The following is a 137819-nucleotide window of genomic DNA, read 5'->3' as shown; positions in this document are numbered from 1 at the left end:
TTTTTTACTATTTAATTTAATGGACTTTTCAATTAAAGACAAAACCAAAGGGCAATCAGTCCACCTGACCTAGAATAATATACCAACAGCCGTCATTGCACTGACAGGGGGCCAGACAGCAAAATTACATCCGTCATTTTAGACTCAAAATGACAGACGTCATTTTAACCCCTTAAGGACGGGGCCCATTTTCGTTTTTGCGTTTTCGGTTTTTCCTCCTTGTGTTTAAAAGGCCATAGCACTTGTATTTTTCCACCTAGAAACCCACATGAGCCCTTATTTTTGCGTCACTAATTGTACTTTGCAATGACAGGTTGAATTTTTGCATAAAGTACACTGCGAAACCAGAAAAAAATTCAAAGTGTGGTGAAATTGAAAAAAAAAAAACGCATTTCTTTTATTTGGGGGAACTGTGGTTTTACGCCATTCACCCTGGGGTAAAACTGACTTGTTATATATGCTCCTCAAGTTGTTACGATTACAACAATATATAACATGTATAACTTATATTGTATCTGATGGCCTGTAAAAAATTCAAACCATTGTTAACAAATATACGTTCCTTAAAACCGCTCCATTCCCAGGCTTATAGCACTTTTATCCTTTGGTCTATGGGGCTGTGTCAGGTGTCATTTTTTGCGCCATGATGTGATCTTTCTATCGGTACCTTGATTGCCCATATACGACTTTTTGATCGCTTTTTATTACATTTTTTCTGGATTTGATGCAACCAAAAATGCGCAATTTTGCACTTTGGAATTTTTTTGCGCTGACGCCGTTTACCGTGCGAGATCGGGAATGTGATTAATTAATAGTTCGGGCGATTACGCACGCGGCGATACCAAACATGTTTATTTATTTATTTGTTTACTTTTATTTAAAACCTGGGAAAAGGGGGTGATTCAGACTTTTATTAGGGGAAGGGGCTTTTTACTATAAACAAATTTTTTTTTTTATTTTTTTTTTACACATATACTAGAAGCCCCCCTGGGGTTAGGGTTATTCCCCCTGGGGGACTTCTAGTATATATACTTTGATCTCTCTTTGAGATCTTTGCTGTATAGATATACAGCAAAGATCAATGAGATCGGCACTCGCTTGCTTTCGGCTGCTGCAGCCGGAAACAAACGAGTGCCGAGTTGGGGACGGCGCCATCTTGGACGAGTCCCCGACCGGCATCAGACAGGGAGATCACCCCCACTAGACACCAGGGAACGGTTGTCTCCGGTAATCGGAGGCAGCTGTCAACTTTGACAGCTGCCTCTGATTAGCTAATTAGCGGGCACGGCGATCAGACCGTTTGAATTTGGTTTGAATTTTTTACAGGCCATCAGATACAATAAAAGTTATACATGTTACATATCGTTGTAATTGTAACGACTTGAGGAACATATATAACAAGTCAGTTTTGGGCGAAAGGCATAAAAAAAATACCCTCCAAATTAAAGAAATGCGTTTCGCAGTGTACTTTATGAAAAAACTCAGCCTGTCATTGCAAAGTACAATAAGTGGCGCAAAAATAAGGGCTCATGTGGGTTTCTAGGTGAAAAAATGCAACTGCTATGGGGTCTCCCATCAGATACTGTATACCAGGGTTGGAGAACCTTGGGCCCTACAGCTGTCGCAAAACTACAATTCCCATCATGCCTGGTCAGCCAAAGATTATCCAGGGATGATGGGAATTGTAGTTTTGCGACAGCTGTAGGGCCGTAGGTTCCCCATCCCTGCTGTATATAGGCACTCATCACCGTCCTGACAGCTTTGGGGGTGTGGTCAATGAATAAAGGGGCGGGGCCACGTGAAACAAATCGCTGCAGCATGCTCTCCTCTGGCCATAGTTGGCGACTCTCTAATAGATGGCGTCCGCCATTCCTCATCTAGACTACAACCAAGTGGGTGTGTGATAATGCAGAGCGATACGTGTGCAGCCAGCGCAGAGAATGCAGGATGTAAACAACTGGCAACCAAAGGGTTAACAGGGAACAGCGGTGACGTCATAGGCTCCGTGCGCTCTGGCACGCACAGCTCCAACGGACTACAGACACCTCTGCTGTAAACTACAACTCCCATGAGCGGAGAAGCTCGGCGCATGCGCACTAGCAGTCTTATTTGTCCTCTCATAGGCGGATGGAAAAAACTACACGTCCCACACTGCCTGGCGGCTTGCGCATGCGCACTGCCGAACGCTGGGCCATTTAAAAGTCGTCGTTAGGGGAAATGGCCGCGCAGCTAGGTACGTTTGCTGAGGAAAAAGACAAAGCCAAGGTAGGGCGGAAGAAGAAGCGGAGGGACGGCTCACCTTCCTCGGAGAAGAAACGGAAGAAGAAAGATGAGGGGAGCGCCGGGGAAGAGCTGGCCGAGAAGGAGGCGAAGAGGAGGAAGCTGCTCAATGACACCCATCACAGCTGTCACCATCACCACCATCATCATCACCACAAGCACCATCACCACCACCACCATGCCAAAGAGGAGCTGCTGCTGCTGCGGCCGCCCCCCGGGCCCCCCGGCGGCCAGGCCCTGTCCTCACTGCCCCAGCTGGAGAGGCCCCGGGACAAGGGCAAGAAGAAGCACCGGGCCAAGAAGGAGAACGGAGAGGGGGACGGCAGCCCCCTGAGGGCCGGCAAGACAGGTGAGAAACGGGGTGGGGGACAGCAGCCCCCTGAGGGGAGGGAGAACAGGGAGGGGGACAGCAGCACCCTGAGGGGAGGGAGACAGGTGAGAGACGGGGTGGGGGACAGCAGCCCCCTGAGGGGAGGGAGAACAGGGAGGGGAGGGGGACAGCAGCCCCCTGAGGGGAGGGAGACAGGTGAGAGAGGGGAGGGGGACAGCAGCCCCCTGAGGGGAGGGAAACAGGTGAGAAACGGGGTGGGGGACAGCAGCCCCCTGAGGGGAGGGAGACAGGTGAGAAACGGGGTGGGGGACAGCAGCCCCCTGAGGGGAGGGAGAACAGGGAGGGGAGGGAGACAGGTGAGAGGGAGGGGAGGGGGACAGCAGCCCCCTGAGGGGAGGGAGAACAGGGAGGGGAGGGAGATGGCAGCCCCCTGAGGGGAGGGAGACAGGTGAGAGAGGAGGGGGACAGCAGCCCCCTGAGGGGAGGGAGACAGGTGAGAGGGAGGGGAGGGGGACAGCAGCCCCCTGAGGGGAGGGAGAACAGGGAGGGGAGGGAGACAGGTGAGAGAGAGGAGGGGGACAGCAGCCCCCTGAGGGGAGGGGGACAGGTGAGAGGGAGGGGAGGGGGACAGGTGAGAGGGAGGGGAGGGGGACAGGTGAGAGGGTGGGGAGGGAGACAGCAGCCCCCTGAGGGGAGGGAGACAGCAGCCCCCTGAGGGGAGGGAGACAGGTGAGAGGGAGGGGAGGGGGACAGCAGCCCCCTGAGGGAAGCGAGACAGGTGAGAGGGAGGGGAGGGGGACAGCAGCCCCCTGAGGGAAGCGAGACAGGTGAGAGGGAGGGGGACAGCAGCCCCCTGAGGGGAGGGAGACAGGTGAGAGGGAGGGGAGGGGGACAGCAGCCCCCTGAGGGGAGGGAGAACAGGGAGGGGGACAGCAGCCCCCTGAGGGGAGGGAGACAGGTGAGAGAGAGGAGGGGGACAGCAGCCCCCTGAGGGGAGGGGGACAGGTGAGAGGGAGGGGAGGGGGACAGGTGAGAGGGAGGGGAGGGGGACAGGTGAGAGGGAGGGGAGGGGGACAGGTGAGAGGGAGGGGAGGGGGACAGGTGAGAGGGAGGGGAGGGGGACAGGTGAGAGGGTGGGGAGGGAGACAGCAGCCCCCTGAGGGGAGGGAGACAGGTGAGAGGGAGGGGAGGGGGACAGCAGCCCCCTGAGGGGAGGGAGAACAGGGAGGGGGACAGCAGCCCCCTGAGGGGAGGGAGAACAGGGAGGGGGACAGCAGCCCCCTGAGGGGAGGGAGACAGGTGAGAGAGAGGAGGGGGACAGCAGCCCCCTGAGGGGAGGGAGACAGGTGAGAGGGAGGGGAGGGAGACAGCAGCCCCCTGAGGGGAGGGAGAACAGGGAGGGGAGGGGGACGGCAGCCCCCTGAGGGGAGGGAGACAGGTGAGAGAGGGGAGGGGGACGGCAGCCCCCTGAGGGGAGGGAGACAGGTGAGAGAGAGGAGGGGGACAGCAGCCCCCTGAGGGGAGGGAGACAGGTGAGAGAGAGGAGGGGGACAGCAGCCCCCGAGGGGAGGGAGACAGGTGAGAGAGAGGAGGGGGACAGCAGCCCCCTGAGGGGAGGGAGAACAGGGAGGGGAGGGGGACGGCAGCCCCCTGAGGGGAGGGAGACAGGTGAGAGAGAGGGGAGGGGGACAGGTAGAGAGAGGGGAGGGGGACAGCAGCCCCCTGAGGGGAGGGAGACAGGTGAGAGAGAGGGGAGGGGGACAGGTGAGAGGGTGGGGAGGGAGACAGCAGCCCCCTGAGGGGAGGGAGACAGGTGAGAGGGTGGGGAGGGAGACAGCAGCCCCCTGAGGGGAGGGAGACAGCAGCCCCCTGAGGGGAGGGAGACAGGTTAGAGGGCGGGGAGGGAGACAGCAGCCCCCTGAGGGGAGGGAGACAGGTGAGAGGGCGGGGAGGGAGACAGCAGCCCCCTGAGGGGAGGGAGACAGGTGAGAGACAGGGTTGGGGACAGCCCCCTGAGGGGAGGGAGACAGGTGAGAGAGAGAATGGGGAGGGAGACAGCAGCCCCCTGAGGGCCGGCAAGACAGGTGAGAGGGAGAATGGGGAGGGGGACAGCAGCCCCCTGAGGGCCCGGGGGTGAGAGAGGGGGGGGGGGGGAGGGAGACAGCAGCCCCCTGAGGGGAGGGAGAACAGGGAGGGAGACAGCAGCCCCCTGAGGGGAGGGAGACAGGTGAGAGAGTGGGGAGGGGGACAGCAGCCCCCTAAGGGGAGGGAGAACAGGGAGGGAGAACAGGGAGGGAGACAGCAGCCCCCTGAGGGGAGGGAGAACAGGGAGGGAGACAGCAGCCCCCTGAGGGGAGGGAGAACAGGGAGGGAGACAGCAGCCCCCTGAGGGACGGCAAGACAGGTGAGAGGGCGGGGAGGGGGGACAGCCCCCTGAGGGGAGGGAGACAGGTGAGGGGGAGAACGGGGAGGGAGACAGCCCCCTGAGGGCCGGCAAGACAGGTGAGAGAGCGGGGAGGGGGACAGCCCCCTGAGGGCCGGGGGTGAGAGGGAGAGCGGGGAGGGAGACAGCCCCCTGAGGGCCAGGGGTGACTGGGAACAGGGAGGGGGACAGCCCCCTGAGGGCCGGCAAGACAGGTGAGAGAACGGGGACGGTGGTATATAGTGTGCCCAGGTGTGCCAGGACTGGTATATAGCGTGTGCCCAGCTTTGCCAGGGGGTGCGGGAGGCCGGACACATGGCTGCACGGGGAGGCGGGTGGTATATAGTGTGTGCCTGGAGGGCTATACAGTGTTTGTGCCCAGCTGGGTGGCATATAGCGTGTGCCCAGCTGGGTGGCATATAGCGTGTGCCCAGCTGGGTGGCATATAGCGTGTGCCTAGCTGGGTGGCATATAGCGTGTGCCTAGCTGGGTGGTATATAGTGTATATAATGTGTACATATATATAGTGTATATAGCATGTGATCAGCTGTGCCAGCTCCACCATGGCAGAAGGAGAGGTGTATAGCGTGTGCCCAGCTGTGTGGTATATAGCGTGTGCCCAGCAGTGTGGTATATAGCGTGTGCCCAGCTGTGTGGTATATAGCGTGTGCCCAGCTGTGTGGTATATAGCGTGTGCCCAGCTGTGTGGTATATAGCGTGTGCCCAGCTGTGTGGTATATAGCGTGTGCCCAGCTGTGTGGTATATAGCGTGTGCCCAGCTGTGTGGTATATAGCGTGTGCCTAGCTGTGTGGTATATAGTGTATTTATAGTGTGTGCATATATATAGTGTATATAGCACGTGCCCAGCTGTGCCAGCTCCACCATGGCAGAAGGAGAGGTGTATAGTGTGTGCCCAGCTGTGTCAGCCCCTTCCAGGACTCCCTGGGGCTGCATCCAACTTCTGCAGCTGCAGGGAGTCAAATTCTAAAGTTTGGAGAATGTTGCTGAACAGTTTGACCACCCAGGATACCCGCTTACTGTGGGCTGGCAGGATGATGGGGGGGATCTACTTACTAGTGGACAATGTGTGATGGCTGCAGCCGAGCGGTGGTACCAGTGACGGGACTGCTTATCAATGGCAGCCGTGATGTCACTAGTGCTGCTGGGGTCACGGACTGGCTGTGTTAGGGAAGGATTGGTACACTCATGGCACACAAACTGCAGCTATGGAGGCCGTTTATGCATTTGTTCCATTATGCGGTTATATGAGCCGAAAAGTCAGACTGGAATAAATGTACAACTGACCTCTAATTGTAGTCAGTGCTGTCAGGGTACTGATCCCTCTGGTGTACACATGTGGGGGTGACTCTGACCATGCTAGTCATGGGCTCCGTTACACAGTAATAGGTGCAGGCTGTTCCCCAGGCTTCTCTGTGATTGGCTGTATTGGTCACATATTGGCTGCTAGTAAACGGAGACTGGGGGCACAGGGTTTCTGCACTGCATCCAACAGGGGATTCTATGACCTATAGAATGCTTAATGGCCCCTTTAAGAAACTACTTGCTATTTTCAATACATTCCCTGCCAATGGTTTAGAGCAGGGGGTGGGGGGAAACCTTGTCTCTCCAGCTGCTTTGGCTGTCCAGGCATGATGGGGGTTGTAGTTTTGCAACAGCAGAAAAGCCAAGGTTCCCCATCCCTGGTTTATATGGAGAAATGTAAGCTGAGCTGTGATTGGCGGCTTTGGGAAAATCAGACAGATTGCTAAATCTTGGCCAGTATGTCCAGTGGTTGTCGTTCTCACAATAGATGGGCATTAGAGAGGTTTTATTGTATATTTATAAGTGACTGTGGTAGAAGGATGGGCAGTTTTCTGGGCATTGTTCCTATAAGACTGTACAGACCACATGGCGCACCTTTCCCAGTATGATACTGGGTATAAGTGCTGTTCTGCCAGACTCCGCACCACCAGGTATTACACTTGTCCCTACTCCTCTGAAACGTGCAGGGTGGTTGTAGCTGGGGTTCTAGTGATCAGCTGATCCCCAGCCACCTTCAGCCCATTCATAGTACTGTAACAGGGAGACATGGCCGGCACTCCATACAGGCTGCACATATGACTTGGCCGATTGGCATAAACAAGAAATAAAGGATTAGTATGGTGGGTTTAGTTTTATACTTCTACCTGCCCTGCAATTTTCTTTGGACCCCAGGTAATATGTAACACTAGCAGATAGGATTGTGACTTCCCTGTATGGTAAACCTGCGACCACTATGTGCTGTACAATAGACTTACTATGCACTATACACTTTCTATGTGGCATAACCCCCTCCTGGGGAAGAGAATTATAAGATATAATCCTCATGGCGAGCGCCCCTCTGTATGATGTGAAGTTGCTTTATGACCATTGATGGAGACCGCTTGCCTCCTACTAACAGCTATGACAGGGGATGTTGTTTTCTTGCAGCCTAGTGTATAGTAGGATGTACATCAGCTGAAGGCACTATAGTTGTGAATGGCGCTCGTTCCCAGACCGTCATTGGGTTTCCTGGCCCGGGAGCGGAGGATGACTGCTCTGTGTTTTCTGCGCTTGTGGCGTCCAATGAGTCTTGTTCCTATAGCCGGCAGCTAAACGGAGAGGCGCATGTCTGACAGCTAATAGATGTGACCTTGTCTGCCTGCTTGTATTGTTGGGCCCTTTTCACACGCTCTGTGAAGTTGTCCGTAATCACGGACAATATTCTAGCCGATTGCTTTCTATTGAGCTATTCACATGTTCTGTTGTTTTTCTTTTTTTTTTTTGTTTTTTTTTTTTTCACTGATCTGCAATCCGTTCCATGAATCGGACATGTCATAACTCGGATGACAGCAGGGATTCCCCCATAGAATTCTATGAGATCTGTGTTTTTTAGGGATTGCATGGATTTGACATCCGTGCGAAATACGAATGTGATATTAGTGTAATTTAAAAAGCTTTAAGCAGATCTGTGAAAAACACGGACACGGATGCTAACGGGCGGTTTTGCACGGGTCACGTGTGAATGCAGCCTTACGCCTTACTCAGATGTTCAGGAAAGTTTATCCGTAATAAAGGTTCAACTTAGAGCACATTGATGTACACTGGGCTATTCACACAGTCCGTTTTAATTTTGATCCTTTAAAAAAAAAAAAAAAAAAAAAAAAAAGGCAAATATGGATGAATTTATATGGACCACGGAGTAAAAATAGCGGGAGGTTTTGCAGTCCGGAAAAATGACTGAACGTGTGAATGAGGCCTTAGGGCCCTATTACACGGGACGATTATCATGCAAAAAAATCGTTATATTATTCAACTTTAAGCGATGATCGTCCTGTGTAATTGCAGGCAACAATCTCAACCTAAAATTTTTGCTAATCGTTCGCTGTAATTCCACATTCGTTCGCTCAAGTCCCGCATTTTTTCACTAATCGTTCAGTGTAATTGCACATTGTTCATTGTTTTCCTGGGATCAGAAGGAAGAATAAACGGTTATAGTAACGATCCCAATAACGACCATCATTCTGTGTAATATGGTGAACGATTTCAGGTTAACGATAAACCTAATCTAGTCTGTGATCGTTGATCGTTAGTCGTTAATTGTTAAAAATCGCTCTGTGTAATAGGATCCTTACTGTTTCTCTGGGAAGATAAACCCCAAGACCCTTATTGCCTTTATGTGAGAGTAGTAGTCCTCCTGCGCCTGTGAGATGTAAGTGGTGGTATGAAGGGAATGGTAGCACCTGTTGGTGTCTATTGTACGGCTGCCATCAGAACGTATTCACATGCTTTCTAACTAACAGGATTTGCAGAAATTGGACACTAGGAAAGTCTGACAGACTCCATCATCATGATAGGAATTTCCCTTTTTTAGTGCTATAAGTAAGCTTTTCTAAAGGACCTAGTTAGTAGGAATGGTATGCTGCTGTGGGCCAGAATTATTATAGGGGCACTCCAGCAAAAAAAAAAAAAAATTAAAATCAACTAGTGTCAGAAAGTTTATATAGATTTGTAATACTTCTATTTAAAAATCTTAAACCTTCCTGTCCTTATCAGCTGCTGTATGTTCTGCAGGAAGTGGTGTATTCTTTCCTGTCTGACACGGTGCTCTCTGCTGCCACCTCTGTCCATGTTCAGAGCAGGAGAAGTTTTCTATGGGCATTTGCCGCTGCTCTGGACAGTTCCTGTCACAGACAGAGGTGGCAGCAGAGAGCACTGTCAGACTGCAGAGAATACAACACTTCCTGCAGGACATACAGCCGCTGATAAGTACTGGAAGATTCGAGCTTTTTAAATTGATGTAACTTACAAATCTGTATAAATTTCTGGTACCAGTTGATTTGAAAGAAAAATGTTTTTGATCGGCGTACCCTCAAATATTTCTAGTTCAACACTAGTATTGTTCCTGACTGAGGGAGACTGTAGTCTGTACTAAAGCTTTTCAGTCTTTCTTCTGGCACCCTACCAGTTTGCACATGGCGATCAGAGATGAGGGAGCTTACAGTACAATCACTGAATCAAAATCTCAATTCATGTAATGTAAGACACTGTCTTGGTGTGTAGACACCACCTCAGTGTGCTCCATCTCCATAGATAGGCTGGCTTCCTGACACTTTAAAGTAGGCCTGTTGGCAGCTTTTTACTGTCTGGGATAAAGGCAATAGTACAGTGGATAAAACTCTTTACTTCAGTCTGTCACTCCAGCTCTGAGAGAGGTTTTATGCAAATTAAGAGAGAAAAACCCACAGGGCCCTCGTCTGCAACATTGGGACGTGACATCACCATGTTATCCGGGAAGTGACATCGCCATGTTATCCAGGAAGTGACATCGCCATGTTATCCAGGAAGTGACATCGCCATGTTATCTAGGAAGTGACATCGCCATGTTATCTAGGAAGTGACATCACCATGTTATCCAGGAAGTGACATCGCCATGTTATCTAGGAAGTGACATCGCCATGTTATCTAGGAAGTGACATCGCCATGTTATCCAGGAAGTGACATCGCCATGTTATCTAGGAAGTGACATTGCCATGTTATCTAGGAAGTGACATTGCCATGTTATCTAGGAAGTGACATTGCCATGTTATCTAGGAAGTGACATTGCCATGTTATCTAGGAAGTAACGCCTTGATGCAGTAGTAAGTGCAGGGGAAAAAAAAGCAGATGTGCAGCCCAGGCTCCCTCCCTCTCTCCTGCAGGTAGCACTGGCTATCCCATGTTTTGTCATGGTGCCTACCAGGCACATTGGTGAAGAATATAGAGCTTTTCTCTTTCTGTGGTGAGGAGACCGTTCTGGAAAAATAAAGTGCTTGACAAATGTGATGGGATTGGTATAGGCGATCACATGGAGGGAAGTGGATTGCAGTGACTATGACCATTTAATTCCCTCAGTGATGCTGCAGAGCAATTGAAAAGATTCCCCCCCAGATTGCAGCTGATCATTGTCTGTGATCGGCTTATTTCCAGGGTGCCCATCTAAGTAAAAGTGGATGCCTGTGGAATCAAATCAATTGTTTTCAAGCCTTATAGGATTTGAGTAGTCCATAGACATGCTTTGTTAGCTGTGCAGTGTTTCAGATGCGGGGTTGGCGGGGCCCCCCATCCTGTCTTGGGGTTGGCGGACCCCGGTCTTGGACCTGTCTTGGGGTTGGCGGCCCCCTGTCTTGGCCAAATGCTTGCATATGCAGCTTTTCTCTCTATTCCTGAGCAGTATATTGGTGGATACAGTGATGAGCCTCTGGAACACGCACCTGCAATGTAGAAATGGATGCAAGAGTATATGTAGGTCACAACCATGGCAACATTGAGATGTGTAAGGCAAGGACGCTGCTGTAACGGCTCACACTGATATTCACAGATCCTGAGTAATTACATGGAGCTTTTCCTATGCCTGCTGGCTATAGAAGGGTTGGTTGTCTTTTTTTTTTTTTTTTTTTTTGGGGGGGGGGGGGGGGATTCAGTTTAGCTGATGCTATCTATTATTGTGGAAGTAGCATCTGTACATAGATTTGTTGTGGGACAGGGATACATGTGACCAGGACAGGGTTAAAAGCAATGTATTGTCGGGAACTGACCTGTTACACACAGCCTTTTCTTTCTTTGTTTGTTTTAGTTTGAAAACAGAGTTGAGTGAACTTTCATCATGTTAGAGTTCGTCCGAATGCTAGTGCGTGGCATTTGGCTAGCGGTGGCTGCTGAAGTTGGATGGGACCCTCTGCAAGGCTACTGTGCTACCCACTGAGCCACCGTGCTGCTGAAATACTGCACGCTTCGGTTCAGACAAATCGGGCATGCTCAAAGTTGGCTCAACTTCAGTCAAAACATTGTAGATTGTAGTCTACACAGCAGCTTGACTTTAGAGGTTTCCCCTGAAAACATTGTAGTATGCTCCCCTATAGGTTTCTCAATAGGACAATAGGAAAAATGGCAGAAGAAAAAAAAAGTTTTACATTTCAGTCGTGTTTTTTTTTTTTTTTTTTTTTCAGAAATCAATAGTCCAGGCGATTTTAAGAAACGTTGTAATGGGGTTTATTAGGCAAATATGCCATTATCCCCAGGTTCCTCCCCTCTCTCTCATTCACTGCTCATTATCAGGAAATCTTGACTTTTACATCAGTGGAGCTCTGTGTAACCTATGAAGAGGGGAGAGGGGAGGAGGGAGATTAGCCGGCAGCAGAGAACAAAGGATTACACAGCGGGAGCTGTGTGAAAGCTGCTATTCAGAGATCAGAGAGGTCCGTGCTGACTTAGCCTGGTGACGTAACTGTAAATTAACTCTTTGTTGTCCTGTTTTGGTGCCTCATCTCCCTATACCCCTCCCGTCTCCATAGAAAACATTGAAGACAGGGGGAAGAGCTTCAAACTGCTTTTTTATTATCAAAATGCATTTTTCAGCTAATAAATTACAAAGTTTCTTAAAATCGCTTGTACTATTGATTTCTGAAAAAAAAAAAAAAAATTAAACGACAGTGACACTTTAAGGTCCATTCATGCATCCAGGATGTGCAGCAGTCACATGACGTACATGGATGTCAAATGTAAGTCTATTGTGCCGTCTAGGTCTCTGACAGAGTGCGGAGAGGAGCGGGCGGTATTCAGCTCTCTATACACACACCACTGGCCATGTAGTGATACACAGGGAGGAGGAAGAAGCTCCATTGCCTTTTCTTCTCCATGTTGACTAGATGCCTCCATACTAACACATTTTTCCCCTTACTATGCCCCCTGAATAAAATGATGTATAAAAGTACAGCCCTGAAATTCAGCCTACCCCCTATTTCTTCATACTGTACCCAGAAAATATAGTGCCGTCCATTGTTCTCTTAGAATATTTGTGCCACATATGTCTGCTGGAAATGTTACTGCCAGATAGTGTCCCTCCAAAATACAGCCATGCCATCACACAGAGTATACTTATACCTATCAATATTGTATGAGACATCTGTGTTATGCAACCATGGAAAGGGATTTCCCATCAGAGCAGATATGCCGTAATAGTCTGATCATTGGGGGTATGATCAGATTTCTATCATGTTCAGTTGATGGAGATGGTTACGGTTCTCACTTAATGTCCAGACATGTTATGTCACACACTTACACTGCTACTTACGGTTGTTTAATGTCCATCTTGTTGTTTTGCAGAAATTAAAGATGAAAATGGTAAATTTCAGAGACTGATAAAGGATGAGGATTGCGATGATGCTCTGCTTCTCAAAAAGCTCAAGAAAAAGAAGAAGAAGAAACACAGGGACGACTTAAGGGGCAGGAGGCTGAAAATGTACAACAAGGAGGTACAGACCCTGTGTGCTGGACTGACACGTATCAGCCAAGAAGCTGTGGATCAATCCGACGTTGAGGTAAACAAGGAGTCTTGTAGATATCTGAAGGACGAGCAGCTGTGTCGCTCTGACCTGGGGACGGAGGAGTACCGGGTCCCTCAGGAGGTCCAGATGCCTTTTGCATCTCACCACGAGCACTGCGTTCGCACCACCACATTGAATGCAGAATCTAGGTTCAGCAGGTTGATGCATGAGGAGATCCAGTCGAATGGCGGGGCCCCGGTTTTACACGCCTACATGGATGAACTGTCCTTCTTGTCTCCTGTGGAGATGGAGAAATTTGCGGAGGAATTCCTGGAACGGACATTTGCTGAAAATGATAAGAGTGCAGCCTACTATGCCCTGGCCATAGTACATGGGGCCGCTGCCTACCTGCCAGACTTTCTGGACTACTTTGCCTTCAACTTTCCAAATACGCCTGTGAAAATGGAAATCCTTGGCAAGAAAGACATTGAGACAACAACAATTGCCAACTTCCACGCCCAGGTTAGACAATCAATTCTTAACTTTATTTTTTTTCTCTCTGTGTCAAAACATCAAAAATTCCCCGTTACACCAAGCAGTTACTGTCCGATAATCGTTTGGTGTCAGCTGATCGTGGTCTTTCAGCATGTTCAATAAAAATGATCATGACAGCAACTTTCTGCTTCCTGTTGCTCTCTTCAATGGATCTAAGTATTACAAACAACATTTTCAGGACACATGAGTACTATTACACGGAACGGTAATCGGCCCTATCCGGCCGATTATAGTTTCGTGTAATAAACACAACAATCAGCCGATGACAATCATTATCGGCTGATTGTTGATATAGGTTTGGACCTATGATTGTCGGGCACCAACAGCGAATCGCTACGTATAATAGCGGTGCGCGGCCGGTGGCTGGGCGATTTGCAAAATGCATACATTACCTTCTGCTGCCACCTCTGTCTGCGAGGAACTGTCCAGAGCAAGAGAGGTTTCTTAAGAGGTTTAAAAATTTGCTGTTGCTCTCTGGACATTTCCTGACATGGACAGAGGTAGCATCAGAGAGCACTTTGTCAGACTGGAAAGAATACACCATTTCCTGCAGGGCATACAGCAGCTAATGGAAGACTGGAGATTTTTAACAGAAGTACAAATCTGTATACCTTTCTGACACCAGTTGATTTGAAAGGTAATTTTGTTTTCACAGGAATTTCCCTTTAAAATGTCACTGTCGTTATAACTTTCAATGCCTAAGTCAACAGTAGATGTGAAATAAGTTTGCAATATACTTTTTTTTTTTTTTTTTTTTTCTTTATCATACTGTAAAACAAAGCTGAACTTGCCAGAAATCCAGGTCCAGTCTCCTGAAGCTTTATAATCTTGTGCTAGTTGGAATAAGACTAAACACAGGAATTCCGGCCAGTGCAGAGTCACTGCTCAATGTGTCCATCATTCACATGACTGCCTTCTCTCTGTTAGCGCTCAGATGGTCAGATGACCTGGGAAACACTGTATTTCATGTGTTGTGTTTTCCATGATGACTAAAAGAATAAAAAAATAATGAATATAAATTACAAACTTGCTTTATATCATCTACTGTTTTTAGGTTTCAAAGGTGATACTTTTAAGATGAGCAGAGCTTGTCCTGATCATGGGGGTTGGTCATTGTGCCCACACAATTAAAGGGGTTATCCGGCGATACAAAAACATGGCTACTTTTCCCCCTCTCTTGCCTCCAGTTCAGGTGCGGTTTGCAATTAAGCTCCATTTACTTCAACGGAACTAAGTTTGAAACCCCACCCAATCTAGAAACAAGAGAGGGGGAAAAGTGGCTGTGTTTTTGTAGCGCTGGATAACCCCTTTAAGCAAAAGGAGGCAGTTTGTAATACAGGTTTACGGCTCTTCCACAACTGCTGGGGATGGAAAGGAGTCTGTTCTAACCAGTTAAACACTTAGAAGGACATTTATGAAGCAATGATAGTTGCTTTTTGTGACACAGAAGGTCTATTTGCACATGTATCTTTTGCAATTAAATTTTTGCATTTGGCCCCTCCTACACCACTTGGATGGGAAAGGGCAAAATGAGGGCATGGTCTCTGCATCTGCCAAATTAACTTTTTTTTTTTTTTTTTTTTTTAATTCACTATGTGCACACAGGATTTATGAAGGGGCATTGCGCCTGTAGGTAAATCTGGAGAGGATGCTCCGGGGACATTTTTAAGCCCAGTGCAAAAAGTGGCGGACTTAATAAATGTTTCCCCTAGTGTTGCCTGTAGCAACCCATGCTACCTTGGTACCTCTCAAGGCAGCTCTGCCAATCTGCGGCCGTAGCGGAGTCCCGCCTCGGCCGCTGAATGGCAGAGCTGCCTTGAGACGTCCGTCTCATATGGCAGCTCTGACCAGGAAGCGGCCGCGAGACGGGATTTCCGGGGCAGCGCGATCCGGGCACCGGTGCTGGAGCGGGGGAGGGAAGTGACCCCAAAATACCCTCCGGACCGGAGTACCCCTTTAAAGGGGTTGCCCACTTTATCGTAAAATAGCTCAGTGTACAGTACTGGTAACTGTACTCACAGCACTTACTGACAGCAGCTCCCTGTGTACATCATAGAGCTAAAATCAGTCTCCCCTCCTCCAGGCTGTGCTGTCCTGCTCTGTGGTTAGTCTGTCCATAAGATGGCCAACATAGAGGAGCATGTGACCATGCCCCCGCCCCCCAGTGTCCACCACTGAGCCTGTATATGCCTATGGAGGACACTGGGGGGCGGGGCATGGTCACATGCTCCTCCATTTCGGCCATCTTATGGACAGATTCACCACAGAGCAGAACAGTACAGCCTAGAGGAGGGGAGACTGATTTTAGCTTTATGAGACACACAGGGAGCTGCTGTCAGTAAGTGCTGTGAGTACACTGAACTATTTGACTATAAAGTGGCCAACCCCTTTAACCTGTTTAGTGGCCACAGCAGGTCACAGTGGCTGAGTGGGCGGGTCCTACACAGATAGAAGGCAGCAGGGACAGACTCCATCAGTAGTGCCTTGGTAGCAAGTAAGAAAATATAGGACTTTTTCATACTTATCTGTGCCCTGAGAACAGTTAGAGAAAAATACTCTAGAATATTCCTTTACCCAAATGTCGAGTGGATTAAAGAAGTATTCTGCTCAAACATAACTTTTTGTATGTTACTGCCTATGATGAGACTAAGAATTCCTTCCATTCTATTAAGTCTCCTTCTCCCAGTTCTGCGCTGCTGCTTTCTCCCAAAGACACAAAAAACTGAGTGTGAGCTTTTCTTCCCCCTCCGAGATGGCCGATGTAAACGAGTCCCTATCTGCAACTTTGTAATGCTGTAGGATTAATCACAGTGAGTTCATCAACAGCGTGACCTCACAATAACCCTCCCGGCATTACAAAGAAGCTGCAGTGTTACAGATAAAGCCTGCCAGGGACTTGTTTACATTAGCCGTCTCAGTAGGGAAGGTGGAGGAGAGGGACACAGTTTTTGTGTTTTCAGCAGAAAGCAGCAGCTCAGAACTTGGGGAAGAAGACTGAATAGATAACAAAAAAAGGAAAAGTGTTTGGCTCAAAAAAAAGTTTGACACCAGCGTCAAACTGGAAGAGTGTTGTTTTTTTTGTTTTTGTTTTTTTCCATTGCTAATCCATTATCTTGTGTTGTAGGTCAGCAGAACGTATTGTTGCGGCACATATAGAGCTGGTCCGATGAGGCAGATCAGCTTAGTAGGAGCTGTGGATGAAGAGGTTGGGGATTTCTTTCCAGAGTTCTTGGACATGTTGGAAGAGTCTCCTTTTTTAAAGGTTTGTTAACTTGGTTAGAAATCATGCCATCCAGTTAATTAATGGAAAAAATAATTTGCACATTACAACTGGACCTGTCAGCTGGTACTAGGCCCATGGCTAAATAGGGTTAGTAATTATGATTCTGTACATACCTTTTTTATTTATTTATTTTTTTAATAGTCCTCTCGATTGGTAAGATTTTTTTTTTTTGTTAATATGCAACTAAGGCTTGAATAAGGGGACATCAGTTTGCAGGGGCCTTATCGGTAACCCTGAGCTGTATCTGTGCACTGATCTATATAAGCAACCCAATTGCTTATAAGGGTTGTCCAGGAGGATTAAAAAATGTGTTTAAAAAAATTTCAGTTTTTTTTTAAATTCAAATCACCCCATCCTCTAGGGGGGAAAAAAGTAAATCAACTATGAAATGATAACATTTCTGACTTCACATGGTCGTACGACTGGGCATATAAGAGGACCCCCAACTTTTCCAGTTAAAATATAGTTAGGAATATATTTGCAGTAGAAGACTTTTTCTCCCTCCAACGCACAAAAAATAAAAATGAAAAAACATCAGAGAGCAGCGAGATCTGAGAGGCAGAGAAGGAGGTACAGTAATACTGGTAGGATACAAGGGCGGCCAGACGGGTGACAGAGGTGTATTTTTCTGGGCACAACGCCACTCTACAGTATCTCTTTTTCCCATACCCTGAATGCCTGCAGCTTGCTCTCCCCTTCATACAGTCACCGCATACAGCATGGGTGCGGATGATTTGAGCTGGCCCAACCGTATGCGGCGACCGCAGATTCTCCTGTCCAGTTCAGAGGTTTTTCAGCACCTGGTGTACAGTATAAGACTACCCCTGACTTTTGAGAAGGTTTTCCTGGGTTAAAAAGTAGTCTTCTATAAGCAGGTAAACACAGTAACGGCAAAAATACTAATGTTCATAGAGAACACAGGAACAGGAAGGACAGGAGAGAACTTTATGGCTAAACAACTGTTCGGCTGTCAGTCATTGCAGGTGTATGACCACCTTAAAGGACAAAACTTTTTCCCAGTAATTGAAACACATTAGAAAGTTATATAATCTGCACCCCCCCCCCCCTTCCCCATCTTTTCCCCTCAATCCCCCACAAGGAAGTGAAGTAAAGTCATTCTTACCTACTGACTGTTGACCCCAGGCTGCTCTGTGGCAGCCATTTTGTGACAATGACATCAAGAGGGAGGCAGGTCTAAGTCCTGTTATTCTTTGTCGGGTGACACCTAACAGTTCTACAGAGTCAGACACCACAGGAGACAAAGTGCATCATGGGAAATCCCAAACCAGGAAGTGAAGAAAAAAATGAAGACACCAACTGGAGCTTCAGTTTAGTGTTTTGTTTTTTTTTTGGTTGGTTATCAGTTGTCCTTTAACCCCTAGACGACCCAGGGCGTATAGTTACGCCATGGAAGTCTGTCCCCAGACGACCTAGGGTGTAACTGTACGCCCTGGGTGTTTCTCCAGCTATGAAGCTTGCTCCGGAGCGGAGCGCGCTTCATAGGAGGTGGGGGCGGGCTGCAATCAGCAGCCGGGACCTCACCGGTAATGACACGCTGCAGCGATCGTGCTGCCGCGTGTCATTAACTCCTTAAACGCGCGACCGCGGCGTTTAAGTCTAAGTGACAGGGGGAGTCCCCTGTCACTTACCGATCGGGACCCCCGCAGTGTGACTGCGGGGGTCCCGATCGGTAAAATGGACTGCCGGAGGTCTCTTACCTGCCTCCATGCGGTCCGATCGGCGATCTGCTGCACTAAGCCTGCACAGGCAGGCTCAATGAGCAGATCGCCGATAACGCTGATCAATGCTATGCCTATGGCATAGCATTCATCAGTGTAGAAGTCAAAGTAGTGTATGTAGAAGTCCCCCAAAGGGACTTCAAATGTGTAAAAAAAAAAAAGTTATAAACACTATTACACTACCCCAAAGCCCCTCCCCCAAAGCCCCTCCCCCAATAAAAGTTGAAATCACCCCCCTATAATGATATAAATAAAACATATAAAAATAAATAAACAAATAAACATATAATATACCGTAGCGTGCGTAATTGTCCGATCTATTAAAATATAACAAGCGTCATTGCGAACGGTAAACTGCGTACACGAAAAGAGGGGAAAAAGTGCGCGGATTACCGATTTTATGTTCCATATTATTAATAAAAACTAGAGATCATGGCGGAAAAAATGACACCCCATACAGCCCTGTAGGTGAAAAAATAAAACCGTTATAAGCGTCACAATAGGCCCATTTTATTTATAATTGCCAAAAAAAAGATTTCATTTAAAAAAAATATATAACATTAGAGAATCTGTGTAACCTGCATATGGTTGTGTTCGGGCTGACCTATAGAATAATAGTATCATGTTGCTGTTACCATATAGTGCATTATGTAGACACAGGAACCCCCCAAACGTTACCATATTGCATTCTTTTTTGCGATTTCACCAATTTATATCTTCATAAATAATATATTTGGAATTCCATCATACATGTTATGGTAAAATGAAAGGCGCCATTACAAAGTACAACTATTCCTGTAACAAATAAGCCATTACATGGCCCTGTAGATAGAAAACTGAAAGTGCTAGAGCTCCTAGAAGGGGAGGAGGGAAAAACGGAAACCCTAAGATCAAAATTTGCGCGGTCCACTGGGTCATTTTGGGCCTGGTCCTCAAAGGGTTAAGGGTCTTCGAAGGTGAGGAGGAAGGAAATGCAAGCAAACAAATTTAGATTTGGGGAGTTAGGAATGGGTTTAATGATTTCCTGTTATCTTGATTTTAGTTGGCTTAGTTTTTTGTATTGATTAGATCATTAATAATAGTGTAGTTTACAGTCTGTGGTGTTGAAGATGACGCATGTGAAAGGTGTACTCATCTATTTCTTTGGTTTGTCGTTTCTTTTGCCATTGTGTTTGTAGATGACTTTGCCTTGGGGAACCATGTCTACCCTTAAGCTTCAGTGCAGATCGCAAAGTGATGATGGCCCGATCATGTGGGTGAGACCGGGAGAGCAAATGATCCCCACAGCAGACATGCCAAAATCCCCTTTCAAGAGGAGGAGGTAAAGCGGTGGTCAGGGAGGGGTGGTTATAAACTAAGGGGGAGATTTATCAAACATGGTGTAAAGTGAAACTGGCTCAGTTGCCCCTAGCAACCAATCAGATTCCACCTTTCATTTTCCAAATAGTCTGTAAGGAATGAAAGGTGGAATCTGATTGGTTGCTAGGGGCGACTGAGATAATGCTACTTTACACCATGTTTGATAAATCTCCCCCTAAGAGTCTGGGAGCAAATTGTTACAGGTGTTCACTGATATGGATAAGTTCCATTAATAACCGTTGCCTTTGTATGTTTTACGTAGCTTACTATATTAGTATTTTATGATTACAGAAAGTTCTGACAGCAAATTTATACCATATTTTCCGGCGTATAAGCCGACCCCCAACTTTTCCAGTTAAAATATAGAGTTTGGGATCTACTCGCCGTATAAGACTGCCCCTCTTCCAACGCACACCAAATAAAAATTAATAAAAACATCAGACAGCAGTGAGATCTAAGAGGCAGAGAAGGAGGTACAGTAAAACTGGGAGGATACAAGGACTGCCAGACGGTTAAGAGAGGTGTTTTTGTTTTTGTTTTGGGGGGGGGGGGGGGCACAGCACCACTCTACCATAACTTTTTTTTTCAATATCCCAAATGCCTGCAGCTTGCTCTGCCCTTCATGTAGGGATGAGGCCGTTTCTGACCTCCCGCCACCATATACGGCGACCGTACATTCTCCAGTCCGGTTCTGAAGTTTTTTTAGCACCCATGCTATAGGATGACACCCGGCATATAAGACGACCCCTGACTTTTGAGAAGATTTTTCTGGGTTAAAAAGTCTTATACGCAGGAAAATACAGTACTCTTCTATCCACAATTTGTATATGAAATCAAATGGTCATGTAGATCCTATATAATTCTATAATTCCCTTTAGACCAATCAGCAGCATAACATTTTCTTTTTAGATGAAGCACTTCTAATAAATTTTTTTAACTTTCTTTTAATTTTCTAGCTCCACTGTAGAATCCATTGTAGTTTCACCTTTGCAGAACTATGTACTGATGCATGTCTTGTGTTTTTAAACACTTGCTTATTTATTTATTTATTTATTTTCTTGTAGATCTATGAATGAGATAAAAAATCTGCAGTACTTGCCGCGCACTAGTGAACCAAGAGAAGTCCTTTTTGAGGACCGAACAAGAGCGCACGCTGATCATGTTGGTCAAGGTTTTGACTGGGAGAGTACGGCTGCAGTAGGGGTTTTGAAGGCCGTGCAGTTTGGAGAATGGTACGCCCACTTATCTGTAAATGGGTCACAGTTGTCCCTCCATATGACAGCTTATGTGATCTCTTAAAGGAAGCCTGTCACCCCACGTGCCCTTTCTGCCCAACATAGCACCTTGCAAGCCCAGTGCCTCAGTAACCCCTTCTACCTTTACATGCAATGTATAAGTGTACTGTATATGATGCCATATCAGGGTGCAGCCTGTTAAGTTGAATGGACTTTCACCAGCACTGTCATGGTATAGCAGTGAGGAGTGAGTGATGTGCTGTGATTGGCCAGGCAACTGAGGGAAAGAGAGAATCTGTGTGTGATCTGCTGGTAAACAGCCCATCTCAAGGCTCTGTCTAATCAGTAAAGGTTATGGGTAAAACATTCCCTTTTAAAATAATGACCTGCACATGAATATAGCATTTCTTAATGTATCATTCTTTATCCTTAGGAGTGATCAACCTCGCATAACCAAAGATGTGATCTGCTTCCACGCAGAGGACTTCTCCCATGTTGTGCAGCGATTACAACTAGACCTCCATGAGCCTCCTGTTTCCCAGGTAGTAATGTGAAACCATTCTGTTTCCTATTAGCTGTTTTAAATTTCAGCACAAATTTACTCCCTGTGAAAATAATCCTACCGTTTCTGTATGTGTTCCGACACCACCGGTCTAACTTCTCCAACAGCCGGAGATCAACTTTTGCCACCAGCCTTGTTTAGCTATTTCAACTCTTTCCATAGACATTAAAGTCGTTATAACTTTCAAAATCTAAATCAGCAGTAGATGTGATATAAAGCAAGTTTGCAATATACATTCATTATTTTTTTTTTTTTTTTTTTGGAGAACACGCCACTTCCTGTTTTCTGACTGTTTCTTGAGGGAAAAAATACTGTCAGAAAACAGGAAGTCCTGTGTATCCCAGGCCATCTGAGCACTCACAGAAAGAAGGCAGTCATATGATTAATGGACACATTGAGCCGTGACTCTCTGTACTGGCTGGAATTCCTATGTTTAGTCTGTTTTTTACAACCAACACAAGTCAGAAAATCTGCCTTTATGAGACTGGACCTGGATTTCTGGTAAGTACAGCTTTGTTTTATAGCATGATAACAACCCAAAAAATAATGTATATTGCAAACTTGCTTTGATTCACATCTACTGTTTTAGATTTTGTAAGTTAGGTACACTTTAAGGGGAATGTGTCAGCTGCTGTTAACATTCCAAACTGCTTACAAGGATATACGTGGTACCTTTCATATATCCAGCTGTGCTTCTGTAACATGCTTTTATTCTATAGTGAGTTTTACAGAGGCTTTCCTGAGCTCCTGAAGTACAGCAGCTATAACACCACCTCCCTACCCCTCCCATACCTGACCCTGCGTGAGACTTGGCTTCCAGGTGTCAATCGAGAGGGGGGGGGGCAAAAGAGGAGACATCCCAGCTTGCATCATATCAGGGGCTTGGGAAAGTCTCTCTGCTTTGTACCAGAGAGTAAAAGCATTTTCTACATCCTGGAAGCAAAGATGGATGTCTGAAAGGTACCATGTGTCTCCCTTATCTAACAGCGTCAGCAGTTTGGAATGTAAATTACAGCTGATAGATTCCCTCTAACAAGCGTGCATTGCATATATGTAGCACTATTTTTGGCATGATACCTGCTGCAGAGATCCATTCTGTGTATCTGTTTCTTCATCCATGTTTTCCAGGACTTCCTAGGGCTGCATCCAATTTCTGCAGCCACTAGTAATCAAATGCTGCATGCTCAGGTTCAGAAAGACCCGAGAGTCTGTAATCTCTAACAATAACCTCTTATTCTTTTACTTTCAGTGTGTTCAGTGGGTCGACGAGGCAAAGCTCAATCAGATGCGGCGAGAAGGCATCCGGTATGCTCGGATCCAGTTGTGCGACAACGACATTTATTTCATCCCTCGCAATGTCATTCACCAATTTAAGACTGTGTCTGCAGTTTGCAGCTTGGCCTGGCACATACGCTTGAAGCAGTACAGCCCCAGCAAAGAGGAAACGCAGCCTGTAGAAAAGGACCACGGCTCAGCCGATAAACCTCCGGAGGATCCTCCTATCACTGTAAAGACTGAAACGAAGGAAACTCCTCTCTCTGTCCCAACACATGGACCTTTCGAAGCACCACTCATTCCTCCACAGAGGTTGGAAATCCAGCCGTCACCAACACAAACTCCGAACGCGCACCAGTCAGATTTGTAGATAAAATATTCTGAAGATTTATTTTATTTTAATTTTTTTATTTTATTTTGTTTCGTAAACCTATTTTTTAAACTTTTTGATGTGAAGTTATAGTTTTATAACAGACTAACTTTATTCCTGTAATTTCCGAATACTCCAATACCGGTTTCATAAACCTTTTTACGTAGATTTTTCTTTTAGCTGACAAAGTTAAGTGGGGCAGCAGGTTATGTCATCTAAGGAAGATTGCTGGCTAAACAAAAGGATATTATGGACGAGAAACATCTTTCTAAATTAAGCTGTAATTTCGACAGGTCCCGTGTGCGCCAGGGCTAGCGGTCTTGCAGATTTTTACGCTTGGGGGTTTAATAAGAAGCACTTTTATGTAATATTTGTAAATGTGACGAATTGACATTGTTATGTGAACTCCGTATGTAGTTTTTAGGTTTTTTTTCCGGGTGGGGGGGGAGGTCTTGGGTAGGTTATTATGGATGTTTTCCTTACAAGATTTTTCTGCCAGTATTTTTTTTTTTTTTTTTTTTTTTTTTTTAAGGGGAAAAACTGGTTGGACAAAAAACAAGCCATGCTTACTTTCCCACTCCTTTTGTGATCCTGACACAGAAGATGGCAATCACTGATCAGGCCGAGTGGGCAATCCCAATTGTTACTATTTTCTATCTACTTAGACTGGATACCCAGAAGCTAAGATCAATGGGAAAGTGTAACAAAGGCTTAAAGGGGTTATCGAAAAAACAAAAACATTGCCAGAGACAGCCCCCCTCTTGTCTCCAGCTTGGGCAGGGTTTTGCTGCTCAGTTCCATTGAAGTAAACGGAGCTTAATTGCAAACCACACCTGAACTGGAGACAAGAGTCGTGTTGTTTCTGAAAGAAAGTGTCCATGTTTTTGTAGCACTGGATAACCCCTTTAATTTATTATTTTTCAACTGGCTTGCCCTTCTTGAATTAAAAAGAAAAAAACATTCTGCTGGAGAATCCCTTTAAACCATGACCAGACTAAATGTATTAGTTAGAGTTTTTTTTTTAATGCCATCCAGTTAAATGATTTCACCTTTTTATTTTATTTTAGTACTAGAATTTCAGTACTAAGCTAATGACTCGTAAGGTTTTTTTTTTTTTTTTACGCACACTCCTCCTTATAACTTGTAATGTTCGTGTTGATCAAGGACATATTAAGCAGCTTCCAGCACTTATGCTCTTTTTTCATGTTTTAAAATGAAGTGAATTGAATAGAATTTTAAGTGAGGACTAAATATCTGTCCCGTCTCTTCCACGTAGCTGCATGCTCAATGGATTGTTCAAACAAACTCCTGTTCTAAAGTCAGCTGAAAAAGTGATCCCGCATTCTTACTATCTTGATGTAAATGTAAGTTTTTAGTTATTTAACGGATATTAGAGAAATTATCCCTATCGGCAAAATGAGATGGTTTCTGGACTGGCTAAGCTTTCTTAATGCGGTGACTTATTCGCGCTGTAAGCAATGTTTACACCGATCCTGGATTATGACGCGGTGAGCTGAAAATGTATTATGCAGACGTTCAGGTTGATGTGGAGGGAAAGCATATTCGTAATTTTTTATTTTTTTTAAATGTATATGAATATTTGCAGTGGCTCCTATATAAAGGAAGCAGTTAACCATTTCACAATTTCCAGGTAACGGTGTCTTTTTATTTTCACCGATTATGGCTTTTATTTATATTATTTGAGCATCTTGTTCTTCCATGTTGCTTTAGAAATATCTCCCTTTTTTTTCGGATTACGTTTGCATCCGGCTCCTATTTTGGTCAACACGTATCTTTCATGGTTCTCTACCAAGCGGTCGCACTTGGAACAATGAACTCTGTAATACCGACACTGGTGGAGAGTAGAGGTGGCCAACTCCAACACTACCGTTCTTATGTACGGATATGTCCTCACCAGCTGCACAGTCGTGAACCACTATAATGCCTCTCGTACACTGTTGGCATTTCAGTAAGAGCCTTGTATTTATTTTTTAATAACTATATCTAGATAGCAAGTGGGTGGCTCTGTTTTTGTCTCTTAAAATATAACCAGCTGTATAGGAACTTTGTATACAGTATAACAAATCTAAGAGTTTGAAACAAGAAAACAAACAAACCTGATATTAGCCTTTGGGATTCTAAGCTTACACTTCAGTAACATGTTGCAATACAATGCAGGACAAGGGGGCCACTTTTTATTGTCTGACTTATTTTTCTTCTCACAGTGGCTGTAGCGGAAATTGATTGTATAAAAGATAAAGCCAAATAGATTTTGAGCATATGGTTCTTTAAATGAGCTTTATTTTCATTTAGAATTAAATGGATTATTGTAAATATTTTGGTTGTCAGAAATTGTTATTTTTTAACCTGGAGTAAAAGCATGGGGTCTACTGTTGCAAGTTAAAGTGAATCTTACTAGATTAGCCCCTATTATCCTATTGGTATTATGGACTAGCCCTGTTGATACAAATCCCCATGACACATTGCTACAAAAACATGGCCACTTTTCTTCCAGAGACAACACGACTCTTGCCTCCAGTTCAGGTGCGGTTTGCAATTTAGCTCCATTCACTTCAATGGAACTGAGCAGCAAAACCCTGCCCAAACTGGAGACAAGAGTTGTGTTTTCTGTGGAAGAAAGTGGCCATGTTTTTGAAGCGCTGGATAACCTCTTTAAAGGGAATCTCCACCCATAATCTAAGCTGCTTTGTAAATCTGTTTCTATTACATGAATTGGACCATTGGTCTGCAGCACATCCTGATTTACACCCTGAAGTTGCTGAAAATCCTCACTTCTGGTCCACATGGTCTCTGCTCCTCTGTTCCCCCCCTCCCTCCCTCCTGAGACCAAAGTCACATGAACTGTCTCTTCTGTTGCCAGGCAAGCTGTAACACCTCATCTCTTACCCCGCCCACCACTGGCATCACACCAATCACCTGGCCAAGGGGCAGGGAAACAACAGAACAGTGACAGACTCCTGAGCAGTATAGGGAAAAGGAAAGAAGGATCTTGTGTGGAGTCCAGTCAGCCACCAGCCTTGGAACGCCTTCCTGATTCCCATGGTTGTGCAGAATTTGAATGTGAGTAGTGCTTATGTCTCAGAGAGGGAGGATATTAAATACTTATGAGCTGAAGGTATTTTCAAGTCTGCTAAACTTAACAAAATGGAAGGTGTGTGGCACAGCCACAAAGCTGATCGATGTGTCAAAACTGGACTTTTTTGGACATCATATAAAAGGCTGTAGTTGGAGTTAACACACTTCCTATGACCACTCTTATTGTGAAACACAGTAGTGGTTGTGGGGATGCTTTTTATTAGCAGGGGCTGGTAAGTTTGTTAAAGAAAAGACCCTGCGACTATATGATGAGGAGGAGATAAGTGTGCTGGGCCCACCCACAGTGCACCAGACCAACTCATTCACATAAAACAAAAATGCCAATATCTGGTAAAAAACTGAAAGTGTTGAAATCAGGGCAGTGATCTGAGCACATGGAACACCTAAGTGATGATAGATTTTTGTCATCTTAAAAAAAAAACAAAAAAACCTTATGACATGTTGCTGATCGCTAGATATAAAGCCAGGAGAAGCATGCATCTGAGCGCTTCACACTCCAGCTCCCTGCATGAGACGAGCTCCAAGTAAATGTACAGGGAGTGTCGTGCTTCTCCAGGCTTTATCCAGAGATCAGTGGTGGTCTGAAGCCAACAGGTTTACATTGTGTATGAATGCCAACTCAATAAATAAGTTCAAGGGAGGCCTGGATTAAAGAACATAGTATTACAAGTTATGGGTGTTAGATGTCAAGTTATAAGTTGAGGTGATCGAACATCGGGAAATCTTAGGTTCGATTGAATTTGAACCTTCATCATTTGATTCCCTATACCTTCCCGTTCTGTGGGTAAGGTGGAGCAAGCCCGAGTACCGCCTGGAAAACAGGGATACAGCCTAAGATTTCCCGATGTTCGATCAACTCTAGTTATAAGACGTTGATCCAATGATCTTTTCTCATTGCCATATATGGAGTTGGAAAGGAATTTTTCCACTGCAATCAGGTTTTTGCCTTTTTCTGGATAAACAGTGTAGAGTTGTAGGTTAAACTTGATCGACTCCGCCCCTTCAACCTTATTAACTATGTAAGCTTTCTACTGATGGAATAGGCCATTAGTGTCTGGTGGAGGGCGCCATGCCAGGTACCTACTTTCAGGGAAAATATGGATATTTAGATATATTTTTATTATAGTAGCTTTTATAGTTTTATAGTAAGCTTTGTGTTTGTCAGAAGTATGAAAGGGTAAATGAGTTTTACACAAGCTTTTATTTCTGTGGTTCAGGTCCTGGCCGTTGGTACGTAGTGTTCTCCAAAGTAAATCCAATGTTTGACCGCAATAGATCGGTTTCCAGTTAAACATGAACTTTACTCTGTCTATAAATGTCACACCTTGTTTTACCATTAGGTGAGCAGCAAACCGGAACAAAAACCTACAGCGTACTCTACATCTCTGTGATTATTAGATGATGCTGTATATAGTTCATTAGAGAACTGCTTGAATAGCAATTGCAGATTATATTATCAGAACATTCATGTTTGTAAAGGGTCTAATAACATCCATTAAAGGGGAACTCCGGATAAGAAAAACTTGTTTTCTATTAAAAGTACACTAAAAGTTATATAGCTGGTCTATACAATGTATTACCGTATCTGTGCGGTTCTACCACCACACACCAGCTGATAGAAATGCAGGAAGTCGAGAAAAATGGCCTCTGTGCCAATTCACATTGTCTCCTGCTCCTTCTGCTTTCCCCCTTAGGAGACAAATCTTCCATGCCTCTGTCTCACATTGTGTGTGTTTGCTGAGCACAGGCTGATGATGCAGACAGGGGGCAGGGCATAATGTCACAGGAGGCTTGGCTGGATCATCCAATCCAAGTGTACACTCCGGCCGGGATCCCTAGCGGCGACCCAAAAAACTGACGTGTCAGTTTTGTGCAGGCACTATTCATTAAATAGCAGCCGCACAACACTGACAGCTTACACAATGGAGAGTGCGGATCTGGACATAAATATGTATACTATGGGGAGATTTATCAAGCACGGTATAAAGTGAAACTGGCTCAGTTGCCCCTAGCAACCAATCAGATTCCACCTTTCATTCCTCACAGACTCTTTGGAAAATGAAAGGTGGAATCTGATTGGTTGCTAGGGGCAACTGGGCCAGTTTCACTTTACACCATGTTTGATATATAAACCAGCCAGACTGCTTCTTTTAGAGCAGAGTAGTGATAGTTAACTAGACAATAAGCTGTCAACAATGGGAGGGAAAGAGGAGCATATCAGGAGAAGGAGGCAAGTTTGCTAAATGAATGTATTTGCAAAAATATTTAGCTTGACGAGACCTACAACTATAATATATAATATAATAGCAGACATACCCCTTTAAGGTTGATGCACATTAGACCAGCCTCTTGCAGTGTTATTTTATCCTCCTCTCAAATTCATTTGGCTCTATGAAAGAAGTTCCATAAACCATCTGTCTATGGGGCTATGCTTATACACAGTAAAATAAAAGCACAATGTGATAGTAAATACGTAGATTTTGAATCTAATAATGTGCCATATTTAAAGGGTTACTCTAACAAAAACGTTCTTTTAAATCAGATTGTACCAGAAAGTGCCGGAGATTTGTAAGTTACTTCTATTGAAAAATCTTAAGTAAATGTTTTTTCGGTACTTATCAGCTGCTGTATGTACTCCAGGGAGTGGTGTATTCTTTCCAGTCTGGAGAGCAGGAGATATTTTTTAGAGGATTTGCTGCTGCTCTGGGCAGTTCCTGACATGGACAGAGGTGGCAGCAGAGAGCACTGTGTCAGACTGGAAAGAATACACTACTTGATGCAGGACATACAGCAGCTGATAAGGACTGGAATACATAATATTTTTTTATAGAAGTAAAATACAAATCTCTGGCACCAGTTGATTCTAAAGATTTTTTACTCCTTTAAGTTTATGGAAAAATTTCAGTCTATGCACACATTGTAAAACACAATTATTATTTTTTTTTTAACAATGTCTGCACAGACAGATGTTTTCCATAGACTTTAGCCCCTTGACAACCGCACACTGTTTGCAGTGACAGCTTTTGGTGTCGCTGCAGTAGAGGGAGGTTTGTTATCTCAAGGGCTGCTCCTGCACTATGAACCAGAGCTGTCACATATGTCTCCGGTTCTTAGGCATCCCCTGGAGCATGAGCGAGATGGGAGAAACCTCTGATGCTGCCCGTTTAACCCATTAAAAGTCACAGTCCGCAACCGGGATAGTGACAGGGGATTCCTCACCCTGACTGCATCACTGGGTTTCCTAGTGACCTGGTCAGACAATGCAGAAACGCATATTATTATTATTATTATTATTATTATTATTATTATTTATAGAGCGACCTTAATTCCAGAGCGCTATACAAGCGATAGGGGTAACCAGCAGGAACATTACAAGATCATGGCCGCCCCGCCCATGAGCATACGTTACCTGCTCCACATAGCAGGTCCTCGAAATCCCCGACTCACCTCTTCGGTGCATTGATTGGCTTGAGGGGAGGCGGGAATTTCAAACGGCTCCTCTTCAGCCAATCAGTGCTGAAGAGGAGCACTGATTGGCTGAAGAAGAGCCGATTGAAATTCCCGCCTCCCCTCTTCAGCCAATCAATGCACTGAAGAAGGGAGTCGGGAATTTCGAGGACCTGCTGCGCGGAGCAGGTAACGTATACTAGTGGGCGGGGCTATCGGAGCGGTGGGGGTGGGGGGTGGGGGGTGGGGGGGGCGGGCGGTGCTGCAGGCGGCCGGACTATCGCGCGACGACTGTTTACACTGAACTATCGGCGAATTTTTTGCGAACGACGATTTAAGAACATGTTAAAAGATCAAAATGAACGATTTATCGAACGTTCGTCGCGTTTACACGTACGATTATTGTTCGAATTTGATCGTTATCGAGAAAATTCGACCGATAATCGTTCCGTGTAAACGTAGCATTATGGTGCGTTTACACAGGCAGATTTATCTGACCAATTTTGGAAGCCAAAGTCAGGAATGGACTTGAAAAGACAAGGAATCTCAGTCTTTCCTTTATGACCTGCACCCTGTTTATAGTCTGTTCCTGGCTTTGGCTTCAGAAATCTGTCAGATAAATCTCTCTGTGTAAACGCACCATTAGGGTCCTACAACACAGAGTGATCTTTAACGATTAACGACTAAAGATAAACAATCGCCAACTTTGCTGCCACCACTCTATCTGTTACGTTACTGGGGAGACAGGAAACCCCAAAAGTGTTCCACTGTTTGCAGTCAGACACACCCACATGGTAGAGTATATATATTATAATTAATATATATATATATAACAAAAAAAAACCAAACACATATTGGGTATCTACATGTCCATAGTAACCTGAATGTGAACTGTATAAAAAAACAAGCAAAAACCCCCCCACATACATTAGATTACTGCTTATGAATAGTTTATGAATAGTTTATATATACACAGTGGTGCCTTGGATTACGAGCATAATTCGTTCCGGGGCCTTGCTTGTAATCCAAATCTGCTCTTAAACCAAAGCAAATTTTCCCATAAGAAATCATAGAAGTGCAGACAATTGGTTCCACACCCCAAAAATAATGATTTATTTTTCTGAATTACATGTAAAACAGATGAAACAAAGATTAAGAAACAGCAGAATATGTGATATTATAAACTACTATACAGTAATAGAGAGGATGGGAAACACAAGGCTGATACAGACTGCAGGGAGCAGGAAGGAATGAGCAGGGCAGATGTGGGCCCATACATGCAGCGCTCTCTGTCCGGGGAGAGGGGGTACAGCTATGGAGAGATTACCTCCACAGTCCTGTCCCCTGATGTAAGCCCCAGCCTGAAGGGGATCTGCTATGATTTGGAGGGTGAGGGAGACTTCTTGGGTCAGAGTACAGTGCTGTAGAGCCCGCTATGCAGACCATGCCCCTCCTCCACTCCGCCTCCCACCCAGAACATGGAGCTCTTACACCAAAGCAATGCTCTTAAACCAAGTCACAATTTTGAAAAACTGTGAGCTCTTAAACCAAAACGCTCTTAAACCAAGTTACTCTTAAACCAAGGTACCACTATATATATATATATATATATATATATATATATATATATATAGTGGGGCTGTAAGAGGCAGTTCTATGCCTCTGGAGTGGGAATTGGAGTTCAGGTGGAGCTCCTGATCCATATGCTCCACTCCAGCCTGATGAGGCTCTGAAACCCACCAGGTGGATCTATTAGAGACTTCAGAGCTTCCCAGGTGATGGCTCCCAGGGTGGGAGGACACGGGCAGTGCTAGGCCTGTGGGAGCTGCAGACAAGTCTTGGTCAAACCAGTGGGACTGGTAATGTTGACCAGTAGGCTCAGAAGTGACAGATAGGGAAGCTGTTGTGTACAGTCAGTGGCTAGATGGCCTAGGTTTTATTTTATTTGCAAAGTGTTTCTTATGTCTTATGCTTTTCCTTGGACTGACAAATAAAGCGACTGTGGTCAGTATAAAGCATACAGCACTGACTGGACTGAAGTTTGCGATCTGCCAACCGTCTCAGACTCAGGAGATGGCGTTCCCAACGAGTGAGTAACCCTCAGAATATATATACATATACATATATAATCTCACAACAAAAAACTACACATATTGGGTATCTACATGTCCATAGTAACCTGAATGTAAACTGTATTAAAAAACCCCCACATAGATTAGATGATCGTTTATGAATAATATATATAACACCCAGGGGGAAATTTATCAAACATGGTGTAAAGTGATACTGGCTCAGTCGCCCCTAGCAACCAATCAGATTCCACCTTTCATTCCTCACAGACTCTTTGGAAAATGAAAGGTGGAATCTGATTGGTTGCTAGGGGCAACTGAGCCAGTTTCACTTTACACCATGTTTGATAAATCTCCCTTCTAGTGTCCTCACTATCATGTGCACTATCCATGGTCCGCCGCAGCCGATTACAGTGTACGGTGATGTCACATTATGGTTTTTCAGTAGAAATGGGTAAAAAAAAAAACCTGATGAGAACTAATGCACTTTTGCCATTAGTTCTGGTCAGTCCTGGATATAACTATAGCCTGATACAATTGCTATATGTGATACGTGAGCCCAGCCTCATCCCCGCTCACAACTTCCAGTTGAAGTGACAGGTAAGATGGACTGTCACTTTAAATGCACTGCAGCTACAATAGATTTCATCACAGACCCGGAAAAAGGAAGTGTGAGCTGGTGTGTGTGTGTGTGTGTGTAGAGTCTGTGCGAGCTGACACCTGAGTATGTGAGCTCCAGCCAGCAATAACTATAGGGCAGGATGGGCAGTGCATGCTTAGTCACTGGCTGTAATGCTGCTGCTGACTCCAAACTGTAAGTAACAATGGCTTTGGTCTGGGATTATCCTCCTCCTAATGCTGGGGTTACTTTGCAGATCTCTCTGGATGTATATAGTTTATTCCTGTAGTGTAGTCATCTGCTCCTGGGCTGTCTGTGGAGAAACAGGTTTCTGGGACAAAGTTATTCATCTCTTCAGGGGGTCGAATATTTGGCACACTTCACGTTGTTTCTTCATAGTCATTAAAACGTTATCGTTCAGCGCCCTGCTATGTAATAGGACCAGAGAGATGGCCGGACTATCAAATATTCTGGATTATCGGACGTATATAAACTCCGGTAATGTTAGAGGACCCTCAGGGCGAGAGCTGTTTACCCCAGTTATGCTGCTATGGCTGTCGTCTTCATCAGGAATTACCTAAGCGCTGATCTCTGCCTCTGCTCTTGTGAAATTCCACATTGCACTGCAGTTCAGAGCTCAAGAAGCAAGTGCAGAATTGGCGTATAGGATCAGTGGTCGGAGTAGGAGATCTCATATATACTTACACATACTATGAACGCTTTTCTGGGTTTAGTATTGGTGAAGCAAAGAAAAATAGAATAGGGATTGCCTAAATAACGATACCCCCCCCCCCCCCCCCCCCCCAGGTAGGTGATTTCAGAGAACTGCTTTCCTTAGCTTCAAAAACGTATACTGTATAATACACTCATTGTTAAAGGGGTTATTCTTATTTTTCTTTCAAATCAACTGGTTTCAGAAAGTTAAATAGATTTGTATAACTTTAAAAATGTCAAATTATCAGCTGCTGGAAGTGATGTATTATTTCCAGTCTGACACAGTGCTCTCTGCTGCCACCTCTGTCCATGTCAGGAAGTGTCCAGAGCAGGAGAGGTTTTATATGGGGATTTGCTGCTGCTCTTGAAAGTTCCTGACATGGACAGAGGTGGCAGCAGAGAGAACTGTCAGACTGGAAAGAAAACAACATTTCCTGCAGAACATCCAGCAGCTGGTAAGTATAAGAAGACTTGCCATTTTTAAACAGAAGTAAATTACAAATCTATATAACTTTCTGAAACCAGTTGATTTGAAAGAAAAAGATTTTAGCTGAAAAACCCCTTTAAAGAAGTATCACAGAGCTCCCAGACCCCGCCGGCTATCATCTTCTACCGGGTTCTAGGTATGCCATAACCCTAACCTCCCCCCCCCCCACCACCACCACCCTGCCAGCCTCCTTTTCAAATCCATTCTTGGGGGATTGGTAGCGCTAGATTAGATGAGGGTTACTTGGGGGGAGATGCACCTCTGTCAGGCAGGAGGGCTTCACAGGGCACTGACTCTAGTGCTCCTCCAAAGGGGTATTCCACTCTGATAAAATTCCTGTTGAATCATCCCCCCCTCCTGGAGACTAACAATTTGTTCCATACTTATCTTTTCAGCCTCCTTCCCCCAGTTCTAAGCTGCTGCTTTGTGCTGAAGACACAGAAAACTGTGTGTGAGCTTTTCTTACTGTGATTAACCCTCCCAGTATTATAGAGTGCAGAAACAGCTGGCTGGGGACCCTGTTTACATCAGCCATCTTAGAAGGGAGGGGGGAGACGGAAGAGACGGAGAAAACAGCTGACACACAGTGTAACAAGTGCACAAAGTAGCAGCTCAGAATTGAGGAAGGAGACCTAAAAGATAATAACAAGTATGGAACAAATTGTCTCCAGATGACGCAACATGTATTTTACCTGAGTGGGGTACCCCTTTAGGGGCTGTTACAGAGAATAAGGGGGCTGCATCAGTGTTGTAGACGTTTTCCCTGGCCCTCTTCACAGATTATGGTTGGGGTCACATTGCGTTTTTGCAGTGCACTTAACGTATATGTTTTATGGGGGGAAAACTGAGGCATTTGTGTGCAGTCAGTTTGGATCCATTATTCTATTGACTTCCATTATTAAAAAAAAGAATCAAAATGGATACTTTTTCCCCCTTTTTTTTATTTTTTTTATTTTTTTTTATTGACATGTTAGGAATTTGATCAAATCCCTGATTCTATGATTTCCCTGCAACATATATATGTTCCTGCTGCTGATTCCCTGTGCAACAGGAACGTATATATACAGTCCATATATGTTTCTGACTGTAAGAGGGTTTTGATGTGTGCGGGACCACTGCAGTGTGAGCAGCCCCTCACACATCAGTGTGTCCGGAGCCGAGGATAATGACAGGCAGCTGCGATCAGTATATGCATTCTAATGACTGCATGTTTAACAGTAAAATAAAAATGTTAAAAAAGTGTAATTAAAAAAAGTTTTTAAGTTTTAAAAAACCCTTTATACCCCCCCAATAAAAGTTTAAAATACCTCCTTGCCCATTGTAAAAATAAAAATTGGTCAAATAAATAAACAAACATATTACATATTGTAGCGTGCAAAATTGTCCGATCTTTTCAAATATAACATTGTTCCCGCATGGTGAATGGAGTAAACAGGGGGACACCAGTATGCTGATTTATTTTTAAATTATATATCAGAAGAAAATTAATAAAGCGATCAAAATTTTTCTTTTACACCGATATGAAACTAATGAAAACTAGAGATCATTGCGCAAAAAAATGACACCCCCAACCCGCCCCATAGGTGGAAAAATAAAAGTGCTAGGACTCTTAAAAAGCGAGGAGGAACATTGCTTCAATTTGGACCAATGAAGGGGTTAATATCGGCCTGTGTAATAGTCCCTTCTTTTGGTTTCTACATGTCTTATTACACTTATTCTGTACAGGTCACTGAATAATACAGACCACTGAAGTCTGGACCCACCTCCACCCACAACCTGTAAATTCAGGTCTGACTGAAATTACACACAGTTTCCCATTTGCCCCAAGTCATACTCCCAGGACTGTAAAGTAGTATACAGGCACTCACCTAATTCTTAAATGTTTATTAAGTGTCACATCAGGCAGATACAGAAGGACGCGTTTCAGCACATGGCCTTCATCAGCTGATTAGGTCATAGGCCAAAATGCGTCCTTCTGTACCTACCTGATGTGACACTTAATAGACAAGCATTTAAAGGGGTACTCCGGCACTGATAAAAAAAACAATCAATTAATGATAAACAAAGGTTTTACACTTACCATCCCTCCTAAGCCTCCTTACCCTCTTGAGTCTCTCCTTACCCTCCTGAGTCTGTCTCTTTTAGAATTTGCAGGTCCCTGAAGCTCCAGTAGGTGTCTTTATTTTTTCTTTACTTCCTGGTTTGGGCTTTCCCATGATGCACTTTGTCTCCTGTGATGTCTAACTGACTCTGTAAAAGAGTTAGGCCCCGTTCTCACTGAGCAAAAGTAGCGGAATTCCGCGACGGAATTGTCCGCCGCGGAATGCCGTTAGCCTCCGCTCATAATGGGAGTCTATGGGAGGCGCGCGCTCCTGCTCTGTACGCGCTGAAGAATGAACATAGAGTAAAAGAGTAATCAGAGCTGAGCAACCAGTGATGTGACAAAATGAGGTTGGCTTAACAGGGCTTAGACCCGCCTCCCTCTTGATGCCATTGTCTGCCACAGAGCTATGGCTGTATCCCAGTTTTCCAGGCGGTCCTCCCGCTGGATCCGCCCGCTGCACGGAGCGGGCAGACAGCGGGAATAATTACCGAGAGTTCGGGTTCGTACGAACCCAAACCGAACTCTAGAGGGAAATAGAGCAGTCACCCATGTGTCAGAGCTGTAGAACACCTATTCACACTCATGAACCTCTGTGGGTTATGGGGTCAGATTGTTCCTATATGCAGTGTACCCTGATTATTAGGTCTGTCTAGATATGTGCTGACAAATGTTTTTATCTTTTTTTTTTTTTTTTGCAGGATTGTTTTTTTATTCAGCTATGCTCTGTTTTGCATTTTTATCCAGTTTTTGTGCAGTCTCCTCCTATGTTTTTGAGCCACAAATTCGAATGAAATGTTAAAAACATGGCTGCCAAGAACAGAGACGCAATATCCTGGTATCAGAAGAAAGTAAGTACCATACAGGATCGCTCTATTACTGCCATGTTCACGAAGCCACTTTTCTGAAATGTACAAATGAAATGTGTTGGAAGAAGTGGACAGAGCCTCAGAGCTGCGTGCCATGTTACTCATGCATTACCAACTTCTGATAGGTCATATGGCCAGAGGTCTGTATGAGACTTCCCCATAAGCGAACGTTCACAACTACCATATGGCAGCGGATTTCATGCTGTAAGTTTAGCACTGTGATACTGATTACTATTAAAGAGGACCTGGCACCCCCCATGCCGGGGTGACAGGCTCCCGACCCCCAGTTAGATCCCCTTATACGTACCTCATCCCGCAGAGTCCCGCTGCCAGAGCCGGTCCAGGGACTGAGATATCCCAATCAGAAGCCGGCGCGCGCGCTCTGGAGAGAGGTCCGGCGTCCATAGAGAATGAATGGAGCTGTGCGCGCGCTGCAGAGATGGGTCCAGCTCCATTCATACTCTATGGATGCCGGACCTCTCTCCAGAGCGCGTGCGCTGGCTTCTGACCAAGATATCTCTATCCCGGGACCGGCTCTGGCAGCAGGACTTGGCGGGATGAGGTTAGTATAAGGGGATGTCCAGTGAAAATTTTTTTCTTTCAAATCATCTGGTTTCAGAAAGTTTATATAGATTTTGTAATTTACTTCTATTTAAAAATCTTGTCTTCCCATACTTATCAGCTGCTGTATATCCTGCAGGAAATGTTGTTTTCTTTTCAGTCTGACACAGTGCTCTCTGCTAACATCTCTGTCAGAGACAGGAACTGTCCAGAGCAGCAGCAAATCCCCTAGAAAAACCATATGGCATAGACGCAGGTGTGCACAGGGCCATATTGATATAACCACCACTGATAGTATACCGCTCATTATGTTTTCTGCAGATCGGAGCATATGATCAGCAAATATGGGAGAAGTCAGTAGAACAGAAGGAAATTAAGGTGAAGGTAATACAGAGTTCTGTTATTATATATCCTAACTAGAGATGAGAGAACCACTCGGAAATTTGTTTAGCGAAGTTCACATATATTCGTGAATCGCATACAAACAAATTTTTATTAAAACGGGCAAACTATAGTAGTTACAATAGTAGTTTTTTCAACAGCTGTTTCTGTGACAGTGTCAAGATTGACATTCTTTTTTTAAATGACTTTTTCAATCATTCAATGTCCGCCATGGACAGTAGTGGACGCAATATTCATGTTCTCCCAGAACACTAGTGGACATTGGTAAATGAGCACCCAATGAGGTATTAAGATGGACACTGTGGTCACTGTGACTTCCTATAATGCACCCCCAGCACCCAGTGACTTGGTATAATGCACACCCAGCACCCAGCGACTTCCTATAATGTACACCCAGCACCCAGTGACTTGGTATAATGCACACCCAGCACCCAGCAACTTCCTATAATGTACACCCAGCACCCAGTGACTTCCTATAATGTACACCCAGCACCCAGTGACTTCCTATAATGCACACCCAGCTCCCAGTGACTTCCTATAATGTACACCCAGCACCCAGTGACTTCCTATAATACACACACAGCACCCAGTGACTTCCTATAATGTACACCCAGCACCCAGTGACTTCCTATAATGCACACCCAGCTCCCAGTGACTTCCTATAATGCACACCCAGCTCCCAGTGACTTCCTATAATGCACACCCAGCACCCAGTGACTTCCTATAATGCACACCCAGCTCCCAGTGACTTGGTATAATGCACACCCAGCACCCAGTGACTTGGTATAATGCACCCCCAGCACCCAGTGACTTCCTATAATGCACACCCAGCACCCAGCGACTTCCTATAATGCACACCCAGCACCCAGTGACTTCCTATAATGCACACCCAGCACCCAGTGACTTGGTATAATGCACACCCAGCACCCAGTGACTTCTTATAATGCACACCCAGCACCCAGTGACTTCCTATAATGCACACCCAGCACCCAGTGACTTCCTATAATGCACACCCAGCACCCAGTGACTTCCTATAATGTACACCCAGCACCCATTGACTTCCTATAATGTACACCCAGCACCCATTGACTTCCTATAATGTACACCCAGCACCCAGTGACTTCCTATAATGCACACCCAGCACCCAGTGACTTCCTATAATGCACACCCAGCACCCAGTGACTTGGTATAATGCACACCCAGCACCCAGTGACTTCCTATAATGCACACCCAGCACCCAGTGACTTGGTATAATACACACCCAGCACCCAGTGACTTCCTATAATGCACACCCAGCACCCAGTGACTTGGTATAATACACACCCAGCACCCAGTGACTTCCTATAATGCACACCCAGCACCCAGTGACTTGGTATAATACACACCCAGCACCCAGTGACTTCCTATAATACACACCCAGCACCCAGTGACTTGGTATAATGCACACCCAGCACCCAGTGACTTCCTATAATGCACACCCAGCACCCAGTGACTTGGTATACTCGACAATGACTTCACTGCTCCCACAGAAAACTACCCACAATCCTCCCTCCTCTCCCCTCGGTCTCTATCTCTCTGTACTTCTCTCCCTGCTCTTACTGCCTGCTGCAACCTGAGCTCCACTATACACAGGAACAGCTGTTTTAACTGACCAGATAATCCCCTTAAAGGGAATATGTTGACTAGAATTTCTTTGTGATTACAGCCAGATATTAAAATATTTTTAGTAATTTTTTTTTCCATTGTTTGTTCAGTCATCTTACCTGAGCTGTTTTTAGCAGCATTTAGTGACATGCTTTACAGCAAGGCTCATGAACATAGACTACAACAGAAAGAGTCTATCCTCTTGAAATGTATGTGAAGCATTACTGAGTGTGCTCTGTGACCTTTGCAGAGGTCATTCAGCAGAGGGCTGCTATTGTCTCCTCTATTTACTGATGTTACCTGAAGCTGCAATACGGTACAGATCACTTTACAGCAGCTTCCTCTTACCACCGCAGACGGGGCAGGAAGTCTGAGTTAAGTTTTACACACAATGGCGAGAATTGCAAAATTTCAGGATTATTTCATAATATAGGTAGTAAAATGAAAAGTTGAAGAAGAAAAAAATCTGCAAAAATTATTAAAAAAATATATATATTTAACATAAAAACTTGACTTAAACAATGTCTTTTTCTGATAATAGATTCCCTTTAAGGTAAAAAAAAGACCTCTCAGAGTCGTTCTGTTTGTGTGCTAAGTAGTTATTAGTCATCCAAGCTTAGTTTGTAGATTTTTAGAATGGTTATAATAATTTCTGCTGAAGCCGATATCCTTTCCTGCTGAAATAACTGGTTTGTGAAATAAAGGATTTTGATGACATCTGCTGGAAAGATCGGGAAATTCTTAGCTTAGGATTTTAGATGCTTTGTACTGAGCGTCTTCTAGTTCTGTTTTCTTCTATTTTATGTTTTCTGATTTTGGGTGGGTTCACACTATGGAATCTGCGCGGAAAAGTTCCGGCGGATTTTGACTCTCTTACCTGCTCACAGCTGCGTGCATACGCCCGTGCCATAGACACCATTCTATGGCTGGGCAGATTCCGCCGCCTGCCGAAAGAATTGACATGTCATTTCTTTCGGCGGATGACGGAATTGAGTCTATGGGACAGGTGGAGATGCCACCGCCGTGAGTGGGTACAAGCGACGGAATCCGCCGTATTCCGTAGGTGTGATAGCAAAGTGGTTCGTGACAGCCGCTTGTTCTATGCACTACTGGGGCATGTTGAGATTATAGGTGATCTTGGGCTGTTAGTGAGAGCTGAGAGCATTGGGCTGGGTTCACACTGCGTTTTTACTGTCCGTTTACCAGGAAAAAAAAATGGATGCTTTGTGTTCATTCATTTTTTTTCCATTGCCTTGCGTTATAAAAAAAGGGCAAGTTTTTGTGTATGTTAAAAAAAAAAAGATGCGTTTTCATCTTTTTTTTTTTTTTTTTTTTCAGTGAAAAAACGGATCCAAACAGATGTACACAAATGCATCCATTTTTCCTTGTGTTTTTTTTTTTTTTTTTTTTAACAATTAAACGGATCTATTAAACAGACAACAAAAACGCACCGTGAACCCAGCCTTACACACCTGTTCAGTAAAAGTGAATGTCTGTCTGTTTAAACCCCTTAACCGTTTGGCCCATTGGTACTTTGTTTGCCCGGGAGGGATTTATGTAAAGGTCCTGACCTTGGCTTACACATACTAATTATTGTTCTCTGTTATCTGCCATTATCACAGCCTGTGGTCTATAGGCGTCCATGTGCCTGAACAGTTTGGGGGAGATCAAGCAGTCAAGTAGTATAGTAAGCAGGGCTGGATTAAGGTTGGTGGAGGCCCTGGGCAACAATTTTGTGCCCCCCCCCCATTTTCTTCCCCCACAAATAAACCATAAAGCAATCTATACAGGTGGCTGGTTACTGTAGGGGACTTAGCACCTACCCCTCCTCACTCCTGGCTGTATGGCTCAGCATCCTCCTCTGTTTTGCATGTGATGGTCCCTAGAGGCTGCAGTCCAGAGGAAGATGCCAGGCCCTAGAGACAGGATGGGGGAGGGGTGAGCATTGCGGTGTGTTCCCACTTAATTCAATGCAAAAACACAGCACTTTAGCACTTTCTGTGCTCTCTTGCCCACTGTGTCAGCCACCACAGCTAGCATATGCAGTTGTGAATCGCAGGGAGAACCTGGACTTGCAAATCTAGGTCCCATCTTCCGTTCCCAACCATATAAACTACCTGAAGCAGTAAAGAGCACCCAGAAAGTACTTAAAGGTTGTGTAGAATCTATAGCGGATATGGTACATGTGAATATACCCTAAGGATCATGGCATATATAGCTGCACACAGGCTACATGTCATAGGCTGCACACAGGCTATATATCATACACTGCACACAGGCTATATATCATACACTGCACACAGGTTATATATCATACACTGCACACAGGCTATATATCATACACTGCACACAGGCTATATATCATACACTGCACACAGGCTATATATCATACACTGCACACAGGCTATATATCATACACTGCACACAGGCCATATATCATACACTGCACACAGGCTATATATCATACACTGCACACAGGCTATATACCATACACTGCACACAGGCTATATACCATACACTGCACACAGGCTATATACCATACACTGCACACAGGCTATATATATCATATGCTGCACACAGGCGCTATATATATATATATATATATATATATATATATGGTGGACGCAGCACTCCAGAAGTCTTTGTGTGGTTGGTGCCTGCAGTAAATACCCTTGCGGACCGAGGGTATGAGAGTATACAAGCCAGCAAAATTACCGCAGCACTCCGTAGATAATTTTCAAACCGTGAAGTTTATTGCTTCCACAAGTGCATTTAGCAACGTTTCAGCTCAATCGGTATGAGCACAGCTTGAGAAAGGCTCATACCGATTGAGCTGAAACGTTGCTAAATGCACTTGTGGAAGCAATAAACTTCACGGATTGAAAATTATCTATGGAGTGCTGCGGTAATTTTGCTGGCTTTTATATATATATATATATATATATATATATATATATATATATATATATATATATATATATATATATATATATATATATACATATACATATACATATTATATTATATATACATATACCTATGCTCTGATATATGCCCCCATAGTATATACCTATGCTCTGATATGTGCCCCATAGTATATACCTATGCTCTGATATGTGCCCCCATAGTATATACCTATGCTCTGATATGTGCCCCCATAGTATATACCTATGCTCTGATATGTGCCCCCATAGTATATACCTATGCTCTGATATGTGCCCCCATAGTATATACCTATGCTCTGATATGTGCCCCCATAGTATATACCTATGCTCTGATATATGCCCCCATAGTATATACCTATGCTCTGATATATGCCCCCATAGTATATACCTATGCTCTGATATATGCCCCCATAGTATATACCTATGCTCTGATATATGCCCCCATAGTATATACCTATGCTCTGATATATGCCCCCATAGTGTATATATCCCTGCTCTGATATATGCCCCCATAGTGTATATATCCCTGCTCTGATATATGCCCCCATAGTGTATATATCCCTGCTCTGATATATGCCCCCATAGTGTATATATCCCTGCTCTGATATATGCCCCCATAGTGTATATATCCCTGCTCTGATATATGCCCCCATAGTGTATATATCCCTGCTCTGATATATGCCCCCATAGTGTATATATCCCTGCTCTGATATATGCCCCCATAGTGTATATATCCCTGCTCTGATATATGCCCCCATAGTGTATATATCCCTGCTCTGATATATGCCCCCATAGTGTATATATCCCTGCTCTGATGTGCCAATACAAAACAAAGCCTCATACTCACCTGATCTGGGCAGAAGACAGGTCTTCTCTCCTCTGGCTCTTCTCTGTTCCTTCAGCCTGAAAGCCACTGTGATAGATCCTCCAGCATGCTTCATGATGTCATATCCCTGCTGGAGAGATCAGGTTTCCTTACTGAGGTCCCACGCTGTCCTCTCCTCAGTCAGGGGGAGGGGCGAGGGGGGAGTGAGGACCTCGGCAGGAGACAGGTACCCGAAAGCTTGACAGGAAGAATCCATTCAAAGACCCACCAGGGGGGAGTCTGAGCCTGCCAGGAGGGGGATGTTTACACAGGATTAACCCTACACCTTCCTCCCTCCCTGGACAGCATGCAGTGTGGCCAGTGATGTGTCCTGGTAGGGTTTCCACATGCTTTTTGTGCGTGGGACTGGCTCCCAGACACCACTTCCAGGTTTGGGCTGGTGGAGGCCCCTAGATACGTGCCCCTGGTGCCCTCCCTTTAATCCGGCCCTGATAGTAAGATTTTTCTATGTTGCCCATAGTAACCAATCACAGCTCAACGTTCATTTTACCATAAGAAATGAAAACTGATATGTGATCTGTTGCTATGGGCAAGAAAGAGACTCTTCCTATAAGTGCAATAAAGTTCCCCTTTTGGCCCCAAATTTGGCATGGATGTACACAATGGCATACAATCTGTCCAGCTGCCGACTGGTGTTTGGTGATTGGAGTCTAAACTCTTTAGAAATTGATTTGTAACAGCCCTTCTTATGAGATCCTCAGAAATCTGCTTTGTTATATCCCATCCCATGATTTGCAGCTTAGGCTGCCTTTACACATTACTGATTTTTGAAGCCAAAGCTAGGAACAGACTATAAACAGAGAACAGGTCATAAAGGAAAGACTGATATTTCTCCTCTTTTCAAATCCATTCCTGGCTTTGACTTCAGTAATCTGTCGGATAAATCTCTCTGCATAAAGATACCCTTAAAGGGAACCTGTCACCCGGGACGCGGGCGTAGAGCCCGCCTAAGCCCCCGGTGCAGCCCCGGATACTTTCCCTTTCTGGCAAGTCCTGCTCCTGGACCCGGTCCCTGGACGGAGATATCGGCGCCCAAAGCTGAGCGCTCGCTGTATGCAAATTACCAGAGATGAGTCCGATGCTCATAGAGAATGAATGGAGCCGTCATTCTGTATGGGCATTGGACTCATCTCTGCTGAGCGCGCGCATGGCTTCCGACAGGGATATCTTCGTCCCGGGACCGGCTCCAGGAGCGGGACTTGCAGGAAAGGGTAAGTATCTGGGGCTGCACCCGCGTCCCGGGTGACAGTTACCTATTACACAAATCGATTATCGTTCATATTTGGCCGATTATGGAACATTACGGTCCAATGATCGCTTTCTGTAATAGGCAACGATCAGCCGACATGCACAGTATCAGCTGATTGTTGTCTTTCAACATGTTGATGCGGATAGCAACCATCTGCTGCCATCTTTTTGCGCAACAGGAGTGGCTGCAGCAGACCGATGCTATCTTCTATGGGCTGCCCAGACGATTTTATGATCGCCCGGGCAGCCCCCGCTTATACCCGTTTGCTGTCTGCACGTGTGGCGGCAGGGAACAGAAAACTGGGACCAAGCGAGTGCTGACTTAACAGGTTGCCGCTCACTTGCTCCTGCTGATCACCCCGTGTAATCGGGGTTATAAGCTGCATGCACATGTCTGCAATTTTATGGACATTCCAGACAGGGAAGGCAAGTAATTGGTTCCCTGCCAGCACAATGTCTTAATATCATGCTGGTAGCAGGGAACTGTTTTTGAATTTTCGCGGCACTGTAATGACACAGTGGGGTGGGGAACCAATCCATTACTTGCCTTCCCGGTCTGTAAGATCCGCAAAATTGCGGACGTGTGAATGCAGCTAAACTGTCATCCCATTAATTGAAATCTCCTTCAAATTATCTTCTAATCCTTAGGCCGTGTTCACACATAGCGTTTGTTTTGCAATAAAGTGAATATACCGCCAGGTACAACGCTTTGGGTTTTTTTACATTAGCAGACCGGCCTGGCATGAAGCACTGGGGACGGGCCCCAGTCGTCCCCCAGTGTAACGAAAAACCATCTCCCCTTTGTGACGTGGCTCCATTAGAATTAATGGAGCTGCGTCGCAGAGGGGTAGGGGCTTTGTGCTGGGCAGGTGCTCAAGCATAGACCGGTGCGGTACAAGGAAACCGGGTGGCGGCTCAAAAAAAAAAGACTGGCATCCACTGTGCCACTGGCATTCAGGCCGTATTTTACAGCAATTGCGCAATTTGCAGCAAAAACACATCATTAATGCAGAATATAGCCTATGGCTGCGTTCACACTACGTATATTTCAGTCAGTATATGTATATTTCAGTCAGTATTGCAACCAAAACCAGGAGTGGATTAAAAACACAGAAAGGATCTTTTCACACAATGTTGAAATTGAGTGGATGGCCGCCATTCAATGGCAAATATTTGCTGTTATTTTAAAACAACGGCTGTTATATTGAAATAATGGCCGTTATTTACTGTTATATGGCGGCCATCCACTCAATTACAACATTGTGTGAACAGATCCTGTCTGTGTTTTCAATCCACTCCTGGTTTTGGTTGCAATACTGACTGAAATATACGTAGTGTGAACGCAGCCTATGGCTGGGTTCACACTACGTATATTTGAGGCTGTATAGCAACCAAAACCAGGAGTGGATTAAAAACACAGAAAGGATCTGTTTACATAATGTTGTAATTGAGTGGATGGCCGCCATTTAATGGCAAATATTTGCTGTTATTTTAAAACAACGGCTGTTATATTGAAATAATGGCCGTTATTTACCATTATATGACGGCCATCCACTCAGTTTCAACATTGTGTGAACAGATCCTTTCTGTGCTTTCAATCCACTCCTGGTTTTGGTTGCTATGAGGACCTGACAAGAGGACCAAATACTGCCTGAAATATACGTAGTGTGAACCCAGCCTATAGCTGTATCCATGTTTTCCAGGAGTCACTAAGGGCTGTATCCAACTTCTTCAGCCACCTGTATTCAAAGGGGGGAGGAGCAGGTGACTGCAATGGCTTTCTATGGATGTTCTTAGGGTTGAATAAGGTGCTCAGGCTAAAGAAATTAAATTAAAACATTTCTCATGCTACTTGCATCTCCCAAGTAGCCTCCTGACTACCACCATCTGGAGTCTCGTACAGTGTGTTGGCAAGAGGGACCGGTTCCCCCACTCAATAGGTAGGTTGCTCTATTAGACAGGTGCCACCAGTAGGTTATTACTCCCATCAAATAGGTCTCTCCATTAATTAGTCTTCCTTATGCTAAGTTTACACGAGGTGATTATTGGCCCGATCGCATGATTAATGTTTTTTTTTTTATAACGATCAGCGTTTAGACGGTACGATATATCGTACGGAAAAATCGTTTTGCGATCGCGCGCCCGCAGCCTACCCCGCCGCCGCTCCGATCGCCCCCCTGCTCCGATCGCCGCCGCTCCGGCCACGAGCATACGTTACCTGCTCTGCGTAGCAGGTCTTCAAATCCCCGGCTCCCCTCTTCAAACAGCTCCTCTTCAGCCAATCAGTGCTGCCTTGCATTGATTGGCTGAAGAGGGGAGCCGGGAAATTCAAACGGCTCCCCTTCAGCCAATCAGTGTGCTGAAGAGGGGAGTCGGGGATGTGGAAGACCTGCTACGCAGAGCAGGTAACGTATGGTCACTGCGGGGGTGGCGATCAGAGCTGCGGCGGGGGTGGCCATCGACCCGGCGCAGGGGGCTGCGGATGAGTGGGGGGCGGGGCTGTGGGCGGCCGGACTATCACGGGACGACTGTTTACACGGAACGATTGGCGAATTTTTTGCAAACGACGATTTAAGAACCTTTTAAAAGATCAAAATGAACGATTTCTCGCTCGTTGTTCGATCATTCGCCGCATTTACATGTACGATTATCGTTCGAATTCGATCGTTATCGTGCAAATTCGCACAATCGTTCCGTGTAAACCCAGCATTAGGGTACGTTTACACAAAGATTTATCAGACAGATTTTTGAAGTCAAAGCTAGGAATGGATTTGAGAACAGGAGAAATCTCAGTCTTTCCTTTATGACCTGTTCCCTGTTTATACTTTGTTCCTGGCTTTGGTTTCAAAAATCTGTAAGATAAATCTGTCTGTGTAAACTCACCATTAGGGTCCATTTACACAGAAAAATTGGAGTGGATTTGAAGAGAGGAGAAATCTCAGGCTTTCCTTTATGACCTGATCTCTGTTTAAAGTCTGTTCCTGGTTTTGGCTTCAAATCTTTGGCAGATAATCTGTCAGATAATCTTTCTGTATAAATGGACCCTTAGGTTTTGCCTCCTTAGGTAGTTTCCCCAATGAAGTAGGTTCCTCATATGTCATTTTCCCCATTAGCCAGGTTTCCAGCTCACCCCTATAGGTAGTCTCCCCCAAGAGCCAGGTCCTCCTATAGGTACTATCACCTATTAGCCAGGCCCCCCCTGTAGGTAGTCTCTCACATTAAAAATGTACCTCTGTAGGTAATTTCACTTATTAGCCAGGTCTTCCCTGTAGGTAGTCTCTCCTAGTAACCAGGTCCCCACTGTAGGTAGTCTCCCCAGTAGCCAGGTCCTCCCTGTAGGTAGTCTCCCCAGTAACCAGGTCCCCACTGTAGGTAGTCTCCCCAGTAACCAGGTCCCCACTGTAGGTAGTCTCCCCAGTAGCCAGGTCCTCCCTGTAGGTAGTCTCCCCAGTAGCCAGGTCCCCACTGTAGGTAGTCTCCCCAGTAGCCAGGTCCTCCCTGTAGGTAGTCTCCCCAGTAACCAGGTCCCCACTGTAGGTAGTCTCCCCAGTAACCAGGTCCCCACTGTAGGTAGTCTCCCCAGTAGCCAGGTCCTCCCTGTAGGTAGTCTCCCCAGTAGCCAGGTCCCCACTGTAGGTAGTCTCCCCAGTAGCCAGGTCCTCCCTGTAGGTAGTCTCCCCAGTAGCCAGGTCCCCACTGTAGGTAGTCTCCCCAGTAGCCAGGTCCTCCCTGTAGGTAGTCTCCCCAGTAACCAGGTCCCCACTGTAGGTAGTCTCCCCAGTAACCAGGTCCCCACTGTAGGTAGTCTCCCCAGTAGCCAGGTCCCCACTGTAGGTAGTCTCCCCAGTTGCCAGGTCCTCATTGTAGGTAGTCTCCCCAGTAGCCAGGTCCTCTCTGTAGGTAGTATCTTCAATAGCAAGCCAATAGCAAGCCCCCACATATGTAGTATCTTCAGTAGCCAGTATGTAATATCCTCAGTAGTTTGGTCCCCCTGTAGGTAGTTTCCCCTATTAGTCAAGTCCCCCCTGTAGGTAGTATATTCAGTAGCGAGCCCCCACATAGGTAGTATCCTCTTGTAGGTAGTATGCCCAGTAGTTTCGTCCCCCAATAGCAAGGTGCCCCCACCATACTTACCTAACCATGTGGCTCCTGTGTAGACCTCCACTGTCTTCTCTCCCATCCTCACTGTAGCAGAGGGTTCAGGAGTGATGTCACCATGTGTGTGTGTGTGTGTGGGGGGGGGGGGGGATGGGGGAGTCATACATGCTCCTGAAAGCTTTTAACTACCTTGGCATCCCAGAGATGCTCTTAGGGGGACATACATGAAACTAGCCTCATGACAGAGGTGCCCCAGGCACAGGTCACCCCTCACCCCCACCCAGTGCTAGAAAGGCCTAGTACCAGTGTGTACTTGAATCTAAGCTTATCTAGTACAGACGAGGAGACATTGTATGTCTGGGCCTCTGGATGTAGCCATGGCGACCAACATGAAAACAGTCATTGTTTACATTGATGGCTGCTCTCAAAGATGGAAAATTGCATCTATTAAAAGTTAATATTACAAATTGACTTATTTCATGACGAAAGAGATAAAAGTGTAGAACTCCTATAAGTTTTATAAATGTTCTTCTCAACCATCTGTTTGTTTTCCCAAGTAACAATTTCTCAGAACTCGCTAACATATTTATATGTATATGTAGACAGGATATTTGAAAGAAAAATTAAATATATAAATTATAGAGACATTGCTTCAAAAGTCAAAGCTATTCGTCACCATAACCTCAAGTGCAAACATCTGCTTCATCTTCAAGACAGTACAAGGAGCTGCCGAGTATTATACAGCTGCAGATGATGTATCTACATGAAGCAGAGCTCCCCAGTTACAATATACAGGGAGGACAGAAGGGGCAATTACCCAGGACCAGTATATAGGGAGGACAGAAGGGACAACTACCCAGGACCAGTATATAGGGAGGACAGAAGGGACAACTACCCAGGACCTGTATATAGGGAGGACAGAAGGGACAACTACCCAGGACCTGTATATAGGGAGGATAGAAGGGGCAATTACCCAGGACCTGTATATAGGGAGGATAGAAGGGGCAATTACCCAGGACCTGTATATAGGGAGGATAGAAGGGGCAATTACCCAGGACCAGTATATAGGGAGGACAGAAGGGACAACTACCCAGGACCAGTATATAGGGAGGACAGAAGGGACAACTACCCAGGACCTGTATATAGGGAGGACAGAAGGGACAACTACCCAGGACCTGTATATAGGGAGGATAGAAGAGGCAATTACCCAGGACCTGTATATAGGGAGGATAGAAGGGGCAATTACCCAGGACCTGTATATAGGGAGGATAGAAGGGACAACTACCCAGGACCTGTATATAGGGAGGATAGAAGGGGCAATTACCCAGGACCTGTATATAGGGAGGATAGAAGGGGCAATTACCCAGGACCTGTATATAGGGAGGATAGAAGGGGCAATTACCCAGGACCTGTATATAGGGAGGATAGAAGGGGCAATTACCCAGGACCTGTATATAGGGAGGATAGAAGGGGCAATTACCCAGGACCTGTATATAGGGAGGATAGAAGGGGCAATTACCCAGGACCTGTATATAGGGAGGATAGAAGGGGCAATTACCCAGGACCTGTATATAGGGAGGACAGAAGGGGCAACTACCCAGGACCTGTATATAGGGAGAATAGAAGGGGCAATTACCTAGGACCAGTATATAGGGAGGACAGAAGGGGAAATACCCAGGACCTGTATATAGGGAGGACAGAAGGGGCAATTACCAAGGACTAGTAGATAGGGAGGACAAGAGAGCAATTACCTAGGACGAGTATATAGGAAGGACAGAAGGGGAAATACCCACAACCTGTATATAGGGAGGACAGAAGGGGGCAATGATCTAGGGCCTGTATATAGGGAAGACAGATGGGGCAATTACCCAGGACTGCCCATCTTGCAGTTCTGGCAAATGCCAGATGGGCTGGTGTGCTAAGAGGACCAGTCTATGAACACCTTGACGGCTGCTTTTCCCCAGCACAGCACAACCTCTGCACTTCACAACATAGTCATTGGTTAAAGAAAGCTGTAGAGTTCAGACAGCGCTGTGCAGAAGAGGAGCCAGCCATCAGATTCCTGTCCTGCATCTAGCTAGCCCCATACCCTTTATCTACAAGTTTCTAGCAGGCCCCACCCCCTATGATTGCTGCAGGTCTGACCTTGGAGAAAAAGGAGACTCCCTATCGGTCCAAGCAGGGGTGACAATCAGACGAGTAATTTATTTCACAATCCAAGGGTAAAGGGAGGAGGGCTTAATGAAGGGGAGAGGCTTAGTAGGAATGTAGGCAGAGTTTAGTGGTGGATAGGAATCTTGGGTGCAGGTGTGATGTGTAGTGAGTGTGACATATGTATTGTCGATCGTATATACCCATTCAATTTTAAATATTAAAATATTTCTAGAATACCAGCCTTTTCTTCCGAGTGCCTTGCTTATTCTGGCACAGGTAACCTCGCCAGGAATACTACTCCCGCCAGCTTAGCTCATTGGATCACCAAGGCACACAAGCTCCCTCACCACGTCAAGGTGAAGGCACCATGAGGGAGCCCCTCCACCCTAACCCGATTACCCAACCCCTAATTTACCTTTCCTTTGCTAAAACCTACATAGAACTTCCTAAAACTTTGAGCCCAAGCCATTCCTGAGGACCTTCCCAGCCCCCTAACTCTGACCCTCCCGGCGTCCTTCCCAGCCCAGGCCCATCCCAGTCTTCTTCGTCCTCTTCCTCCACCTCCTTTTTTTTCTTCTTCTCCTTCTTCTCCCTCTTCTCCTCCTTCTCCCTACCCTTTCCGGCGAGTCCCGCTCCTGGAGTCGGTCCCGAGACGAAGATATCAGCGCCTTAAGCCGTGCGCGCGTGCTGCAGAGGTGAGTTCAATGCCCATAGAGAATGATGGCTCCATTCATTCTCTATGGGCATCGGACTCATCTCAGGCAATGTGCATACAGCTCGCGCACGTCTTCGGGCGCTGATATCTACGTCCCGGGACCGGCTCAAGGTGCGGGACTTGCCGGAAAGGGTAAGTATCCGGGGGCTGCACAGGGGATCGGGCGGGCTCTGTGCCTGCGCTCCCTGTGACAGGTTCCCTTTAAAATAAAGTAAAGCTTGATGGAAAAGAAGAACGATTGTTCTACATTTGTTGATTTTTTTTTTTTTTCCTGTCTGTGACCCAGGGACTTAAAAATAAACCGAAGAAGATGGTGTACATGAAATCTGACCTAATTGACGTCGATCTGGTGAGAGGTGAGAGTTATTATGGATTATATATTTTACTGCAATTTGATGATAATTCTGCAAAAAAGACCATATTCTCTGAAACTGTTAAATGCATGTATAGGTTCATATACAGGAAATGCAGTGTTTATAGACACTGTATGAAAACACACTTCATATGCCGCCCTGACGGAAATTTCACATTTGAAACAGGCAGGGCCGGCTCCAGGTTTTTGTGGGCCCTTGGGCGAGAAAGCCTCAGCGGGCCCCTTTGTATAGCACACCTCGGGGCACACCTCGGGGCACACCTAGCACACCTCGGGGCACACCTACCAAATAAAGTTTGACAAAATACAGAAAAAAAACGTAATTCAGTAACTCACAGTTGACATCTTCTTTGATCTGAGGCGATCGCTCTCCGTTTCCTCTCCATCTGGCCTGGACCACTATGATGATTTCTTCAAGCTACAATTCATCTCTTCAGGACCTGTCAGACAAACATCTTAGACTCCACACATTTCCAGCTACTTCCTTCCCTTTTTCCCAGTGGTAACTGCACTGTTTGGTGTCATGTGCAGTAAAGTAAGGAGGTTTGTGGGTCCCGTGCTGTGCCCCCCATATAGTAATAATGCCCTCTGTCCCCATAGTAATGCCCCCTGTTCTGCCCCATAGTAATGCCCACTGCCCCCATAGTAATGCCCCCTGCCCCCATAGTAATTCCCCTCAACACAAGAAAATAAAAAAATAAAATCATACTCACTAATCCGGGCGGGGGACGGGTCCTCTTCTCCCTTGTGTGCGCCTTGTGGATCCACCAGCAGGTGTAATGACGTAATCGCTCTGCGCCTGTTGGTGAGATCAGATCCATGCTAGAATGGACTAGAATGGAGTTGCTAGAAGGAGGTCGTCCCCCTGGAGTCTGTATTCTAGTCTCTTCACCATGGAGGAGGCCAGAATGGAGTTACAATCAGGAGGCATTACATGAGGATTACCGGGGGGAACTACAACTCCCAGCGTGTCCAGCCTGTTATTATGGGAGAGGACATTACAGGAGGAGATATAATAGGACTACAACTCCCAGCATGTCCAGCCTGTTATGGGAGATCAGAGGACATCACAGGAGGAGATATAAGAGGAGTACTACAACTGCCAGCATGTCCAGCCACATGAGCCCTTATTTTTTGCTAAACCAATTGTACTTTGCAATGACAGGCATTATTTTTCCATAACATATGCTGCAAAACCGGAAAAAAATAATTTGCGCTGTCAAATTGAAAAAAAATGGAATTTGTTTTGATTTCGGGGAGTTTTGCATTTACGCCGTTCGCCCTATGGTAAAAGTGACTGGTTATGCATGTCCCTTAAGTCGTTACGATTACAACGATATATAACATGTATAACTTTATTGTATCTGATGGCTTGTAAAAAATTCAAACCATTGTTAACAAATATATGTTCCTTTAAAATCGCCCCATTCCCAGGCTTATAGCGCTTTTATCCTTTGGTCTATGGGGCTGTGTGAGGTGTCAGTTTTTGCGCCATGATGTGTTCTTTCTATCGGTACCTTGATTGCGCATATGCGACTTTTTTGGTCACTTTTTATTACATTTTTTTTCTGGATTTGATGCGACCAAAAATGCGCAATTTTGCACTTTGGGATTTTTTTGCGCTGATGCCGTTTACCGTGCGAGATCCGGAATGTGATTAATAGTTCGGGCAATTACGTGCACGGCGATACTAAATATGTTTATTTATTTGTTTATTTATATTTATAAAATGGGAAAAGGGGGGTCATTTGGACTTTTATTAGGGGAGGGGATTTTTTATTAATAAAAAAAACATTTTTACTTTTTACTGTAACTAGAAGCCCCCCTGGGGGACTTGTATATAAACAGCACTGATCTCTCATAGAGATTAATGATGTGTATAAACACAGCAAAGATCGATCAGATCGGTAATAGATTGCTATGGCTTGCTGCAGGCCATAGCAATCTATTGCCGAGCCGGGATCAGCATCATTCCGACGCTGAGGTCCAGCATGGGCAGAAGAACGGATCCACTAGACACCAGGGATGCACGGATCAAAGCCTCTTAAGTGCAGCTGTCAGGTTTGACAGCTGCACTTAGAGGCTTATTTAGCTGGCGCGGCAACGGGACCCGCGCCGGCTAATAGAGGCGCTCCCCGGCTGCACATGTCCCGGCGGGACCCCGCTCTGAACACCCCCCGCGGCACCATGACATATCAGATACGTCATGGGTAGCTAAGGGGTTAAAGGAGAACTCCGGGTTGGGGTGATTTTTGGCAGAGTGCTGGGGATGGGAGGATGAAAGAAGTAACATGCTCTCACCTGCCCCGCTGCTCAAGCACTGGGGCTGGTATCCCGTAGCTCTGGTCCCCCGATCCTAGCCCCTTCTGGGTCTGAGTGGGTCGCTACGTTGTTAGAATATACAGTAAGTACTGAAAGAACTGGTTGTCTCCAGTTGCTACGGACAAGGTGGGACCCTGCTATGGTCGTTGACTGCCTGAGGGGGCCTGGCACGCCACGTCCCAGGTCCCCCCTTAGATCCAGAAATGTCTGGGACCGGCTGACAGGAGCTGTGGGATACCGGCACCAGTGCTGGGAGCGGGGGAGGTAAGAGCATGTTACTTCTTTCATCCTCACCCTCCCCAGCACTCTGCAAAAAAATCACCCCAGCAGGGAGTTCTCCTTTAAGACTGGGTTCATACATTGTCAAATAAATGCAGAATCCTGTCGATCAATGTTGGTTGATCGTTGCCTCTCAACATACACTCATAGGGTGCCTTCACACGTACCGGATCCGCAGCGGATTTTACGTTGCGGGTTTGCAGTGAAATCTGCTGCGGATCCTGGTACTGTAAAGGTCTATGGGGTTACATATCCACAGCGGAATTTTCGTTCCGCTGCGGAAATGTAACCCGGCCCGGAGCATACATCACCTGCTCCAGGCTCCTGCTTGCTTCGGAGCCTTACAGCATCTCCCGGCGCAGCGCGCTGATTGGCTGACCGCCGGGAGATGCCAGGAGGCTCCGAAGCAAGCAGGAGCCTGGAGCAGGTGATGTATGCTCCAGTGCTGCCCCCGCCCCGGAGCATACGTTACCTGCTCGGTACCACGGCTGTGTGTGAGGCTCCAGGCTCCCGCTGGTCCCCATCAGCCAATCAGTGCTGCAGTGCACTGATTGGCTAATGGGGAGCGAGGGCAGCCAGGAGCCTCACACACAGCCGCTGCAGGTAATGTATGCGGGGGGTTAAAGGGCTGAGTCACATACAGGCAGCGGATCCGCAGTGAATTTCGCTGCAAACTCACAGCATGAAATCCGCTGCGGATCCGGTACATGTGAAGCTACCCTTAGGCTGCATTCCCACGTTCCGTGATCCTGACGGATCACGGACCTGGAATGCATGTACCGGAGTCCCCCCGCGCCCGGACAGCATCTGTAATTAGATGCTGGGAGTGGGGGAGACTGTATTCATAAGCGCCGCGCTGTAATGAATCAGCCGCGCGGTGATGTTACTACAGCGCGGCGCTTATGAATACAGTCTCCCCCGCTCCCAGCATCTAATTACAGATGCTGTCCGGGCGCGGGGGGACTCCGGTACATGCATTCCACGTCCGTGTTCCGTCAGGATCACTGAACGTGGGAATGCAGCCTTAGGGTAGCTTCACACACACCGTATCGCAGCAGATTTGATCTAAATTACTGAACATAGCATCAAATCTGCACCATAAGATCTGCTGCAGATCCTGTACGTGTGAATGCATCCTTACACTAAATAATTATCGGCCTGAGTTCGGCAAAGTTTAGGCTGATAATCGTTAAGTGTATTAGGTCCTTAATGATGTGACCTCAATGAGCTGAAGCACTGTCCTCCATGGAGATAACATTAGGCCTGTGTTGTTAATGTGTGGTGACCACTGAGAGGGAGATGTTGTCATTGGTATGATACAGCTCAGACAGAGATGTAAGTGTCGTGACGCCAGTGCTAGTCCAGCACACAAGTATGATGTTAGTACCTGCTTTGTAGAGTGGCTGACTGTATTCCCCTGAAATGGTCGGTGACTTGGGCTCTTGTCACAGTAGTCCTTAGTGGCAATTGACCCACCCAGGCTATCGATACTGCCACCCACACGAATGGGAAGATTAAGCCAAGTTGTACGGTTAATGTGTATAGGTGCTGGTGCAAAGGAAAGAATGACTGAGTACCAGTGTTAAAAAAAAATAGAACAGTTTTACTGTACAGTCTCTTAGTAATACAAAACACGTTGGCAGCAAGTAGATAAATCTTTGTACAGACCTTTGTGCCTGACTTGGTTTGTGCTGCGGAGATGCTTGAAAACGTAGAGTAGATTAGAGGTAGTTGTAGCAGAGCTTGAAAAGTTTAAAGTAGAGTGGAGTAGCGTAGAGGAGAGGTGTTTGTCAAGGGAGTCCTAACCCAGTGTAGTACTTTGCTCTGCCGAAACTTGAGAAGAATCCTTGAGAATGAAGTTGACTTGCACCCGTGTTTAGACTATGGTTTGACCACCACCTGCCCTACAGTGTCGAGGTACTCGTCCTAATAGGGTTATACAAGCCCCAGCCATGGTTACCTGGGTGAAGCTAAGTGCCCGAGGTTTCACAGTTTACTTGCACTGCAAGATAGCATACATAGATAGGATAGCATAGGTAGTTTGTTCTATCTAGGCTAGTTCCTCTTGTGTTGTAGGATACTGCCCTGCACCTTTTAGACTGGTTTACGTTATGGGCTAGGTTGATCCCAGACTTTTCTCCCTCTTGTAGTGTCTAGCAATGCAGAATAGATAGAATATACAGTAAGTACTGAAAGAACTGGTTGTCTGTAGTTGCTACTGCATACATGTGTCTTAACCAACTCACTAACTAGACGACACTATTTGAACTGATACTTCTATAGTGTATTTTGCTAACACCAGTAGCGATTATGAGTCCCTCGCAATAACATATAGAGAATAAATGAATAGGGGAGGGTTCTGCATGGAAGCAAAACAATTTTATTATACAATGACAATGTGGGCCACCAACAGAAATTGGCCAAAATGAGTCTCCTGTACATATATACAATGGTATACGGATCAAGACCAAGACTGCAATAATTGTCCAAGTTCAAGTCTGGTCCTGTCCCGGTCCAGTCTCAATGTCTGTATGTCATATTCAGACAGTCAATAGTATGGTTAGAAATTGGACCCCTGCCGGTCCTGTCCACAGATCAAAAGGGGACCTCTGTCGTTCTACTCAAAAGTTCATGCAACGTATTTATCCAAAACCATATTAGTCATACAGAACAAAATCATATAAGTCACTTAAGGTCAATAAAAGCACATGGTACACATATAAAAACTATTGAATACCTTCATCACCACTTAACCTGGAGAAAGGGGCTTTTGCGACAGGTGTAAAAAAATAAACCATGAAACACCCGTGGTGGGATACCACATATGCAGAGGCACAATGACTGGATTACTGATGTTATATAGGTATTATGGGCTTGTACCATTCACATAATTTAGGGCAGTACTTTATTGCCTATAGACATACCTGTCCACATTGTAACACCCCCACTAATAAAAGGCAATTATGTCTGATGCATGGCATTCTTTTTTTAGAATTTTTCTTGTACTACAATTACTGCAAAGTCATAGTGAAATTGGGGCAAAGCAACATCAGAATGCTGTAATCATGTTAAAGAGACATGGATTGGCTATACCATGGGAATATCTATATCATAAAAATGAAAGTCTGTCTGTCCCATATAGCCTGAACCGTTTGACCCCAAATTTGGCCCACAGATACATTGGGTGCCCGGGAAGGTTAGAGGGGGATGCGGAAGACCTCCCCATAGAAATGAATGGAAAAATTTCCACACTGCACACACAGGTGACATAATTAGCTGCAGCTCTGCCCACCAGTAAAGGGCAGTTGGAGGCCTTAGCAACCAATAGGATTACTACTTTCATTTTCACAGGGAGCTGTGGTTGCTAGGGCAGCTGCCTCACAACATTCACAGAAATAACTGGTAGACCCCCTACTCCATCTATACAGTAAGGTATACAGGGCAGTATTACCAGCTGCTGCTGCCCTAAGCACTAAACCTGAGGACACCCCATCTTCACTCACCAATTAGCATCAGGATAGATTGGTAGGTAATAGCTTCAGAGGTCACATTTAACACCACCATATCAGACCTGACCAATACCCCCACACTGTGACTGGATAACACCGCCATACCAGACCTGACCAATACTGCCACACTGTGACTGGATAACACTGCCATACCAGACCTGACCAATACGGCCACACTGTGACTGGATAACACCGCCATACCAGACCTGACCAATACGGCCACACTGTGACTGGATAATACTGCCATATCAGACCTGACCAATACCGCCATACTGTGACTGGATAACACAGCCATACCAGACCTGACCATTACCGCCATACTGTGACTGGATAACACCGCTATACCAGACCTGACCAATACCGCTATACTGTGACTAGATAACACCGCCAGACCAGACCAATACGGCCATGCAAGGTGGTGTCCTAGGCAGACAACGAGTGCCTAATGGTGCCTAAATACGACCCTGCAGGTATAGAGGACACTACAGGTATACAGGACCCCAAAACTATACACTACAGGTGCACAGGACCTCCACCAACTCTATACTACAGGTATACAGGACCTCTACCAACTATACACTACAGGTATACAGGACCCCAAACTATACACTACAGGTATACAGGACCCCAAATTATACACTACAGGTATACAGGACCCCAAATTATACACTACAGGTATACAGGACCCCAAATTATACACTACAGGTATACAGGACCCCAAACTATACACTACAGGTATACAGGACCCCAAACTATACACTACAGGTATACAGGACCCCAAACTATACACTACAGGTATACAGGACCCCAAACTATACACTACAGGTATACAGGACCCCAAACTATACACTACAGGTATACAGGACCCCAAACTATACACTACAGGTATACAGGACCTCCACCAACTATATACTACAGGTATACAGGACCCCCGAACTATATACAAAGGTATACAAGACCTCCAACAACTATACACTACAGGTATCCAGGACACTCAAACTATAAACTACAGGTGTAGAAGACCTCCACCAACTATACATTACAGGTAAACAGCACCTTCACCAACTATATATTACAGGTATACAGGACCCCCATCTATACAGTACAGGTATACAGGACCTCTATCAGCTATACACTGCAGGTATACAGTACTTCCCAAACTATACAGTACAGGTATACAGCCCTCCCCCCAATTATACACTACTGGTATACAGGACCTCCCTCAACTATACACTACAGGCATACAGCCCCCCCCCCCCAATTACACACTACAGATTTACAGGACCCCCTCAACTATACACTACAGGTTTACAGCTCCCCCCCCCCCCCCCCCCAACTATACACTACAGGTATACAGGACAGATGTTTGAAGTTTTTAGTTTATTTCTAATGTGCATAAGATACAATTTACATAAACAGTGCAGAACTGTCGGGTATATAGGGGCATATAAGGCTACTGGCTATTTCACCTTAAACAAAAAAAAACAAGGACATAGATTGGCCTCCTTGGCACCTTACAATAAATCTAATTTACGCACTGACACTTTATACCCGGGCAGCGCCGGATACATTTTCTAGTACTCTCATATATGAGACCGAACCCACCAAAATTCTTCTAGTAACATATGAAAAAGACTCGATTGTCTGGTTTTCTTTTCTTAACACAAACGTTGATTTCAATAACTTGCCACATCAAAGAGTCCATCTGCTTCGATCAACACATAACCCAACAATGCTGTCTATCACCTGACAAAAGCCGTGGCAGAGAGCTCTACTCCACCCATTAAACTCAATATTTATGGTTTTTGTTTGTGGACCTTAGCAATCGTCCAAGACAAGTACACTGCGAACCCACCAGTCAGGTGTGCAGAGAAAACAAACACAAGCTGTGACCCCTTCATAACATTGCCGCTCCTCACAACTTATGCAAAAGTAGAATTACAGCCTCTTTTTTTTTTTGCTTTACTTTTCTAAAGTTTCAAATTTTCAAAACAAAGTGAGTAGTATATAGACAACTGAGCAGTATGTGTGTGTATATGTATGTGTATATATATATATATATATATATATATATATATATATATATATATATATGGGGGTGAAGTAGTATATAGATGACGAAACAGTATATGTAGGGTATTAAGTAGTGTATAGACAACTGAGCAGTATATATAGGGGGGTGAAGTAGTATATAGATGACTGAGCGCTATATATATATATATATATATATATATATATATATATATATATATATATATATATGGGGATAAAGTAGTATATAGTCAACTGAGCAGCGTATACTGTAGGAGGGTGAAGTAGTATATAGACAACTGAATAGTGTATATATAGGGGGTTGAAGTAATATATAGAGGGTAAAGTAGTATATAGATGACTGAGCAGTATTTATGGGGGGGGGGGGAATTTGTGTATAAAGAAACAGGTAATATATCGACAAAGACCAAATAGTATATAAAGTACGGATTACATAGTGATAACTAAGCAGTATACACAGATGGTGTATAACATATAGTGAAGAGGAGTATATTGAGGAAAACTAAGTGGCATAAATAGACAGAATAGCATATAGAGGAGAATAGTATATCTGGGCCACTCCTAGGGGTTTGTCCATTTTTTTAAAGGTCTCCTTCACCCCAGTTATTTTACTTTAAAGATCTAAAATACACTAAGTTGAGTAAGTAAGTGGTAAGTTTACTTGGCGCTCTTAGGGGCTTAGTAGGAGCATTAAAATTACCTTTTCACCTAAATGGTTAAAAGGGTAGTTCAGAGAAAAAGTGCCAGAGATGCACAATTTACTTCTATTAAAAAATCTCCAGTCTTACAGTTGCTGTATGTCCTGCAGGAAGTGGTGTATTCTTTTCAGTCTGACACAGTGCTCTCTGCTGCCACCTCTGTCCATGTCAGGAACTGTCCAGAGCAGGAGATGTTTTCTATGGGGATTTTCTACTGCTCTGGACAGTTCCTGACATGGATAGAGGTGGCAGCAGAGAGCACTGTGTCAGACTTGAAAGAATACACCACTTCCTGCAGGACTGAAGCTGATAAGTACTGGAAGACTGGAGATTTTTTTTAATACAAGTGAATTACAAATCCCTGGCCCTTTCTGGCACCAGTTGATTTTGAAAGAAAACATTTTTTGGTGTCAACCCCTTTTAATTAAAGTAAAATTTTTTTAAATCTTTTAAAATGAGCGGTATACTTTTAATTATTTTGATCTAAGAGATTTGGTTGGCATTGTACCCTATTGACAAATATGTGCAGAAGTATTATAAGTTTATCAATGACTTGGAGGCTTCTGTAAATATGTATACTATGAAAAGATAGATAGAGATATATATATATATGTGTGTGTGTGTGTGTGTATATATATATGTATACTATGAAAAGATAGATAAATAGATATTTATTTATTTTTTTAAATTTTAATATTGTCATTCGTTTCAGGTTCCACATTTGCCAAAGCTAAACCAGAGAGCCCATGGACATCCCTCACTCGGAAAGGATTGGTGAGGGTGGTACTGTTTCCTCTGTTCAGCAAGTGGTGGATGCGTGTGACTAGTCCCGGTGTCTTTACTTGGCTCTTGGTGCTTTACGTCATGCAAGGTATAATGTCTGTAAAGTAACCAAAGTCTTTATCATACACTATATATACTTTATATTCAGTATCTCCATAAAAATAGATGATGTGTTGTCAAAAGATTTGATGGGTCAGGGTTTGAGTGTTTAGACCACCACCAATCTCTAGATCTAGCCAGGAGAAGCATGGGGTTACAGTAAGGGCCCTATTACACAGGACGATTATCGTGTGGAAAATCGTTATCGTTCAAATTTAAATGATGATTGTCCTGTGTAGTTGCAGGCAACGATCAAAAAATTGTTCACGTGTCGCTGATCGTTGATATAATATGACCCTAAAACCATTGGTAATCGGTCGCTGTAATTCCACATTCGGTCACTAATCGTTCAGTGTGATTTGCTGGGATCAGATGGAGTAATCTATTGTAGTAACAATCGTTGTAATGATCATGACTATCGTTCTGTGAAATATGGTGAACGATTAACGATAAACAATCTCTAACTAATGCTGCGTTTACACGGAACGATTATCGTTTGAATTTTCACAATAACGATGGCATTTAAGCGATAATCGCTCCGTGAAAACACAGCAAGCGACAAGCGAGAAATCGTTCATTTTGATCTTTCAACATGTTCTCAAATGGTCATTCGCTAAAAATTCGCAGATCGCTTCGTGTAAACAGTCTTTCAAAAATTCACCCTATGCAAAACATGGGCTTAAAGAGAACCAATCACGGACAAAATTCTAAAAAAAAATGTATTCCCTAATTCAATGTAATTTCTTATTTTATTAACATTTGTAAATACTTTAAATTTTTTTCTTTCACCCGCGTTTTTGTTTTTATTCGCTTTTTAATTCACTGTCTTGCGCCGGCTCTTTTCAAAAGAAACTCCTGTCATGCCTTTGCAGTCTGTATCTTATACTTTACCCAATCCTGTTTTTCGGTGCAGCAAGGCCAGGCGCTGCCATCTTGATTGCGTCACTTGTGTTCCAGATGGCGTCGCCCGGCCTTGCTGCACCGAAAAACAGGATTGGGTAAAGTATAAGATACAGACTGCTGACGGGAGCGCTCAGCCAATCACAGGCCGGGACCGCCGCGGCCTGTGATTGGCTGAGTGTGGCCTGTAGGCTGACTGGCCATTCTGAAGATAGAGCGCGCGGGACCCGGGGATGAAGACAGCGCGGAGAAGAAGCCTGGACAGGTAATGTATGCTGCTGCAAGGACATCGGTAACGAAGGCGCTGCAAAAGGCGTCTGTCAGTGAATTGTCTTTGTATTGAGAATCGTACATGTATGTGTATGGGGGGGAAGGGAGGAGTAGCTTTCTGTTCAAATGCTTAAAGGAGTACTCCAACCAAAAAAAAATCAGTCAATTAATTAGTAATTTACTTCTATTATAAAACTCAAGCTTTCCAATACTAATCATCTGCTGTATGTCCTGCAGGAAGAGGTGCATTATTTCCACTCTTGAGAGCAGGAGAGGTTTTCTATGAGGATTTGCTACTGCTCTGGACAGTGCCTGTCATGGACAGAGGTGGCAGCAGAGAGGACTGTGTCAGACTGGAATGAATACACCACTTCCTGCAGGATATACAGCAGCTGATAAGTACTGGAAGACTAGAGATGGTTTAATAGAAGTGAATAACAAATATCTGACACCAGTTCATTTGAGAGGGGAAAAAAAAAAAATCACTGGAGTACTCCTTTAATTTCTGAAGTGCTTACCCAACAGCTATTCAAAAGGAGACAACAAATTTATTGGCATTGTCACCCGTAGTACCTACTATGTCCATAACCAGCAGAAAAGACGTGAAATGTTCTCTCCATTTGTAGTAAATGTGATTCCAACTTTATGCGACGTATCATGGATTGTACATAGAAACATCTTTGTGTACTTTTCTCTAAAATAGCTCCAATAGCTTTCACATGTTCAGAGTCTTCTGAATGAGGCCTGGGGCCACAATCCCAGCATACAGAATGAGGAACAGAACTTATTAAATTACTTAAGACAACAAATATTCTTATTTACAGGAACTGCTGACTACCAAAATTAAACTTCCAAAAAGAAAAAAAAAAAAAAATGTGTGTGTGTGTATGTATATATATATATGTATGTATATATATATATATATATATATATATATATATATATATATATATATATATATATATATATATATATTTTTTTTTTTTTTTTAATATTTTAATTACCAGTATCTCCCCACATGCAGGTTGGTTACTTTGGGAGTCATCAGATTCTTAAATTAACAAGGTTATTGTTGTTTTTTAGTTCAAACAGAACTGCTTCTCTGATAAAGTCTTTGTACTTAGCATAGAAAACAACTTTGTGAAGCCTGGCACATAAGATTAGTCATTCCCCATAAGGCCTCTGGTCTAGGATTTGTGGCTTGTTAAACAAATAATGGATTTAAACAAAAAGAAAATTACGTTTTTTTTTTACTTGACCTAATTACTATATTACCCAATAAAAACAAAAATAGCCGCATCGAAGTCACTTACCAGAGCATTTCTTTTAGGCCCAGTTCACATAGAGTAAAACTGGCAGAATTCCGCGGTGGAATTCTCCGCCACGGAATCCCGCCAGCCTCCATGTCATACAGGCAGTCTATGGGAGGGCTCACGCCTCCTCTCTCTTCTGCATGCAGGGGAAACCACTCCAATGTCAGTGTTGCAGCAGCGTTGTGCATCAGTTAGCCACTGTATGCAGGTGTGATTTATCACACTTCGTCACAGTTTAGTACCAGTCCAGGTTTTTGCAGAGCCTCAGCGGGCCCCTTCACTCGAGACAGCACTAACATACACAACCACACATTATTGACACTGACACACTCAAACACTAACACAGAGCATTTACAGCTCAGCCTTCTCCCTCTTCCTCTTTCTGGCTGCTCTTCACATTATAAGGTTCGAGGACCTTCAAGTCATGTGATCAGGTCCTTCACTCTTTTCTCTCTCTCTCTCTCTCTCTCTGCATGTCCTGCTCCATCTCCTGTGTGATGTTTAGCCCGTTCACCCGTCACTACAGTAAGCAGGCTAAACATTAGAACACCAGGCCCCTCTCCCTCTCTGGGCCCCTAGAAGCGCTGTGGGCCCTGGCACTTGCTTGGGTAAGCAGTGTGCTGATGCCAGCCCTGGTACCGGTGACACAGCTCACCTCCATCAAAAAAGGTGAAAGTATCGGCCCATGGATTTGTGGTGCACTCCTGTGAGGCTCGACCGTTCACTTGCCAGATGGTACTGTGTGACTCCACTACTGTGGTGGGTGGTCGAGATATAGCTCAGCCAGATGGTATACTGTTGAGGCCAGTGCCAGGTGGGCACACAGGTATGAAGGCACATCTGCTTTTATTTTAGAGTGGCGGGCTATACCCTTTCCCCTGTGGTCGATGACCGTCTGTGAGAGGGGCCCTTGGGTACTTATCACGGTGGTCCGGAGTGCAGCTGTGACCCACCCGGACTATTGGTACCGCCACCCACAGAAAGGGGAGATGACCCAAAGATGTGGTATCTATGCCCCAGACCTTGTTACCTGGTTTGAGCAGAGTGGCCAAGATTTCCTGGTTATACCTGCACTGCGAGAGAGAGTACGTAGGCTTCTAGCAACTTTTCTCAATCCGGATCAGTTCCTCTTGCTATCAGGATACTGTCTTGCTCTTTTAGACTTGTTCTCGGCGTAGGTTGGTGTTTCTCTGATTTGTCCTGCAGGTTCAGAGTAGTAGAGAGGAGTAGGTTGTGAGAGTCCCAGCGCAAGTAGTAATGTGCTCTGCCGGAACTTTAGAAGAAGAAGAAGTAGTAGTAGAATACTGAAGACTTGAAAATAGTTTACTTGTGCCTGTGTTTCAACCTTTGTCGCTATACCACCTTTTGCCCAACAGCCTATGAGGGTAACACAAGCCCCAGACCTCGTTACCTGGTTTGAGCAGAGTGGCCAAGATTTCCTGGTTATACCTGCACTGCGAGAGAGAGTACGTAGGCTTCTAGCAACTTTTCTCAATCTGGATCAGTTCCTCTTGCTATCAGGATACTGTCTTGCTCTTTTAGACTTGTTCTCGGCGTAGGTTGGTGTTTCTCTGATTTGTCCTCTCCCTTGAGTAGCTTAACACTGCATAGTGTGTAAAAGTGCGGCATTCAAGAAACTGGTGTCTGCGTCTCCCATGTGCGTCTGTTCAGCACGGGAACCTGACTAAGACTGCGGACTAGTTCTGGAGTGGGGATCTGGCAAAGTCAGGGCCCAGCTGGACCACAGCAGGGACCAACTTGTTTTGCGTCTTCTCTGCTCAACAACCAGACTAAGACTGACTAAGAGTGGGTGTATACTTCCTCTCCCCATGTGACAACTTCCTACAGGAGTTGTAATATCCCCTGTGAGTGGTGGAGAAGAAAGCATGGAAAGAAAGAAGCTTAGAGATAGGTAGAGAAGGTCCTCATTGGTGTACAGATTACAAGAAACAATAACCCTTTACTTACCTGCAGCTGTGCAAAATACAAGTACAGTTACATACAATAATGACATCTTGTGGCAAAACTTAGGTACTACTTCATTACCACAGTTACTTGAAGTACAGGCTTTTGCAAGGGGTGTAAAACACTAACACCCGTGGTGGGACACCAACCTGCAATTGGAACCAGCAATTAGCTGTCATCTGTAGGGAATCAAGCTAGTATTGTTTTTTTTTTTTTTTTTTTTTTTTTTAATTTCCCTGCAACAATACTGTTTACACAGTGCCTACTGAAATCAGTCATTGGACCAGAAAGTGCATGGGCCTATCCAGTCCTCCAAGCTATGGTTCTGAATGGGGAGTCATGTTCTTTTACATCCATATGCCATAACATGTCATAATAACTAGGGCAGCAGTGCTTTTAAAGCGCTGTACAAAGTGCTAGCTACTTGAATCCTTGCTCTTGTATCATATTTTCAATGAATTACAATGAATCAGAAAAATGTAGGAACGGTTTTAGGGCAGTATGACAACCAACCATAAAGCGTTCTCTGATGATCATTTCATATTAGCAGTGTACAGATTGTGGTGCCTGGAGTATATAGATATACCCGCCCAACAGCATATTGCCCCCTGAACTTCTGCTTCGAGTTTCGCTGAACTATGCCAACCAGTTACACGCTTGAGTTCATCTTTTCACTTTCACTTGACAGATAAAATATAATTGCTTGTGTTCATAACCAATAGATCTTTGTTAAATCAACAGAATATGGGAAAACAGACATTCATTCTACATTCACATATTCTGCTTTATATCTGTGTCCCCCAAGGCCTATTTCTTATGTGTGACACCTTAACCCCATTATGGATATGGTCCCAGTGGTTTTAACCGATAAATAATCCCATCTACTAAATATAAGATACATTTAGTTAAAAGAATATCCATTATTTATAAATAATATGCAGTTATAATTCTCTATTTTTGTAAAATTATATTGAAAGGGAATCTGTCACTGGATAATGCCGCCTTAAATGAGGAAAGCATAAACTAGCAACAGAAATGCTGAACAAATCGGTGTATTACTTACATCATTTTGTTTAGCGGTTCTCCTAATATGCAGGAGAATAGGATTCTTGCCCCACTCCTTTCCCCACCCTCCAACTGCTCATTGACACTTGACTGCCTATACACAACATAACTGCCAATCAGTAGCTGGTAGGTGGAGTTTTGGGCTTCTCATGAATATCCAGGACTACTGGGCTCATGCATATATTGGAGAGGAATACTTATTGTCCCGGTTATTCAGGAGGATATCTCTAGATCAGCTGCACAGAACAATGTAAGTGATACATTTTTCTATTCCGCTTCTCTGTCACTAGTTTATGCTACCCTGAGATAGGACACCATAACCCTACTGACAGTCTCTTTAAATGACAAAACTTTATAAAAAGTAGTATAGATATTACATCAATCATTATGGTTATGTGTTTTTTAAGGATAAGTTATCTCCTGTCCACACGGTGAGGGATGAGTAATTGATTGGTGGTGGTGGGGGGGGGGGGGTCAACCCCTGGGACCCCACCAATCACTGGAATGGAGACCCCTCATGCAGTGAATGGAGTAGCAGCATGCATGCTCAACCACTGCTCCACTCTGGCCCCCACCAATCAGTTAGTTATCACCTATTTTGCTTTGATAATGTTCATGTCCCAATAAAGATATATATGTATCTGTGTTGGGAGATGATTATGTAGGCCAGAGGGGCTGGTCAGAGATCATGGTATCACTCAGAGGGCAGGGCTAGAGGTCAGAGACGAGATCCAGCCACGCCTCCTGTGACATCAGATGATGATGAGTTGTCTCATGAGAGAGGGAGGAGGCTGGGATCTGTAGACACATTTTGTAGTTCTTCTAGTTTTCTATTTCCTTTCAGAGGTAATCACTCATAACACTGAAGTCAATACTATTAGTATACATCTTTGGGTGATTGTATTGAAATAAAACTATTTTCTGATACCAGTTAACCCCTTTAAAGTGACTCTGTACCCACAATCTGACCCCCCCCCCCCCCCCCCCCCCCCCCCCAAACCGCTTGTACCTTCGGATAGCTGCTTTTAATCCAAGATCTGTCCTGTGGTCTGTTTGGCAGGTGATGCAGTTATTGTTCTAAAAAACAACTTTCAAACTTGCAGCCCTGTGCTCTATGGGAGTGGCCTAGATTGTGTATGCATTAGGCTGGCACACACTCTCTGTCCCTCCTCCCTGCCCTTCTCATCATTAGGAATGCTCCAGGCAGATTGCCTACTATTCGTCAGCTGTTTTAGCCCGGCACATGGGCTGGATTGTTAAGACACCTGTGCAAATGTTCAGCATGAAGAAAATGTTCCAGTGGCATTCCTAATGATGAAGAGGGTGTAGAGGAGGGACGGAGGGGTGGTGCAAGGTTAGGGCTCGGGGCTGTAATTTTAAAAGTTGTTTTCTTAAGACAATAACTGCATCACCTGCCGAACGGACCTCAGGACAGATCTTAGATTGTGGGTATAGAGTCGCTTTAAGGCTCAAAACATTATAGTAAAGCCTTGAAACAAACTTTATAGAGTTTGGCAAAAATAAGAAATAAAAGCAATTTTTGGATGCACTTTTGTCATTTTTATATAAAGACGTGAAAGCAAAGAATGAAGCTGTTATCTTCTCCACCTGAACAACACACAAATCCTACCGGCTTGATCCATCCCTCCTGTTGTGTTCATAGTATCTCTGCTCTATTTTCCGCTGTTACAGCACATCCCACTCTCTTGGCTGTTGCGATCACGTGTGGGCTGAGAGAGACTTTTTTTTTTTTTAATCGCCAAAATCTCAAGAAATGTTACATGGAATTTGTATGATTAATGCACTCTTCTATTTTTGATGCACTAACTTTTTTATATACTATTTTTGCAGTGACAGCTATAGTGCTGTATTGCATGGTTCCTGTGGCAAGCGCCACTGAGCAGGCCGGACCAATGTGCCTGATGCTGCTTCTCGGGACGGTTCACTGTCAGATTGTCTCCACACAGGGCAACAGAGTGTCAGGATCAAATGGCGGAAAGAGGCAGAGGTAGGAGACCAGGACAATGATTTTCAATGTAGAGCATTTTTTCTACCAATATACTTTGTGATCAATGCAGTAACATTCCTGTAACCCAGCATGGATGTGACCTGTAGATAACCTATTCTGGAGTCACAGGAAGAGAAAAATAAAACTTACTTGTAAGGGTGGAGAACTGTCAAGACCAACAAACACAAGGTCGGAGATTTATGAAGACCGCCTGTCTTAAATTAGTCCCTGGCCCCTATTCTCGGTCAGATTCAGGCGCACGCAACCCCCCTCCCAATGGGGTTGCAGTGTGAATGTGGGGGTGAGAAAGTAAATCATGTTTTTTTCCCACATGGCACCAGAGGGAAAGGCCTCGTGTCGCAACTTCTGGTGACCAAAAACTGTGCATGCAGCATGTTCATAACATTTGCTATTTCAAATTGCTGACTGTTTGCTAACAAGCTGCTTAGTGCAGATTCTGGGGGCATTGTAAACACCTACAAGCCCCTATGACATACAGTCCATGTTAAGAACATCATTTCCCCTTCAGCTTTCCCCTACGTACACACCCACGTAAAGGACATCACTCTTCTCTCGTCATCCTAATCCAACATACACTCCCATATAACATTCTCCTCTACTTATACATTTCAGGTTGCCTACGTAGCTGTAACCCATAAATGTGAACATAGCCTAACATGCCCTCTCCTCAGCCATCTCCAACATAGGACCCTACCCATCTTTTTCAACTCATAACATAACACCACTTCCCCTCACCACCTCCTGTGTATAGTCCCATGTAAAAATACATTACTCCCTCTCCTCAGTTCCTCTCCTACAGCCCAATGTAAATAACCCCACTTCCCCTCCCTTCAGCCTCCTCCAGGGTAGTCCCGACCCAAGTGCACCAACCCTCCTCATTTGCATAGTCAAGATTTCCCCGGCACTGAGGATCACAGTAAGAAAATTACCCTCAACATCAGTGCCCCTTCTCCCAATGAACTTTCTGACTATTCCGTCGCTCTCCCCCTGTGCGCTCCAGCTCGCATCTCTGCCCATCCCATAGACTCCATTCTATGTTCAGGCAGATTCTGCCGTCCACCCAAAGAATGGAGTCTATGGGACGGGCGGAGATGCGAGCGGGAGAGCATGGGCGCAAGCGTCGGAATCCGCGGAAAGTTATCCACAAGAATTTCGTAGTCTGAACACACCCTTAGGCTATGTTCTTATTTGGTAAGAGACCGGCCATTCCGTGACCTGGCCGGGTAACAGAACGGCCAGTTTTAGAAAAGATTGTCCCGGCCGGTACTGCAGTACCGGCTGGATGATCTTTAGCGCCGCTGAGTTCTGATGTGGGCGCATTAGTGCGTACCAGCATTAGAACTCCCCACTGCACACAATAGAGCATGCGGCTCTGGCTCCATTGTGTGAACTGACAGGGTTTTCTGTGGCCGCTATTCAGTATACACTCCGGCCGGGATTCCCTCAGCCTGCAGCACTACGTAAGAACCGCAGAAATCACGACTGTTGTAACAACGGCCGTGATTTCTGCAGAACTTACGCAGTGTGAACATAGCCTTGGTATCGCTCCGTTTAGTCCCTACAATCCATTTCTTTTTACACATAGGAATTACAAGTGCTATTAGTTTCTATTGAGGTGACAAATTGTAACGGAATGAAAACTATTAGAGCTCTACAGATTAAAGTAAAAGTCCCCAGAAGGGAAATATGCTCCTATCCTTCATATTAGTATTACTATAAAGCAAGTGTTGCAATTGTAATTGTTGTTTGATGATATCCTAGCAAATAATATGCAAATTCCCAATCACATATGTGATCCAGGTTTATAGATCTTACAGGTTTACATGTAATAAATTATGTTCGGGAATGTAAAGCTTTGTCCGTAAATTAGATTTGCCTCTTATTAAAAGGTTTTTACTTTGCATGTTACATAAACCACGCGATAGCGTTCTCGCATTATGCCGACAGCCACTAGAAATAGCCTTATAATTATTTAAATTGCTTTTATGCAGAAAATTACACAAGTCACAGAATGGCGATGACAAAAAAGAATTCAGTAAATACTTTAAAACTCCGGCTTCCTGCAACCTACAGAAATCCTTCCTCTTTAATAGGTAAGCAGGTGGGCTCTTGAAATATTTTTTTACCATATGAAATGTCAAATTACGGACATGGAGTACGGACATGAAGAAGAAGAAGCTGCTGCACATCACACGTATGGCTGACACTAATGCCACTCTGCTACATTTAAAAACCAACGCCAGGATGTTGGTATATAATTTGTTCAAACCATATTGCCCCATGTACCACGTGCAGGTCACCTGCCCCTACACTAAATCAACACTGTGTCGGTCAGCAACCGCCAACTCCGCAAAGCGAGCGCAAGCAGGGAAGGGAGGCCATAGAATGGCCCTGCAATCCCAGTGTCACAGGACCAAATCGGAGCCCTGGCTGCTATTTAATGAATAGCGGCCGCAGAAAACTGACATGTCAGTTTCTCGTGCGGCGGGAGGGAATCCAGGCCCGGAGCGTATACTATGTGTATACACTCCTGCCGGGAATCCATTCATTCAAATACAACGTATGTTTAGCATAAATCGCGGCCTTTGTTGCAAATTGCAACAACGGCTGTGATTTATACTAAACATACGTTGTGTAAACATGGCCTAATACTGTATGAGAACCTACCATAGTCACCAATAGAACTGAATGGGCCTGGTATGGGTATACAATGGTATACATTGACATATATTTGGCCCTGGAGAATATGCATTCTATGTCTGAGCTTCTAATGTCTATACTTTATAATATATGTAAGGTATATACTTAAAGGGGTTGTCCGGCGATAAAAAATTATTCACAGAATAACACACATTACAAAGTTATACAACTTTGTAATGTATGTTATGTCTGTGAATGGCCCCCTTCCCCGTGTCCCACCACCCCCACCCGTGTACCCGGAAGTGTGGTGCGCTATACATTACCTGTCACGTGCCGACCGCGGTCTCCGATCGTCAGCAGTGACGTCTTCTTCGGGAGGCCGGCGGATCTTCCCGAGTGCCGGCCGCCCTCTGCAGCGTCATCCGAAGCTCAGCCGCGATTGGCTGAGCATAACTGTGCTCAGCCAATCGCGGCTGAGCAGCTGATGACGTGGCAGCGTCTGAGCACAGTTATGCTCAGCCAATCGCGGCTGAGCTTCGGATGACGCTGCAGAGGGCGGCCGGCACTCGGGAAGATCCGCCGGCCTCCCGAAGAAGACGTCACTGCTGACGATCGGAGACCGTGGACGACACGAGATGCGGTGAGTATAATGCACCACACTTCCGGGTCTAGCGTGGGTGGGGGGAAACACGGGGAAGGGGGCCATTCACAGACATAACATACATTACAAAGTTGTGTAACTTTGTAATGTGTGTTATTCTGTGAATAATTTTTTATCGCCGGACAACCCCTTTAAGTCAAGGAAACAAACAGTACCTTTCATATATTCATTTGTGCTTCCAGGACGCAGAAAAATGCTTTGATTCTTCAGTAAAAAGTGGCAGTGGCTTTCTCAAGATCTTCTCAGGGTGACACATGCAAAAGCTTTTTCCTATGTTTTGGAAGCACAGACAAATATATGAAAGGTGCTATGTGTCTCCTTGATCTAACAGCTATCTAACAGTGTCAGAAGTTTGGAAAATGAATTGCAGCTGCCAGATTTACTTTAAGAGCCACATTTTACTGACCATTTATATTGAAGCAACTGTACTATTAGTATCAATGAATAAATAATTTTATACAACCTGGTTAGTGCCACCACGCAGATTGTAATGGTGACCGCCATGTACCCGCAATTAGCTCTGTTATATATAATATATATATGCATGCCAATGAAGTTGTTTGGTGCAATGGATGCAGGGCCCAGCACCCCCCAGTGCAACGATATCTCCTCCCCTGGGTGACAAGCAGAGTCTGACTGAACTTGATTCAGAAGACGTGCGCCCCCAGGGGAAGAGGTATCTGGGCGCTGGGCTCATCTGCATGGCATCAAACAACTTAATTTACATATATGAACCAGAGCCAATTGCATGAATCAGGCCTTGGATTGAAAAATGACCAGCACCACCACAGTCTGCACGGCACTGCCGACCAGGTCATGTAAAAATATTTACTTATTGATCGTAATAGTGCATTCATTTAAAAGTGTCACTGTCGCTTAATTTTTTATTTTTTTTTGCAGAAATCAAAAGTACAGGCAATTTTAAGAAACTTTTGTAATTGGGTTTATTAGCCGAAAAATGCATTTTTATCATGAGAAAGCAGTTTGAAGCCCCCCCCCCTGTCTTTATGGTTTTCTATGAGGGGAGGGGTGGAGGGAGATGAGGCACCAAAACAGGACAACAAAGGGTTAATTTACAGCTACATCACCGGCTATCTCCTCTGACAGTCCGCACTGACCTCTCTGACCTCTGAATACTGTCTTTCACACAGCTCCCACTGTGTAGTCTTTTGTTCTCTGCTCTTTGCTGCCGACTAATCTCCCTCCTCCCCATTCCCCTCTCCATAGGTTACACAGGGCTCAACTGATCTAAAAGAGTTGAGTTTTCCTGATAATGAGCAGTGAATAAGAGAGAGGAGGTGGGGGGGACCAGGGAAAGTCTTTTTTTAATGCAGATAATGGCATATTTGCCTAATAAACCCAATGACAAAATTAAAAAGTTTCTTGCATTTATTACAAATTGATTTCTGCAAAAAAAAAAAAAAAAAAACTACAGTGACACTTTAATTCATCTGTGAAGTCTTTGCACTATTGCTTCTCTCTACAGGCGCAAGACAAGGTGTTGCAAACACCCTCAAAGTGAGTATTTTGTGTTTTGCTGAGAGTACACTGTCATCTTTGGAGGAAATCTTTTACTGCAATTTTGCATAATTATGTTTATGTTGAAAGAAAGCCTTGGGTGGAATAGATAAATCTTCTGTTTTACATAGTCATTTGCATAAATGTAAGATTTGTTTTTTATTTCCTGTGTGCAACGCTGTTCAAAACATCCTAATAAAGATGTGCAAATTTACAAACAACCCATTATAGGACATTGTTATATCACTTAGTTGCCGTCTCTTTGTGAATAATTATAGCTGTATTTCCTATTAGGTTCCATTTATTAAAGTTTTAATTTTCTGACTGTTCAGAAAAATATAGAATATACAATTTGGCTATGTAAGGCCATGTTCCCACAAAGTAAAAATAGGAGCAAATAACGACCGTTATTAATGGTCTGGATTCTTAATAATTTATTTAATTAAGAACAATAAGTTATTTTGCAACAATAGGGGTTCTCTGTCCTTATTTTTACATTGTAGCCTATTGCTGTGGTCTCTTTAAAGGGAATCTGTCACCAGGTGTATGATGCTTTGAATGAGAGCATCATACACTTATGACAGAAATGCTGAACAGATCGGTGTATTACTTACATCATTTTATTCAGCCGTTCTCCTAATATGCAGAAGAATAGGATTCTTGCCACACCCCTCTCCCTGCCCTTCAGCTGCTGATTGACAGTAGACTGCCTATACATAGCATGGATTGATAACGGATGGGAGAGCAGAGTGGCACACCTCCTTGGCAGGCATATAACTGCAGGGTGGACGGAGGAGCACAGTGGTATGCCTCCCGGCAGGCATATGTTGGGGCAGACGGGGAGCAGAGTGGATAGGCTGGGGGAGCAGGCGGCATGTCTCAGGGCGGGGTGGACGGGGGAGCAGAGCGGCACACCTTCCAGCAGGCATATGGTGTTGGGGCGGACGGGGAGCAGAGCGGATAGGCTGGGAGAGCAGGCGGCATGTCGCAGGGCGGGGTGGACGGGGGAGCAGAGCAGCACACCTTCCCGGCAGGCATATGCCGGCGGAGAGAGACGGGGGAGCAGAGAGGCACACCTTCCCGGCAGGCATATGTCGGCGAGGCGGACTGAGGAGCAGGAGGTTTTTGCAGGGCGGGGCGAACGGGACCACGGTGGGGGCGTGACGGGGAGCAGAGTGGTCAGGCCAGGGGAAACGAGCGGAACGGGGAGCAGAGAGGCGGCGGAGGTGGACGGGGAGCAGAGCGGACAGGCTGGGGGGCAGAGAGGCGATACGGTAAGCAAATTCTATGTTGCAGGGGGAAATGATACAGTTCACTCCATCATTTCCCTGAAATCTCAGTGATTTGATCAATTCCCTAGGGAAATTATGGAACGGCGCGGTCATTTCATCATTTCCCAGGATTTGATCAAATCCCATAGTCTCTTCCCAACTACACCTATAATGTAGTATTTTCCATAGGGAGCTCCAGATGGTCAGTGGTTGGGCTATTTACAGTATCCCCACACTCCATGCACTCTATCTGTATATGCAGAGATTCTGACTTGTAACTGGCTCATGTATACTACCCTATAAAACCATGGCTGAACTATAGTGCAACTCGTGTCTTACTATTTCTGTCAGCCCTACTTCCTTTATAGAATAAAATCTCTTGCAAGCAAGGTCCCCACATTTATTATTTGAACTGATAATTAGTTTCTAACTATGTTTGATTTTGTTTGTTCATGTACCCTCTGTATTGTACAGCGTGTAATATGTTGGCGTTAGAGATGAGCACAACTGGAGCCCGATTGGTCGGCATTAGAGATGAGCGAACCTCGAGCATGCTAGAGTCCATCCGAACCCGATGGTCGGCATTTGATTAGCTGGGGCTGCTGAAGTTGGATAAAGCTCTAAGGTTGTCTGGAAAACATGGATACAGCCAATGACTATATCCATGTTTTCTGCATAGCCTTAGGGCTTTATCCAAGTTCAGCAGCCGCCGCTAATCAAATGCCGAACGATTGGGTTCGGATTGACTCGAGCATGCTCGAGGTTCACTCATCTCTAGTCAGCATTTGATTACCGGTGGCTGAAGTTAGATGCAACCCTAGGGAGTACTAAAAAACATGGATACTGCCAAAGACCATAGGCTGCATCCAACTTCTTCAGCTCTGGTATTCAAATGTCGATCGTACTCGAGCATGCTCAACTTACGCTGATCTCTAGTTGGCACTATATAAATGGCTGTTATTGTTACCTGTACACTCTTTGGGGCAGATTTATCAAACTGGTGTAAAGTAGACTTGGCTCAGTTGCCCCTAGCAGCCAATCAGATTCCACCTTTCATTCATCAGATTTTTGGAAAAATAAAAGGTGGAATCTGAATGGTTGCTAGGGGCAACTGAGCCAAGTCTACTTTACACCTGTTTGATAAATCTCCCCCATAATATCTACACTCCTGATGCAGGCGATCTACAACTGAGCCTAGGGCCACAAACACTGTGTGGCAAAATACAATTTCCTATATTGATAATAGGGTAGCCACCTACTAATGGATGGTGGCATCACAGTCCCCATAAGGCTTGACCACTCTATGTGCCAAAAATTTACCAGAAAAATGAGCAAAATAAAATGGAACTCACACAAATTCTTTGCTTCATGTAGAGTGAATAGGAAAACCCTTCCCAAAAAGAACTGCAGGCCATACCATGATCTGCACACTGAGATTAGCGGATGGAGAGAAGCAGATTCCTGCATTCAAGAGACCAGTTACTCAGCCTGCAAGTGTAACATTACAGATGCTGGAAAGAATCGGGTATGTGCTAGAGCTAATATTCTTATTACATTAATGCTTCGTTTGCACAAAGCGATAATTCGTCCTATCGATCGTTTTACGATTTTGAAGCAACTATTTGGTTTTTAGAACTATCAGCGTTTAGATGAATAAATCGTTAGAAAAATCATTAGAAAATTTGTAAGAAAAAATCGTTATTGTGATCGTTTTTGAGATCGCTTAAGCCCATCTTTCACATAGGGTGAATCTTTAAAAGACTGTTTCCACAAAGCGACCTGCAAATTTTCTAGTGAACGATGATTTCTAGTTTGTCGCTTGATCGTTTGCTGTGTTTACACGGAACAATTATCGCTCAAATGCGATCGTTATTGCAAATATTCGAACGATAATCATTCTATCTTCAGCTTTTAGAAAAATCAATTTACAAGCCTAATGCTGCATTTACACGGAACGATTATCATTCGAATTTTCACAATAACCATCGCATTTGAGCAATAATCGTTCCGTGTAAACACAGCGTATGATCAAGAGACGAGCGAGAAATCGTTAATTTTGAACTTTCAACATGTTCTCAAATCATTGTTCGCTAAACATTTGCAGATAGGGTGGATCTTTGAAAGACTATTTACACTAAGCTATCAGCACATTTTTAGCGAACAATGATTTGAGAACATGTTGAAAGTTCAAAATTAACGATTTCTCGCTCGTCGCTTGAGCGTACGCTGTTTTTACACGGAACGATTATTGCTCAAATGCCATTGTTGTGAAAATTCGAATAATAATCGTTCCGTGTAAACGTAGCATTAGGCTTGTAAATAGATTTTAGTAATGCTGCGTTTACATGATTATCGTTCCAATTTTTGCAATAACGATGGCATTTGAGCGATAATCGTTCCGTGTAAACACAGTGTACGATCAAGCGACAAACTAGAAATCGTTCATTTTGATCTTTCAACATGTTCTCAAATCATCGTTCACAAAAAATTTGTAGATCGCTTCGTGTAAACAGTCTTTCAAAGAGTCACCTTATGTGAAAGATGGGCTTAAGCGATCTTAAAAACTATCGCAATAACGATTTTTCTTACGATTAACGCTGATCGTTATAAAAACGAAATCATTGCTTCAAAATCGTTAAATGATAGATTGGGCGAATTATTGTTTCGTGTAAACGTAGAATAAGGAACTACCCTTAAAAAAAAACAATAGTACACTACTTTACTGTGTATGTGATATCATTTCCAGAAGAGGGAACAATCCTGGTAACAAGACCAGGTCTCCAGCAGCTGAATGCCTAAATTTAACCTCTATTCTGCTTGTAGTTCAGCAGACGCGCTGACAAATAATTGAGCAGATTCTCGGGTTAAACTTTATCTCCTTTTCATGAACAACTTACAGGAAAAAGTTGCAATTACAGATAAATTTATATCCCGTTGGTTTCTATGTGCAGCAAAAAAACGGACGTGTCCTTGTGTGGACTGTAATTGTAGCACGGACGCACCATTAGAAGTTTGTAAAGATCCATTTTTTACAGATTCTACTTTCTAGCTAGTGTCGTCATTTTGAACATTCCACCTCTTGTATTGTCCGTTTTTACGGATCAGCTAGAAATATGGACGATACAGATGACACTACGGACAAATTTTTGCGGATTGTGGACAGAAAATTGTGGACTCAGTATATTTTTGGAGACCATATTTTGACGTGTGAATGAGGCCTTAGGCTGGGTTTACACTGCGTTTTTTCTGTCTGTTTAATGGATCCATTTTTAAATGTACACAAATGTGGGTCAAACACATATTTGTGTATATAAAAAAAAAAAAATAATAAAAAAAAAAGATCCCTTTTTTTTATGGAAGTCAATGGAAAAACTAATCCAAACACACAAATGCATCAGTTTTTGCATCTGTTTTTTTTTCTCCATACCGGTAGCTTCACACGTACCGACTCGCTGCAAGTCGGCTAGGTCCTGGCAGATCACTTTCACTACATACACACAGCGGTCTGAACGACCGCTGCGTGTATGTAATTCTGCCGGCCGCTTAACCCCTTCAGCTGCCGCCCGGCTCCCGCTCCGCCACCGCTCTTTATACATTATCTGTCCTCGCTGCACGGGGTCCCGGCAGGGCAACACACTGATTGGCCGGGCGGGAGAGCAGTACGCCAGGACCCCGTGCAGCGAGGACAGGTAATGTATACAGAGCGGGAGCCGGGCGGCAGCTGAAGGGCTTAAGCGGCCGGCAGAATTACATACACGAAGCGGTCGTTCAGACCGCTGTGTGTATGTAGTGAAAGTGATCTGCCAGAACCTAGCCAAGACGCAGCGTTATTAACGCTGCGAGTCGGTACGTGTGAAGCTACCCTTAAACGGATACTTTAAACGCATACAGACCATGTTTGTGAAACTATCTTCCTATGCTGTTAGTTGTGCCCGAAAAAAAACGTTAGGAGCTCTGGGTGTGTGGCTACCACCCCTTGAGCTCCAATCTGGCCCGGCCCCCGCCATTGATAATGGCGGGGGCCGGGCTACAGCTGGATTGGTGCATCATTTTAATTCACGACAGTTCTTTTTTTTAACCCCTTCACGTCAGCAATACCTAGATACAGTATACGTATATGTAGATATAGGTATATTTTCCTGCTGCACATACCTAGTTTGTTCTTATATGCATGCTCCTGACACTGAAAGGGTGTAATGTGTGCGGGACCCCTGCAGTGAGAGGGGTCCTGCACATATCAGTGTGTCCGTGGCCAGAGGTAATGAGAGGCAGCTGCGTCTCATTAATCTCTTAAACGCCGCAATCTATAGCGATCAGAGTGTTTAAGGTACTCTGTGACAGAACAAGCATTGAGTGATCGGTCCCGATCTCATGTACCGACAGGCGAGGGTAAGCCTCTTGCCTCCGTTCTGTCTGTCCGGCGTTCTATGCATAGTCTGCTCTCAGGCAGGCTCTATGTACAGATTGCCGATAACACTGATCTATGCTATGCTATGTAAAAGTATAAAAAAAAACCCTTATACCCACGCCCCCAGTAAAAGTTTAATATGCCCCCTTTCCCATTATAAAAATACGAGTCTCAAAACACGGGAATAGCCAGATATCCCTCTCTCCAGAGAAGGAAGCCCATTGCCAAGGGGTGCCTCCTAGTGGGGAGAGCACCAAACCACCCTGATACGTAGTCCCTCAGGTCCTCACTCTGTTGCGAGCTTTGGGACCTAAATAGGGAAACACCAGGGTGGCCCCTGTGAGTCAAAGTCTAACTCTGTGGCGAGTATAATGACATAAGACAAGGGTTACCAAGGCTAGGCATCCATCCACAGACTGCAGTTTCGGGGTATTTGCCCCTCGTCAGTGTGGAGCAGGATTCTGGCTACTGGGGCAATGAAAAATAGACCAACAAAACACAACAATCACTGAACTCAGGGAGATTTTTCACTGTTCTCCCTGAGTTCAGTGATTGTTGTGTTTTGTTGGTCCATTATAAAAATATTTTTTAAAATAAACATATTATATATTGTAGCATGCGGAATTGTCCAATCTATTAAGATATTACATTATTGTTCCCGAATGGCGTAAACAGAAAACAAAACACCAGAATTTCTGTTTTTTTTTATTTTTTATTATAGATCAGAAAAAATGTATATAAAGCGATCAATTTTTCTCTTAAACCAATTTTTCTCTTAAACCAATATTAATCGGCATTTGATTACCGGTGGCTGCAGAGATTGCATGCCGCTCTAGGGCTGCCAGGAAAACATGGACATGATCTTAGGTTGTATCCATGTTTTCTTGGCAGCCCTAGGACGGCCACCGGTAATCAAATGCTGAGTCTTTCAGTTGCCGACTTGAACACTTTTGACAGATCAGCTCAACACTAATCATACCGGAAACCTGTTTTTAATAAAGTCATCGTAGGCAAACGGACTCCATTCAAAATAATGAAATCATTACATTCATTCATTACATAGATTACTACTTTTTGTGCCCATCAGTAAACATGGTGAGATTTTGGATACTCTTTGCATTCCGTTCAGTGGATGTTACTAAAACCCCAGTTATCCCCAATTGATGTATTAGTGCATTGCCTGATTCATATGATGCCGGATAGAACCATTGTGCGGCATTACTTACTTGTAATGAGTTGATCTATTAACATCTCATCTTGTTTTACCAGTGTGGAATGAGACAAGAAAATAAAGGAATGTCAGAAGATTTGACAAGCGAGGAAGATGGGAAATCAAGAAATGAATTCTCATCCCTGAGGAACGTGGAAGGGGCATCAAGTGATAATGGATGCAGATTGACCAAGAGGAACGTGAACTCATGTGTCCATCATAATTCTCAGGTTGACCTTATTTTACATTTAACTAAATAATTCAGCTTGTCTCATCTTGTCTAACCTTCGTTCCACAGAAATATAATGTAGAATCTTGTATTGCCTTGTATATTATTATTATTGTATATTCTTGTATTTTATGAGATTTTATTGGGTAATGAGGCTCCAGTAAATCCTCAGTGTGTTCATATATAGCGTAGATAATTTTACAGTTTAAAGTAGATATAATTGGATACAATGTTGTGAATGTCTGGCCCTGAATAAAAAAAAAAAATCTAAATGGGTCCAAAATTCTGTGCTGATTAAAGAGAATCTGTCACTAGGTTTATTTAGCCTTAAATGAGAGCATCATAAACTAGTGATATAAATGCAAAACAGGTGTATTACTTACATCATTCTGTTCAGCCGTTCTCCTAATATGCAGGAGAATAGGATTCTCCCCACACTCCTCCCCCTCCCCCAAGCTGCTGATTGACAGGTGACTGCCCATACACAGCATGGATGAATAAATGCCAATCAGAAGCTGATGGGTAGAGTTTTCTGATTTTCATGAATATCCAGGACTACTGGGCTCACACACATAATTGAGAGGACTAGTCCATGTTATACAGGGGGATATCTCTGGATCTGTTGCACAGAACAATGTAAGTGATCATTCTGTTCAGCTTCTCTGTCACTAGTTTGTTACCCTTAGATAGGACACCATAAACCTACAGAGTCTCTTTGAAGGATTACTCCAGCGCCCCCCCCCCCCCCCTCCTTCAAAAACACACACAGCATATATACTTACCTTCCCTCTGGTGACGATCGCCGTTTTAATCTCCCGGGGACCACGTCCCCGTCATCTTCAACCGCCGTCCTCGGATCTCCCTCACTTTCGTGTTGCGGAGCAGTGAATAGGAGAAAAAAGGCTGCTGGTGCATATGTGCACCAACAGCCTTTTGATTGGCTTCAGCGCATCACATGGCTTTCAGCTTGCTCAGCCAATCAGGGCTGAGCAAGCTGGAAGCCATGTCATGCGCTCCAGCCAATGAAAAGGCTGCTAGTGCGCAAGTGCACCAGCAGCCTTTTCCTCTCCCATTCACCGCTGTGGAAGACGGCTAAGAGGTAGGAGACGAGTCCCCCCCCCCCCCCCATCCCACTGATGACATTGACCCAAGATGGCACCCGGGGGAAGAGGACGGGGTCGACAGTGAATTAGTATGTATACTTTATTGACGTAAGTTTATCCCCCCACAACAATTCTATTGTGTATGTTTTAAACACATGTATACATCATGCAACACCTTGAGCTTAGTGGCTTAAGGCAAACAACTGTACCAGTATATGATTAGACATTGTGCTCAGTCCCCTTATGGAAGTGGTGTTGGGTATCATCTAACACATAGTTAGTTTCAATGAAGGAAAATGCTATCACCGTGCTAAATAGGAAGTCACTGACCCTATCATGATGCCAGGTAATTGCTCTGACAAGGTCGCTCTAATTCATTGCCTTCTCCATTGTTAAAATATCCCTATACATTTTGTCAGATAGATTGACCCCACTGTATCCTTGCATGGTGCCACTCATCCAGTTCTGTAATAGCTGGAGAAACAAATGGAAAATATCTGGGGGGGGGGGGTGCTCATGACCTGGTCTTGTGCCTAGTATAGAGACAGAAAGAAAATGATTACAGTGTCAGTACCTTATAAAGTTATACATAGTATTTAGGTAAAAGAGCAGATCTGGGGATGACTTGATAGAAAACACAATGAATGCATTGATTATATATAGTATAAATATATACAGTATATAGGATTATTTTTATAAATTCTTATTAACCATCTATGGCACTATTGAAAAGAAAAAGGCAATCCACAGCACCCCACCAGTCAGTACAGGCCATACTGGTGTAAAAGAAAACTACCACACCTTAAAAATTCAAGGAGATTAAAAATTCAAAGTTACCAGTACTATACCACATGATGCAGAATGCAAGAAGGTAACAGCATCCAAAGCGACATTTCAACCCTTTTTCTCAAGCTTGAAGTGTCGCTGTCATTCAATTTTTTTGCTGAATTTAATAGCAGAGGTGATTTTAAGAAACTTTGTAATTGGGTTTATTACCCGAAAAATGCATTTTTATCATAAAAAAGCAGTTTGAAGCTCTCCCCCATGTCTTCATGGTTCTCTTATGGAGAGGGAAGGGGTGGAGGGAGATGAGGCACCAAAACAGGACAAAGAGTTATTTAACCGCTACATCACCGGGCTATCTCCTCTGACCTCTCTGACGTCTGAATACCGGCTTTCACACAGGTCCCACTGTGTAATCCTTTGTTCTCTGCTGCCGACTAATCTCCCTCCTCCCCCTCTCCATAGAACAGACAGAGCTCGACTGATGTAAAAAAGTTGAGATTTCCTGATAATGAGCAGTGAATGAGAGAGAGGCGGGGGGGGGGGGGGGACTGGGGAAAGTCTTTTCGAATGCAGATAATGGCATTTTTTGGCTAATAAACCCAATTACAAAGTTTCTTAAAATTGCCTGTACTATTGATTTCTGCAAAAAATAAAAATAAATTATGACCGTAACTTGAAAATGGTTAAATTGTTGCTTCTTTTGTTTCCATGATGTAATAAAATAATTTTTGACCTTATTTCACCTCCTTGGATGTTGTTACCTTCTGACAGTAGTGCCAGAGTGCAAAAACACATGCCACCAGGGCTGGTCTTAGCACAGGGCTTACCCTGGCAAGTGCCAGGGCCTGCAGTGGGCCCCAGAGAGGGAGAGGGGACTGGTGTCCTAATGTTCATCCCGCTCACTGTAGTACGGGAGAAGCAGGCTGAACATCAGAAGACACAGGAGACACAGCAGGACCTGCGCAGAGAGAGAAAAGGGTGAAGGACCTGATCACATGACCCGAAGGTCCTCAACCTTACAGTGTGGAGAGCAACCCGACAGAGGAAAATCGAGAAGACTGAGCTGTACATGCTGTGTGTCAGTCAGTCAGTGTGTGTGTGTGTGTGTGTGTCAATAATGTGTGTCTTTGTATGTTGTTCGTGTCTCAAGTGATTGCAGGGCCAGAGCAAGTGCTAGAGCTTTGTAATTTATTTCTATTAAAAAAATCTCCAGTCTTTCAGTACCTATCAGCTGCTGTATGTTCTACAGGAAGTGGTGTATTCTTTTCAGTCTGGAGAGCAAGAGACTTTTTCTATGGGGATTTGCCGCTGCTCTGGACAGTTCCTGACATGGACAGAGGTGGCAGCAGAGAGAACTGTGTCAGACTGGAAAGAATACACCACTTCCTCCAGGACATACAGTAGCTGACAAATACTTCAAGACTTGAGATTTTTTAATAGAAGTAAATAAAAAATCTGTCACTTTCTGGGACCAGTTGATTTGAAAGATTTTTTTTTTTTGTAAACTACCCCTTTAAGGCTTAACATGGTAAATTTAGTTTATTGGAACTGAAAACCATAAATTTAGCTTAATTCAGTTTCCATACAATATAACATTTGTATATAGCTATTGTACCAATGGTTATATTAAGAAATAATATCAGATTTTTATTGAAGCTGTATTCACGGTATGTTACCATACAGAAACCATGGCAATGCAATCTGCGCTCTTTGCATTTATGAAATGTAAAACTGATACTATCAGGCTATTAGCACTAGTAATTCCGAAATTGCAACGAAAATTAACTGTGCCTCCATTAAATATTCAGTCAAATGTAGCGTACACTGGAAGTATCTTCCATGCGTAATCTTCTTTGTGAGGAAGGTTCAATCACCCTTTAAGTAACTGATGAACCAAATGGATATGTCGTGAAAAATTAATATGTTTCTTCCCTTAGGAAATTGAAATTGGGAGTAATTTATGCTTCTGTTTAAATAATGATGGCAATATAATTACTGTGCAAACAAATATTGTAATGAGCAAGATACTTTCTGGACTGTTAGGGGATTTCAGCCATATTTTATATAGAAGCCGAGAGGATCTGTCAGGCAGATTAATAACATAAGGGTCTTTGTGTATTCAAAGAGAGAGCGCGCTATAAAATACATTTTATGATTAAAAGGGTTATCCAGCGCTACAAAAACATGGCAACTTTCTTCCAGAGACAGCCCCACCCTTGTCTCCAGCTTGGGCGGGGTTGAAGTGAATGGGGCTTAAAGGCCTTATTCCACAGAACGATTATCGTCCGATATCGGCCGCTACGGACGATAATCGCCCCGTGCAATAAAGTGCAACGATCAGCCGACATCGTTCATGTCGGCTGATCGTTGCAGTCGCTTGTTTTTCAGCATGTTGAAAAACAAGCGACTGATACAGCAACTATCTTCTGCCGTCGCTCCGTTGAATAGGAGCATCGGCAGCAGATGCTGCTGTATCCTATGGGCTGCCCGGACGATCAGTGATCACCCGGGCAGCCCCCTCCCCGCAGCTCCCCGCTGCCCCTTCCACACTCACCCGCTCGCTGCAGCCATGTTGAATAGCGGCAGCGGCAGCAAGCGGGGAACGAGGAGCAAACGAGCGCTGAGGGCACTCGTTTGCTCCTCTAAACGGCCCGTGGAATAGGGCCATAAAGCGGCAGTATCAGCAGGTTCTGGCCAGTGAACCTGCTGATAGAAGCCAGCCGCTCCTTACCTCCGGATTCCCTTGTCGTCCTCCTTATACCGGTGCGGTTCGGTATATCAGCGTTTTTGGCTAATTCCTGGTATGCTAATTAGCGGTCCTGGAGCATTTTGGGCAACCCCATGCTCCTGGAGCACCTGCTTGGGCTGTCTAGCCTGCCTCCTCCCAGCCCACCCCGATATGCATATTCATATATGCACAGCTAGGCCGCTTGTTACGGCGCATGTGCAGGAAGCAGCCCGTAACAACCGGCCTAGCTATGTATATATGAATATGCATAGTGGGCGGGCCAGCAGGAGGCAGGCTAGGGGGGCCGAGCGGGTGCTCCAGGAGTATCGGTGATGCCCCAAATGCTCCGAGGACGCTAATTAGCATACCAGGAATTAGCCGAAACACCGGTATACCGGACCGCACCAGTGTACGGAGGACGGAATCCAGAGGTAAAGAGTGGCTGGCTCCCATCAGCAGGTTCACTGTCCAGAACCTGCTGATACTGTCGCTTTTATTGCAAACTGCACCAGAACATGAGACAAGAGTCGTGTGGTCTCTGAAAGAAAGGGGCCATGTTTTTGTACCGCTGGATAATCCCTTGCAAGGGATCGGGGCAGAAATTGCCATACCCCTTAATACAGCTTTGAATACTTGCCCTCTCCTTCTGGTGATGCTCCGGATGCCGACCCCGTTGTCATGCTCATTGTGCCAAAAGTCCAACATCCATCGGAAATCACTCTTTAAAACTACAAATCTCGATAAATCTGTTTTCAATTTTGTGATCCAGATGGTTTTGCGTCAGAGCAACCTCTTACAGTTCTCCTCAGTGGCAGCATGCAATTCCCTGCCACCTTGGATCGCACACCTGGTGGCCCTTTTTTTTTTTTTAGGGGCAAGGGGGCTGATCATATGTTGCTGCCCATTGTGAAACTAATAACCGATTCCATATTTGATATCTATTCAGTCTCCTTCCCCCAGTTTTGAGCTGCTGCTTTCTGCTGAAGATAAAACAAACTGTGTATGAGCTTTTTTTTTCTGTCTCCCACTCCGCCCCCCTCCCTTCTGAGACAGCTGATGTTAACAAGTCCCTGGCCAGCTGTATCTTCAACTTTGTAGATTCTTTGTATTGCTGGAAGGTTAATCTAAGGTCAAGTTGCCGATGAACCCACTGTGATTAATCCTCCTGGCATTACAAAGTTGCTACAAAGTTGCAGATAGGGACTTGTTTGTATCACCAGGGACTTATTTGTATCATCAGCTGTCTCAGATAGGAGGGTGGAAGAGGGGGAGACTGAGAGAAAAGCTCACACACAGTTTTCGTGTCTTCAGCAGAAAGCAGCAGCTCAGAACTGGGGAAGGAGACTGAAAAGATAATAAGAATGGAAGGAATTGTTAGGCTTACCCTTTGCAGTTCATGGGCATAAAGAGTTATTTTTGAGTGGAATACCCTTTTAAAAGAAACCAGTCATTTCTTTCATGCTGCCTGAACCACCAGTTATCTGGCTGGTCTACAGCAGCATCTCCATATCCCACCAGCCTTCAGTAAGCTTTTCCTGTTTAGGTATAGGGGGGAAAGAAATCAATGGGGGAAAGAAAAAGCCACCAGGGACCACCCCAATGACACGTGGTTGTGAAAGTGATTGCAGGTTCCCCTTAAATACACCGTGTGAAAGTGATTGCAGGTTCCCCTTAAATACACAAGTCAGTGAAGAAGAACCTATGATGGCTATTAAATTAGCTGACAGAATGTAGCATAATGGAATATACCTGGCAGCTGTTTTAATCTAGATGGAAGGTAATGGCAGTGTTCATAAAAGTGCAAATGTTGTGGTTACGTTTCATCATTCTTGGTGAATAAGAAGATTTTAGGAACAATGGGGGAGATTTATCAAACATGGTGTAAAGTTAAACTGGCTCAGTTGCCCCTAGCAACCAATCAGATTCCACCTTTCATTTTCCAAAGAGTCTGTGAGGAATGAAAGGTGGAATCTGATTGGTTGCTAGGGGCAACTGAGCCAGTTTAACTTTACACCATGTTTGGTAATTCTCCCCCTATGGTTTTATTGGTAACTGCATTGATCTTTTTTCTTCTTCTTCCCTTCTGCAGTTAGTGTTACACGTTACGATTAGTGATCAGGACCTTTATTTTGTTTTTTGTTTTTTTGCAGGAAAAACACAGAGTGTTAAAAGGAAACCACAATATCCAGGAATCTGACAGCCCGGTGGACTCCGAGGAGGAATCTATTTTCAGCCAGGTACAGTAAACGTTAACTGTTTACCAGGGCGTAGCTAGAAAACTGTATGGGGACCCCCTCCCCTACACACAAGAATTTTTTTTTGGCCACATCAAATATATATATATATATATATATATATATATATATATATATATATATATATATACATACACGCACGCACGCACGCACACACACACGCACACGCAGTGATGTGGCCAAAAAAGATTCTCGTGGCCAGAGGCAGAATTCCGCGTGCAGCCACAACAGTGACTGGCAGAGGAGAAAGCCAATGTCTGCTTGTTCTGTCCATCCACTGTATTTAACTATAACAGCCTATTAGGAGCCTCATGGTTATATACATAGGTGCAGGAGCAGACTACCTTTTGCTTAACCCCTATTTACTGCAGTGTAAGTGACCCAGTATTCTCTTACATGCCCAGTGTTCTCTTACATTCTCTTACAAACAAAGGGTTAATACAGAAGAAAATTAGCTCTCTCCTTCACTATGCCTGCACTGATAACCCCTGACCTCTGCAGGAGCTCAGAGAACAGAGGTCAAGGTTATCAGAGTAGTGAGGCAGAGAGCTAATTGTCTTTAGCAAATTAACCCTTTTTTGTGTTGCAGCATGTAAGAGAACACTGAGTCACTTACACACTGCAGTACATAAGAGGTTAAGCAAAAGGACACAGGAGGCTCTTATCTTCCTTGTGCATCCCCGGCCCCCTCTCTCCACGGACCCCATAGCAACCGCCTTCCCTGCCTCTATGGTAGCTATGCCACTGTTTGTGGATCACAAACCTTTGGGACTTGTGGTACAGTAGCTCAAAGGAAGAGAGGATGAATGAATGATCATCTATTAATGGTCTTTTCACAGACACGGCCATATACATTGTAGTCCATATTGGCCATTACAGTTGCTCACACTGACCATACATGATCAATCACACCAGGCTCAGAACATGTTTGTAGAGTATTTCTTCTAATAAAAAGAAAAAAAATCATGAACAAAAGCTTTTTCCTAAACATAAAGGTCATGGTGAAAAGGGTGACGGGGGTCCCTCATATTCCCCATTCATCTAACCTACCTCATTTGAGTAATAAAGAGTGCATATAACATGCTTTATGCCCCTCCCCCCCAAAAAAAATACAGATCCCTGATTAGACTAGCATAGATCTGATACCTAACCCTGTAAAAAAATATATACAGATCCCCTAAATAAATTATATCCCAGACCCCTATACAGACGTCACCTCCTAAACAAATGAAGACTCCAATATTTCTGAACAAGTAAGGATGCCAAATGCAGTAGTAAGCCCCTATTACCTGGCCCATGGTGAGGAGCAAGCGAGCGCTGACCTGTCAGATCAATGCTCACTTGCTCCTCCTTTCCCGCTTCCTGTTGGTGCTATTACATGCTCTGACAGCGAGCGGGTAAGAGCGGGGAGGGGCTCCCCTGACTATCGTTAGATTATCTGGGAAGCCCATAGGAGATTAGGGCGGTCTGCTGCCATTAATGCTACTGCAAGCAGCGTCATCCAGCAGAAAGTTATTGTTCCAAAATTTTTCAACGTGTTGATAGACAAGAATCAGCCGACATTGTGTATTCCGGCTGATCATTGCCTTTTAACAGGAGCTATTACACCAAGCGATTATCTGCTATTACGGACGATAATTGCTTGGTGTAATAGGGCCCGTAGACATAGGCTAATACACATCCAAGATAAATAGATACCAGCAACTGTAAATAAAGTCCAGATGAGACCCCCCTTAAAGGGGTAGTGCGGTGCTAAGCAATTCACAAAATAACACACATTACAAAGTTATAAAACTTTGTAATGTATATTATGTATGTTAATGGCCCCCTTCCCTGTGCCCCCCCCCCTACCCACACTAAACCTGGAAGTGTGGTGCATTATACTTACCTGATTCGTGTCGACCCCGGCCGCCATCTTGTGACAATGATGTAATCTTCGGGAGGCCGGCCGAACCGCTGCAGCCATTCCTCATGCCGGCCCGCCTCTGCCGCGTCATCAGCTGCTCAGCCGCGATTGGCTGAGCTTAGTTATGCTCAATTGCGGCTGAGCAGCTGATGACGCGGCAGAGGGGGGGCGGCATGAAGGAGGGTTGGTGCGGTTCGGCCGGCCTCCCGAAGACGACGTCATTGCCCCCAAGATGGCGGTCGGGGGTCGACACGAATCAGGTATGTATAGTGCACTACACTTCCGGGGGTGGGGGGGACACGGGGAAAGGGGCCATTTACTAACATAACATACATTACAAAGTTGTATAACTTTGTAATGTGTGTTATTTAGTGAATAATTTTCTAACACCGCACTACCCCTTTAAAGTGACTCTGTACCCACAATCTGCCCTCCCCAAACCACTTGTATCGTCGGATAGCTGCTTTTAATGGGTCCGGTGTCAAATTGGCGTGGCCTAGAGTGTCTGTGCATTAGGCTGGCACTACCTCTCCATCCCTCCTCCCCACCCTCTTCACCATTAGGAATGCCCCTGGCAGCATTTTTTCTATTCCTTACCTGTCTGAACACTGCACATGGGCTGGATCGTTAAGGCATCTGTGCAGTGTTCTGACAAAGGATAAATAGAAAACATCCTGCCCAGGGGCATTACTAATGATGGAATGGGTGGGGAGGAGGGACGGAGAGGCGGTGCAAGCTTAGGGCACAGAGACTCTAACTGCATCACCTGCCGAACAAACCCCAGGACAGATCTTGGATTAAAAGCAGCTATCTGACGGTACAAGTGGTTTGCGGGGCAGATTATGGGTACAGAGTCACTTTAAAGAAGAACATAACCCAGATAAGACTCCTCCTAACGGATATCTCAGACAAGACCCCCTAAATACAGACCCCAGAGAGGACCAACCATTAAGACAGACTGAAGAGTAAGTGCAGTTAGATACCTTATTCTTCTCATTCATGTAGCCCTCTTCACTCCCAAGCACCTACTAAGGAGTGACGAGGACCGCAGGTATGGGTAAGGCAAGTATGAGGTAAAAATGATGTGTTGGAAACCTGCTTCCTCATCTAGGAGTCCGGGAGAGTTGGTAAGTATGCATAATGCTTTACAAGGTTGTAGCCCTCTTAAAGGGGTTATCCAGTGCTACAAAAACATGGCCACTTTTCCCCCTACTGTTGTCTCCAGTTCAGGTGCAGTTTGCAATTAAGCTCCATTTACTTCAATGGAACTGAGTTTCACAACCCACCCAACCCAATGGAGACAACAGTAGGGGGAAAGTGGCCATGTTTTTGTAGCGCTGGAAATAATGAAATATTATAATTCCTACATGTTGTTTGTGATATGATACAAGAAAAAAAATGCTGACCAGATAATATGAATATCATTTACTTGTTTTTATTATATGATAGGGCTCCAGGTCTGGTGTAAGTTGTAGTTCCCAGAGTTACACAGTCTCTCATCAGGACTCCGAGAGTACCCGGCAAGGATCGGAGACAGAAGACATGCTCCTAGATGACTTACTGTACGGACCGGAGTGCCGCTCCTCATGTGAGAGTGACAGCGATGACGACCTATCACAGGACTATGCTGGAAAAAGCAGGAAATGGCCAGCAAAGGATGTGTTTCAGCTGGTGAGAGAAAAAAAAAGTCGTATGGTTTATTAAAGGGATTCTATTATTACATGGTTATTTTATTTATTTTTAAACTCCAAAATTTATTTTAAAAAAAATTGTTTTAGAAGTTTTCTCTTTTTGTATTGGCAATGCTAGGTGATTAAAAATCAAATTAAAAATAAAGTTGTTCTATAAACCGTCGGCACATGAATGGATAACAGATTGGTGACAGTTGTTATCAGGCGGGCACCAGACATATTTGAGTGTTGGCCAGTCCTGCCTATATTGGCAGGGTCAGCTGCCCGAGCGTTCACGCACAGGATAAAAGACGTTGGTGCAATTCCGATGCTGTGTCACATCGTGTTCAGAATGTGTCAGCATCTTTTTTTCTGTGAGAACCATGTTTTTACTTATCCTGATGGATCGTCAATAAAATTGGCTTAAAGGGGTTGTTCACCAATTTTTTCTTCTTTTAAATCAACTGGTTTTAGAATATGCCAGAGATTTGTAATTTACTTCTATAAAAAAAAAACTTAAGTCTTCCAGTACTTATCAGCTGTTGTATGTCCTGCTGTAAGTTGTGTATTCTTTCCAGTCTGACACAGTGGTCTGTGCTGCCACCTCTGTCCATGTCAGGAACTGTCTAAAGCAGTAGAAAATCACCATAGAAAACCTCTCCTGCGCTCCAGACTGGAAAGAATACCACTTCCTGTAGGACATACAGCAGCTGATAAGTACTGGAAGATTTGAGATTTTTTATTAAAAGTAAATTACAAATATCTGGCACTTTCTGGTACCGGTTGATCTGAAAGAAAATTGTTGGTGAACAACCCCTTTAAAGTCTGCAAAAGGAGCAATATTTCAGTTTCCTGGCATAAGGTTCCGGCACTGAATGACAGCAGCAGGGAATACGGATATGCAAGCTATCTTGAAAAGGTTGGGGTCCATTGGATTATCTGAATAAGGGTTAACCTGCGGCATCCTCTGTTTCTTCTGTAGAACCATCTGTATTGGCTGCAAGGCACAAGTCCTACATCCGAGAGAGTTAGTGCAATCATATGGGAGAAGAACGAGTGCAAGAAGGCCGATATGTCTGTACTGGACATCAGTGGGATCATCATGAAACAAGTATGTCTTCACGTACTATTATATTTATATGGGGATCATAACATTGAAAACATAGTTTGGGACATGCAGGTATCTACGAGACTTTGGTTAAAGGGTACCTGTAGTTTTGTGCCACTCCACTGCCTCTTCAGCCACATGTTAGAGGAGGAATTCTTCAATTGACTCAATGTAGTCAACAGCGCCTGCCTGAACAGACAGTGGAGTGAGAAGATTTCTACAGCGCATCAACGTATCTTGCCGTCAGTATGACATGATGGGTGCCCTTAAGGGTCCATTTACACAGAGAAATTATCTGACAAAGATTTGAAGCCAAAGCAAGAAATGGATTTGAAAAGAGGAGAAATCTCAGGCTTTCCTTTATAACCTGATCTCTTTTTATAGTCTGTTTCTGGCTTTGGCTTCAAATCTTTGGCAGATAATCTGTCAGGTAATTTTTCTATGTAAATGGACCCTTAACTAAAGCGCCTATTACACGGGGCGACTAGAGGAGCAAATGAGCGCTGTTAGCGCTTGTTTCCTCCTCGTTCCCTGACGTCGCTACTACACGTGGCGGCAGTGAGCGGGTAAGTGCAGGGGAGGCCGCGGGGAGGCTGCCCAGGTGATCACTAAATTATCCGGGCATCCCATAGAGGATGGCAGCGGTCTGCTGCCGCCGCTCATATTTCACGGAGCGGCAGCAGCAGATGGCTGATCTTTGCTGTTGTTTGTCTTTAAAGGGGTACTCCGGCGGGGGGGGGACATTTTTTGATGGGACCGGGGAGGGGGTGGCTGAGGAAAAAGACGTCCACTCACCTCCCTGGTTCCAGCGGCGGGTCCCGCATCGCGGCGCTCCTGTGCCCGGTTCTCGGACGCTTCCTGGTGTCTGACGTGGGCCCGAGACGATATGTCTCAGGTCCGCTCAGCCATTCAGTGAAGGAGGCGGGATCTGAGCGGACTTGACACTGATCCCGCCTCCTTCACTGAGTGGCTGAGCGAACCTGAGATGTAGCGTCTCGGGCGGCGTCAGACACCAGGAAGCGGACGAGAACCGGGCACCAGAGCGCCGCGATGCGGGACCTGCCGCTGGAACCGGGGAGGTGAGTGGACGTCTTTTTCCTCAGCCACCCCCTCCCCTCCCCCATCAAAAAAAAGTGCCCCCCTGCCGGAGTACCCCTTTAAACATGTTGAAAGACAAACAACTGTGATAGCTGACATCATTCATTTCGGCTGATCGTTACACAGGACAATTATTGGCCGCAACGGTTGATATCGGCCGAATACGGCCAAAAATCGTTCCGTGTAATAGGGCCTTAACAGTATTGTTTGGTTGGTTGGCAAGGAGCTAATGACAGAATTGCTCAGTATCAAAGATGACCTTAGGGCGAAGAGAAGCAGCATCTGTTCTTTGTTACCTAATTAATCTAGTTACCTAATCTAATTCTACCTAATGTTGGCTTCAGAGCTGCAATGTGTATGGGTAGTATTAAACGGGCTGATGAAGGCCCGATAATAACTGTAAACAATCTGCTAGATCGGCGCTCGTTTACTGGGCCTATTACACGGCCCGATTTATCATTTACAAGGGCTGCAGAGACATAGTTACCGCTGTCCGAAACAGTAGCAAATCCCCATAGAAAACCTTTCCTGCTCTGGACAGTTCCTGACATGGACAGAGGTGGCAGCAGAGAGCACTGTCAGACTGGAAAGTATACACCACGTCCTACAGGACATACAGAAGCTGATAAGTACTGGAAGACGTAAGATTTTTAAATAGAAGTAAATGACAAATCGATATAGTTGATTTATAAGAATAACTGGTGTTCCCCTTTAAGGTCACCTTTCCACATAATGGAGAATGCGTATGGCTGAAACCACACTCTCATGGGTTCACCAATAGCTGTGGAATTATTAGAGTAGTTTGGGCGGCATCACTATGGGGGAATACGACCTCTGGGCTATTTCTTAATTACATGTTTATATTGGGCTCCCCCCCCCCCCCCCTGCGTAGGCAATGAACCCTGTAACAACTCTAGGCACCAGGTGTCAGGGCCATATGCCTCTGTTACAAGTACATATTTATCATTTTCATTGTTTCACCGACCTTCAAAGAATTCTTGCTGACATTCTAACTGGATATGTAAGACATTGTGAAGTGTGCAGGGAAAAGGTTAATGCAGTAATTATCCCATTAATGAAATGTATGGCTCCTCTATTCCCTGGACTTATCTTCTTCCTTCATGTACATGCCATTAGGATTCCCATTAATTAATTTACCGATCATGTTGAACAGCAGCTGTTCTGTATAAGATCTGTATTTATATAGCAGGCGCCGAAATGGCAGATCAACAAAAAAGAGCAATTAGAGAGATCGGCACTAGTGAGGACTGCTATATAAGAAATAACGGCTATAATTTACTATCATGGTGACTCAACATCACTTGTATACTAGGGGGGGGGGGACTATTGTTGTTTTTTACTACTGTAGAACATGCATCCATCCAGTGCTCTCTGCTGCCACCTCTGTCCATGTCAGGAACTAGCACTAGCAAATTTCCATAGAAAACCTCTCCTGCTCAGGACAGTTCCTGTCTTGGACAGGGGTGGCAGCAGAGAACACTGTGTCAGTTTGAAAAGAAAACAACATTTCCTGCAGGACATACAGCAGCTGATAAGTATGGGAAGACTTGAGATTTTCAAATAGAAGTAAATTGCAAATCTATATAACTTTCTGACACTAGTTGATTTGAAAGAAAAAGATTTTCACTGGAGTTCTCCTTTAAAGCTCTATGAGATTTATCAGTATATTTGCATCCAGTGTTCTAATAGAAAAATGTCAGACTACAGCAGCAGGTCCAACTTGCCAATGTTTTTAACCTCTTAAGGAATCATGACCTATCCGGTATGTCATGGGATCCCTAAGGAGATACAGAGAGGGGTTGCAAAAAACGGACCACAGTGCCGTTCTATGCGTGGGTCAGATTAAAGAGGATGTAAAAAATGTATAAAAAATTCGCAAGTAAGGTACTGTTATAAAGTACAGATTATGGCGCAAAAAAATTGTGAAATAGCCCCATAAACCAAGAAATAAGAGAGTTATAAGGAACAGCATACATCAATTTTAAACATAATTACCACACAGTGAACTGCGTAAAGATGAACCCTACCGCAAAATTAAAAAAATTCTATTTAATTCCACAGTGCAGAAATTTTTTACTTATTGTATGGAAAAAATAAGTATGTCATTACAAAGTACAATTGTTGTAGCAAAAATTAAAGCGACTGTGTACCCACTTTGTGCACCCCCCGCACAGTATTAGCAGTCATTGTGCATGCTCCGCTCCCCGCCCCCCCCATACTATCGTGCCACCAGCTCCCTGAATCAGCTGGTCCTCTTCTCCGCAGGGCGCGTTGTGAGGCACACCAGAGAGGTGGCACGGACCCGCCTATGTCATTGCAGCGGCCCCGGGGGGGGGGGGGGGGGGGTCAGGAAGCAGCGCATGTGCAATGACTGCTAATACTGTGCAGCTGGACCGAGGGCGGAACGGGAGGCAGGGGGAGACTGAGACCAACACCACACAGGCGGTGCTGGCCTAGGGCATGATCGCTCTAGGCCACGCCTTTTTGGCATGGCTACAGCCCGAATAAAATATGAATGAAGGCCTCTGGAAAGCGACACCAGCATGGATAAACGTACCAGCAAAAAGAACTTCTCATCAGCTAAAAGAAGGTATAAGTAGTTGGGGGGGGGGGGTGCACAAAGTGGGTATAGAGTCGCTTCATATGGATCTATAGGTGAAAAAACTGAAAATGATATGGTATGAGGTGGAAAAAACACATGGTCCTTAAAGGAGAAGTCTGTCAATTTCTAAAATGCAGCAGTCGGCAGGGGGGAAGTGGATTACACGTAGGGACTTGCCTCTCCCCGTGCCTGCAGTGAATGGCAGGACAAGCCTGCCAGAAAGCATTTTCCCCAAACTGTGAGAACGTTACGACTTGAGGGGAAAAGGCCTGTCCCGGCTGATGGACTGGCCTCTCAGCCAATCAGTGACTGAAGCAGCGCAGAGAAGCCAGTCCATCAGTTGGGCTGTGACGTGTCATCCCTGGAGGTCCCAGAGACCGGTGTGGGGCCTGAGGACAGTCCCGCCGTTTCTACTTAAATCAATCACCCCACCCCCGCCCCTGCCGCATTTTAGGAATCATTAGATTTTTCCTTTAAGAGGTTTTCTACATTAGTTCAAATAACTAAGTAATACGTTTTCATTAAATGGTGGGGCTTATTTTAAGTTGGGTTGTAGGACCCTATGGTTTTTGTGTGTGCCCCTCATCTCCAAATAGATTTTTTTTATTTTAGGCCTATTAAAGCGACTCTGTACCCACAATCTGACCCCCCCAAACCACTTGTACCTTCAGATAGCTGCTTTTAATCCAAGATCTGGCAGCGCTGTACATTTGTATATGCCTTAGGCTGGCACCACCTCTCTGTCCTTCCTCCCCACCCTCCTCAGCATTAGGAATGCTCCAGGCAGATTGCTTCCTATTCCCCACCTGTGTGTATAATGAACATGGGCTGGATCGTTAATACACCTGTGCAAAGCTCAAACAGCAGTAAATGTTCCTGGATCATTCCTAATGATGAGGAGGGTGGGGAGGAAGGACGGAGAGTTTGTGCCAGCCTAATGCATATACTGTACAAATGTAAGCCCCGGCCGTTAGACACAGCGCTGCCGGATTAAAAGTTGTTTTTATGACAATAACTGCATCCCCTGCCGAACGGACCCCAGGACAGATCTTGGATTAAAAGCAGCTATCTGAAGGTACAAGTGGTTTGGAGGGGTCAGATTGTGGGTACAGAGTCGCTTTAAAGGATACCTGTTACCCCTCGTGCCGGGATGACAGGCTCCCGACCCCGTCAGAGCGCCCTATACTTACCTAATCGCACCGGGTCCCGCTTCCTGATGCGGTCGGATGACTGAGATATCAGCGCCCGAAGCCCGGCGCGCGCGCTGACAGGAGAGTCCGATGCCCATAGAGAATGACGGAGCATTGGACTCCCCATTCATTTTCTATGAGCGTCGGACTCTGCTGTGTGCGCACTGAGGTGAGTATAGGGGGATCTAGCAAGGGGTCAGGAGCCTGTCACCCCGGCACGGGGGGTGACAGGTCCTCTTTAAGATTACATACCCTTAAAGGGGGTATTCTGACGTAAAATAACATATCCTCTATCCACGGGATAGGCCATAAGTATGAGATTGTGGTGGGTCCAACAGGGGTGCCCCCCACATTTTCCAGAAGAAACCCTGACTCCTTTTTAAAGGAACAGCAGGTTGGCATGTAGGACGCTACTCCCTTCATTCTCGATGGTAGTTGCTGAAGTTAGACAATGAAGTGGCTGCACACATACCAACCAGCTGCTCCTTACAAACAGGGGAGTTGGGGCTTTATTCTTAAGACCAGTAAGTTGTTTTTTTTTGTTTTTTTTTACTGCAATTTATTTGAAGAGCAAATGTATTGGGATGTAGGATGTTTTAACTGTATTTTAAACAATAAGTAATGTTTTGTTTTGTCATGTCCAGGTGAGCTCCTTTGAGCATGGTGTGGGATATCAAATGCTAGGGAATGTGGTCACTCTTGCCTTGGGTGTCTTCCCCTTTTTCTTCCATGTGTGTCAACGGGATATGGAACAAATCTTTTCACTGACTAGCAAAGAATACCTGGCAATCTTCTGTGGTGGACCCCCGACTCATCTCCTCTTTATTCTCTCATTCATTAATCTGGTGCTCCGCATCTGTCTCACCTGGATGTTCTTCTTCTTGATGTGCGTGGCAGAACGAACATATAAACAGGTTGGCATACTAAATTGGGTTAATAGTATGTTATATTTTCATAGTGACTTTTAAACTACATCTTCACATTTCAGAGGAATATCTTAACGCTTTTGTGTGTTTGCAAGAAGGACTGAGCTGTCTATAGAGAATATGTGGTGGGGAATTGTAAGAGAGGGGAACTTGTAGAGAACCAGAAAAAAAAGTTTACTGTTAGCATTGCATTTCACCCTAGTGCTCGCTGCTCAGTACTGTTCTGTAATGTTCTCCATGCTGCTGCTGCTTCTTAGAGTATGATACAAAGATAGAAAAGAAAGATCCTCTTTTCTGTTTCTCTGATGTATGTAAGCCTGATGGCTAGGCCCCAAACATTAACAGACAACTAAAAATTAGAGATGAAGTCTGCAGAGCAGAAATCTGGTGAAATATGCCATATTCAAGTTACGATATGCCATGTACAAGTTATATAGTGGGTAGAAATAAATCTATTTAAAGAAAAGGTACGTTTTAATAAATCGTTTAGAGGCAAAAAATTGGACGCAACCAATCACAGCTTTCATTTCTCATAATGGACTGTGATTGGTTGGTTTTGTCTCAGACAGACTGATCAATCTGCACGTGTGTGTGTGTGTGTAAAGTGGGCTATCAAATTCTAAAGATTCAACAGAGCACAGCATGGTTGTATTCATCTGGGAAGAAAAGTTCAATATCGAAGCCCCTTTTTATACTGGACCAGGCAAAGTGACTTGGCAACCCCCTTGCATCCATTCCCAACATTCCCTAATAGCTACCCAACTGCAATCTAATATATTTGGCACAGTTAGGGTATGTCCACACTACGGAATCCTGGCGGATCACCCTCCGCAGCTCGCCTGATGGCGGACACACGCATCTCCACTGGTCCCATAGGCTTCATTCTATGATTTGGGAGATTACACCGTCTGCTCAAAGAATGAGCGGGTTTATTCTTTGGGTGAACGGCGTAATCTGCCAAACCATAGAATGAAGCCTATGGGACCAGAAGAGATGCACGAGGCCGCCAGCGGGGGAATCTGCGGCGGATGGTCTGCTGGGATTCTGTAGTGTGGACATACCTTAATAGTGAAATACAGGCAGTGTCAAACTGGAGCCTGTACCTTGAGGCCCCCTAAGGAAATCATTCTTGGGGCCCACCCTTTGGCCACCACACCCTTTGGCCACACCACATTTATTTTAAAGGGGCATTTCAACTTGGGGTATAATCACAAATCTGCGGAATTCCGCGGCAGAGCTCTCAGTCACGGAATCCTGCCTTCCTCAGTGTCCCATAGTGTGTTTATGGAAGGGCTTGCGTGCCCCTTCTCCTGTCACTCTCTGCGCAACTCTGCCGATTTTTGCTCGGTGTGCACGTACCCTTAGAAATAACTTGCCCTCTATTCACAAGAAAAAAAAAATCCATGACATTAAATTTCGGATGTCTACACTGTATATTTCTATGTGCTTTATGTTGCTATAGAAAAAAAGAATTTGTATTTACAAAAATGCTAAAAAAATTAGAATGGGGGGAGGGGGTTATCGTGTTTTGAAAACCTTTTCACTCATTTGGCTGTAAGGGTTCAGCAAACAGGAAAAAAAAAGCTGCCAGAATAAAAGCACGCTCAAAAATACCCTGGCAGATAATGATATTCTCATTTCATCATCTCACACACAAAGCTCTATGCAGCGAGACGCCAGCAATGTAAATGTAATATGCTGCAGCTACATGCAATGATAACCCTTTAATGAAACAAAGTGAGCCGTGGTTATTAGAAGCTTGGGGCAGCCAAAGGGAAAAGATTCAATTGAACCACATGAGGGGATTACTGTAGTATTGAATTAAAGCCATCGCCTATACCACAAATGCATAAGGCAGGAATCTATACGTCTTGAAGGTAATTCAATAACCGTCAATGTAATAAGAGACGCAGTGGATGCAAAGAAAATCAAATAATCAGAATTAACCATCCATAGATGTGATGATTGACCTCAGTCACACCTCCAAAAAATTTTCAACATGGCCGATCATACAATTGTAAACAAAATTAGGTTTCTTATTGAATCGTTGAGTTATTAGAAAAAAAAATTTTTTTTTGGAAAGATCCTCCTTACTAGTCACACCTTGCATATAGTGCATTGCTTAGTGGAGTGCCTGTAACATTAGTCACTACTGTTTATGCTTTTATAAGCAGTATAAATTAATTGCTTTTTAAAAAAAAAAAAAAATGTAGTAAGAAATATAACGTTTCAATTATAGATTGTTTGTAGATGAAGAGTCGACAAATATTTCTTATTATCTGGCAAATATTCTGATTATATTTATAATGTTATTTAAAGTGAGTTATAGGCCAAAGGCGTTCTCCGCTGTAATTAAAAAAATAAAACTACAGACCTACAAGAGGTAGAAAATAATAAAATGGAGCATACTCAAGCGTCCAGGGCCAGCGCTCTGGTCCGCCTTGATGCTTCTGTTTACTGAGCCCGATGAGGCGCTGTCCCAGCTCTACTGATGATGTTCTGAACTGCAGCCAAATCACTGAGGCCAATCACATAGGCCCCCATTCACACAGAGCAAGAGAATGCCGCCAGCCTCCCTGTCATAAAGACATTCTATGGTAGGCGTGCGCACTGCATCTTCCAGTGCTGAAGAATGAACCCTGAGCGATGTGGGACGCGCGCCTCCCTGTCATTATGGCGGACAATTCTGCCGCTCTATGTGAATGGGGCCTAAGGCTGCAGAGGGTTTGGATGGTCATCAGCAGTGCAGGGAGAGCATCAGGTGGCCTCTTTAAATGCAATATTTAAAGAAGAAGTCTGGCCAGATTCATCATTACAGTGCCAACAGGGGGTGAGGAACATAATAAACAACCTATACTTACCAGTCCCCATGTTTGTGCAGCACCGCATTACAGAGCTCCCTGATGCTGATAGATGACATTATGCGGGAAATTTATCAAGCTGGGGTAAAGTAGACATTGCTCAGTTGCCCCTAGAAACCAATCAGATTCCCCCTTTGTTCCTTCACAGTGTCTTTAGAAAATGAAAGGCGGAATCTGATTGGTTGCTAGGGGCAACTAGGCCTATTCTTCTTTACACTAGTTTGATAAATCTCCCTATATCCATCGGGATTTTGCAGGTTCAATTGAACTTGAACCTGCAGCATTTGATTCCCGATGCCTTCCCTGTCCGTGGGAAAGGAGGAGACAGCCCAAGTAGCGCCTGGAAAACCGGGATATAGCCTATTACCTAGGCTGTATCCCTGTTTTCCAGGCAGTACTCGGCAGTCTCCACCTTCCCCACGAAGGAAGGCAGCGGGAGTCAAATGCTGCGGGTTCAAGAGGGGTCGAGTTTGATCGAACCTGCAAAATCCCGATGTTCGATCATCTCTAGTCATGTCACGGCAGGACAGAATGAGAAAGAGCCCGTTCAGGCAGTCAGTGAGGGCAGCAGTCTCCTGCCCCAGTCACTGACTGGCTGAGTGTGGCATCCAGCAGCCAGGTTGTGATGTAGTGAGGGGGGGGGGGCTCCAGGAGCGGGGCACGGAGCAGCAAAGATAATCTAACTAACCTAAATGTAAACCAGAACATAAAAATGCACAGACAGTCACTGTATCAGTATACCTTACATACACATTACCATGAATGTGCATTGTTCAGAGCCATTAGCCAGGGTCAAGGCGAGAAAATAACATGAAAATAATGAATTCAAAACCGAAGGCAATGAGCAGTGCGCTTGTAAAGATTCACAAATGCTATGTGGTGGATATAATTTCAAAGCACTGAACATACACAGTAACAATAGTACCACAAAGTAATAGGTCAAACAGAGACAGCTTAGGAATACACTGAGAAGTATATTTCAGTCCCAGATGAAGGATTACCAAAACCCAGATAGGATTCAGATTTTCTCTTTGAAGGTTTATAATATTGGCACAGTACATGTGGGGTTTGTATATCCTGAACACTACATAGAGAATAAATTAATCTATCCTTATATAATAAAGCTTAGTTCACCTGCAGCCATCACCAGATGTGTTTAGGAGTTCATTGCGTATTTTTATGAAGAGATACTATGCAGTAAGTGCCTAATATTATTTAAAGGGGTACTATATAAAATATTATATTGCCTTTATCTTAGCGAGCCACAAAGGGGTTGCAACAGATGGTATAGTTATAGTGCAGATCTAGCTGGGTGCAGTAATGCAGGGCCGGACTGGCCATTTGGCAGTTCTGGCACATGCCAGATGGGCCTCTGTGCTCACTGGGCTACTCTTTTCCTCCCAACCAACGAATCAAGTATGACATTCTATGACAATATTCTAAACCTACATCCTATGTCAACATTCTATGACAACAATTTACACATTCTAAGCCTACATAGTAGTAGTTTGTGTGCCAGTGCTGATTGTCTTGTCCCAGTCCTGCCCAGATCCAATAATCATACAGTCTCAGATAGCACAAGGTTGATAGGGTAGTAATAGTTCGTTTCAGACCTTTAAAGGAGAAGTATGGCCAAGATGACAAATCGGCTGCAGGCAGGGACATAATAAAGAAACTCTATTTACCCGTGCCCATGCCCCTGCAGTGCTACTTCCCCCCTGCCTGGGGGCCCTTCCCACTCCTGGGTTGTGACGAGACAGGAAATATCGGGAAACTGGAGCCCAGCAGTATTCAGTGAGCCTGTGATGCTGTGCTGCAGGAGTATAGAAGATAAATAGAACTTCTTTATTATGTTACTTCACCCCCCTACTTTATTATGTTCCTTCACCCTTCCTATTCTCCCCTCCCCCTGCTGGGGAGGGGAGGATAAAAGAAATAACATGCTGTTACCTCCCCCCACTCCAGTCCCCTTTCTGGTCTGAGGGGGGACACGGGTCGAGACGTGAGGTCCGCTCGGCCAGTTAGCGGCCGTAATGGGGTCCCGCTTTGTCTGCTGACCGGCTGAGCGGAACTTGCACGTCATGACCCATGGTCCCCACTCAGACCTGTAAGCGGCCGGGAACTAAAGTGGTACTATGTGGCCACCAGCGCTAGAGCGGTGAAGGAAAGAGCATGTTATTTCTTCTATCCCCCCTCCCCAGCACTTGCTAAAAAATGGGTCTGGCTGGACTTCTCCTTTAAGGATTGGACAGAACTCAGAGGCAACTTCAGAAGTCTGCAGCTCGTCTTGGAATCTTTCCGCATTTGCTTGTCTTTGTGCTGTTACACGGAATACTGAGAAAACTAAAAGGGCCGACTAGATGGACCAAGTGGTCTTTTTCTTCCGACAATCTTCTATGTTTCTATTTTTATCTAAATCCCTGACTAAATTGGCCGACTAGCAGGAGGTGAGCTAGCAGACACAATTACTGGTCAAAAGCCAGGTTCAGACTGGTTTGAACCAGTTTTAGGTCCACCCCTTTACAGGTTGACAAGGGCTGGACTAGGGACTTCTTATTGGTCAAGATACATAAAACGTGTGGCCAAAGCATCTTGCTTGCATACATGTGACATTAGGTGTAGTAAAGGGGTCTCTGTAATGGAGGAGAAGGAATCCTGGCGTGTATACCAATTTCCACCAGCCACCATTCCTTCTCCTCCATTACAGAGACCCCTATGCCTGAGGAAGGTCTTGGTTAGGACCGAAACGTCATACCCATTTTGGTCTCATGTCTGTAACTACTTACTTACCCTGGTTGGAGTAAAGACTTTTTTGTCTACTTACACTGTAAATAAGCTACTTCATCTGCATTCTAAATCAGGGTGCCATGGCTTATCCATCTATGATAATCGGTTGAAGAACCTATTGCTACAAGAGCACCCATCCTAGTAGTAGAGGTGTGCAGTCCTATTCCAGACTTGGTGTAGTAAAGACACAGCAATAATGTAAACCCTTGCACTGACTATAAATAACAATGCAATGTACAGCAGTGTGACAAATAAAGTAATAAAGTAGCAGTACATACAAAGAATATAAGATACCCAAACACAGATTAAAGTTCAAAGCATGGTATACCTTCAACCACATGACACCATGATACAGGTGCCAGGACACTGCAGTTTTTACAGAATTTATACAGTTTTTTAGTACTATATATATATATATATATATATATATATATATATATATATATATATATATATATATAATCTCCAAAAATTTTATTTTTAAAGATTACAACACATCTTACCAAAAAACTAAAATATGGCTGATTTTGCATTTAATTTCTTTAACCTAACACAGCTCAGGGGCTCCATGATATTTGCTGTAGTAGTTAAATTATTATTTTATTTATTTATACTTTTCTGACTAAAAGCGACTAATTGCTTTGTCCTTGCGTGGATTTACTAGATATTACAGTATATTCTTTGTTATATACTGGAACAGTTATCAGCCCCTATGACCTTCACCATAGTAATATATTATGTTATTTTATACTCATACCCGCGTACTATAATGCATTAACCATTCTACATTTACGTGTATATATAAAACATTTTTTTCTATTGCCTTTTTGAGGAGATATTATCACGCTTTTAATTTACATATTTTGTAGAGATAAAGTGCATGGCAATACACAATGTCCTCCGTACAACGCTCTGTGAGAAATGCATTTGTGTCTATACTGTATATGCTACTTCTCTGTGTGACCTTCTTTTTAATGTTAACCTTTTATAGCTGTAAATTATAAATACAGTATCTTCTTACATACATACATTCCTTCTTTTCACTTGTAGAGATTTCTGATAGCCAAGTTATTTAGCCATCTCACCTCTGCCAGGAAGGCTCTGAAATCTGAAATTCCTCACTTTCGACTGAAGAAGGTGCAGAATATAAAGATGTGGCTGTCTCTACGTTCTTATTTAAAGGTGAACTAAGGTCTTTCACAACTATAATGCAAGATATGTAGATGTATTTCTACCCCCAAATAACTTATTTCCTCCATTACCAGAAACGAGGACCCCAGAGATCAGTAGATGTAATTGTATCTTCGGTGTACTTGGTCACCCTCTCCATTGCCTTTATATGCTGTGCTCAGGTAAGCATTCATTGAATAGATATCACCCAACCCACCCCAACTGCTAGTACTGTCCGTTTGATGAGAGTAAATCCTTATCGGTCATGTCTTTTAAAATGTGCCCGGTGCCTTGGTTAGAGCAATAAATGATCTTTTAATCTGCAGCGCTGTGTCATACTGGTGTGTCTTTGCCCCAGGTCTGCGACGCCTCTTCTTCCTTCCTCATCATTAATAACGGGCAGGCAGGATTTCTACTCATCCCCTGTCTAACCTGTAGCCACACAGGTGCAGTTTAGACAAGCGATAAATAGAAGTCCTGCCTAGGGGTGTCCTCGATGATGGGGAAAAGGAAGGAGAGGCATTGCAGACCTGGGGCACAGCCACACAGCGCTGCAGATTAAAAGATCATTTTTTTTGCTCTAACCAAGGCACCAGGCACATTTTAAAAGACACGGCCGGTAAGGATTTGCTCTCATCAAACGCATGGTACTAGCGGTTTGATGGGGTGGGTTGGTGAATACAGAGCCGCTTGCTCGGCCAAATACCTATATAATACAAGCACAGTGTATTTCATATCACCCTAATGGGGTTGTTACCAGGACTGTATCTACTGCTTATACTGCCCTAGGCAATAGTTGTCTGTCAAGCAATAGTCCATTTGGCCCACAGCTATCCCAATCTCCCCTAACAGATGAACTTTAAGTGCCCTAATGTCCATGTGTTTTCTACAGAGAGAAGAGAGTTAAGCCACTGCCAGACAGCTCTGGTGGCAGCTTTTCTCTCCCAGAACAACAGGGTTGAGCAGTAAAAATTCAACATGTCCAAGCCTTCTCCCAAACATCATCTGTAAGGGGAGAGTTTGGAGGCCACCATACTTTTTAGAAAGTTGGCCAGTATTAATGAAGTTCACGATTTTGGCTGTTTTTGTCTAAAATGTATGGGGACCTTTAACTTCATTATGATACATTTAGGACCTAGTGATGCTCACCAATTTTCATCATCTCATCAATTATAATGATAACTAGCTGGAAATAATGATGGAGAAGATTGTCTATCAGGCTATTCCTTATTATTGATCACCATCTGTGGTGCCATAAAAATATTCAAGAGTGTAGCGGATGGCACTCTAATGGCTATAGTGCGGTGGATAAGCAACTAGTATCATATAGATAGTACCCACCAAAGAGCTTCACCAGCTGCCCTAAGCAATCCAAGCCAGGTTACATGTGCAACCATCTCCTTATCTTCAGGACCTTCTTCCGATACCCCGGACACTGACCCTATAAAAATATTGGTAGTGTAATGAATAAACGTAATTGCTTCTCTAGGCCCTGGTGTTCAGTGGGATGAGCTGTGTTGAACAGGAGTTAACAAGAGACATTTTGTTGTACCAGAACCTGAAATCTGTATGCATCAAAATAAATACAGTGATTAAATAATGCCACTATAAGGTTACTTAATAGTACTACCAGACTCTCATCAAATAATAACACTATATGGTCACTACCATATTATCAGTAAATAACCTCACCATACAGTCACTGACCAATACCATTATACACAAACTGGACAAATCAATAGAATACTAATTAGACACAGCTAAAGAAATAAAGTAATTGATGTAATGACTTCTCTGATGATAGTCGGTCCAGATTGGTTACTTTTTCTGGCTGCAATCTTTTTCTGCAGTCTTCTGAATATAGATATTTAGCACCATGCTATGTTTCTCCCTGCACTGCCTCTTCTCCACCCTTAAAGGGGTAGCTCACCAAAAACATTTTTCTTTCAAATCAACTGGTGGCAGAAAGGGCCAGCAATTTGTAATTTACTTCTATTAGAAATCTCAAGTCTTCCAGCACTTATCAGCTGCTGTTTGTCCTGCATGAAGTGGTATTCTTTCCAGGAGAGGAAAGATGAGCAGGAGAGGTATCGTATGGGGATCTGCTCCTGCTCTGGACAGTTCCTGACATGGACAGAGGTGGCAGTAGGGGAGCACTGTGTCAGACTGGAAATAATATGCCACTTCCTGCAGGACATACAGCAGCTGATTAAGTACTGGAAAAATTGAGTTTTTTTTTATAGAAGTAAATTACAAATCTCTGGCACCAGTTGATTTGAAAGAAAAAAAATATTTGGTGAACAACCCCTTTAACCCTTCTCCGCAACCTAAAGACTCCTGTGTGCAGTGTAATCTGAACCCTCAGTGAAGCTGAAAGACCATTTTCACTCTGTTCAAGACAACAAATAAAACGTCAGAACAAACTGTAACGTAGGTTATATTAGTTTCTGCAGAGTTGTTTGTATTGGTTAAAATGTAATATTACTGGATAAAGTAAAAAAAAAAACTAAACAAAATAAGAGCAAAGAAATAAAATAAAAAAAGTTTTAAAATAAACAATGCAATTCTAACTCTGTCCTCTCCATGTTCTTTCTGCACAGGTTCTTCATGGACACAAAACATTTCTAAGCTATGTTTACAACTGGGAGTTACTCATCTGGGAGGCAGCGTTGCTCATCTACCTTCTCCGTCTAACTTCCTTAGGATCTGATACCAACAAAAGATACAGTAATGTGTCCATACTCCTCACTGAAGAGGTAAGTAGGGACTATATACTGGAATAATGATAGCTGGATTATCATTAATGTAGGCATGACCTGAGACTAATAGACAATATATTCACTAGAAAACGGGGATAGAGCAGAGGCCCTCATAGTGCAGTAATATACAGGATTGTCCATAGTAAATTGAAGTTACATTCTATGGGATGCTGAGCTCCTAGGACACAGCTATACTGACATACTAGACATGACCCACCCAATGATCTTGTCCTGCTGCGTTTGCCAAGCCACATGCTGTTGCAACAATTCCCCCCCAAAAAAAACATGCAATTTATTGTAAACTTTGACCCATGTTAGTGCTGAGGTCCTTTTTGAAGTGTCCACGTTGTTGGAGCAACAAATTGTATTAGATTGTCGAGGACAGTTCATGGTAAAGAGGTAGATCCTGCAGTACAGGAAAAGCTGTTTAGGGTCATGTTTACACAATGTATTTTTTGATTAAACAGCGGCCATTGTTGCATGGTTGCAACAATGAGCGTTGTTTAATCACAGCGGATGATCACATTAACTCCTATGGGATCCCAGCCGGAGTGTATACACTCCGTCTGGGATTCCATGCGGCTGCACAGAAAACTCCCGTCTCTTTCATGCAGCCGCTATTCATTGAACAGCAGCCACACAAAATAGACTGAGCAGACAATGTAGGGTGCAGCTCCGGCCGCACTTTACATTGTCGGCTATGGCTAATTGGAGTACGGGCACACCTGAAGGCCCCCGCATTCCAATTAAAAAGAAGTGATATTAACCCGGCTGGTACTGCAGTGAACATCTCAGACAGTGGCCATTCCATGACACGGCCGCGGCACAGAGTGTTTTACCACGTCTGAATGTGGCCTAATACAGTAAGGGTACTATTACACGAAACTATAATCAACGTTGTCATCGGCTGATCGTTGATATAGGTAAGAACCTATGTTTGTCAGGCGCCGACCGCACATCGCTACGTGTAGTAGCAGTGCGCGGCGGGCGACTGGCGATATACATTACCTATCCACGCTCCAGGGATGCTCCTGCGGTCTGCTTCTCCCCGGGTCCCGCGCTCTAATTTCAGCGCAGCCTGTCAGCTGACAGGCCGCTCGGCCAATCACAGGCCGCGCCGGTCCCGGCCTGTGATTGGCTTAGCGGCTTGTCAGCTGACAGGCCGCTCTTAAGCTAGAGCGCACAGGACCCGGGGAGAAGCGGACCACAGGAGCAGCCCTGGAGCGTGGATAGGTAATGTATATAGTTTAGGCAAGGGCTGCAAGGACATCGGTAACGATGTCCATGCAGCCCTTGTTAAACAATTATCGGGCCGTGTAATAGGCCCATTAAACGCTCATTTACAGGTATTATCGGGCCCCCATGGGCACGTGTAATACCACCCTAAGAGACATGGGACCAATAGCAAAGCTGTGTCTTGTAGCAGAAAAGTGCCTTGTTGTTAGTGTTGAGCGGACCTGTCAAACTGGGTTTGGCAGTGTTTTCCGAACCTGAAAGCAGATGTAATCTAGTACCAGAGCAGTGTCTTGTACCTGAGTAGTGTCTATACAGCAGAGCTTTGTTTGAAAGCACAATTGCTTTATGTGTGAAGACAACTAGTTATCACAGCGCTACCTTACATCTCGCAGTCAAGAGTCAGACAGGCAGCTGTAAATAGAGGCAATGTCTGGGAGAGAAGATGAATCATTGGAGCGGCAATTCTTTACATTGGAAATCATGCCCACAGCAAGTCCATCAAAGCAGCAGGGCTGAAGAAGAGAATGACATCAAAGCTCCTTCTGAGCTATAGTGGCATCATCTGGTCAGTGTGTAGATACATATGGGAACTTTTTGTACTTAAATACATTTTTTTTGAGTACCAGTGTATTTTTTTTTTAAATAGGCCTCATATATTTATATAGAAACAGCACACGGCTTATGTAGTCATAGATCTTGTCGCTTGGTACTTAGAATGGCTGGATTCTGATATAACTACTACAATAACAGACAAAAGCATCCCTGTATGTAGTCATTTATATAGTCAGTTATATACTAATTTAAACCATAGACTAACGTGAACTATATTAAAAATTCTATTTGAGGCATACAATGATTACAATGAAATTGCCAAAACGCTACGGCAAATGAAAACAATTTTGTGTCTATTACGAAGAAACCTCAATGGATTAATATAAAAGAGTTTTACATAACTTTTTTATTGTTTCTATGAAATTGCATCTGTAGTGGCAAAGCAGCAGCATAATATTCTACACTGATGAGCCCCGGTGGTAGAGAATCTCTATGTGGCTATAACATTGCAGCACTGTCTTTTATATAGCCACAGTAACCATCTTCCCAATAACAATGAACATTAGTATCCATATATTGAGGATATTGTGTATACCTCTGGAAGGCCTGTATTTGGGGACTGCCCCTATAATAAAAATAGGAGCTTATACAGAGAACCCGCTCCCACTTTCTGACCATCATCTTGACAACTTGTCCATCTTTGAAATAGCCTTTTTACATACTGTGTAGCATTTTGTGTATTAAAACAAATAATAATAAGTTTGAAATATATAGTCAATAATAATAATTTTTTAATATCTTTGTTTCCGCCCGTAGATTAACCTATATCTTAAAATGGAAAAGAAGCCAAACAAGAAGGAACAACTCAGTATTGTGAATAATGTCCTAAAATTGTCTTCCAAACTTATCAAGGTACGTATATTTAAAATGGGATAATGTGGCGTATGGCTAGAAAATAACATAAAAACGCATAGCATTTTTTGTTTTGTTTTTTACTGCATGGTTTCGCAACATTGGCGCACCGTGTGAACACAGCCTGTGTAGACAGCGACACGAAGGCTGCATTCACACGTTCCGGGAAGTTGTCCGTGCTTACGGATCTGTGCGCACGGACAATTTTACAGTCCATTGCTTTCTATTGGGCTATTCAGATGTTCCGTGATTTCACGGATCCGTGATCTGTTCCATTAAAAAATAGGACATGTCATTACTCGGAACGGATGCACGGGAATGCATAGAAATCAATGAGATCCGTGTTTTTCACGGATGTACACGGATGTGACATCCGTGTTCATCCGTGAAAAACACGGATGTGATGTAATCAATGTAATTTAAAATGCTTTAACACAGATCCGTGAACAAAACGGACACGGATGCAAAACGGATGAAAAACGGACTGTTTTGCACGGATCACGGAGGTAACTGCCGAACCACAATCACGGACCGGGAAAAACACTGAACGTGTGAATGCAGCCTAAAAAAAATAGAAGAACTGTTCCTGTGCCTACAGAACTATATAAAACCTATATAGGGGAAGATTTATCAAACATGGAGTAAAGTGAAACTGGCTCAGTTGCCCCTAGCAACCAATCAGATTCCTCCTTTCATTTTCCAAAGAGTCTGTGAGGAATGAAAGGTGGAATCTGATTGGTTGCTAGGGGCAACTGAGCCAGTTTTACTTTACACCATGTTTGATAAATCTCCCCCTATGTATGTAAAATCTCTATTCTAGTAGTGAAATAGATCAAGAATACACAAGCTTCTGCTCATATACAGTAGTCAGGCCTCACTGTTCATACTTTGAAAGTTCGATTTAAAGCAGAATTCAATGTATCACAAAGGGCTTTGTGCATTGGCACCCGGTAAGACAAAGCATATTTTAGGCATAGAATTATATTTGTGCTGTTCAAAGTCCATGAAAACATGAAAGTATTTTTTGTACTTATGACCCGGAGCTATTGTATATAGAAGTGGACTATACCATGAAAGAGAATAAAACAAACTCTCTGCTATTGTTCTGCTAGACTAATGGCAGATAGGTGAACGAAAAAGGGATAGAGTGATGCAGGGTTGAATTATATGATGTATCTACCAACCAGCAGTGGATTATAGTCCGGCTGTTAGGAGCAAAGAGTAACAGATCTTCAATCCTTTGAGGACATGGATGGTTCTCCAATACATCAAAAGTCAAAACGGACACCATTTCTCTAACAGGTTTGATTAAAAATATCCTGTTATTTTATGTACAGTATGCAGCTCCTATGCAGACCTATATATCTGCATGTTTACAGGCGCTCTGTGTAGTCTGATGCTGATGCAGTCATGTGTTATTCACTTTCATCCTGCTAACCTACAGACTGTAGATGAGGGTAAAGAAGGAAAAGAATAAAACATGACTCTGTAATCGTGATCTGCATAGTACAAAAAACAAGCCCCTAGAAAGTTCTCTCACCTGAATTTAAAAAAAAAAAAGTTGGGTTGTGAAAAAGCAAAACAACCAATTTTAAGGCTGTAAACACTGTAAAAAATTAAAGGTGTTCTCCATAGACTACAAATACCCCCCCCCCCGGTACTGTAAATTCTTATATGATTTTTCAACAAGTTAAAAAAAGATATGGTCAGCTGATGATCGGCTTCTTGGCTGATAATTTTTTTTTTTTTTACATGGAGCAATATCTTTCTGAATAGACCTTCAGGGTGCATTCACACCTACAGGATCTGCAGCAGATTTGATGCTGTGTTCAGTTATTTAAATGAAATCTGCTGCAGAAAATCAGCTGCAGATCCTGTAGGTGTGAACGCACCATCATTCTTCGATTTTATAGGATCTAGATCTGAAGAGGAATTCAGTGTTCCAAAACAGTGAGCAGGGCCGCTTCTGCCATGAGGCAGAATGAGCATTTCGCCTCAGGTGGCAGATTCTGCGGTCCTGAAGCGGGGGATGGGGCATAATGTTCCCCCTGCTGTCATTTTAATTAAGTTTCACATATAACAAAAATGACAGTAGCCGCTCACCTGTAGAGATGATCGAACATCGGGAAATGTTAGGTTCGATTGAACTCGAACCTTCAGCATTTGACTCCCGATGCCTTCCCGTTCCGTGGGGAAGGTGGAGAGTACCACCTGGACAACAGGGATACAGCCTAGGTAATAGGTTGTATTCCTGTTTTTCAGGCAGTACTCAGGCGGTCTCCAGAATCGGCCCTGACTGTGACTTAGTTTCAAGATTCTCCAGCATTGGACAGCTGACAAAACAACCTCTATGTATATTTGACTTTCATGACCAGCCACAATTATGGAGGCTCGGACTCTAGAACGGCTTTCTCTGTGACAGACCCTTAGCAACCAATTACAGCGCAACTTTCACTTCCTATTCTGCTATTGATAGAAAAAAGCTCCGCTGCGGTTGGTGGCTACGAGCGGAGTTTCCTTTAGACTGGTTCCAGAAATCTGCCTCTAAATTTATTTTTTTCTAAATTAACTAGTTGACAAATATTTCATGTTGGAGGATGTATTAAAATACAGTCCTCAATATAGTACTTCAAAGGAAAGGGAAAATGGCTCTGTAGAACCTAGCTGCTGATCACAGTCAAATATTGTGAGCACTATTCTCCAAATATTACTGCAGGAAGGATGCCGACGTACTCCGCAGTGCACTTCAGCAGGCCCCATTCCTTTTGGTGGCTGAAATGTAGTTCAGAATACTTTCAGCACCTATGTGTTTTTTTTTTTTTTTGTTTAGCTGTTCTCACTTGAGTCCAGTAACATAAGTGTACGCCCAGGAAGTAGCCTGAACGTAGTCACAAGCTGGTTATGTTAGGGCCATTAAAATGAAAGGGCCCAATGCACGGTGCCTTGTCAGTGTAAACCGGGAATGCTCTGATTCCACCCAGCCTTACTGATCACCAATGACTAACCTTTTAAACATATTTTTCTGTTGTTTTTTTAGGAAATCGATACCCCTTTTAGGCTGTATGGACTTGCCATGAACCCTCTAATATACAATATAAGTCGTGTGGTCATTCTTTCGGCGCTGTCTGGTGTTGTGAGCGACCTTCTCGGATTTAACATCAGAGTAAGTGCATTACACAGATCTAATGGCTACTATGTGTATCATTGATGATAGAATGCCTACACCTTCTATAATTTTATGTAATGTTTAATTTCATGCAGCTAATATGCAGGGGAGAAAGGTACATCAATGGCGGCTTTTCCTTTTTTTAAACAAACTTCAGGTTTTTAATTCAGAACTTAACAGATCTCTTCATGCCACTGTTACAAGACCCTTTAATACGACCTGGTCATGATTAATGACTAGAGATGAGCGAACCTGGAGCATGCTTGAGTCCATCCGAACCCGAACTTTCGACATTTGATTAGCAGTGGCTTCTGAACTTGGATAAAGCCCTAAGGCTATGTGGAAATCATGGATATAGTGATTGGCTGCATCCATGTTTTCCAGACAACCTTAGAGCTTTATCCAACTTCAGCAGCCGCAGCTAATCAAATGCCGGTTCGCTCATCTCTATTAATGATGTTTATTGCCAGTAAGGGCAGTGAAGACCTCACAGAAACTCAGGTTGGCATATCTTCTGGATTCATGGGAGGACATTATGGCTACAGATGATACCTTATCCAGACTTCTCCTGTTTGGGGGCAGCTTCCTCCGCCGGCAGTGCTGGCTGGGTTTTGGTGTGGCATTTTTGGGTCTGGTCCTGTGGCATGGGGGTTGCAGGGCCGTTCCATGGCCTCCCCTCCCTGACTGTGCACGCCTGCGGGGGTGGTGGTCACTGACCGGCACAGTGTGGACTTAGTGTAGGGACCCATGTGTATCAGATACCTGCACGAGGTACATGGGACAGTGTGACTTGATCAATTCACATACAGAATTCTGATGTTTTTTATGCAGCCGAGAGGTACTAGTATCAGCCATAGGTGTGAGGTGCAGCACTCTTTTTCTTCCCTGAACCCTACAGATGAGTACAAATCGAGCATGTCGAGTCTGATCATTCAGCATACCGGTGGCTGAAGAAGTTGGATGTAACCCTAAGGAGTCTTGGAAAACATTTTTCCAGGACTCCCTAGGACTGCATCCAACTTCAGCCAACGATATTCAGATGCTCAAGATGCTAGAGTGGTACTCATCTGTAGTTCTGGCATATTGCTAGTATGAATGACAGGGGGTCTGACTGCCAGTGCCGCCTTAATCCTTAAAGGGGTTGGTCACTTTATAGTAAAATTGTTCAGTGTACAGTATTAGTAAGTGTACTCACAGCCCTTACTGACAGCAGCTCCCAGTGTAAGTCATAGAGCTCCAATGAGACTCTCCTCCTCTAGGCTGTGTTGCTTTGTAGGGAGTCTGTCTAAAAGATGGCCAACATGGAGGAGCATGTGACCATGCTCTGCCCCCAGTATTCTCCATTGGCATATATATATGTTCGGTGGTGGACACTGGGGGCGTGGCATGGTCACATGCTCCTCCATGTCGGCCATCTTATGGAAAGATTCACCACAGAGCAGGACAGCACAGCCTGTAGGAGGGCAGTCTGATATAAACTCTATGGGGTACACAGGGAGCTTCTGTCAGTACATGCAGTGATTACACTTATACTAATACTGTACACAGAACTATTTTACTATAAAGTGGCCAACCCCTTTAATTAACCCCTTTCCTCTGTGTTCATTTATCTGACAAGACCATTCCCATCTCTAGAACACAGTGGCCACTGTACCGCTAAAATACAGTAGCCATTTTCTTGTATCAGTATCAGTGGTGGTGCTATACAGTGGTAAACGTCAAGGTGCTCACAACATTTACCATTATTATTGCCACTTGCCTTTTCATTCTAGTGATTAATGGGTGGTTGAAACTGTCACCTATGCTTAAAGGGGTTATCCAGCACTACAAAAACATGGCCGCTTTCTTCCAGAGACAGCCCCACTCTTGTCTCCAGCTTGGTTGGTTGGTTTTGCTGCTCAGTTCCATTGAAGTGAATGGAGCTTAACTGCAAACCGCACCTGAACTGGAGACAAGAGTCGTGTTGTCTCTGAAAAAAGTGGCCATGTTTTTGTAGCACTGGATAACCCCTTTAAAACCCTGACACCGATAGACCCGGCTTTTTCTAACGCCACAGTACAATGTGAAGCAGCTGCTATAAAATCCATTGTGACAGAGAGCTAGGCAAACCACAAAGCAGGAAGCGTTACTTACTTAAAGGGGCTCTATATAACACTACGAATGGCTAAAATTACTTTTTTCCCCCACCACCTCTCTCTCTTCCTAGCTGTGGAAAATTAAACCATGACCACCTACTCTGGAGAAATACCTCTATACAGACGCACAGGTTGAAATTGTGCTGTGTGCTTTCCATAGACATGCCTGGACAGCTCGGCATTGCATCCTGTACAAGCTTTGCATGAACAAGAAGCAGCGAGATATCAGGAAAGCTTGGATGTCATTAGATGGCAGAGACTCTTCCCAATTCATGTGTGCCAAGTTACTTTTTTATAGCAGATGAGTTTACGTTTTGTGTAGAAAATGAAAAGAAAAAAATATATATATTTATTGACATTTTTAATGGATGATTTTTTTACGACTATTAAATGCCGTATTATTTAATATGTAAAACAGAGCATAAAGTTATTCATGGCATGACATAACCTTCTCCCAATGGAGTTATTTGTACGTGCGTGAAGAGGATAAATAGGCATATAAAAAAGAACATTGTTGGTTAAATATTAATTGTTTTTATTGTTAGAGTAATACTATAAGAAGAAGCTAACAATACAAATACTGACCTGAATGGAGGAATATGTGTAGCTCTTACGGTATAGTACATCACCTGTAATACTGGTTCTGTTTGGGTCATGACTACCATGGTCTGGGACCTGAGCATCAATCTCATGTTTATGTATGTATGCGCAGGACTTTCTACGTGAAAGGAGTTATCCATTATTGGAAATTCATGTCTGCAAACCTAGGCCACGCCTTTTTGACACTACATAAAAGTGCCTCGGACAAAGAGACAGGACACAAAGGTATTACCATTAATTTTGCTCTGTTATGTGCATAACACGGTCTCCCCCATCGTTCTGCACTCAATACCCCATAATGACAATTTGGGGGGGGGGGGGAAGAGAGTGAAATCTTTTCTAATGTACACACAGCATTTACTTGAAGTACCCTTGGCAGTGATTATAGCCTCCAGTCTTCTTGGGCTTGCACAACTAGATTTCAGGATTTTCTGCAATTCTTCTTTGCAAACCCTTTCAAGCTCTGTCAGGTTGGATTGGGTCTTTGGGTGGGTTCATACTGTGGAATTCCGCTGTCTGTCCGCGCGTCTTTCCGCTGGCTCCATTGACACCATTCTATGGCCCGGCGTATTCCGCTAGCCGCCGAAAGAAGTGACATGTCACACTTTACTGTAGGGATGGTGTTGGGCAGTGTGTCTTTCACTGATTATGGGCTTCTTTTTGGTCAGGCCCAGTTTTGTGGAGTGCTGCAGTAATGGTGGAAGTTTCTTCGATCTGCACACAGGCTCTTTAGAGCTCAGCCATAGTGACCATTGGGTTCTTAGTTACCTCTCTTACCAATGCCTTTTTCTCCAGATCACTTAGTTTAGTGGGGTGGCCTGGTTGTTCTGGTTGTTCAAAGCTTATTCCGTTTAAAATTATGGAGGCGACTGTGCTGTTAGGGATTTTTTTTGTACCCTTCTCCAGATCTGCCATAGGCATTAGTGTATGAGGCCTTTTACACAGGCCAATTATCAGCAATGAGTGTTACTAGGAACACTCATTTACCCAATTAATGAGTGTTCCTATAGTGGAACATCTCTCTGTCAAAACAGAAGATGTAACAATGCATTTAAATGGTTACAAGAATGATCCAGCAATATGGAAGTGAGAATCCAAAGGCCGTGTTCTCACATAGTATTCTGGGCCAGCTAAAAAATAGATTTGGGAACTAGCGATGTTCGTACTAACATTTATGAAAATGTTCGCTCATGTCGCTAATTGTTTGTGTTCGCCAATCACAAGCAATTTGTTCGATGACCGGAATGATTACCACAATCATTTTAGAACATTTTCGAACTGTTCATGTTTCCTCACATCAATTTAAAAAAGAGCCAATGACTGTGTGGGGAAGGAAGGGCACATCAGGTAATGAAGTAGCCATGTTCACTACTGGCATTACCGTGATTGGCTGTATGTTTAGCGTCATTACGTACATGCTATAAAAACGTGACGCTGAGGCAAATTTTCTCACAGACTTTGCTGATTCTTGTGCCGTTCAGTAGGGAGAGTGAAAGGAGCAGGGACAGCAGCTGAGTTTATATATACACATATACACACACGTATTTATTTTATTTTTTTTTAATGAATCTTTTTATCTGGCTCCTACTGAGTGTAATTAATATACATAGTAGTATACAAGTCATTGCGTATATACACATGGACAAATAAAAGATACGCTAATGCTACCTAATTGCTTTGCTATTACGTATTTTATACTTTGCAATTGATGATCTGTACGCATGTGCATAATATTTGTGAATGTTTGGCAAACATAATCGGATAGTGATAATAATTTTTTTTTTTTTATGATCGCTTTCGGGATCCAAATCGAACTTCTGGATGTTTGCTCATCACTAGTCAGAACATAGCCTCATGTAATAAAAAACAAACAAAAAACTATTGCCCAAAGTACTGTGTGTGAACCCATCCTAACACTATCAGACAATCCATTGAGATGCTACTTTAGGGAGATTAGGGGAAAAAATAAAATCACAATCAAACATAATTTCCAGCTCAAAGGGAGGTATTAAGTATGAACATGGTTGGAAATATGTTAGTGAGGACAGACCAGAACGGTTAAGCCTATACATACAAGCAGCTGAGAATGTGCCGTTATATGCTGCATTGCTTTGCATTACTGTATCATCATTTTCATAGAAAAGACAGCGGAAAGGTCTGCCCTAAAACACTAATCAGACTCTCTATCGCTGTTGCAAGCTCATTTACACTCGTTCGCCCTAAGTGTATGTTTAACATTGTTAAACAGGGAAATGAGATGCGGCTGGATACGGCGTTTTTTTAATTTGTGTAGTTTGATACACAGATATGGTGCATCATTATGTGACTCATTAATTTAATTAAGTCATAAAAGCCAAGTGAATGGCTCTTCAGCTGTAAAAAATAAAAAACCTGCAGGGGCTTTTATGCTTCTAGTACAACAAGCATTGCAGAACATTTTGGGAATGCAGACAAGCCTTAACTCTTTGATTACTGCTAAATATTACAGTGAAAGCCTGAGCAGGATGAGGTTGGAAATTGGAATGGGAGAGATTAATCAGTCATATTGTTGGGTTCACTGGAGGCCAAAGTAGGCCATTCAGCTGTCCCCCAAACTTGCACCCTCCCTATTCTCTGCCACATTGAGCAGTCAATAACACATTTCTGTGCTAAAAGGTTTTAATCTGGTTAAACAATATAGTAAAGATGCTCATACCCTTTCAATGACTTATCTCTCCTGCCCAACGCCCCTCCTCTTCATACACAGGAACGTTCAGCAGGACTCTCATTGTGGCTTATCCCTCCTGAAACAAAGGGGTCGGTGATATTTTCTTCCCCAATTTCTACCACTGTTGGTGATTGTTCAGGCCTTATTACTCGGAGCGATTATCGTCCGTATTTGGCCGTTATGGGCAATATCGTTCTGTGTAATAGAAGGCAACGATCAGCCAACATGAATGATGTCAGCTAATCGTTGCAGTCGTTTGTCTTTCAACAATAAGAATAAGAGCGGCGGCAGCAGACCGCCACTATCCTCTATGGGCTGCCCGGACAATCTACTCTGGCAGCCCCCCCGCACTTCGGAAAGCGCTCGTTTGCTCCTCACAGTCGCCCCGTGTAATAAGAGCTTTAGTTTGAAGGCAGAATTTGCGACGAGCAGAGGGTTTGGCCGTGTAAAGTCTAAAGGCCCTATTACACGAAGCAATTATTGGCCATTACAGCCAATAATCGCTTTGTGTAATAAAAGGCAACGATCAGTCAACATGCACAATGTCAGCTGATTGTTGCCTTTCAAAGTCTTTAAAGGGGTTGGCCACTTTATAGTAAAATAGCTCAGTGTACAGTAGTAGTGTTATCACTGTATATACTGACAGCAGCTCCTGTGTACCTCATAGAGCTAATATCAGGCTCCCCTACTCCAGGTTGTGCTGTCCTGCGCTGTGGTGTTTTGGTCCATAAAAGTCTGTTTACACACACACATTATCTGACAGATTTTTGCAGCCAAAGCCAGGCATGGACTATAAACAGGGAACAGGTCATAAAGAAAAGAGAGATTTTTTTTTTTTTCAAATCCATTTCTGGTTTTGGCTGCAAAAATCTGGCAGATATCTGTGTGTGTAAACAGACCCTTAGATTGCTTACATGGAGGAGCATGTGACCAGGCCCGCCCCCCAGTGTCCACCACTGAGCCTGTATGTGTCTATGGAGAACACAGGGGGTGGGGCCTGGTCACATGCTCCTCCATATAGGCCATTTTATGGACTGAAACAAAACCGGGCAGGACAGCACAGCCTGGTGAGGGGGAGTCTGATTTTAGCTCTGAGGTACACAGGGAGCTGCTGTCAGTATGTACAATGAGCACACTTACTAGTACTTTGTTAAAGGGGTTGGCCACTTTATAGTAAAATAGGTCAGTACAAAGACTAATGACTAGGATAGCAACGATCTGCTGCAGTCGCTGCATGTTAGAGGAGGGGCAGCAGCAGACTACCTCTATCTCATAAGGGCTCCTTAGATCGTCCGGGGTGCCCTTCCTGCAGCTACCCGTGCCTCCCCCTCCCCCCCTGCACTTACTTGCTTGTTGCCAGTGATTGTAATAGCTAAAAGCTAGCGGGGAACAACAGGTTGGTGCTCGCTTGCTCCCGCTGATCACCGCGTGTAATAGGGCCTTTAGGTGTATGAGCACCTTGACGGTCATTTTAGATGGCCTGAGACAGCTACTGTATGATGAGCCCAAGAAAAGGGGGGCTAAGTCTTTGTTCTGCTTATATGGATAAGTTTAGGACTAGGGGCTACCATTCTTCTTGTCAAAGGACTCTATTCCTGCGTAGTCTGAAAACGTCCAGTCATTGCGGACATTATAGGGAATGGTAACGTCCAGCTGTCAGGTCTAAGCTAAACAGAGGCTTTTTGTTTACTCTAAGAAATTAGTACAACAGACATGTCAGGAAAGCCAACAACTCTAGAGGAGATGTTACCTCTAGAGATCTACAGTAGAGATGAGCGCAACTCAACTATGCATGAGTCTGGCAATAGACTGGATCCATGCTTTCCAGGGCTCCCTAGGGCTGCATCCAACTTCTTCAGCCGCCTGTACAAATACAGACAATTCTGGGTTAGGACGACTTGAGCATGCTTGCATTGTGCTCCTCTCTAATCCCCTGTAATTGTAGACATTTTTTGGAAGGGGATATACTACAACCTGTCTGACATACATCTAAAGAATGTTAAAAAAAAAACCACACGAATGTTAAAAAAAAAAACACAAACAAAAAAAACAACTGATTCGTGCAAATTTTTTTTTTTTTTTTACGACTGCCACACCCGATAACCGCCCTCCCTAAACACATTTTGTTTAGTTTTAAATTTATCCCAGACTCTTCTATCTTTGGCCCCTCACTTCTACGTCTATTCCCAGACTACAATATACTGTAGCAACACAAATAAACTCAGACCTAGACCCATAAATTGATGCAGACCCTTCTTTTCTTTTTTTGTTTTAAATATGGGGCAATGCCATACTTGGGCCACCCTGTTGTTTTCCCTATTTATGTTCCAATACTCGCAACCGAATGGGACTTAAAGAGAACCAATCACGGAAGATTTTTTTTTTTTTTATTCCTTAATTCTATTTAAATTACTTTTTTATTAATATTTGTAAATAGAATTAAGGAATTTTCTGTCCGCGTTTTTAATTTATTCATGTCTCTCTTCACTGTCACGCGCCGGCTCTTTTCAAAAGAGCCGGCGCGTGACAGGAAGCTCCCGGCATGCAGAGCGGCAGGAAGAGCTCCCATGAGCCTTTGCCCGCCGCTCTGTAAATACACAGCGATCTCGCGCTATACAGCGCGAGATCGCTGTGTATATCTGTCCTAATTAAACCTATTAGTTTTCTCATGAAGATACAGACTGCATTTGCAGTCTGTATCTTATACTTTACCTAATCCTATGTAGCAGTGTAGTAAGCCGGGCGCCATCTTGATGACTGGAACGCACCGCTGGAACGCAAATGACGTCATCAAGATGGCGCCCGGCATTACTGCACCGCTACATAGGAGTAGGTAAAGTATAAGATACAGACTGCAAAGGCAGTCTGTATCTCCATAAGGTCTACTTATAAAGATACAGACTGCCTTTGCAGTCTGTATCTTATACTTTACCTACTCCTTTGTAGCGGTGCAGTAATGCCGGGCGCCATCTTGATGACGTCATTTGCGTTCCAGCGGTGCGTTCCAGTCATCAAGATGGCGCCCGGCTCACTACACTGCTACATAGGATTAGGTAAAGTATAAGATACAGACTGCACAGGCAGTCTGTATCTTTATAAGTAGACCTTATGGAGATACAGACTGCCTTTGCAGTCTGTATCTTATACTTTACCTAATCCTGTATAGCGGTGCAGTATTCCCGGGCACCGCCATCTTCATGACGTCAGTTGCGTTCCACTGCTGGAACGCACCGCTGGAACGCAAGTGACGTCATCAAGATGGCGGCGCCCAGCAATACTTTTACTACTATACAGGATTGGGTACAGTATAAGATACAGACTGTAAATGCAGTCTGTATCTTCAGGAATAGACTTAGGGAGAGAGAAACTTTTATTATAGGGACAGTTAATTTTAGGTGATTGGTTCTCTTTAAGGGGTTATTTATCAGGGTGGTGTGGTGCTCTCCTTATCATGGAGGCACCCCGTGGCAACAGGCTAGAGATATCTGGCTATCCCGTGTTTTGAGACTCGCAACCGAGGCTCCACGGACTCTTGTTTTGCATATTTAAATTTTTTGGGGGCATCTTGATTGAGTACTTCATTGAAATTTTTCACTGATCTCCTTGATTTCAGTGATTACTCCTTGATTTCAGTGATTACTGTGTTTTGTCTAACTGTGTCAAGCATCAGAATGTTAATTAAATCACCATTTAAACTTTAAGAAGAGTTCAGGAACGAGGATGATAGAACTCCTATTAAAGGGGTTATCAAAACATGGCCACTTTCTTTCAGAGACAACTCATGACTCTTGTCTCCAGTTCAGGTGTGGTGTTCAATTAAGCTCCGTTCACTTCAATGGTACTGAGCAGCAAAACCCCGCCCAAGCTGGAGACAAGAGTGGTGCTGTTTCTGGAAGAAAGTGGCCATTTTTATGTAGCACTAGATAACCCCTTTAATGAAAACAGTTAGGCTGCATTCCTGACGGATCACGGACGTGGAATGCATGTACTGGAGTCCTCCGCGCACGGACAGCATCTGTAATTAGATGCTGGGAGCGGGGGAGACTGTATTCATAAGCGCCGCGCTGTAATGAATCAGCCGCGCGGCGCTTATGAATACAGTCTCCCCCGCTCCCAGCATCTAATTACAGATGCTGTCCGGGCGCGGGGGGACTCCGGTACATGCATTCCACGTCCGTGATCCGTCAGGATCACGGAACGTGGGAATGCAGCCTTAGTGTGTCTGAGGGCTTAATCCCACGTCCCCCTATGCTACAGACGGGAGCCCTGTAGTGGAGTGGTTTGAATCTCTGCGGCACTGTAGTGACAGAGCCACATGGCTGTCAATTCATTTTTCACCACCAAAAAAAATATTTTGTAAGTTAAAAAAATATAATAAAAAAAAAAATATATTATTATTATTTTTTGGGGGGGGGCACATTATTATAGATGGATGTTGATGGGTTATGAGAGCGCAAGAGGTTTGAATGTGCAGTAAGAATATTATAATAGGAGGCTAGAATACAGACAATTCAAAGCATCTCTTGTATTATTAAAGGATGTCTCAATACTGGAGAGCACACTTAACAGGGCAGTTCATCAAATCTTCATATTCTTTTCCAGAAGGTATATACTCACTAATGCTATCTGCATTATTTTATTCATTTTTTCATGACCCCTTCTGCAGGAAATTACTTTGACTTATACTTTGGATACTTAGTAGGTTACTTAAAGGAGTTATCCTTCTTAAAAATGTAAAACAAAAATAAAAAAAAAACACATTAAAAACTCACCTTTCTTACCCTGTGTTGAGGCTCTGCACCCTTGGCTGGGTCCTTCCCGGAGGGATATCTGGCTAGTCCTGTGTTTCGAGACTCAAACCTGAAAAGAAGAGCCCATGGAGCCACATTTAAATTTCCCATTGCACTTAAGCGCTCCATACAGTGAAATCCTAAGCCGTCAGCCGACAGTGTTTTCTCTAGCTGGACTCCCTGAGATCAGTGATCTGTTTCCCGTATTATAACCTCTATGAAACATCTTCAGCTATTTCACTGTAGTGATAGTAAACCTTTTTTACCACACATGAAAAATGAACACAAGGGGTCACAATCTAAGGTTAGTTGAGGGAAAAGATTAGAAGCAACATGAGAAGATATTACTTTACTGTAAGAGTAGTAGATACTTGGAACAAATTTCCAGCAGAGGTGGTTGGTAAACCTACAATAACTGGATGTAAACCTGCCTGGGAGAAACATATATCTATCCTAAGATAATAAGAAGGGAAATACTAAAAAGGGCAGACTAGATGGACCCAGTGTCTTTTCTGATGACAATCTTCTATGTTTCTAGAGAAATAGAAAATTGTTTTCATGGGACAATACATTGAGTCACGTGTAATCTTGTAGACTGCAGCTGTCATGCAACAATTAAAGTAGTATTCTGCTCAGGTAAAATATATGTTGAATGTCCCCCCCCTCCTGGAGACTAATAATTTGTTAGTTACTTGATATAATGTTTTCAGTCTCTTTCCCCCAGTTCTAAATTTGCTGAAGACACAGAAAATTGTGTGTGAGCCGTCTCCGCTCTGACTGCTCCTCCCCCAAATCCGGGACAGCTCATGTAAATAGCGCCCCTGGTTGTCTGTCTCTGCACTCTGTAATGCAGGGAGGGATAATCACAGTGAGGACACCAGCCACTTGACCTCAGCTTAACCCTCCTGGAATTACAGAGTGCAGAGACAGCCGGCCAAAGATGTTATTTACATAAGCTGTCTTAGAAGGGAGGGGGGGGGAGGAGGAGGGAGATCAAAAGGGTAAAGTGGTGAACAGCGAACACACAATTTTCTGTGTCTTCAGCAGAAGGCAGCAGCTCAGAACTGGGGGAAGGAGACTGAATGGATAATAAGTATAAAATTGTTAGTCTCCTGGAAGGGGGATGTATTTTTAAATACCCATTTAACCCATAGCTGCACCAGGACGTTACTGAACGTCCTCGTGCCGCTATGGGAGTTCAGAATGGGAGTTCTGAACTGCCGCGATCACGGGTGCCGCATGTAGCCCGGGATCGCGGCTATTAGCGGGCACGGTCCGATCGCCGTGCCCGCTAATTAAGTACTTAGAAGCAGCTGTCAAAGTTGACAGCTACTTCTAAATACTTGCTCATATCCATCCCTGGTGGTCTAGTGGGGGGATCGCCCCCCTGCGGCGCGATTGCGGGGGGACGATCCCAGCATCCATCCCGGGCCAGGGTCTGCGCCGTAATGGCGCTGATCCCGGCTCGGCATTCTATTGCTTTTGGCTGCAGCGGCCAAAAGCAATAGAACACCGATCTCATGGATTCATGCAGTATAACTATACTGCATGGATCTCTATGAGAGATCAGAGTGCATATACTAGAAGTCCCCCAGGGTATATAACCCTAACCCCAGGGGGGCTTCTAGTATATGTGTAAAATAAAAGAAAAATGTATTTTTAATAACACAAAATCCCCTCCCCTAATAAAAGTCTGAATCACCCCCTTTCCCCATTTTATAAATAAAAATAAATAAATTAATAAACAAACATGTTTGCTATCGCCGCGTGCGTAATCGCCCGAACTATTAATTAATCACATTCCTGATCTCGCACGGTAAACGGCGTCAGCGCAAAAAAATCCCAAAGTGCAAAATTGCGCATTTTTGGTCGCATCAAATCCAGAATAATTGTAATAAAAAGCGATCAAAAAGTCATATATGCGCAATCAAGGTACAGATAGAAAGATCACATCATGGCACAAAAAATGACACCTGACACAGACCCAGAGACCAAAGGATAAAAACGCTATAAGCCTGGGAATGGAGCGATTTTAAGGAACATATATTTTCTCTAAAAGGTTTTAATTTTTTACAAGCCATCAAATCAAATAAAAGTTATACATGTTACATATCGTTGTAATCGTAACAACTTAAGCAACATATATAATGAGTCAGTTTTACCCCAGGGCGAACGGAGTAAAAACAATCCCCCCCCAAATAAAAAAAAACATTTTTTTTTTTTCAATTTCACCACACATGTAATTTTTGCCTAAAATGTGCCGGGAAACCAGAAAAAAATTATATCTGCCATAGCAAAGTACAATTAGTTGTGCAAAAAATAAGGGCTCATTTGGGTCTCTAGGTGGAAAAATGCAGGCGCTATGGCCTTATATACACGAGGAGGGAAAAACGAAAACGCAAAAATGAAAACTGGCTGTGTCCCCTAAGGGTTGACAATAATCTTGCAGCACTACAAAAAAAAATTCTATGGATCCCAGATTGGTGTGTCTCAAAACTTTATGGACCATGTAGATAAATAAAATGAAGGCAGCAATTTGCTTCTTCCAGATAAATCCCAACTGAGCAGTTTTAATTCCCAAATACACAATAAATTCCCGCCTGAATTGTATATAACATTCTCTTTATAATAAGCAGAAAGACACCATGTCCTGCTTAGGTATTTAATAACAAGAGACAAAGCGTTTCAGTGTATTCATTTTAATGCAAAATAGTTCTTAATTCTGGAGGATGCTGAACACATACAATATAGAATGCATTATCGGAAAATAAAACAAAATTATACAGCAATTTCATTATTTTTTTTTATATTACAGTGCAAGAACTGAAGGCCATTGACTGGATTGTTCTCATATATATATATCTATATAAAAAATAATAACTGCTTTACAGATCTATTCTATACTTTGGAAAGATAAATGTATATATATATATTTATAGGTGCTGTACAGTATATAAACATTTACAACCAGTAAATCTATTCTTGATTCCCTTAATATTTCAAGGCAACTTTACTTATATATTTGGAAATATCAGTTCCTTCGAGAAAGATTTACTTTTTGAAGAGTATCACAGTATGTTAAACAGGACAGAGCAAGTCACAGTAATAAAACTGGGTGCAGTAAATCTGAATGGCCCACACCGCCAATAAAAGGGTTCATCGCAGCAGAGCAACAATCACCGCAACAGAGGTATATAGCAGTATGTTAGAGATACAAGGCGCAGGAATGGATTTCTTCTAAGATGACTACAACAAACTGAAGTCCTGTCAAGAAATTATAACCGGATTGGCATTCAGGCATAGCAGTGTATAAATCCACATATAGGGGTCTAGACATATATTCTGCTTTCTCACATAGTGGTATTAGCTCTTTATACCAGTACTAAACAGACTTTGAGAATATACTTTTAAAGTTTATAAAAATACCTTTAAGTTTTTATACCCCAGCTTTGTCTTAAACGGGTTGTCTGGTTTTCTGTAAATAAAACTTAATTTATTTTAATTTAAAAAGGCACGGTCACTCCTTGGGCATGTTTGTTTCTATGTATACATTTTCACTCTGTGTGTATTGGGTGGATACTCTCTTCCTGGGGTGATGGATAAGCTTTTTTGAAATGTCAGAGAGACAAGTCAAAAGATTTGATCAGTCCGGGTAACACTGTACCGATCTGGAGAACAAACCAGGAGAAGACCGCACTAAGCCCGATCATCTCCCGGCTCTGTGTCATGTGATCAGTCAGGCTCCGACTGATTGTCTATCTCAGTCTATGGAGCCCGACTGATATCACGTGACACAGAGCTGGAAGAAGATCACGCTTAGTGCGCTCTTCTCCCGGCTCCTCCTTCCGATCGGTACTGATCAAAACTTTTGACATGTCTCTATAAGATACAAAAAACAAAAGGTGCAACAGCAACCTGCAGGTGCAAGGGCTTACCGTCATGTGTATGTCGGGTGGAGCATGTACGGTAAGGCCTTGCATCTGCAGGTTGCTGTTGCACCTTTTGTTTTTTGTCTGTACTTTAGCTACATGCGGCATGCAACCTACAGTGTGAACAGAGGCATTGGAGTGCTGCAAATTTGTTTTTTTTTATTTTTATGTCTGACATGTCAATGACACTTTAAAGAGGATGTGTGGGATGGTTTAGAAAGCAGCTAATCATAATGCCAGGTAGAGGTTTAAACCCGCCACCTTTCGATTTGTGCCAATCACATTGCAAGCCCATTTCTATGCCCGATCGCTACTTGCCTCCTCCTCCTGCATGTGACTGACAGCCTCTGTGCTTTAGGGAATGGAAATGCTGGGCACTTGAGGTGATCGGCCCCACCAGTTGGGCACTTACTGCCCCATTTACTGCTAAATGTTTTAGTGACCTGATTTTTTAATTTTTTTTTAAACATTTAGAATTTGCAGGCAAGGGAGCAGGAAACTAAGATTACAAGATGCTGTATATTCATAAACTACTCATTCATGCAAAAACCAGGTACGTTAATCATTGCATAATGAAAACGTTCAATATTTTTTGTTAAAATTACTGTTTTGAAGATATCTGCATGGGTGTTCAATGAACATTTCCATTAATTTCCTGCAAGTAGAGGCCAAAAACCTGCCCTTACTTGGGGTCCTTTTAAACAGGTGGACCAAGGCCCTATACGAGCACCGATTGAGTAGATCCTCACTCAGTTAAAGGGAACCTGTCACCCCCGGTGCTGGGGCAGAGTCCGGCCAACCCCTCCAGTGCAGACCCATATACTTACCGCTTCCATAAAGTCTCAGTCCCAGAGCCTGTCCCGCCGAGAAATCCCCGTCCGAAGCCGCGCAAACGCTCGTCAGAGATGAGTCTGACGCTCATACAGAATGACTGCTCCAGTCATTCTTGGCGGATTTCTCGGGGGCGGGACGGGCTCTGGGACCGGGACTTTGTGAAAGCGGTAAGTACATGGGTCTGCACCGGGGGGTTGAAAGCTTCTCTTTAAGGAGCTTTTATATGACTTAGTAATTGAGCGGATACGATTGTTGCTAGAGATAAGCACGCTCAAGTTGGATCTTTCGGCATTTGAATACCGGTGGCTGATGAAGTTGGATGCAGCTCTAGGAAGTAGGTTTTCCAGAACTCCCTAGGGCTGCATCCAACTTTGCCAGTCAACTGTATTTAAATGCTGTACAATCTAATTCAAGCATGCTCAGGTCATCTCCAATAGCTGCATCATTGGAGCAGCTCTTCAGCTACCTCATAGTCAGCTGCACAGTCCATTGTCACAGTGTGTTGCCGATTAACAATGATCCATAGACCAGTAAATAAAGATGAAGAAGCTTTTTTGTCGGCTGAGTCTACTACATGGGGCAGTATTGGCCTGTTCAGCTGATATTCACCCTATGTAATAGGCCATGTAATGGTGCTCTCAGCTGATGACCTTTACCCATGCGTCTGTATAAGGCTGTGCTCACATACTGCAGTTTCATTGTGTGTACTCCATCATTTCATTGTGACAGTACTGTAATAAAACAGCAATGTGTGTGAACATACCCCAAGTAAGAACAATTAGCCTGAAGTCTAGTACATGAGAAAAATTTGTTCTGTTGCTCTATGTAGCTTAAAAAGAATTATTATATTTACACAGGACAATAAAATTCAATGCAACCACATGTTCTTTTTCTCCTTGTTAATAAAATACCTAGTGTCTTACTGACCTTGTAGACAACATTTAACTTTATACAGCTGTGCAAAATGGCTGATACAATCACACTCTATAGGGTCTGGTCCTAACAAAGTAGCACAGCCATATGCCGGCCTTGGTCACATACAGCATAAGTTACCGTGTCAATCTCTGGTTCAGCATCATAACGGTTTTTGATTACTCTATTATTCCGTGCTCTACTTAGCTCAGGAGACAAAGCTTGAGACATTTGAGTATTTTGTAATTTTACATACAGCCTGTAGTGGTGCTCAGACATGTACTGGCTACTAAGACCCCCAGCAATAGTGTTGAGTGGACTTGCAGCTACTGTCTGGGTTTGGCAAGTTCTCCAAACCCGAAAACTCAGCATTTGACTTCCTGCATCTGGGGAAGTTAAATGTCACCATAGGGCTGCCAGGAAAACATGGATACAGCCTATGGTTGTATCCATGTTTTCTAAGACTCCCAAAGGCTGCATCCAATTTTTCCAGACAAGGGGAGTTAAATGCGGAGTGCTTAGGTTCGGAGAAGTTGCCGAACCCGGACAGAAACTGGACGTTTGCTCAACACTAGAGATGATCAAACATTAGAAAATCTTAGGTTCTATCGAACTCGAACCTTCCGCATTTGATTCTCGATGCCTTCCCTGTCCGTGGAGAACCTAAGATTTTCCAATGTTCGATCATCTCTACTCAACACTACCCAGCAACAATATGCCTGAAAACCTGGAGGAACAAAATTAATTCTTGTGCAAATAATTATATTGTATATTGTAAAATACAACATTTACGATAGTGGTTGCAATGACAACAGTCGCAGCACTTCAGTGGTCGTTCACCTGTAGTGTCTAGGCTACAATGTAAAAAAATACAATGCATTTAAATCCTGTCCCTACCACATTGCAGCTCTGAGATTGCAAAAAAACATAAGAAAATGTAAGACGTTAACAATATCTCAGTCACATCGATTCTTCATAAACCTGAAAATGCTTTTTCCTTTCACCAACCATAATTTAGTTACGAAAAATCATTACTGTGAAGGCGGATAAAACACACGCTACCGAGATAACTGCATATATCATCTCTCTTGCACCTTCCTAAATCATGTAGATTATTATAAAACTCCATTAGGCAGATGGGTAGAAAGTTTAACTCTATCTGCCAAATCTGTCGTTATACATATAGATATTAAGCGCTCTAAAAGTAAAAAATTAGGTCGATGGACTCCATACTTGTTCTTTACATGAAGAGGTTTCCAGGTCTTCATGTGGAGCAAAATAAAGCAACATATAAAACCTCTGCAGATATTCAAGTGTAACTATATGTCATGCTGACAACTTTGTTCTTCCATTTTGTCCGGTACTAACCTGTATGCTGTTTTATTACTGTCTGTAAACATGCAACATGCTAACTGGGCATCTCAGACGAGGCTTTTTGGCTTATGTAAGAAAGGAGTTAAGCTTACACTTCACACAGACCTACAGTAAAAGGAGTTAAACTTAGCAGGTAGATACAATGGCACGAGTAGTGGATTTATGATCACATTGGCAAAGTTAAATAATGATTGTTCTAGATCTGTACAACACTGTCCCCAACTGTCATTATAGCAGCACAAAGTCCAAAAAGTGCATCAAGACACCTTCATAGAGTTGCAGGGATCTGAAGCTTGTGGAAGACCACTCATTGCAAACGAAACCCAAAACGCCTTCTGTGCAGTTCAGGTTCTAGAACACATTTGCTCCTCTCACTGGCAGCACACGGACTTGGTGTCTATATATCCAAGGTGTTGGCATCTGTGGCTTTATTTGTACTGGGCACTTTCCAGGGTCCTGGAGCAATGTGCGTTTTTTTCCCTCCGGTCTTTGAAACTCCTTCATCTTTGGTTTTCTCAGAAGTATCAGCTGTAGGATTCTTGGTTTGTGGCTCCTTCTCTGTTTGTTTAGCTAAGAGACCAGGGTCTTGCATTTCCTTTTTAACAGTGGAGGCATGCCCTTCTTTTTTTGCATGTTCCACCTCTTGCCTTCTTTTCTCAGATTCTCTGACGTTTCTAGGAGATCTTCCCTCATTATTTTTACTTATTTGTTCTGGAGATTTTTTGTCATTAACACCACAACTTGACCTTTCCTCTCGCCTGGACTTTTCATGTCTATCATTTGTTTTTTTGTTGCCTAATGGGTCTGGTATTTCTCTGCTATATTGTTCATCTTTACCTTCATTTTTAGATTTATTGTATTTCTTGGAGTTTTCATCTCTTTCGATTTTCCTGTGTCTATCCTCCCTGTCCTCTTTCCGGTACTTCTCCTCCCTATCCTCTTTACGATGTTTCTCCTCCCTGTCATCCTTACGGTACTTCTCCTCCCTATCCTCTTTACGGAACTTATCCTCCCTATCCTCTTTACGGTACTTTTCCTCCCTGTCCTCTTTACGGAACTTCTCCTCCCTACCATCTTTTAAATGCTTACCCTCCCTGTCCGGTTTCCGATGCTTCTCCACCTTCTCATCTTTAATGTCACCCCTTCCTCCTTTTTCATCTCTCTCTTGTCTCAAATGTTTTTCACCCTCTTTTTTAGGTTTCTCCTCCTTTTCTTCTTTCCTTGATCTCCCAGGTCTTTCATGTGTCTTTACTGTTTCCTCTTTCTCTTCTCTAATTGATGCTTTGTCTTTCCTTTCCCTTGACCGCTCTACACCCTCAGCTTTGATATTATGTTTTGGAGACCTATTTTCTTGTTTTTGCAGCTTCTCTTCCCTTCCAATGTCGCTTTTCTCTCGTTCCTCCTTGTAAGCCTTTCTGGGACTGGCAGATCTTCCCCTGTGTCTTCTGCTATCTTTTGCATGAGTGGTAGAGTTAACAGCACCTTCTGGGTTTTTAGAACTGGATTTTCTAGGGCTCAGTGATCGCTCCCTGGGTTCTTTTTCAGTTTTTTTAGACTCGGTCTGTCTAGACCTCTGAAGTCTATCAGGATGCTCCTTAGATATTTTGCTATCAGTCTTTCTAGGACTCAGAGACCTTCCTCTCCGTGTGCTGAAGTCCTTCTCAGCATCTAGTTTCTTTTCATTAGGATTTTTAGGGCTCAAAGACCCATCTCTATGCTGTTTTTTGTCTTGGCCAGAAGACAACTGCTTTTCTTGCTTCAATGCCGTATTCTCTTGAATATCACTACCAGGCAACACAAGACTGTTCTTAGGTTCCTGCATATCATTTGGCTCAACCTTGTTCTCAGCTTCCTGATCCTCAATAGGTGCTGGTAAAGGAAAAACTTCAGGAGTGGGGTCCACATATGAAGTTGATGAAAATGCAGAGAGGTCTTCATATATTACACTTGTAGATGGAGGATGGATGTTTTCCAATTCATCTAAAGTAAAAGCCAGATGAATAATTACTCTATGGGCATGTATATTCAAGAAAGTAACAAAACATTAATGGCATGAAATGGCTTACATATTGTGCAGGGAAATTATTCATGAACATCCTTGTTCAAACAAACATGCATTTATGGAATGGAAACCCCCAGACAAGAGAGTGAATTCAAATGTAACATCAAGTGGAGTGAAGTTTAATGTGCTTCCATTACAAGACAATGCTACATTCTATCACACAACAAATACCCATGCCACGCAGCCATGTGTGAGATACTTAAAACTGAATATATTAAGAAATGTGGAAGTAACTGAGCAGATATTGTGTTAGGCTCTATTTCATGCAGTGTACAGGAATTTATTATCAAAAAATAGCGGCATGTCTGGTCCCCTAATAAGACCTATTACCGACAGGGACCCGAGTGTATAACAGCTTGGGATTTCTCTATTTTTTTTTACAGCATGCACACAATATTATTAACCAAGTGACTTACAAAGGTAAAGTATGGTAGACCATGAATATAATAATCCACTAAATGTGCACACATTGGTATTACGTAGATATGCATTTGTTACAAATAATATATGAAAAATTGAAGTTGTCTTCTTTCTAAAACTAATAAAAGAAACAACACATTGTAATTCTAAATATCCATTTCCCAGAGTACTGATATAAGAGGAACAACATGATCTGTGATGCTTGCTACAAGCAATTTATACCCTATTATTTCTTTCAAAGCCGTCAACCTCCGTACCCCGGGGAGGCCAATAAATACGATTGGTTAATCACTGCGTGCACATGCATTTCAATAAGCTGCAGTTACCACAGACAAGAGATGCAGAGAAGACAGAGAAAGAGGTAAAAGCTGAATCACAAGACATGCACATTTACCAAGTCTTTAAGGGAAAGACCAAGAAAAGCACGAGAAAGCCTTATTGCTGATCAGGTTTCACGAAGGAGCAGAGGCTGGAAGGAGCCAAACCTGAGGAGAAGGAAAACAAGCCTGGAACACAATACCGACATCACCAAAGCATAGCTGTCAAAGTGTACACCAGACAATCATTAGCAACGGGTGACAGGTACAAATTGCTTGTACTCGGGTTAGATCATCATCTTTGGTAAGATCCGCCAACAAATTATTGGACAATCATCCAATATTTAGAAGCTGCTATCAACAGCCAAACAGGTAAAAAGGAAAAGAAATAGGACTTATAGAATGTTAGCACAAAAATAATCATCACATTAGAGTGTTTCGTCTTGTCTGGAAAATACAATATTAAAAAGTAATAAAATTAAAAAACACAAAAGAAAATACAAGAAAAAAAATGGTCACAGACAATGGGCTTTTTTCCCGTGGCCAGTGGACTTTTCAAGAGCAAACATCATGAAGCAATTAGAACTAACGATGAGAAAAGAAGAGAAAATTGACTAGCCAACAACGGTTTTCACTTTCCTATAGGATCTGAATAATGATGAGCAAACATTGGAAAAATTTCCAGGTTTGATTGACTGACTGAACACCAAAACTTGGAATTAAACTCCCAAAGAAATTGGATGCTGCTCTAGGGTTGCCAGAAAAACAAGGATAAAGTCTATGGCACCCAACTTCTCCAGATATCGGGAGATGAACGCCGAGTGTTTGTGTTCAGCCATGTGGCCAAATCCGGACATTTTTACGATGTTTGCTCGCCATTTTTCAGATAGTATACGAAAGTGAAAACTGTTGTTTGCTGGTCAATTTTTCTCTTCTTTTCTTCATCTTTGTTCTTTGAAGCACTTCTCAATATATAGCATGATCTAAACCCTGAAGAAGGCCAATGGATAGAGTATGAAGGGTGTATAGTATTTTTGTTTTAAGAGCTGACACCTTATTTATTACGTCTATGGACAAATTATAAGACTTGTCTTATGGTTATGGGAGCAGAGATACTCTGTTAGACCCCAGCCACACATATTTCACACTGACAGCCATTCATCTGAATTGTAAGGCTGATTTAGGCAGATATTACTCTGTGTAATAAAGAGAACAAATCAGCTGAGGAGCCGATCATCGGTGGAACTTTTATAAAATTCATTACCTGTCGACTGCTTTGCTATATGTAATAGTGATGTGCGGCTGACGAGCTGGTGTCAGTGTAAACAAAATAATAAAGATTATACTTACCTGTCAAGGCTCCCCGGTGTCCTGCTGTCTTTCCCCTGCAGCCGCTGCTGAAGCTTCTTGAAGCAGTCTCTAAATTGAAAGGCCGCTCAGCCAATCACTGCCGCTGTCCCATCTCGGACAGTGATTTGCTGATCGACCTGTCACTTCAGAGATGGCTTCAGAAGTTTCAGTGGCGGCTGCAGTGAGTAGGGAATGGGCAGGAGGACACCAGAGGTGCCTGGGCAGGTAAGTATAACTTAATTATCTTCTATATACACAGCAAGGGCTGCACGTACATTGCTAATGATGCCAATGCAGCCCTTGCTGTATGATTCTCAATCTATGTATAAGGACCATGTAATACCATCCTAAGCTAAAGATTTTCAACAGAGGTCATGGAAAATATATTTTGAGTATCTAACCCTTACCTGATGAGTAAAAGTCAAGACTGCTTGGTGAATTTTATACACAATCTCATGCTGGTGCATCTATAATAACAATCTTAATATTAACCAGAAAGATCTCATAGCTAGACATATATATTACTCTACTTTTGGCTTTTTTGCAGATAACCTTTATCGCCCTGTATTGTTTTTTTGCCAACTTTTTACAAGGCAGGTTGGCTATGGCAGGATACAAAAAAAATGACTCTTTAAAATTATGTCTCTATTATTTCTCCTAGAAAAAAAACTAAAGAATGGTAAAGAAGTTTTTTTTCTGCCCTGCAATCTTTAATTTTACTAAAATCAAGTAAAACACTTTTCAGTTCTTTTATATCCTATTAAAAAAATAAAAATTAAATCATATATATATTTATTTATTTTTTTTAAATCCTCCTGAACTGTAGCCAATAAGATGTGCATTTCCTCTCAATAATGTTGCTGATACTCACCATGATCTGGAATAAGTCCTGTTCCAGGTCTTAATAAGAGGAGAACTTTGGTCCCGCCAGCTTGGATCAGCTCAATGGCTCGTGTGTGAGTGATGCCCTGGGTTGGTTCTCCATTAATTTCCACTATTTGATCCCCGACCTGACAAAGATACATTTTTTTTTTTATATTGGGAGCCTCACAATATAATAACTACAAGCAATTTTAATGCAAGAAAAAATGAAACATTGTAAAAAATGGAAAAGAGTATGTAGCTCCGCCAATTTATGACCTCTACTATTTCAAATTAAAAAATCCCTTTTGTCTACAATGTACATCGAACTAGAAATGGAGTAGGGTATATAAACCAAAAAACTAATAATAATAGTAGACAAAATTCTTTTTTATAATGAAAGGACAATTTAAAGACTAAAACTAAGATTGCCTATTCCAAAATGGGTTGTCTTGCAAGCTGTATGCCTGGGGAGGGGATGAAAGGAAAAAAATAAATAAACTAAATTTTCTTACCTTCCTGACCCCTGCTGATATAGTCCTATTCCAATCCCCATTGTGCGGCCACTTCCAGATTCGGGAAATGACATAGAGCAGGCCCGTTTAATTAATCAATGGCTGTAGAAGTGCCCCGTCTCAGCCACTGACTGGCAGAGTAGGTTTGCTACGTCACATCTCTGTTGGCCACACAATGGGGATCAAAGTGGAATGATACAGCTTGCAGTGTGGGGACCAGGGAGGTAAGTACATGTTATTTTTTGTTCTGATGATCATCAAGTGGGGGTTGGGGGAGGTATTCAAAGACAAAACTAACTTGTCCCCTATCCCCAGGATAAGGAGCGATTAAGAGATTGCACAGAGTACAATTTCCATACCCCTCACCATCTCCATATCATCTCCATACCCCTCGGGTATGGCTTCTACCCCGTGACTATTCATTCTTATGGAACCCCCAGAAACAGATAAGTGCGGTACTTGCCTCTCCCCAGTGGCTCCATAGAGAATGAATGGAGCCGCCAGAGAGGGATGAGCATTGGTCTCTTTCTGGCAGCTCATAAAAAAGAACAGAGCCACAGGTCACGTGCCAAACCCACAGCTCTATTCAAAACAAAGGAGCCAACGGCCGATATGGAGATCGCCAGGGGGGTACGGAGGTCGGACACCCCTTCAATCTTGTTTCCTATCCTGTGTAATTTTATCTTGGGATACTCCTTTAATCAATGTTTATATCCAGATACTCCCTTCAAAAGTAATATCCATTTTTTGGCAATATACAGTATAATTCTGTTTTAGCATTCTACTGAGTGAACCTCATACTATACATAACATGCAACATACATAAACATAACCTAAATTTGCACACATTTTTAACAAAGGGAAAAAAAGTTAACAAAATATACTTACAGTAAACAACTATTATCTACTAACATATAAAGAATAGAGATGAGTACGACTCGATGAGTCCGATCATTCAGCATTTAAATACCGGTGGCTGAAGTTGTTGGATGAAGTCCTAAGAAGCCCAGAAAACATGGATACAGCCATTGGCTGCATCCATTTTCCCAGACTCCCTAGTGCTGCATCCAACTTCTTCAGCCACCGGTATTCGACCAATTGGACTTGAGCATGCTCGAGTTGCTCTCATCTCTAATAAGGAACAATGTAGAAATATCGGGGATGATTTACTATTGCAAAACTATTACACACCAATCAAATACAAGCAATCTATGGTCCGGTACAATTGTGCTAAAGGTGTAAATGACCTTACTGGGGTCTGAGGGGCTATAT

General features: G+C 43.9%; 3 protein-coding genes across 6 annotated transcripts in view; 2 read left to right on the top strand and 1 right to left on the bottom strand.

Annotated features, from left to right (window-relative positions):
- Positions 1-1876: 1876 nt before the first annotated feature.
- Positions 1877-23671, top strand: RSBN1 (round spermatid basic protein 1). Its single transcript, XM_069944562.1, has 7 exons — positions 1877-2629; positions 12697-13379; positions 16537-16674; positions 19613-19755; positions 20858-21025; positions 21462-21570; positions 22840-23671. Exons 1-7 carry the CDS (start codon positions 2218-2220, stop codon positions 23233-23235), a joined length of 2049 nt encoding a protein of 682 aa, XP_069800663.1. The 5' UTR covers positions 1877-2217; the 3' UTR covers positions 23236-23671.
- Positions 23672-32573: 8902 nt separating this feature from the next.
- PHTF1 (putative homeodomain transcription factor 1) lies at positions 32574-116323 on the top strand. 3 transcript variants are annotated; one of them, XM_069944687.1, is made up of 19 exons: positions 32574-32682; positions 36491-36640; positions 37541-37597; positions 51598-51667; positions 61257-61415; positions 68791-68947; positions 70960-71061; positions 76433-76583; positions 80736-80906; positions 87673-87759; positions 91133-91354; positions 92336-92464; positions 98017-98286; positions 104997-105128; positions 105212-105298; positions 107717-107872; positions 110480-110575; positions 113613-113738; positions 115948-116323. In XM_069944687.1, exons 2-19 carry the CDS (start codon positions 36596-36598, stop codon positions 115966-115968), a joined length of 2238 nt encoding a protein of 745 aa, XP_069800788.1. In that variant the 5' UTR covers positions 32574-32682; positions 36491-36595; the 3' UTR covers positions 115969-116323. The 3 variants fall into 3 exon arrangements, with proteins under 3 accessions (XP_069800788.1, XP_069800787.1, XP_069800789.1); XM_069944686.1 differs by having other exon boundaries at positions 37541-37603; XM_069944688.1 differs by lacking the exon at positions 98017-98286 and having other exon boundaries at positions 37541-37603.
- A 10333-nt stretch (positions 116324-126656) lies between these two features.
- MAGI3 (membrane associated guanylate kinase, WW and PDZ domain containing 3) overlaps positions 126657-137819 on the bottom strand; it is a 256352-nt gene continuing 245189 nt past the window's right edge. Inside the window, exons 20-22 of one of the 2 annotated variants that reach the window (XM_069944684.1) lie at positions 136043-136181; positions 133899-133989; positions 132914-133002 (exon numbers count right to left, since the gene is read on the bottom strand). In XM_069944684.1, coding sequence (XP_069800785.1) covers positions 133940-133989; positions 136043-136181 — 189 coding nt within the window. In that variant the 3' untranslated portion in view covers positions 132914-133002; positions 133899-133939. Of the gene's footprint in view, positions 133003-133898; positions 133990-136042; positions 136182-137819 lie in introns of both variants that reach the window. The other variant, XM_069944683.1, reaches the window with a different exon arrangement.

Source organism: Dendropsophus ebraccatus, chromosome 11 (assembly GCF_027789765.1).
Source record: "Dendropsophus ebraccatus isolate aDenEbr1 chromosome 11, aDenEbr1.pat, whole genome shotgun sequence".
NCBI classification, from domain to species: Eukaryota; Metazoa; Chordata; class Amphibia; order Anura; family Hylidae; genus Dendropsophus; species Dendropsophus ebraccatus.
This window is presented reverse-complemented; position numbering and strand designations above follow the sequence as displayed.

Bases quoted from the DNA above. Each gene is read 5' to 3' on its own strand.
- RSBN1 (XM_069944562.1), top strand. From the start codon at position 2,218: ATGGCCGCGCAGCTAGGTACGTTTGCTGAGGAAAAAGACAAAGCCAAG. The intron at 19,756-20,857 runs GTAAAGCGGTGG...ATTTTCTTGTAG, and splicing joins TCCCCTTTCAAGAGGAGGAG to ATCTATGAATGAGATAAAAA. The intron at 21,571-22,839 runs GTAGTAATGTGA...TTTTACTTTCAG, and splicing joins ATGAGCCTCCTGTTTCCCAG to TGTGTTCAGTGGGTCGACGA.
- PHTF1 (XM_069944686.1), top strand. From the start codon at position 36,596: ATGGCTGCCAAGAACAGAGACGCAATATCCTGGTATCAGAAGAAA. The intron at 36,641-37,540 runs GTAAGTACCATA...TGTTTTCTGCAG, and splicing joins TATCCTGGTATCAGAAGAAA to ATCGGAGCATATGATCAGCA. The intron at 71,062-76,432 runs GTAAGCAGGTGG...TGCTTCATGTAG, and splicing joins AAATCCTTCCTCTTTAATAG to AGTGAATAGGAAAACCCTTC.